Genomic DNA, 144,179 nt, shown 5'->3' with positions numbered 1-144,179 from the left:
TGCATAAATCTCTCGTTGGCAAACTCCGCGGCAACCATGGGGCTTTCTCGGAGCATCTCGAAGATCTCGATTATGCTGATGACATACTTGTATGCTTACTCTTAACGAAACACACTGATATGCAAGGAAAACTTAGTGACATAGCAAGCGAAGCCGCACTAAAGGGGTTGAAAATAAACATTCAAAAGACAAAGGCAATGAAAATAAATGCCAATACATCCTCAACTTTATTATTGAAGGAGAGAAAATTGAACTTGTCGACTCTTTTCAATACCTTGGAAGTGAGATAAAGATGGATGGTGATGCAAAGAAAGACATAGAATCCAGAGTAGCAAAAAGCGCTGCATCTTTCGCCAGCTTACGAAAAATCTGGAACTCAACCAGTCTATCTGTGAAGACAAAATTGAACTTGTCCTCCCAATTCTTTTATATACTTGTGAGACATGGCTAGTTAACGATAGCCTTACAAGCAAGTTACAAGCCTTTATAAATAGAGGACTGCGTCGCATTCTCGAAACTTGGTGGCCCAACACCATAAGCAACTCGTCATTATACCAACGCTGTAACATCTAGCCCGTCGCTACAATAATAAAAAGGCGTAAATGGAGTTGGATCGGGCACACTTTACGGAAACCTCCCGAGAAACTCTATCGCTACGCACTTGACTGGAGTCCCCAGTGCAGTCGAAAAAGGGGAAAGCCTAAAATGTCATGGCGTCGCACTGTTTTGAGGGAGGCAGAGAATGCTGGAAAATCATGGCTGGAGGTAAAGGAGTTAGCAAAAAGTCGAACTCGGTTCAGATGTTCTTTATATTCCTCGGAATTTGAAGAAATGCCTGGCGGAAAACAGATTTCATTCAAACTAAGAGTTGGTTGCAGATATTAATGGCTATTTTTCAGACTTGGGCAAATCCTATTATTCCGAAAAGATCAACTAACTAGAACAACACTCAACGAAGTGTATAAGCCTAAAAGGAGATTATGTCGAAAAATAAAAAAAGGTTTATTCAGGTTCAATTAAGATTTTTTTATTTTTCTACAGACTTTTCAAACGACTTTCGTAAATAGTGCAACAAAAGTTTGCAGGTACCTTTTCCATGCAGAAGATATTGGTGAGTCCAAATAACACAGGACTACATATTCTTTTTTTTCGCTTTTGCTATGGGACTAGCCGCCAAAGTAGTTCTGTGCGCTGAACATGATTCTGTGGTCGCAAAATGCCTACCACATAGGGATAGTGAGAAAATCGAGGGTACAAACCGATGAAAACATGTTTTTGGATGTTTGTATTCTTCGTTATCTCAAAAATCTAGCACGCTGGAGACTTCAACCTATATTCAAATACAAATTTGGATCTCTTGCTATAATAACCATACACGCAAGTTCCAAAAATAAAACTGAAGAACTTTGAATAAAATGGTGTTAAGCTTTAAAGACCAGTGATTACGATAGACTTACAAATTACTACTTTGTGGGTTTTAGGGTCGCTGGCTATAAATGCGACATATGTAGGTATGTGTTTTAAAATTTAAAATTGCGATAATGAGAAACTCCAAAGCTCTCAAAGAGTTCAGCTAGATGACCTTAACTCAAATTTTTTATTTTTACGTTCGGCATTGTGAGTTCGCATACAATCGGACAGATCCAAGTCCCAATAGTCACAAGTAATAAAAAAAAAATATAAATTATGTAGGACTGTGTAATTGATAAATAATCCATCACTCTCCATCTGGACGGATTCAAGATGGACTGCAGCGTTGGGTAGGCCTACATTCTGAGGAAGATGACAGCGTTCAGTTAGAACAGCTGAGACATCTCACGAAGATCTTCCAAGCAGGGACACACATAGGGTGATCAACTTAGAGCTATCGGATTTCAAATTGAAATAAAACAACGAAAATTCAAATTGATTGGGTAATCTTTATTATTTTTGTGTGGACCTATTCATGATATTTATTTTTTAAAGATCATACCTTTCAAATGTTGGCCGCAACTGTGCCGTAATTCGGTCATCCGTAAACACTAATTTTGAATGACTCACTGGAGGACTTCGGTCGGTATCTCGTCAATAACTGTAGTAATGTTGGCTTTCAATGCCTCAATCGAAGCTGGTTTATCCACAAAGCACTTAGACTTTACATACCCCCATGTTCCCACAAATAAAATTCCCACGGTGCACACTGTGACTTTTTATCGTTTTAGGATGTCAAAATTAAAAAAAAAAAAGTTCTGCGAAAATGATTTTCTTTCGGTATGTTGTGTAAAAATGACAAAATTTTACGACAGTGTACTCAAAATGTATCAAAACAATAGTTTTAAGAAAGATAACCGTTTACAAACACAAGCCGGTGCGTCAATTGAATAGTTTTTATTTATTATCCGAACATCGCTGTGAAGTTTGTCAAAAGATATAATACGAATAAGTATCAATTTCATAAAATTGAGTATTTGCTGATTAAATTTCAACAATTTTGTATTTCAGGGGTAAGTAAGAGGATTATAAAGTTTTTACTATCGATACAAATCCGCTCAGTAAAATATCACTAAAACAGCCATAGCTTAATATTATTTTTGATATTTTACTAAGAAAAACTTATATTGGTCCATCGAGTTCCGCCCATTCTTTAACAGCGAAACGACCTTTAGGATTCTGTGTTTCAGATACTGGAATATAATTTTGCTACAATTTGCTACCACAGCTTTAAAAGAAGTTTTCATGGCGATTCCTCGGAAAGAACTTTTTGAAATTTGGCTGACGAGCTGAAAAGAAACGCGTCGTGATGCGGTGTTAGAGAAAATTTTTGCGGTGATCGGAAGAAACGTGGATACTAAAAAGCTAGGAGAGCGTATAAAAAAACTGTGTTACCAATTTTCTTCAAAGTGGGAGGGGTCTTTGCCGAGTTAGTTAATTTGTGATTATCTCCTTCATTGAACAGTATAATGTAGTATAAAAAGGTACCCAGGGGCTGAATGAAATCTTTTAAATATTAGTCATAAGCCTCTAAGCTAAAGTTAAGAAATCTAAACAATTTATATTTAAATTGGCGCTGGAAAATGCTTTTAAAGTAGAAAATATGATTATGTGAAATTTTACCTTATATGTGGGCAAGGTGAAAAAGTGGGCGTATCACGCCCATTTTTATTCTCAAATCAGATTTAGGTATCTGCAACCGCACTGCAAAATTTGAAATGAATTGCTTCATTGGTTTGGCTGTTAGTAATTTTGGCATCCTAAATGTGACAAAAGTCACACTGTGCGGTGTGACATCACATCACTATCTTGTTGGCCAATCCACTCGTCCGAGACGAGAGATAAATTGCTCACCGACACGATGACGCAGTAAATACATTGTTTCACGGGCTGTATGGCAAGTAGTGTCTTATTCCAACCATTGTGAAGATCATGGGCTTCTATTTACGGCATCAAAAAGTCATTGATCATGAGGCGATAGCGTTCGCTATTCACTGTTACTTTGTCGCCAGCCTCGTCTTTGAAGAAAAATAGGCCGATGATTCCTCCAGCGCATAGGCCGCATCAAACGGTTGTTTCCAATAGATGCAATGGCTATTCTAGAATGGTTTTAGATTGGCCTTCGTCTGAAATACGGCAATTGTGCTTATTAACGTAGCCATTAAGCCAAAAATGGGCCTCATCGCTGTACACCATAAGTTGGTCTGAGCGCGCGATGAACACTTTTCACAGAGCGTCCATTTTCGTAATTTATTTGTACGATTTGTAAAGGTTGTTGAGACGTAAGTCTTTTCATGATGAAATGTCAATGGATACTGAAAAAAATTATGTATTTAGTTTGACAATAGTCAAGCGTGATCTGTCAAAAAAAGCCTCCAATCTGATCAGCCTTTATAATATTTGAATTTTAGTTTCATGTTTCAGATTTTGCAAGAGAAGGGTTGTACCGCAATTTATTCTAAGATACAAACCATATAAGTTTGAACAAAATAGAAGCACCTGCGCCTTATCCTGGTTGGAATCATAGTGTGGAACCTCTACGACCAAAATCACTCAATCACCTCCTTGTTAATCGTTATGGGAAACATATTGTACATACTTGCAACAAGTACATACATAATTCTTCCATGCATAAATTAAAGCGAGAACCAGACAGACACCCTTTCTCTGATCATACACCAGCAGCCACATCATAGACAACTGCGAGGTTCTCGCTAGTTCGCGACGAAGTCCATAGAACCACGCAAAAGAAGCTCAGCAGCCAGTTTGTCTACTGGCTGAATTAGCCGTGGTAATGAATGATGGTGGTGGTGGTCTGCTGAAGTGGTTAAAGTTGTCCAGTTGGCTCAAGTCACAGCGGCTGCGCAGCATTCACTACGCTTCATTTCCGTCCAACTCTAACTCATGTATTTGTAAGCCATATGTGCCTATACATACATACGTGTACATACATACATACGCATTTCTATAAGTAGCCACATGAGTGTTTGCATTTACTTAATTTCAGATTTCAACGCCAAATGAATTGTTGCGCTAATAAAGATGAATGACTTAATAAATTGCGACCCTAATCGTAACAAGATGGCGGTCCACTGCTAGTTGTTAGCGCTCGTTGTTGGTGGATGGCGGATGGCGGATGACGGACGCAGTAGTCGACTTTTATTTCTGTTTAATGATGTGTACACATATCGAACGCACCGTGTGAAGTATCAGTTGTCAGCTCACGCAGCAATGAATATCGAGGTGGATGAGATAGTGTTAATGGGAAAGATAGAGAATTATTGTTGTTGATGTTGCTGCTGTTGGCATTGGCAAGGGTACTAAAGCTAATCGTATTGTACGATGGCAAAATGGTTGAAGTGCCTGAGAGGCGACATATAGCCGACCAGACAGTAAATGCACACGGAGGGGGAGACATATTTTTGCTCTTTTATGTGATTTGTATGTAAAGCTACAGCACTAATAGACGAGTTCCAATTAGATGTTGCAATTGCAAAATAGCGTTTTCGTTTAAACTGTACTCAATTTATTGCTCGAGCTGAGTTTTAACTATTTGTTGTTGGCTTTAACTTATAATATAATACAAATTAATTAGCAGCTATGGTTAAGCCGCTTTTTTTTCAAAGAGACATTTTTGAAAGGAGGAAAACAAGTTAGCGTTAAATTAAAAATTGGAGTACTTCTAAGCATTTTTGGCATCTCGTAACTAATCCTGAAAATGAGAGACGCTGACTACTGATGTGTGAACAATTTCCTGAGAGCAACTCTGTTTTGTGATTTGCTCGTCAGAAAAGCACGTCACTGTTCTATTGCCTACTAAATCCAAATAAGCACTTTCTAACACTTTATTATTATTAGTCATCATTAGATAAAGCAAAAATATGTTTATCTAAATAAAATTAAATACACTAGCGGCTAGTGATTCGACTCTATCATTAGAATATTGGTTGCTACGTACAAAGCAGCGCAAAAAACTGAAACAGTCTTATTGAGCAAAAAGAAGAAGAGGCAGAATTTGACGGTAAATGTCGTTCGGAGGTCTCAACATCCAGTCCAAGCCTGCTATACAGTACTTAGAGGTTACGATTGACGCGCGAATGACCTTCAGAGAGCACGCGGTAAAAGCCCGTACGAAAGGCGCCGTTGTTACAAATGTTCTAACACGGTTGCTGCCGAACATTGGGAGAGCCCAAGGTGCAAGAAGGAGACTTCTATCTACTGTGACAGACTCTATCCTGTCCCAAGCCCGAGAAACACCCTTGCGAGGGGCCAGACCGGTTTATAGGATGAGTGCTTTGCGAGTAGCCTGTGCTTACCGGCCAGTATCGGATCTTGTAATTTGCGTGATTGCGGAAAAAATTCCACTGGATCTCCGAGCACGTGAACTAAACCATCTCTATAAAAGGCAAGGTGCAAAACCTACAACGGACTAAAAGTTGGCACAGCGAATGGTGTCACTTCACGAATGGCAGCGAAGATGGGATAATTCTTCTAAAGGCCGCTGGGCGCACGAACTTATCCCTGACACGTAGTTAAGGCGAGGACACCGAGAAGTGGATTACTTCCTCTCCCAGATGCTGAGCGGACACGGCTGCTTTCAGTATTATCCGCATAGGTTTGGTCTCTCCGCGTCACCACTCTGCCCTACCTGCCCATAGAAAGTAAGTATTCTTCTACTGTCCAAGATTCGCAAGAGAACGTGAGGAGTTAGCCACTATCCTTGGAAGGCAGCCAAGTGAGACTAATTTAACTGAAAGTATGTGCATTTCAAAACATTGCTGGTGTGCTGCACGCAAGTTTGCCAAGCAAGTATTGCGTACGCTACAAAAGCAGGACGAAGAAAGACGAAGAACAATAGAGCTGTTTTAGTACCGGCAGCTAGAATAAAATAATATTAACGGCCTATGCCGCGTCTGATCCCACCAAACTTCCCGACAAGTGCTAAAGCTAAAATGAAACAGTGTTCCATAGGAGATCGACTCAGGCATACTGACAACAGATACGGGCGCTTGAGTTAACGACCATAGCAATGGAGACTATCAGCGACGTACAACCTGCATACGTCATAGGTAGAGAGCCTGGACACAGGTTTCTTTTGTGGTTGTTATCCACATTCAGGGCTCCACCCTAACTGTAGGCACAAAGTATCGCGAAATTAAAGATCAATTTTGCAGCATGGAAGTCAGCACCCTTTTTTCAACGAGGTGTAAAACCAATCGAAAGCCTTTGTCAGTGTGGGACTTTAACGCCACTAAAAGCACCTCAGGTCCGATGGTTCATCCTACAGAGCCCTGTACCTTTTTGATAATTACGTCTGGAGACCGTCGTGAGCTCAATCCTCAGTTATATTCGTCTACTGTTCGTCTTGCTGCTTTTTATCAATGCGACGGTTGTGGTTGCTGCCACGTTCGGCTCGCATCGTTCCTTCGCCTCCAATCAGTGTTCGAAGTTCCACGATAATTCGAGTTGCAAAAGCTTGCACTGCCCTCCATTTTTCATTCGACTCAAGCATTTGTGGAACTAGGTTAATGGGCGTCATAAAAACACCACTTGTTCTTGCTAGGTCATCGCGTTCCTTAACGAACCTGCTACCATAGAAAGCCACATGCTCGACCGTCTCCTCTTCATCCAAACATTCTGGACAGTAAGGACTACCAGCTAAGTCTAGGCGATGCAGATATTTTTGGAAACATCCGTGTCTACTTAATAGCTGCGTTAGGAAGAAATCAACATCTCCGTGTTTCTGACAGATCCATTCTTAATCCTGGGATCAACCTATGCGTCCACCGGCCTTTTGATGACTGGTCCCACTTCGATTGCCAGTCAGCTATCGAGGTAGAACGTTCTGCTTGTTTGAATTCGTCTGTTGGCTTCATACCTTACGAGCAGTACAATCTCTTCTGTAAATTTGCCCGGATGTTTATAGGCATTTTGCTAGCTATGACGCAGATTGCATCGTCCGACACCGTTCTATAGGCACATGCGGTTCTCAACGCACTTATTCTACTGACCTGCAGTACTTCTTTAAAATGACATTTTTTTTACCCAGTCCAGATTGAAGAGGCGTACAACATTGTCACAGTGGAAAGAATTTTTCTCCTGACGCCCTGATATCTTTTGAGGTGAAAGAAAATCTGAATGAAAAACGACAAGCACGAAAAACATGGCAAAGAAGCAGACACCTTGAGGAAAAGAACACTTAGAAAAGAGCGTAACTCTCAACCCTAAAACTATCTCAGCAAACTTGATGCAACCTCTGCTACTGACTACTCTCAATGGAAAACCATTGACAAACAGGCTAGAACAGATCTGGGGAAGGCAAGCACATTAGTTAGTCACTTAACTCCGAGTGTTCTGCCTCCACGAAGTCCAAAAGCCTCCACTGCTCAAAAAGTAAAACAACACACGCACTAGATGGAACTACCAGTAAAAACAAATTCTCTAAAAATGAAGTTAAAGAAGTGATAAAAAAACTTAAAAAAAAGCCGCTGGATATGTCCTCATAGAAGTAGATGTACGGAAACAACTCGCAGAAGAAGGTTAGATTAAATTAGATTTGTGGGGGATTGGACAAGTCCAAGCACTCAGTCAGAAAGACCATTGCACTACGCCCAGATAGATTACAGTCGAAGGAATAGAGAGAAGGGATAGATATTATAGGGATGGTAGGACGGGCAAATTGGTTGGAGGTCACTCTTTCGCGAATCTTTTGGAGTCATTGATGAACCTTAAGAGATCCCGAAATCCATGCTCAGAACATCGCACCCCAACAGCCTAAGTCTGGTTCTAGAATACGCCAGGCAGGTACAAAGAAAATGCTCTATGATTATACCTACCAGTGCTCTCTAGCCTTTTCTGCTAAGTTTTTGGAGAAAGTGCTCTAATTTCTTGTTTGGTTCTTGCACAAAGCACTTCGCTACTCTGCTAGGGCCCAACTCAAACCAACGTCTTCAATGGGTAGATCTCATGCAGACGTCAATCCATAATTGAACCGATGCAGAATTGATTCCTAGGGAGGGTTCAGGTTCCAGTGGAGTGCTTGCATAGCCTTTATTATCCAGGCAGCCAAATAAGACAAACTTTGTTTTGTTTCGCAACACTGTTCAGTTTAATCTTACATTCACCGAACAATTTCGAAGAGCAGCATGAGTTAGCAAGGGCTCGCAATGCAGCTCGACTGTCATTACAAATTCCAATACTACTACCCCGCCACCTTTTCTCAATTAGCCAGTATGTCACATTCAAGATGGCATAGACTTCCGTAATGAATACCGTAGCCATCTCTCCTGTAGCGTAGGAGTACTTAGTGTATCCGTCTAGGTACCATCTAGATCCGCTACCATCGCTGGTTTTTGATGCGTCGGTGTAGAAAGTATGCTGAAACCCCGTTAACAGGTTCTCTGAACTTAGCCATTGATCTCTATCTGGGATCAAAACGTCATACTTCCTACCGAAGCCAAGGTAAGGCACCTGATTGTCCGCTGGCATCGAGAAGTGTGTGCACCGCTCCGACAACTGGTGGCAAACCTGATAAAGGCCAGTGTTTTCTTCAATTCCCCAGACTCGGTTTGACGGTGAAGCTAACGGACCCTCAATTTAGCTGAATAATAAATGCTTTTGGACCCGTGGGAGTCTCATAGCGCTCTGCATGAATACAAATGAATCAAATAAAATACAATATAAAAGAAGAAGTAACAAAATGCCAAAACTACTTCTGTAGCTTATTGTAATTTATGGAAATGATTTGTTTACATGACCTCACAGCTTCTGTGTTAGAAAAATTAAAAGTATGCAAAATTAAAACAATAAAAGCTTTGTTAATTTTAAACAGGAGATTTATAAGCATTTGTCTCTAGTATACACTTATTTATATGTATGCGCATTAGGGTGGCTCAATTTGTATGGAATTATTTTTTAGCATCATTCCTAGCAGATACGAATTCTACAATAAATAACAAAATTCTATAAAAAATAAGATAAGTAGTAATAAACAAAAATCCATTAGAGAATGAACTAATAGGAAAATTCAGAGGGATTTATGGCAATGAAGGCAGAAAGTAAAAAAATTAAGGTGTGTTTTAAGGTGTTAAAGTAAAAGAGTAAAATACAAAGAATTGTAAATAAGTTGTAAGTTGTTAACAAAAAAATAATGATTAGAATTTTTTTAATACATTTTTGAAAGATTTAAGGGGACAGATACCTGTAAAATTTCGAATTTTTTCTTTTTTTTCATAGAATGTTAATATAATCCTTTTAGAATATGTCAAACAAATTTTAGAACGTAAATTTAAGTAGTTCTTTTATTACAGATCGTCAACCGCGACGACTCTATTCTTTGCGTTCGAGCGCTGGGAGAGGTGCGTTGCCGACTTTAGACGCGTTTTTCTCAAAACTTCATTTTTCGAATTGGCGTACACGGTAACTCAAAAAGTTATTAACCGATCTCGCTGAAATTTTGCACACATCTTTTTTATGATATTGCTTTCTATGTGAATTTATAATTTTTCGAAAAAATAATTTTTATTCGAAGCAAAAATAGTAGGAAAATTCGCCCCAAAATGTATTTTTTTGTTTAAGCATTTTATTCTGCGAATTAGTTTTTTTTTCTTTTCATTATTGTTTAATTCATATAGAAATTATAACATTAATAAACAAACAAAATTTTGGTTTTTTGTATTCAGGTCACTGACGCCGATGCTAGAATGCCCGCTGATTGAGAAGCCCTGCTGTGACCTTCCTGCAAGAATTGATTGTCAGCCATTTTAAACGATTAAAATAAAAAAAAAAATTATATTATTTTAATGTATAAATAAACTGTATGCCATATTTTTTGAAAAAAATATATTGACTTCCCCATTTTAAATAATTTTAATGAAAATCAGAGAAAATATGGCCGTTTACAGGTATCTGTCCCCTTAAAAATTTACTATTTTATGTTTTATCCAAAATTCTAATAATTATAAATAAGTTTTTAGTTGTTCCTCCTCTGCGTGGGGAAGGAGTTGGTACAACTGCCGCCGGTTAGCACGAGAATGAAACGACTGGCGCGCTTTGGTAAACTCGGCCAAAATCGCGTAAGCGGTTGTCGCGCCAATAAGGAAGCAGAAGAGTTGTTAACAAAAAAAGGAATGATTAGAAAATATTCTTTTAAAATAAAGCCTTGAAATATTGTAAAATTTAATTGTTTTGCATCGTTTTATAAATTTTAGTTTTATTTACATGCAAAAAAAAAAAAAATTTGCATACAGTCACTTTTTCTAATATATTATAATATTAAAAACTTGCATATAATTTGCTTTGCAGCCTACTCATGGGGTTCTTTAAATACAATATAGATAACAAAAATAAATTCTTCGTACCAAACAGTCCCCCAAGTGCAAGTTTGACTTTCGACAGTACACCTGTCTGCTTGACAAATGTCAATGATGCCACAAAAAAGGCACCATCTAGGAATTATACACTACTGAGATCTATGCGCCACTTTTGAAAGACCCTCTATTACAATTATACAATAAAATTTGTTATATTTATACTATGTTTTACGAGTATTAAATAATGGCGCTAATTAAACGCTGAACTTATCACTTAAATAAAACAAAATAAATAATCACTAATTAAATATATTTAGTACGAAAATTACGCTAGCGGAATTAATTTCAAAATTATATTTCTATTTATAGCATCACCCGATCCTCAACCCGGCGCTAGACAATAAAAACAAGTAATTAATAGTGAGACTTCGCCACCGGCATGCAAGTGAAAGCAAAGCTCAGTTCAGCTAAGGCAGATCGGTTAAGCTTGACTGTTATGTTAAAATAGAGCTTTGCCTTATCAAAATTAGTTTACAAGGGTATAGAATCTGAAAATACGTATGTTTGTATGATGAGTCGTTATGTCAATTGTTGCATTGCTGACGTGCCTTCGGGTTATCTGAGCGGTTAGCTGATCACATAATAGAAATTGACGCGTTTAAGCCTATGTAAGAACTTATGTGTATTTATATTTGTAGTAATTGCAGTTGCGTAATGATTTTAAATGATTGGCATTTTATTTGGCTAAAGTTTATACATTGTTTTATAACTTACACACTTTTTTCATTACACACAAAAAGTTCACAATTAATTCAAAGCAATAACTTTTAATAATTCAATTTTTAGTGTTTCTCTACATTTTGTTTTTTTTTTTTGTCCTAAATGGAACTATCAAAATATTTACATTCCACATGCTGAGCGGTCAATTTATCATTTTCTCTGTAGTCAAAGCATTGCGTGAGTCGTTGGCGGCGCATATCAAAAGGTATCATTTACTCTATGCGCTGTCTAGCGAGAATAGAAACCAAAAGCAATAAAAAAATTGCGTTGGTGTACTCGGCAAATTGAAATGCTTTTTCGTTCAGCAACAAGCGAATAGGCAATTATTTTTTCTATTTTTTATCTGAACACACAATGCGTATGTATGTATGTATGTATGCATGTGTGTATATAAATGGGAATGTATGTATGCACAAGTGTATATATGTATGTATCTATGAGTGTATGACTTTTTTTATTTTTAATTATATTTATTTATTTATCATAAAAAATTATTTGCGGTCATTCTAAACAATTTGGTGAAAAATATTCTCACAGCTATCAAAATTAATTGCCATAATTGCTCGAGGCCACACGAATTAGCAAAAATGTGAATAAATCATCTGAGAAATTTTCATGAAAAGGCATATTTTGCAATTTGTTATTTTAGGACACACATATGTGTGTGTGTGTACATATTCGAACGATCGTTTACGCCCGCCAGAGCGGAATATTTAGAATTTTCGCTTTACTGTTGCGTTCGGTGCTGTATTGGGTTCTAAAGAGCACACATTTTTTAGGCGACTGCTCCAACTTTTCATCTTGGTCGTGTTGGTACTGGAGAATACATCGAACTTCCTTTCTTTTTTGAATTTATCTTATAGCGAGATAAAACACAATTGGCTTCAACAAACTTTTTTTAAAGCGTAATTTCACACTGCAATCGCAGAATGCTTACACACATCGTGAAATATGGCTTACTAAGGCCATCTACTCGAAAACATTAAAAAATGTCTCTTCTTGATTGGCGCCATAGCCGCTTAAGCGACTTTGGCCGAGATTAACAAAGCAGCAACTCAGTCCAATTTACCCACTTTTGGAAATTCTATCAAAATAAAATCAAGTAGGTATGATGATACAAAAACAAAAAATTAATAGATGGTTGGTTGGTTGATTGGTTAAAGTGGTGATTCTTCCAGAATCCAACTAGCGCTTCCGCACCATTTTGTTGCCATATCCTCGCTACTTGTTTAGGGGTTATTTACAGCATGACTATATCCAGTCTGTGCAGTTTAAGAACCTTATTAGGTTGTGATGTCTAAGCCAGACAGTTGTTCGAGATTCTCGAACAGCGGTTGGCCCAGGGTTAACATTCAGTTTTTCCATAGGTCAGGGCGTTCCCAGAGGAAATGGAAGATTGTCTCCTTTTTCTCCGGTTGTTTACAACTGTGACAGTATGTATTGTGAGGGATACCCATTTTGGCTGCTTGTTCTCCGATAGACCAAAAGCCAGTTATGACTGCCGTTAGTCTACAGTCGTCCCGTTGTTTCATTCTTATTAATGCCGACGATTGCTTGAGGTTGTAGGTGAGCCGTAACGTTCTGCTTATTTTGCATTTCGTCTGGGCTTCCGACTTACAATCCGCGATTCGGAGGTATTTTTGGGAAATTGTACTCTTGACTGCACCTAATGGTGTGAATACCGATTCTGTCAGATCCCCCTCTTGCCAGTTCATCTGCTTTTTCGTTACCTTCAATGATCCGATGTCCCGGGACCCAGATTTAGGTAACTTTATGGTTTTCACTCAAGATGGTGAGGCTATTCCTGCTTTGTTCCACCACTTTAGAGGTTGTGGTAGCCGAACCCAGTGTCTGGATTGCAGCTTGGCTATCCGAAATAATAGCGATATTGCCCTTAAAAGAGAAATCTGCGATTAGACAAGTTCTTAACGTTTTTGAATTTTCTTTTATTTTACGACGATTTGTTTGCTGTTTGGAAAAGCGTAAGTATTCATTCGATAGAACTCTTGCTGCTATACAAAACGATCTTAATTGTAATTTTGAGCTTTTTAATTTTTATTAGTATTGAGGCTTGAAATTGAAACTTGAAAGGTCGAGCCAAGAGGCACCGAGCGATTTGGTAGCCCCCAAAACACTCAGGCTAAAAAAAGCCCATTGTATTCGAAGCTCTGAAAAGTGAAAGGGTAGATAGTCAAGGAGGAAAGGAGAGAAGTAACAGATGGAAAAAATCGGGTAGAATAGAGGAGTAGAGGTAGTTGGACCTGTGAGGATTTTCCAGATTCTTTGACGAAAAAAGAAAATATTTGAAAATATCCTCCTGTTTAAGAGAACGAATTTTACTTGTTCCCATTACATTGGAACCCAAAATACCTAACCTTGCTCTAGCAAATTTGGGACACTCTCAGAGAAAATGCTTAGAAAGGCAATCTTCTTCCAAGACTAGCCATGGGTTGATTTGATTTCCAACTAACCTATTGATAAGTGTTAAATCAATCACCTCTTGTCTTCTTTTGGTCACAAAAGTTGGTTTATTACCAATATTTTGAATAGCCATATCAGTCGACTGAATAAAATCCAGTAACTTGAGACTTCTTGGGTTGCATTTGCTGCTTCCCCATACAATGTGCTGAGAGTTTGCATCACAGCCCACTATTAGCCCCAGATTATTGGTCGCCAAACTGGGTGCCCCACGTTCTCAACGAAAAAAACCAATAAAGTCCCCTTCAAATTGTTTCTCCACATCTCCTCCGCCATCGAGCAACACGCGGTCATAAATAACGCGTTTTGTATCGAATCGGGAGATGACGTCAAATTGCATTGACGGTTTGGCGCGTTGGGCAATTCCCTTGAAATCGTAAAAACGAGTGAGCATCGACTTGATGTTTGACCTCTCCAAATGCGATTTTTTGGGTGGTGGCTCGTCTGGGGCCTTCCATTCGGCACTTGACGTTTAGTTTCAGGTTCATCTTGGAAACAACACCTTTCATCACCTGTTACAATGTTGTAAAGGAAGCTCTCGTCTTTTCTCGCCTCTTTAATGAGATCTTTCGAATGATCAATTCTAAGCAATTTTGTGTGGAGTGAAACGTGCACAGACCTTCCGTAAGTTCAAATGATCAGTTAAAATGCGATAAATCGAATCCATGAATTTCAACGATGATTTCGGTTCATTTTTGATAAATTTACGAACAATTTCGATGAAGTCTTCCGGTGATTATTGATTTTGGGCGGCCCGTATGTTCATTGTCATTTATGTCCTCACAGCCATCTCTAAAACGTGTACACCTCTCATGAGCTCTGGCGCGAGATGGACAATCATCGCCATAAATTTTTTTCATCAATTCAAATGTTTCGGTTAACGTTTTACCGATTTTAAAACAAAATTTGATATTAGCTTTTTGTTCGAAACTCATTTTTGTACCGATGACACAAACACACCAACACTTTAGGTTATTGCGCCACTGAATCGAATGTCCCCAAGCTTTCATTGGAAGTCAGGTGGCGCCTTCAAGAACATTTTTATGACGCCAGTCTTATTTATTTTGGACCTCACCTTGTATAATAGCCATGCCGATTATATTCCTTCGCGCTCGTATGCGATGTTAGCTTTTATTCACCGAAACTGTCAAGCGTTTAAGGACCCCTGCATACTTAAATCTCTGTATTGTGCATTCGTTAGGTCAAGACTGGCGAATGAAGCGTTTATTTGGAGGTCTTAAACAAAAATTCAATATAGCCGCTTTGAGTGAGTTCAAAAAATTTTCTAAAATTTACGTTCCACTTACTAAATTTGTCTCAACCACTACCTTCTTTACTATTCTCGTTGCAAACTAATTAGCCTTCCTACACATCCTCATTTTCGCATTATTTTCATATTAAAAAAAAATATCGCATCTGTATCATATAAGGTGTGAGTGACTGTATGTACAATATTTGAGCATTTGTTTCCCTTTATTAAATCCAAAGCTTTCGATTAACTAAACCTCAGACAGTAAGACCCACATCTTCTTATATCAAAACGTATACTCGCATATTAAATAATTTCATACACACAAATGTGGAAGATCATCGTACATTGTAGATTTCGCGAAATCACTAACATTAACGGCACTTCACTCAACAAAATAATAGTCATAGCCACCCATGACTCTTCCCAACTAACCGCTAACCACTTTCAGCACTTAGCCCAACACTATCAAGCAATTTATCACTTTCAATGGCGTTGCAGCTACTTCCAAGCCAACAATTTCGAATAATAATAATCCTTAAAATGAGTTTAATTTGTTCAGTCAAATTGCTGGCGCGCCTGCTTCGCTCCGCTGCACTGAAATGCGATGGCGCGCCAACAGAAGTGAGAAGGACGATTGTTCGCCTATGCGCAGCCAAATGCTGTGAATGTAAAGTTTTGTGGCAGCAAGCTTTTGTGGGTGGAAAACGGCAGGGAAGTGGCTGAATGCAGAGGATTTCTGAGCTGGAATCGAGTTTGTTTCGAAGCACATTTACAGATACATACAAGCGCAGTTATCCACACAAACAATCGTATGCTTGCATATGAATGCCATAATAAGGAAATATGATGAAAATTATGAAATACTTCGGTATTTTGCTACCGGTAGAAATTGAGCTACAAGCGGTTTCGTTGGTCGAGTGATTCAGTTGAGATTAATTAAATTTATGAATTAATTAAAAAATAATTCGCTTACCCAATGACAAAGTATTTAAAAGCAACAAGGAAAAGGTATCTTTTCCAATTCGTAAATTTACCTCTACTTTAAAGTTGTGTTGTTGTGATGTGATAGCGCATCAGTTGGTCGTCGCACGCTCGCCTGCTTTTTAAGTCAACCATTCCTTCAGTCATTCATTCATTCATTCATTCATAATCGTCCCTCCATTGGAGCATAATGATTCTACCCGTTTTTAATGAGTTTTTTTCTCCCCCGGCTTTTCGCTTTGTTCACTATTGTGTTGTTAACGTTGTTGTTGTTATTATTATTGTAGCCGCCAATTTGGTAGCTTTTGCGCTCGACTGCGGCTATGGCTGTGGCTGTGGCTGTGGCCATGGCGCAACAATTTCATCCGCCCGCCACAACAAAAGAAATCGCAAAAATGTAATTTCCGTTGTGCTGCTGCAGCGCTTTTCATACTTGCAAATAAAAAGATCTCCGGACGGTGATAAGCTCTTCAAGCCATGCCATCGTTACCATTGCCACAGTCATTGTACATAAGCGTACAACAACAACTGTAGTACATGCCACACGCCGCATACCGCATGGCGATGGAACCAATTTTCATCAATGTTGACGATGGTGTCGTCAATATGTGCAGCAACGTCAGTGACAGCCGAAAATAGTCATATCCAACTTTTTCACCATAAAAGTCGCCCACCACCATTCGTCCGGCAATATTTTTACTGAGTTCGTGCTTATTGTCCTTTTTGTCAGCGAATCCGTTTGTGTGCCAATAATGCGGCAGTTTATTAATTTATTAATACACATTTTTTATAACTACAATTTGCTGCTCATATTTAAAATCCAAATCAAATTATAATAAGAAAATGAAAATCTGACGAGTTTGGGGAAATTGCGCTTCAGCTTCAATTTTGTAGGATTCGTTTTTCAATCAGAATAGGGATGCAAAAAAATTCGTTAACGGGTAATAACCTACCGACTACATTCGCTCATTACAGGGTGACTTTCTTTCCACCATTTACAAGGTGACTTTTTGTTGCTAAAAAGTAACTGTGGCAAAACAAAATTTTTGAGTTTGCCCGGCAAAAATTTGGAGTGTTCCAGTGGAAAGTGTTAAGCAATTTATATACAGTCTTCTTCTTCTTCTTAGCATCACAGGCATTGGTGAGTCATTGCTTCATTCACAACCTTGCGCCATCTGTCTCTATCTAGGGCTACCTCCTTCCACCGTCTACATGTAGCTTTTCAAGGTGAACTTCCACGTCTTCGAGCCATCTCTTTCTTTGGCGTCCGCTCCACCTTCGGCTTCCAACAGCGGGTAAATCGATTGTCTTTCGAGTTATTGTATCCTTGGGCATTCTAAATACGTGTCCGTACCATCTTATCCTCTGAGATTTTATAAATCTTATCATTGCTTCGTTTTTTGCTAATAGTTCCAGCTCAGGATTATATTTAATTTGGCAGGCACCATATATTTTTCGCAATATTTTTCCTTCAAATCCCCATTAGGTGATTAATGCCTGTAATTTTTAGCGTCTATAGGTAAGAACGAGACGGATCAAGGTTTTGTATATCTTTAACTTTTAGGCGCGGAACAATAATTTAGACTTAAGGAGCTTCAAATTAGAAAAGTAAGACTTATTTGCTGCTAAAACTCTGTCAGTTATTTTCAATGACGTATCCTTATTGGCTGATTTTTTGATACCCAGATTGGGAAAGTAAAAAAAAAACATACAGAGATTTCACGCCTCAGTGAATGTATTTTAGTAGGGAGTAGCAGCATTTGGCAGTGCTTTTTTGAAAAAAGCTTTTGCCCGAAAGGCACTGAAATGGAATCCTCTTGCGAATGCTGGTCGCAGGCCTAGTAATACCACTGGAAAATTGCAGATGAGCAGCATAAAGGGAAGCTAGCAACATCGGGAAGAGCTGAAACGAATTAAAGTACGTTGCCACGAGTCACACAAGACAATGCGCAGACGTGGTTGATGCCCTATGTCCCACGAGGGATTGGGGGATCGGAAGTAATGGGTCGCCCATGTAAAATTTGCTTTTTGAATCGGCTATAAAAAATAAACTATTCAATATTTTTTCAAATTTTTATTTTATTTTGAAGATTGAACATTGTCATTTATGAATAAAAAATACAATAATATCGTTCAAATGACTGCCACGACTGGCTTTACAGTAGGCCATTCGATCAACTGAATTTTTAAGCACATTTTCGATTGTTGGGCTCCAATTTCATGAATGGCAACTTCGATTTCGTGTTTTAAAGCATCAATCGTCTCTGGATGGTTTGCATAGCATTTGTCCTTAACGGCTTCCCACAAAAAATAGTCCAACGGGCTTAAATCACAGCTCCGAGGCGGCCAATTGATATCGGAATTCAAAAACGGTAGCCAAAAGTTCGAGTGTAACTTTGGCAGTATGACAAGTTGCACTGTCCTGTTGAAACTAAATGTCGTCCATGCCATCCTCTTCAATTTTTGGAAACAACTCGTTGAGAATGTCACGGTAACGCTCGCCATTTACTGTAACCGCGGAAGAAGAAGAAGACTCACCGCTTTGGAAATAGGTTTTCAATTTTTCCAAATTTTGTTCAAGCGCATAGCGTCCCATTTCGTAAATTTCAAACCTTTAAGTAAATTATGAACACATTTGACATGCCATTTGTGTTACCATTCTAAAAAAAATAGGTGGTTCAAAAATCAAACGCTATATGGCCCACCCTGGCAAGGAAATACTGTGAATACTTAAGCATTATCTTGCTTTGAAAGGCTTCCTGCTATATCTCTTCAAGATCTGGGTGAAGTTCGCTATTGATATTGTATAAATTCATTAGCATTAAGCACCCATTTTGCCAACTATTTTCCACAGAATCCAGATCAATATTCCTGAATCACTGAAGACCATTCCTATTGAGCCTGCTTTAAAGAGGAATTTCAAAAGTCGAGGAAGAGCAACTCTTCGAACCATCTAATGATACGAGCCTAAAACTACGAAAAACGTTTAAATTTTAGAACACTGTAGTTATACTCGTATACCAAGAAGAGTATCATCGTCATCATATTGGCATTACAGTCCGGGGTGGATCATTACCTTCTCTATGTACAATACGCCTCCGTATTTTGTCAATAGATGTCGTTGGAGTCATCTATCTCCAGTGCTACCAATCACATTGTGTCACATCATATGGTGTTAGAAAGGTGATATTTTAAGCTTCATTTAAGCGAAAAAAAATTAAATTCGGAGAAGTTGAAAAAAAGTTATAGCTGTTCAAAAATGAGTGAAAATAATGAAGAAATTCACTATATTTTGAAATTTTTGTATAAAAAAGGGAAGAATGCCACGCAAGCCACCACAGAAATTTGTGTAGTTTGCGGAGACGATGCTGTATCAGTTCGTGTAGCACAACAATGGTTCGCTCGCTTCCGTTCTGGAAATTTCGTTGTGAAAGATGCACCTCGCTCCGGTCGACCTATCGTTGAAAAAGTCGAAATTATGGAAAAGATTGACCAGGACCGTCACATAAGCTGCTATGACATCGCCAAGGCACTAAACATTCATCATTAAACGGTTTTGAACGATTTAAAAAAGGCTGGTTACAAAAAGAAGTTCGATGTTTGTGTACCACATGAATTGTCTGTGAAAAATTTAATGGACCGAATTAACATCTGCGATTTTTTGCTGAAACGAAATGAAATCGAACCATTTCTGAAGCGAATGGTAACAGGAGACGAAAAGTGGATCAAATACGACAATAATGTGCGAAAAAGATCATGGTGCAAGGGTGGTGAAGCTCAACAAATGGTCGCAAAGCCAGGATTGACGCCTCGAAAGGCTATGCTGGGTGTTTGGTGGGATTGGAAAGGAATCAACCACTATGAGCTGCTCCAGCCTGCTCGAACGATTGATTCTACACTTTACTCTCAACAACTGATGAGATTGAAGCAAGCAATCGAAAAAACGGGCATCGTCTTCCATCAGGACAACGCTAGGACACACACATCTTTGATGACTCGGCAAAAACTGGGAGAGATGGCTGAGAAGTTTTGATGCATCCACCATACAGCCCTGACGTTGCACCATCGGACTACCATTTGTTTCGGTCAATGCAGAACTCCCTTAATGGAGTAAAGTTGGCTTCAAGAGAAGCCTGTGAAAATTACTTGTCGCAGTTTTTCGCCGAGAACCCACAAAAGTTTTACACTGATGGAATAATGTCTCTAGAAGAAAAATAGCAAAAGGTGGTCGACCAAAATGGTACATATTTGGTTTAATAAAGTTCTTTATAAATATAAATAAAAATGAGTTGAAGTTTGATTAGAAATACGAAAAGACTTTTTCGACTACCCAATATGATAATATTTGACTCAACAGCTTCACACTGCACCACATTGATGGCATGAAAATAAGCTTTAGAACTGAATTATACGAATGTATGTATGTATATGTATAAAAAAAAAATCAACGCTCTCCACAACTTAACTTACTCATTTTGCTCTGTCTCAATTGCATGCACTTACTATTGTACATTTTCAAAATTAGATACAATTCTGATCCTTGAAATGGCCATAATCTCTTACAAATAATCTGCCTTCTAATATTAACGCAAATTAAGAAATGTGCAATAGGCCAGACACTGTGGCCCCATCTACCACCGCAGCTGCCGCAAATAAAGTGAAAAAGTAAGTGTACAGTACTAGCGTACATATACCAAATATACATATACACATACATATGTATATGCATAGACACATCTTTACATGTAAGTGAGGCATACTCACACTACTACCTTGGATCGTTTCTGTATATGTATGTATGATTACAAAGGCATTCACGTGCGATTATCATTTTCATATTAGTGATCAACGACCAAAATAAAGACATAATAGCCGAATAAAAAACAAAAACTATAGAGTGGAATGAAAAGAAAAACAAATGCCGTAGAGGAAAAATGTACTCAGAGTACAATATTACAATATATAGTAGTACAAGTAGGAGTACAATATCTAATACACATTTTCGGTTATTTGTAGTAGTTGCCAATACTAAATGCGCAAGCGCTCTTACTCACCTAGAGAGGCGCTGCAAGTAATTGTGATTGCAAAAACAAAGCTTGCTTATCCATATGTGGTGTGTATGTGTGCTAGTTACATTGAATTGTGTTTGCAAATAAAGTATGGCGGAGACACATTGGAGTCCCAATAGGTCTCGTATGCCGAAAGCGAACACGAAGGCTTAGCAGCGGCTTTGGCGACGTTACTGAATTCTTGTGTACTGTATACTTGTTTCTGTACTGGAATGCAGCCAAAATTGAGAGAGTGATTTGGAAAAATGAAAAAAAATTATGCTATTTAAAATTTCTACATATTGTCACATATTTGTGTAAATACAAAAATAAAAAAATGCTAAATTAAACCGCAACAAATGCGCGACTGGTAAAACAAAAACTATTTGTTAGCTGTACTGGTTACTTAAAGAAAAACCTGCATGGTAATTTGCAAGGCGCATTTCCAAACACATACAAACAAACAAAAAAAAATAAAATAACAAAAACAAAGGCACAACTGCACAGCAATTCCATCAACAAACGCCATTAAATGCAAAACAAATTGTTGTATGGCGCGCTAAAAAGAGATAGCAGTTAGACTGAGCGCAGCCTGTTCGCAGTTGGTACGTTGTACAAATTTGGAGTAGTGGAAAAAAAGAATGAAACAAAAACAATAATAATAAATAAAAATATGAGTATAACAAGTAAGGAAGACTAAATTCCGCGCCTAATTTTATATACGCGCACAAATTTTATTAAAATTTAATTTGTGCTTTGAGTGATTTCAAAATATCATACAAACTAACAGACAATGAGAGTTAACGCTTGACACATAAGGCGGACATACGGACGGAATTTTTTTTTGTTGAGACAACTAGCAAGTACAGCACACAGCCAATATTAAGTCCATTGTTCTGCATTCGTATTCCCTTTTTAATTTTTTTTAAATCTACCCGACCTCCGAAGAAATCTTAGTAGATCTTTTGGTTCCAAGGAGCCAAGGCTGTCGCCTCTTCTCATATCAATGCCAAAGACCTCAAACCTGATTCGAGCAAAGGCCGGGCAGACTCACAGAAAGTGGTCCGTCGTCTCAGCCTCCCCTCCACATGCTGTGCAGAGAGCACTGTCTGCAATGCATACCTTTTCTATGGGCGAAGCCCGTCATCAGTCCAACCAGCTACTTACAGTCCCTTCTGCTTGATGATAGGAGCATCTGCGACAGTCGATCCGACATGACAGGGAACATCACTTTTGTCCATTTGGACGAAAACTTAGCCTTAACATATAAAAAGTGGACGAAGTTTTTCTCCGATATGGATAATAATTATGATGTCTAAGTGAGGTTGGGTGCAATACGAGTAGCAAGTTTGGCTGAATTTTATCAAGTCACTGTCCGGGCATACTTTTTAAAATTCTACTTGCGTTTGTTTATTTTCTTGTGCTCATTTTTTATACCAAATTTTAATAATTTTGCTTCGTTTTTAATAGAAATATTGCGCGGGTATAAAAATATTGCAGGAATATGAAGTTTCAGTCTAATATTCTGCTTGTATATACTTTCGATTAATTTTATATATAAATATATACATATTTACACTTTTTTAAACGAGTAACCGTGAGCAAAGCTCGTCCTTGGCAATTGCAACAGCATTGGATCCGCGATTTAAGATGGTTCATTTTAGAAACCCGACTGCCAAAGCTAAAGTATTCACCAATACATATAAACAATCACATGATGAGCTTGCAATACACAATTATGGGATATGAATCCACGAAGGAGCCTTTTTTTTTTTTTTTTGGGTCAGGTAGGATTCATATTGCACTTACGACGACCGTCGTCTACTGCATTGAGTGGTGCGATCACTAAAACAATCCCTGCTCTTCTTCTCGGAAGACTCCCTTCACGGGACTACTTTCTGCATTAGTTCGGGAAGACCCAGAACGGCATCCATAAAAAGGACCAATTCTGCTAACTCACGTCTGGGTCCCCCATATTTATAGCCAGCTTCGCGCTATAGGCTCGTCTTCTTGTGCCTCTACGTCAATGATTCAAGTGGCGGTGGCTGTCGTCGTCCCGTCAATTTTGATCAGCCTCTACTGCACTGCTGCTAATGGTGATGTTGCGCCTGGTGCTGCTAGTATTGATTGCTGCCTTGGCTTGCGCTCCCAATCGATATGGCGGAAACGCATTACGATTTTTGATGCGAAAGCTCGAACTGACTCTCACTTTCCGCTGGTTGAACACACATGCATCTCTCGTGAGGGTGTTCCAGGCTATTAGATGTTCCAAAAACTCTTTCGAGTGCATCTTTTTTTTTCTTTAACGCGGTCACAATACAAAAGTACATGTTGCGCGCTCTGCACCGTGTTGGGGCAGTCTGGACAGAAAGAGGTGTTTGCCAGCTAAACCGATGTATGTAGGTATCCTTGGAAATAGCCATGTCCGCTCAGCAACTGGGTGAGGTAGCGGCCTACGCCCCCATGTTTTCTTGTAAGCCACCCATCGATGGACGGAGTGAGTTTGTATGCCAGGCGCCCATTTTGAGACAGCTCCTAACGCTGCTGGCATCGTCTCATTGTCAGCGCCTGTTCTGAGGCTTTTTGGTCTGTTGTAAGCCGAGCCCCCTGCGGGCTGTACAGTCGGCTAATTTCCTCTGCCAGCAGGCCAAAGGAGGATTTCCATCAGTGCCACAGATTGCGTCGCCCGATACGGTTCTACACACGCACGCTACACGTAGCGCCCTTCGCCTGTGTGTTTGTGTGAACTGAAATGAGTCCACCAAGGAATCTGAGAAAGCTTTAGCTTACAACGTGACAATTAATACATAAAAATCAAGGCAAGCGAAATAGGCAAAATCGAAGATGACTCAGAATTTCATGTTTCTGTAATCACCGATTTCACCTTTCAAATGGTACTGCGGCATTTGGCAAATTTAATCTTATTGCACACAAATCTTTCTGGTGAATTCTGCAGTGGTTAAGGAATATTTCCTTCCCGTGACTTCCTGAGTGTCTTGAAATAGCGTTCCCGATACACCTACCTTAATGCTTGGTATTGCTCGTGCTCGCTGTTGATAACCCAATAATATTTTCTAATAAAATTGAAACATTTTTCAACACAGATTTTAGTTCATCGTACAGGCCTTTGCCTGTTGTAGTCCCTTGTATTGGGGCCCTTACATAGTTAAAGGACGCAAGTGATCTGCGGGCCGCGTGTTGCTTACCCCTGATCTAATATTATATTATATATTGCTTATTTTAGCTTAAAAAACATGAAAATGAAGAGTTTCACTCCCAATCGATTAGCTATCCCTGCAGGGTATATCATTTTGTGTTAAAAAGAGCTAAACAAATACGCTATCAGTGGCAATAAATGCAATTAGAAACAATCGACGATTTTAAATGGTTGGATGAAAATTTTCCACCCTGAGTGGGCTGATATCCAGCCAAAAATGGCAGCAAAGCAAACTCACCACACTGGAAATTGCTTTCGACTTCCAGTGAGCCTCTGAACACGGAGAGTAACAGCGGCGTGTTTGTATTGCAACGAGTCGCAACGAGTTGCCTTTATGGGGAAAGTGCTTTTGTGTGTGTTTATGCGCTTGTATGCGTGCGTATTTGCGCCTGCACTTTCGTAAGCATACTGCAAGGGGCGGTAACCAGGGCTCATTTCCAATTGCCTGCCATTAACCATGGCAAGTGAGTGACACTGACTGAGTGAAGAATTGCGCTGGTGTTTGTACGTTGAGGAGTAAAATAAAAAAATGTTAGGAAAAATGAGAAAATGTTGAAAAGAGTGTAAGAGTAAAAGAGCACGAAAAACTGTACAATTAGCCATAAGCAATTGGTAGGTGCGAAGAGAGCAGCAATAATGCGAGCAAAGACAACACTCACTTATGTGTGTGAGTGTTTTTTTTTTTTTTTTGCTTTTTAATTTGTTAGTAATTATTTGGGTGACTGTTAATTTGTATGTATAAGTAAGTGTTTTTGTTGTCACTAATGCTGTTACAATATTAGAAAACTCATTTAGAGAGACGCTTATGCTTAATTGAGTTCGATAGGAAATTTTGTATTATTTAGTGCTTTTTAGTTCCATCGATTTTTAATTGCGCTACATATTTGATTGCCCTCATTCCTCTGGTGCATCTCTCATAAGCGCTTGGTACTCCGCTAAGCACACATACATACACACATTTATACTGCTCTCCAACCCACACCCACTGACGCAATCTCACTCACACTTCCCCATCAATATTTGCTCGATGTTGTGCCCACAAACCAATTAGAGCAACCCGCTTTCGTGCCAAAGTGCGAGTGGAGCGTACAGCCTGAACGTCTCATTTACTCACTCGCACCTTCAAATCGAGCGCTTGCCTGCATATGTTTGCATCTATGCTGTTGCTATCGCTATTGTTTTTGTTGTTGTTGCTACTGGTTGCCGTGTCGGTGGTGGTGCATGTCTCACCACTGCACTTCAATGAATGGACGTTCAGACCAATGTGACTGGCTGCTGGCCTGCTTTCTTCCCTCGGCGGCGGTTTGCTTGAATGGATATCTTGCTTGCTTACTGATGGCACACACCCCGAACCGGTCTAGTGCGAACTTCGTGTGTATGGGTGTGCGTGTGTGCGAGACACGTTGCCCAGAGCGGCCGCGCTCACTTTGTTTCTACAAACGCCTCAACGCGTTGCAACGCTCAGTCGCGTTGGATTGTGAGTATTCAGTTATAGACCAGTCGTGATCTCAAGCAGATGTGTAGTCCGTAGTAGCTCGTTCGTTTGTACGCTCGCCAGCCATATGTTTTTGATACGCCAGCAGTAAAGCAAAAGTGCAGACCGTCAAGTCAATTGTTGGCATTAAAAAGTGACAAATCGTTGAGCGTCGCGTTTGATTATTACGTGTATTGTTCGCAGTTTGAAAGTTAAATGCTTGATAAGTAATCGCAAACGCCTTGTGGTGCAAAGTTAAAAGAAAACACTCGTTTATTTTTATTTTTGACTACTGAATAATGTTTTTATTGTTGTTCTTGCAATGTTGACGGCAAAGTGAGCGCGCACGCCTGGTCGCATTAATTATTAATTCAAATTAATTAATCGCCATAAATGAAGGCAAACAAATTTGCCGACTAACAAAGCAAACTACCCAATTTGAGCGTAAACTAAGAAAAAAACAAAACATACAAAAAAAAAGATTTAAAGTTAAAGTGAAAAAAACACAGAAACAAAGCAAAGTTGTGCAAATTTATGTGTTGCTTTGTACTTCCAATTCAGCAAAAAACTAAACGAAAAATGCGATACGCCAGGTTAATCGAGTGTCCACTGTGAAATCGCCACTCTAAACTGCTGCACGCTTTCTGACTCAATTTTCAATTGAAACCAAAGTGTGCCCTTACACAAAACATTAATTGCGAATAGTCCCCCCGCCATAACCAAACTCCTTCTCGCCACCTCGCTGCCCCATGTTAAAGCTGTCATCCACAGGAATGACGGTCACTGGTTTACGCACAAGCATGACAAGTCCGACGGTACCGCCGCAAACCGCGTCCGCTGCCATCACCACCGCCATGACCATGACCAGCCCCAGCACGATTGTTGTAAGCCCCGCACACCTCATCAGCGGTAATAACAGCAGCAACAACAACTCCACCAACAACAGCGCCAACTCCAACATAAATCGCAGTAGCAGCAACAGCAGCCCCACATCACCTTCCACACTCCTGCTAACGCATCAGCAACATCAAACGCTGCAACAACAATTGTTACCGTTGCACACACAATCGCCGCATAGTCACCCGCATCATCAGTTGAATAAGACAAGCTCGCGTTTAAGCAATTTCAGTGTCGCCTCACTTTTGGCTGATACGCGACCAGCGGCTACACTATCGCCCACACGCACACACAGCGCCGAAGCGATGCAAACGGAGCCACGCAATTTGTCCAACAACACGCCAGCCGTCACGTTATCACCTGTTTCGCCTGCCGGTTCCTCACCCGCCTCACCAACCGCCACACATAACGCGCATCCCCTCACACCCCATGCGTCGCCCCACTCTACTCATCCGTCACATCCACATCCTCACGCACATTTTCATCCTGCCGCCGTTGCACATCACGCGCACCTACTGCATGCTGCAGCAGCTGCACACGCGCAGCAACAACATGCCGCCGCTGTGGCTGCCGCTGCTGCGGCGCAACAAGCCGCCGTTGCGGCAGCGGCTAATGCTGGCGCATCGCCGCATTTGCATGTCACATCAGCGCATTTACGTCACACACTAAGCGGCAGCTCAGCAGAAGCGCCCACTAATCTAGTTACCACGGAAGGAAGCAGCAATGCGCAACAACAACACTCTTCAGCGCGTGCCGGTTCACCAGGCATGCATACGAACGGTCCCAGCGCCGAAACGTCGTCCTCATCGTCCGCAACAGCGCTGCTAGCCAAACATGAACGTCATTCGCCCATCGGCAGCTCAGTGGATTCCGAGTTGGAGTATGATGATGAATACAATGAACATGAGCATGATGGAGAGCACGAGCATGATCAAGAGGAGGATTCGATTGTGGATATTGAAGATATGAATGCGGATGATTCGCCGCGTTCAACGCCAGATGGCTTGGATAGCAGCAAGTCGCCAGAGGTGCTTAGCAGTCATATGACCAACTCACCGCATCTACTCTCCCCAGCTGCGCTGGCAGCTTCAGGTCATGTGCCCATTAGGCCGACACCGTTTAGCGCGCTAGCGGCAGCCGCTGTGGCGTGGGGTGGCATCGGCGGTGGAGTGCCGTGGCCAGGTGCGCGTCAAATGCCACCATTCGGACCACCTGGGCTGTTTCCAGGACAAGGATTCGGTGGAGGTGGTAAGTAAAGCGAATACTTATTTTGTGTAATCTTAAGCTAGGGGTAACTGCGTGCGTGACAAAAGCCGACGGGCAAATCGAGAGCAGTAGAAATGGCTTTGAAAAGAGTTAGTTTTTGGAAGGAACGTAAACGTATTGTGAAGTGTTATTTCTGCATAAAATTCTATACTGTAGTAGAATTAGATAGGGGCCTTAATAGGTCTCATTTTAAAATACTGATTATTTTTTATTAATTATTTGTGTTTTGCATGATTTGCATTAGCATTAAAAACTTGAATTTATGCACAAGAAAATGCAAAATGCTAGTTGGAAGACTACAGAAAAAGCGCCGAAAGAAATCCATTATTTTTGCATAAAATTTTTGCGCAAATGGTTAAGAATTATTTTATGGTCGATCTGGGCGATGCTACGACTACTAACATGCCGGTCACCTTCATTTGTTTCTGTGATTTTATGGACAGTTTCTTTAAGATCAAAAATGCCTGAATAGAGCCGACGATTTCAAGTCCAGATTTTATTTAAATTAAATAATTTTTTATTGATAAAATTTTCAAGAACTAACTGCACACTTCATAAAAATTTCGTTTAAAAGATTTTATGGTATATTTACTTACCCGTTTTTTAGTCTTTTGTAATACCATAGACTCTTTGCATAAGTTTTGAACCGTAGATAGGTGAAATGGTTGAAGTACCGCTCTGGCGCGCCCCAAGTAGCACTAAAGCGCCGTTTTGTTACCATTATGAGACCTCTGTCGGACAGATATCCATTGCCAGCCAGAGCTGTTGATGTAATAGAGAGGAGGTTGATGGAATTTAGTTTGAAGCACTGCCCAGGCTGTCGAAGAACGGTGCACCCAGTGACCTTAGTCGTCTACCTGCTAAGCCTGGACATTTAAAGAGAAAGTTTTCAAGAGTCTTCTTCTCTGAAAGGTCCCCATAGCTTTTGCAATGGGCGTAGCTTTTCTGGGAAGGTTTTGTGCGGACTTGCGGCTGGTGATTTTTCTTGGATGTGTCAAGTTACAGAATATTTCGAAGTTTGGCATGGCTCCAATTCCAAATATCGGCTATATATGGAAGAAAATACGCAGCAATTCTCAAAGCGATTTTTCAACAACTTTAAGCTTGCACTTTATTAAATTAAAATTGATTGGACTATAAAACTACATATCCAGAAATTTTCTAAGAGATTGAAGATTAAAAAGTTGAAATTTTTATGACAATTTTTTGAAACTCCTACCGAGTTTTAAACTTTGATTTACAAGGTTTTTCTTATACAATTAATTATGTTTTTGTAAAAAATTAAAGCAAAAAAAATGTTGCTTGAAAAATATTACGAAATTAAAAAAAAGACAAATTGACTTAATTATGTGAGCACAAGTGTACACTTGAAGGTTTGGCACTGGTTTTTGATTTTATACAAAATTAAAGGAAACAAAATTTTGCTTGAAAAATATTGCGAAATTTGTGCAAAGATAAATTGTCTATATTATGTGAGCAGAAGTGTACATTTGTAGGTTTCCCATATCTTTTTGGGGAGCAAAAGCTATTTTATTTAATTTTTCGCATTATACGTTTTTTTTTTGGTGGTCTCATAAATGTGTCTATTAGACCCCTAACAACTTGCACACAAACAAATTTAACAAAAGTGATAAATAAGTTCATCAAATGCAGTTGTGAAGAATTAGGGAAAATCTTAAAGAAAACATAAAGAATAAAGATTTTGCCAATCATACGCTTCTAATGCTAAGCCACTCACTCACCGGCGCTCACAGTGTTCCGACTCCATACAAATAATGCACAAAAATAGAAGCAGCGTTCGAAATTTGTTGAAAGGATTACTTCACGCTAATTTCCAAAATAAAATCGGTTTTTCCGAACCGGTTATACAAAAAAATTAGCTTCAGTTTCGAAATAAGCGTGCGGTTCTATCAGGGCAGTCCATAAGTTCGTGCGTTTTTTAAAGGTGGTTTTAAAATTAATAAAAAAGATGTTTAAAGTATTTTTTAATCAATAATATATTTTCCTTTATTATTTACAATGTCTGCCCAACGTTTAGGCAAATTTTTAATTCCCTGCTCAAAAAATTGTTTGTCCTTGGCGCCAAAATACTCTTCGATATCCCTTTTTACAGCTTCTTTCGATGAGTAGTTCCTGTTACTCATATGCGAGTGAAGTCCACGGAAAAGTTGATAATCACAAAGAGCAAAATCCGGAGAGTATGGTGGATGCGGCATTAGCTCCCATCCGAGCTCGTTCAGCTTGCCTAATGTTTGCCTTGCGGTAGGAGGTCTTGCGTTGTCGTGGCGAAACAAAACTTTGCGTCTATTCACTATAGACGGTCGATTTTTGTTAAGTACCTCCTCATTTAGGTTTGATAGCTGATGGGAATAATAATCAGCAGTTATTGCCTGGTTTGGTTCCAGAAGTTCGTAATAAACAATACCGGCCATATCCCACCAAATAGACAGGAAAATCTTCTTGGGGCCATCTCTAGGAGTCGGTTCTATGCGGAACCCATTTTCTCAGCTTTGAAACCTCTCCCAACTGAACCAGGTGCCTGTGAACCGTTCCATGCGATGAATTTAACCTCTTAGCTATCATATCGACTGTCAAATTTGGCTCAGCTTCCAAGAGTTCAAGCAAGGCGTCGGAGTTAAAGACTTCAGAACGACCAGGGCGCGGGGCATCCTCCACGTCGTAGTTGCCACTTCGGAATTGTGAAAACCACTTTTGCGCAGTCCTTTCTCTTCCGGTATCCTATCCGTGAACAGTTTTATTTCTGCAGCAGCAGTTTTTGCATTTTTACCACTTTTATGAAAAAAAATCCAAATTTTCCCCTCATACGCGTTCGAAGATTCCATTTTATTTTTTAACAACACGTGCTTCTATCCGCGATTAAAATCACTTGTTGAATGCACAATACATCAAAGAAAATATAAATAGTTTCGTTATATTCCACGAATAATTTTTTGTATGCAAAAATCGTGCAAAAGTGAAATTATGGGTAAAATACGCACGAACTTATGGACTGACTGATACATAGGAATTGGATAGTGGCAGCCGGTGCCTATCTTTACTGTAAACCAGTGCTCTTATTGTAATTACAATATTCGGACTCAAAATCGGCTGCCCTTGTTATCAAAATTTAATATTATGTCTTAAATTTTGGTTTCCTGTGGAGAAATGTATTTTTTTAATTTTTATGCAATTTCCATTTATTTATTTTTTACTTTTATCAAAAATAAATAGGCTTGAGAATTTGAAATGATAAAACAAAATAGCTAAATTGCTGTAATTTTTTTTTTTTATTATAATCTGGTAGATAATTTCATGGCATTTATTTTTTAGATATAACATCCGGCATACATTCGCCGCGGCTACGTGTTTCGTGTGCCATTCAATCAGTCCAATTTTGACAACTTTTTTCAATAAATCTGCATGAAATGAGCCCATAAATGAGCCCAATCAGCAAAAACGCAACGCAAACGATGCTCATTTGGCTTCAATTCTTGCACGCGCTGTATTTTATAGGCACGCAAGCCAAGATCCTTACGACATTTCAGCGTCTTCTTCAGCACTTTGCTTTGCAAACTTCGCCAACTGATTAATTTTTTTAATTTTTTTTTTTTTTCAAAGTAAATTTCCTCAACTCGGAGGCATTGTTCTGGCGTTAAACGATTCTTGATGCCGTGCCAAACCTTACTGAACAGAAATGTGAGCGATATTTACCATTCTCAGCTGTCAAGCTAGAGGTTATCCATGCCGAGAGTTCTCATGCAGCTAAACAAAAAAAACACCCAAAGCTTCCTTTATTAGGTGTTTGACACAGCCTATTTTCCAATTTGTGGTATGCGAATTGAATACAAGAATATTTTACACATTAAAGCAGAAAAAAGCCTAGTAGTGGTATTAGCTTCGGCAAATGTTGTGTTTGAGGCAAGTCTTCTCTATATTGTAAAATCTGGTACTTTTTTTTAAATATTATTTATTTTATTTAAATCTTATTCAAATAAGCCATAACCGAATTTTAAATTGAAATATAATATTTTAGATTAAAGATAGATAGATAAAATTGCTATTTGAAGCAATGCATTTGTGGTCAAAAGCAATAACTGCCTGAGACCTAAATTATTCAATTATGCACTCCGCTGGAGAATTATAAATGCGCGCATATTTTGACAATTTTTTGTTAATTTTTTATTTGGATTGTTTTTTTATAAAAACTAATTTCCTTTATAAAAAAGACCATATCCAAAAAAAAGCGTTCAAACTATGCACAAATTTTATAAAAGTTCGAGAATTTTTCTATCAAAATTGAAACTTCGAAAAAACATTCCTTGCAGTTGTTAGAATGGAAAATGGAAATGGCAGAATGGGAATTGGAAATATAAAATGTTTAAAAAAAAGTTTGAAACACGAATTTATATGATTTTCATTGTAGAATAAAATATATTTTTATTAAAAAAATAATTAAATTTAACTTTTTTTTAATATAGCTTCTTTTCAAATACTAGCCTTAGATTTACAGAAACACGTGTTTTTTTTTTTTTGTTTTTGCCTGGACAGACTAGCCACTACAGCACTCAGGCACAACTAACTCCATCGTACTGCACTCGGATTCCCTTTTTTATTTTCTTTAAATCTACCCGACCTACGAAGAAATCTGAGTAGATCTTGTGTTCGCAAGGACCAAAGGTGGTCACTTCTTCACACATCAATGCCAAAGATATCAAGCCTGACTCGAACGAAGTCGGGGCAGACGCACAGAAAGTGGTATGCCGTCTCATCCTCCCCTTCACTAGCTGGGTAGAGTGCATTGTCTGAGATGCCTACCTTTTCCATGTCCAAAACGGGCTTTGAGGCCAACTTCTTTGGCCCATCCTAGCTAAGGAGTCACGTTTTAATATGCATTACAACTAATACAACATAAAAATAGTAACGAGCAATTTTCCACAAACAAATCAAGTCTAGCTGAGTCACACAGCGCAGACCCAGCTTTGTATGTCGTAGAGCACCCAGGCTTGTGTGCTTGGGTCCTTAAATTCTTTTTGATTGCAGCTTCTACATCCACCGTTGTGCGGCTAGCCGATCTTCCTGGCATGGAGACTAAAGGCCAGTGTGGCCGATTATTGTTGGCGTAATTCTGAGTATGTCAGCTTGTGGATTTTCTCAACAACTCGTCAGTTCTAGATTTGTTGAAATTGAGCCTCGTTTGCTTAGTTATTTTACAGGTGCTAGTGTTAGTCCAGCTGACCACCTCTGAACGGCCTGCTGTTGGAATAGCGAGCAGATCTCCCTTTTGCGCACGCCTTGAGGACAGCCTATTTCTACCGCTTCGGATGCGTTATAGGATGCCAACTGTCTTGCCAGCTCATTAGCTTTCTCATTTCCTTCCATGTTCCTATGGCCAGATACCCAAATGAGAGTGATGTCTGGCGTACGCGCTAGAGCATTGAGTTCTTCTTTGCATTGTCTGACGATTTTTGAATTGGTTGTATACATTCAGTTTTCAATTAAAATATAAAGAATTTTTATTACAAGTAAATTATTTAAGGGCGCTTACGCCAACCGTCGGTAAACATTAGGGATATTGAGAGACGTTTGGTGTCGTGTGAGATGCTTCTTGAACGGCGGAAAGGGAAAGGTTTTGTGCATCGCATCGTCACTGGCGATGAAAAATGGATCAATTATGATAACCCTAAGTGTCGAAAATGTTGGAGTTTGAAGGGTTAACTAGGTGCATTAACAGCGAAAAAAAAATGCATGCTTCAAAGGTTATGTTGTACATCTGGTGGGATCAGAAGGGTGACATCTAATATGAACTTCTTAAACCATCTGAAACCATCACTGGCGATCGTTACCGACTGCAGCTAATGCGTTTGAAGCGAGGTCTCAAAGAAAAGCGGCCGTAATGGGAGGGTGGACATGACAAACTCATTTTTCTGCATGACAACACCAAGCCACACGTTGCAGAATCGGTCCACAAATATTTAGATGAACTGAATTGGTAAATCATGCCCCACCGACCGTATTTCCCAAACGTTGCACCTTCGGATTACCACCTATTTCGATCAATGCAGTCAGCCCTTATTAGAGAGCAGTTCACTTCTTACGAGAGCGTCGCACACTGGCTCAAGTCAAAAGAACAAGTCAGAGGAATCCGTATGCTGCCTGAAAAATGGAGTAAAGCAATTTAATTGTTTAAATAGTTCGTAACTTTGGCTAAGAAAGAACGGAAACGTATTCCCATACCCAATAACGTTATCTATTTATATTTGGATCGAATCTCTCGTACTTATGGCCCTCATAAAGTTACGTGTACAGTCAAAATATGAGCTTTCCGAAAAATTCTGTTGAAGTAATTTGCTAATTTGAAATATTTTTCTGTTAAATAAATCAAATTGAAGCAATATAGGCACGCAGCTCTGAAACGAGAATTAGTAGGGGGCGTCTTGATGTATATTCTATATAAATAGGCAGGTACTTACATCCCATTCATACATATACGTGTGCCCCCTTAGTAGGTGGTTTTCATAGCAGAAATGACGGCGTACGCTTGCAATTACCTCCTGAAAGGCGAAGGCTATTAAGAAAAGAAATCTGCTCTCAACCGAATGTTGGTCGCGTCACGCACAACCCCATTCGGCAGTGGTAGACACATTTCTCTGCCTGCAAAAAAAAATCTGTTTAATTTTCTAAAGAAATTCTTTGAAATACAAAATTTAAATATTTGAAAAGTAGCTGTTTCCAGGCACCACAACATTTGCGTGCAATTAAATTACTTACACATGCATATATGTATGTATGCATATGTAACAATTACTCACCCGTCCATTACTTACGCGTTTCCTTATTTTCAACAGCAAATAAAAAACAAACAAACAGCGAAATAAGAAATCCAACGCAAGCATTCAAAAGCGTCAGAATTTTACACAAAAATTTTAATGAATTCCGTAAAATGCTGACCGCTGCTGTTAACCCCAGCACAAGTAAGCCAACGAGCGGGCGCTTCATTGAATCATTGACAATTATTTGACAATTTTCTGTTGTTCTTTTTTCTGTTTTTCAATTTTTACATTTCGAAATGCTAAAAGCTAAATATGTATATGTACGCACGGCTGCTGGTGTCGCCATTAATGCCTAACAGCGCTGCCGCCAGCAGCCAAAGGCACCACCTAAAGCAAAAGCAAGAGCAGCAAAAGCACTAACAGCACTCAACAACAACAACTACAGTACAACAAAACAAAAGCCAACGCAACCACCATTAGCGTATACAACAGCGGAAAAAGCATCAAAGACACACACACGCGCACGCACATTATAATTGGATAAGCAAAGTGTGGTGGTTGGTGGGTTGATTGGCTGGCTGGAAAGCTTATTGAGACTCCTCCGGTTGGTTGTCGGTTGTACTGTAAGCGAGTCAATGCTGGATTTTGGTTGTCCGCAGCGCGTTCATACATACACACACATACACACATACACACATACGTTTGTCTTTTTTTTAGCAAACAATTACAATTCATTGTTTTTCGGCGTAGCTCGTTTGTACGCACACATACCTATGTACGGGTATGTGTGTAGTAGTTGTCGCTGTCGTTATTGTTGTTGCTTTTATTTTACATCTGAAATGTCTGCAATATCAATTGGACTGCGCGCGAAATGGCCGTAAACGAGCAATTGTGTTCGGCTGATTGGAGTTAATATGCAATTACGATATGGGGGCAGCACAACAACAACAGCAACAACAATAACGACAGCAGCAGCTTTAACAACACTTAAACGCACTCACAATTTTTTCATATACACACACACATACATACTTAGGTATGCGCGCGTTTTGAGTGTACCCATAGGCAGCGCTTCCCGTTTCTGCTTGTGACATTTTCCGCTCCGACCGTGCAGCCACTCGAAATGCGTGCAATTATCATATTAAATGCAATAAAATGCCCATATGGGCGCTCTACCACACACACTTACACATACGCAGGCAGTCGTAATTAAATGTGTGAACCCATACATAAATATTTAGTCTCCAACAATTTGGCTGATTACCGCGTCAAAATGACCGCGCTCTTCCGGTTCTCTAATTAGCCGAACGAAGTGCAACATCGATGCAAATTTACTTTTTGAGGAAATTGTCTAAAATTGATAGCGCTGACATGCCCGATTTTATTTTAAAATATTTAAGTTATGTTAAGTTATAACACATGGGCTGAAAAGTCCCGGGCACAGCAAAGAAAACACGTTTTTTGTTTTTGTTTTTGTTCAAATTAGCTTTATTCATCAACGTAATTTCCATCAAGAGCAAAGCAATGCAGCGACGCTCCAACATTTCAATACCACTTTTGTGGAACGATTTATTTTATGCCTCAAAATAGGAATCATTTTCCGCGATAGCCTCTTCATTCGAGCGAAATGTCTTACCGGCGAGCATTTCTTTTAAGTCTGCGAGCAGCCGGTAGGCACTGGGAGCCAAATCTGGGGAATACGGAGGATGTGGGAGCAATTCGTAGTTCATTCATGTAGTTTTGCCGTTGTTTTGATTGACTTGTGACACGGTGCGTTGTCTTGATGAAATAGAATAGTGAGCAATTGCGGTATCCACTTTGAACAGAACTTTCTCATAGTCAAATGCTGATGCAATATACAGTCAATAGGTTCTTTTGATATTTTTACGATGTCAGCTAACTCACGCAGCTACACTTTTCGATCATTCAAAACGATTTTGTGGATTTTTTTTGCTCTTTTCTGGTGTTACCACCTCATTTGGACGTCCACTACGTGGTGCATCGTCGGTGTCTCTACGACCACATTTGAAGTCAGAAAATCATCTTTTAATTGTTGTTTCTGATGGAGCGAAGTCCCCAAAACACTTTTCAAGCCATTGATTTGCTTGAACGGTACTTTTTTGCAATCAAGAAGTCGTGTAAAATTAAAACACGAAACTCTTTTTGATCAATTGAAAACCCGTTTTGAAAATACCAAAATAGGGTCATTCTTAGCACATTGCGTCACTCACTCAATTGTAACGCATTTTTTTCTATTTTTTTTTAAATTTTTTTTTTAAATTTAAATTTTTTTTTATTTGTTTTTTTGTTACCACACGCACTTTGATTCTAATCTTGCCACACTTAATGCACAATTCACACTCTTAAAATACGCTCACTTCTTTATGCAATCATTTTTCTTTTTCAATCAAAATTTCTTTTACGTGCATAGTAAAAACCGGCAGTTTTCTTTCACCTTTCGCTTGGCTGACGCGCACTTCCTTCACGCTTATTCTTACACACATACATATATACAAGTGCAATAGAGTGTTTTGAAGTTAATAAATAAACTTTTGTTCTTACACTTTACCCACCACTCAACGGTCCCACCGACTGCCCAGCAAAGCTTCTTAAAATTCATTTGAAAATAGCGGACCAACCACAGCGCAACACAAAAAACATTAATTGTATGCAAAAAGCCACACACATTTGCGGGCTGCATTTCATACATATCTGCCTCGAAGGCGGTGGCGGCCACACTCGTTTTTGCTACGTTCAACACTTTGTCAACGATGCGGCAAAGCGCGATACAAGCGCATTTGTGGCACCTTTTGAACGGACGCACTCTGTGAGTGACATGTGGACCCTGTGGCAGCAGTAGAAGCAGCAAAGAGTGCAGCGCGCAAAAGTCAAAGTACCCAAAGTCCAGTCCAAGTCAAAGTGTCAGCTACTGTTTTGAGTGCAGAAAAACGTGTGTATTTAACACACATTTGTATGCATGTTTTTTTTCGTACACTTTTTCTATGTGTGAGTCCAATTGCCAGCGGCACAAATGAGTTGAAATGAAATTCATGCAGGCGCTGCATGTACGGCCCTTTTCAATTTTGCACTCCAAGCTTTTCACCTTTTCATACGCTTGCCTACGATGTGCATAAAGTTACCGGCATGTGTGTATGTATGTGGGGCTTGTATGCTCGTTGATTTTTTGTCTTTTGTCTAACGTCACATACGCGGCAACATAATTGTACGCGTACTTATTTACTTCCCGTGCGCCGCTTTTTTCTTTGGCAAACGCCGCAATGAGCATTTAATTTAGCAACTAACCCAAGACTGGCGGGCGATACTCCATAAAATGTTGAAAAAGAGGAAGTGCAAGTAACAAATTATTCCAAAAGCTAATTACTTGCTTTGCTATTTCAAAGCTGGAACTTGAAAATCAGTTGTACCGCAATTTTGCAACTAAAATTATAATTAAAGAAGATCAAAAACATTTCTCTAGTAAGAAAATTGTATTCAAATTAAATTCAAAGACTTCTTTCTTTAATTACCGTTGCATTAGTTACGATGTCTTCCAGGTACTGTTTTGCCATTTATGGCGGTTTCTAGCGTTGCAGCCATTTGTTACCAACTGTAAATAACAAAGGAACAGAAACAAAGGAATGAAGCAGCCTTTGTCAGCTTAGGTTGTTTTGAAATTGACAGAGGATAATTTTCTCCATAGTAGATTTCTATGTTATCCAGTTGTGCTTCTTAGACAAGAGCAAATGCTTTGAAAAAAATACTCTAAAAAACATACTACAGGCTTCGCCTTGCAATGGTCAGGTGAAGATATGAAAGTAGTGAACCTAATTCACTCGAAGGAATATAAAATGGACTCTTTTGATGCCAGAAATATATCCTTACTAGCTTTAACCCGCGGCCCCGCTCGCGTAGGAGTGGTTTTGAGGGATTTAGGATATGTATATAAAAGAATTACAAACAATAATTTCATGGAAAATAGTTTTTTATTAATAACCATAATATTACAATACCCGGCATTCGTTGCTATGCCTCGTTAAATAAAATCAAAACAACCAATCAGAAAAATATCAAGCAAAATTATTTTTATTAATTTTTATCTCAAACCGTTTTTGAACTTTTCATTTGGGTCATAGTTGAACAGCTTATGCGGATTATGAAGTCTAGAGTGTGCTATAAATAGAGGGAAATAGGAAAAACTAAGATTTTTTAGATTAAATTTAAGCAAATATTCGATTATTAGTGACGAATCAGAGTGGTGGCGCGGCCTGGGGGCTGTGGGAAGGGAGTTCCATCATAAAAACATGCCTATAACCTTCTTTGGGTGAAAATATGAATGTGTAAAAATTGTTACGTCATTTGGTGTTTTCGTTTCGTCGTGTTGCGCGGACAACGTACAGACATTCACCTTTATAATATAACCTTCTAGGAGTGGTTTAAAAATTGCGTTGATTTTTGACAATTTTTTCTGCTGACGGTGTTGGATGTTTTCTTCCATAAGCGTTAAATAGAGAAAATGCACAAACTCCGTCCGAAAAAAATCTCAAAAATTAGTGTGATTTTTGACCTACTTAAAACTTACACTTTTTTATACCAAAAATCAATGGGTTATGGAAATGCATTCTTAAAAATTCGTAGTAAAAAGTGTGACATTTAAATGAAGATTTGCCGAGGTTTTTTTTTTAATTTTATGCAAAATTTGCGACTTTGCTTTCTATGGTTTTTATTGTTAGGATGAACTATATTTGTATAAAAAATAATAATTAAAATTACAAAATAAATAAATTAATAGCTAAAGCTTAGCAATATGTAGTCGACTGCATTTATTCTGCGTATTAAATTAGAAGTTTCTGGCAGGAAATTTTATGCGATTCAGCACTCAGAGTGTAAAGAAGAACACTGATTTCATATTGATTGAAAATTTATATATTTTATATTTACTTACTTGCATGGCCTGATCAAGGATCACAAGTCTCGTCAGGCGTCTCTGCTTTGCGCGCGTCTTCTCCCACTTGTTACAGCAAGCGATAACTGGGCCCTTTCATCGCAGACATGGTCTTCCCTCATGTCATTGTCTTTTTACTTGTCATATGAATACCATCTTCGCTGAAATTTCTGCATCCGTACGCTCGAAGTCGTCCGCGGCGCTGAATATTGATGCGCTTCACCATGTCCACATCGTCGTACAGCTCATACAGGTCGTGATTCATTTGGCGGTAGTATTTATCGCCAATACGAAGAAGACCCAACATTTTCCAAAGTATCTTTCTCTCGACTACCCCAAGAGTGGCTGCATCAGTATGTGACACAACCCATACTTCAGCACCGTAGAGTAGTGCGGATAAGACGAGCATCTTGTGGGCTGTTAGTGCTGGCGGGCGTGGGAGGTCTCTGAGACCATAGTAACACCTATCAGCAAGCGACGATTCGTCGATTTATCTCCAGTCGGATTATCTCCACTTCTACACTCTCGAGTGCACCCACCCATTTTTTTTTATTTATCACCCTTAACAACTGTGGTTGACAGTTTAAAACAGCGACAGCCACACGACTTCACGTCTGCACGCTGCCAATAGAAACGCTGCGCTTCTTCAGGTCAAACAAATTTGTTTATTTTGCAACCTAATGCGGACCTAATTTCGAAATCATCAGCTTCAATAAGTGCATTACTTGTGTCCATTCTAGACTTGATAAAGAAGCGCAGCAAGATATGTACAAAACGAGTCATCATCATCATTGTTTCTTTGAATCCCTAGTAGGGCATGGGGCACCAACAACACTTACTCGCCATCTCGTCCGATTATTGCATAATACCTTCATCTGCTCCCTGCTTAATCCGAGTTGAGCCGTCTCACGGTCCACAGTTCTTTTCCAGATTTCCATTGGCCTGCCAGGTGATCTACCTCTCGCTGTGAATGGGTTCCATTCCATTGTCCTCTTCGCTATGTTACCGTCTTACCGTCTTACTTGCGTAGAGTGTGACCAATCCACTTCCATTTCTGTCTTCTAATCTAATTTTCTATTCGCTCCATGTTTGCGTTTTCGAACAATTCCTTATTTAGCATTATTTTTAGTCAGAAAATTCGGAATTTAATCCTTAGCCAACGGTTGGCAAAAACTTGTAAGTGACTGACTGGTTATAGCGGTGGTGATTTTCCAGGAAGACCGTCGGTACAACAGTACCGAAAGCACGATTGATTTGATGAGCCTAACTTTTAAATTGGAACTCAGGTTGTTGCGTCGCCATACAGGGTATAACATCTCGAATGTCCCTCTGACGTTTTCGATTCGGCAGCATTTGCCTATATCCGACCCAGCGCCCGGGGCAACTTTGCTGCTGAACTAAGTAAATTCCTCCACTGCTTCGATAGGAACGAGTATCTTCTGTTAAAAGAATTAGTGCACTCACTGCTGATAGTAGCGGTGGCAAAAATCCTGGATTAAAGAACCAGTGTAAGCACTATTAACATTAAAAAATCTTTAAAACCGATCTCCCTTCAGTCCTGAAAATAATCGATGCAGAAAGCCCACGTAAACCAGGAATATTATCTACGGATTCTTCTTTTACTAGGATTTTGGCAGTCTATGTCTTCAAGTTCTCTTAGGAGATACCCAGGTACTTCGAATTTTCCGCATATGTATCTTCCCGGCAGAAATACGCCTGCCTATCATGGCGCCATTAGATAAAAAAATTGCTTTATTTGATGCTTTACGCCACCATCCACCACAGTGTATTTGCTTCATGCGATTCCGCTGCGCTTCAAATTGGTATAAATATGCAGTTTCTAATATCAAATTGAAGATCTCATAAGAAATTATGTCGCTTTCTCTAAAACCACGTTTAGTTTCGAATGACTCGAAGAGTCGTCCCCAATTTATGCGTAGCTAGTAGTCAAAGATCCAGTGGCTATGTTGGCTGGGTCATGTCGTCCGAATGGATACAAACGCTCCGGCTCTGGAAGTATTCGATGCGGTACCAGCTGGTGGTAGTAGAAGAAGAGGAAGCCCTCCTCTGCTTTGGAAATATCAGGTGGAGAAGGACTTGGCTTCACTTGGTGTGTCCAATTAGCGCCGGTTAGCACGAGAAAGAAACAACTGGCGCGCTTTGTTTATAATAACTCGGGCCAAAATCGCGTAAGCGGTTATCGCGCCAATTAAGAAAAAGAAGTAGTCATTTTCACCGTAGCTGAATGGATTGGTTTCGGGAGTGCGTCGCTTCGAATTTACGTGCATGCAATAGTTTTTTCTAATAACAGTCGCCCCTCCGTAGGCAATGACAATCATCCCAGTGTATTTCTACCCATGAAAAAACTCCTCATAGAAAACCATTTGCCATTCGAAGTCGGCTAAAAACTGTACATCCTTCCATTTGTGGAGCAACATCAAGACGCAATCTACAAATAGGAGGAGAAGCGCGGCCAAACACCCAAACAGAAGTGTACGAACTAATTATTATTGTTTTTTTTTTTTAATAGTCTTTTCCAGTGCCCTTCTGCACATCCATCTGAGTCTCGCAGGTACTATACGAAACTTAGTACTCTCGTCGTGCTCTTGAAAGCGCCTTTAAAGTCAATGAAATACTTTAATTAAATTGTTTCTTTACTCACCAACGGTGAATTTCCTTTCATCCTTGACCTCTTGTAAAATTTAGTGTCACATTAAACTTCAATTGGTCTTTTGGCCACGTACCAACAAGCACAAAAAACGGCAATAAATAAGTTCATCACAGTTGACAGCAGCTTAAAAGTCGAAAGGAGGGGGAAAGCAAATACTTTGGTATTTACAAATACCGTCACTGCAGTTTAGTTGCTGGCATTGGCAATGCAACTAATTCTTTGGAAATTGGATTTTTAAACAAATTTAAATGCCAACAAGCGAGTCAGTGCTGTAAAAACAGGTGCACAAGCAAGAATAAGAATAACAAAAAAGTATATAAAAAGAGCTGCAAATCAGCAGCCTGTCAACTTTTTACTTGAGCGCCAATCCGTTGACCGCGACGCCACTCGAAGTGTTCAAAGCTGTTTGCTTTATCTGCTGCTGTTGTTGGTTCTCTTCCATCTTTCTGCACTTCTTCAACTGCCACTTATCGAACATTTATTCATTTGTTTTGTGTGATGTGTTGTTTGCTATTTGCTGTTTGCTCTGCGGCTGGATTATTGTCAACGCTGCAGGTTGCCACACAATTGAAGTGCCGCCGCTTTGCTATGCTGTCGCCGTCGCCAACAATGCGTCCTTTGTGCGCCGAGTGTGACAAGTGTGAGGTACTTAGAACCTCGGCAGGTCGCACAAGCACACATCCACACATGCACATACACACAGCTCTCATCCTAACACATACCTGCCCGATAGGGCCAATTGGTCATGAATAGTAGAGTCTGGTGGCAGAACAGAGCGTTGCAGTTGGGAGTTAGGCTCACTGCCACATGTCAGATGGCCACTTCAGATAAGCAAGATTAGCCAAGTTGCAGCGGGCGCGCACTGCTGCAAATGTCGTAATTTGGCTACTGGCTGTCATTGTTGCTTTGTTGTTTTTGTTGTTTTTGCTTTTACATTATAGGTAGCTGATGTGACAACTGGTTGTCGGCTGGCGCAGCTACTGTCTTCACCTTTATTGCCGCAGCAGGCCAACATGTCGCTATCTCAAAATGTGTTACACTTAATTCAGTCAAATTAAATGATACTTTGTAGTCGTTTAACCTATCTATTATTACACACTCCTGCATACCTCCAAAAACGTCGGGTTATACCCACACACATAGCAGGGATAGCTGCCGATGCAGCGTTACAACAGCCATTCCTTTGACCACACACATCAACTACTGATTGCATTCACACACACCTATTCACATACACACACACACACTCGCAGACACTCCCACCAACTAACGATAGCGCTGCAGTAAAAGCAACAAAGTCAACAACAAGTTAAGACATCACCAACGGTCGGCAGCCAACCGCCAGTCAGAAAAAAATGACACAAAGTAATCGTGTTTTTCGGCTGATGAGGTAATAAAAAAGTGTCGCGTTGAGACAAGGAAAAAACCAGAAAAACCTAAAAAGGTCTAAATAACAATATGACAAAAGACAAAAAGCAACAGTAAAAACAACAACGAAGCGCAGAGCAATTGTGTATTACCTGTAGGTAATTAAATATTTTCAGCTGGAATTTTTCCGTAAGTAAGCCAAGTTAATTGGGTGCTGTGCTGCACTTGCTTTAGCCGCATAAAAAAATTTTAATTAAATTGAAATGAGAATAAAAACATTTAACGCCGTTGAAGTAGAATGTGATAATGAAGCTTTACTTGAAATTTAACTAAAAATAGAATATCATGTTTTAATTAACAAAAAAGTTAAATTGGGTCGCGTCGCCCCGTTTGCACCAATCGCTAAAGGAATCAAATTAGTGAAGTTATTTTTTGCAAGTATATACCTGTGATATCATCTGATGGCAACTCTGCTTACTAAAACAAAGGATTACAGAAATAATGTACAGTCTGGCTAATAGAAACCGCCACAACTTAGAAGCTATTTCACCAATTCGTTGCCAACAAACTGAATTGTAAAGGGTTTTCCAATAAGAGGTGTTATTTTGATATTCAAATGCTTTTTTTAATATAAATGATCCGATGTTTATTTCATTATAGCCGTTAATAGTGGAAAATAACATCAGGCAAATGACCACCACGACCAAGCTTACAGCACAATATCCTTTTCATGAAATTTTCCATAACCGAATTGCAAAGTGGCTGCCCTATGTCCTCGATAGCCTCACGAATAACCATCTTTGAGGTCTTGAATCGACCGTGGACCGTTGGCGTAGACCTTCTCTTTCACGTGGCTCCAAAGAAAAAAGTCACAAGGTCTTAAATCACAAAATCTCGTTGATCAATTGTGATCACCTCTTTGAGAGATAACACAGTCCGGAAACGTTTCTCGTAAAAGATCAATGGTTTCGTTGCTTGTGTGGCATGTAGCGCCGTCTTGTTGAAAATACACGTTGTCCAGATCAATACCATCCAATTTCGGCCATAAAAAATCGTTAATCATCTCTCGATAGCGATAGATAACACCTGCTATTGGAAACCCCTTTATTTATTCAATAAAATATAGAATATATTTATATAAAAATAATCACCTAAATCATCTATAATGACTTCAAATTTATCTTCGAGTCATTCTTTTTTTCTTTATTCACTCGGCAGCATAAGGCCTCGACAAGACTCAGTCTTGCGTTGGTTTCGTTTGCTTTCTGGCAGGGTAGGTGATTAGCCTGTCACTACCCTTTGGGTTAATTTCTGCGGTTTTGTGAAGATAATCGGCTCCAAATCAGTCGAATTTGTCCAGATACATATTTGACTGTTTATATTTGTTTTCCTTTCAGTTTTTTCTTACCTATTGCGCTAACATTTTGGTTAAGTTTGGCATCAGGCGACATTTCAATCCCATTTTCCTCTTTCCGCTCTAAGGGTCTTCGGCTTCGAAATCCCAAGCAACGTTGTTTTCTCGTACAATCAAAGGTTGACTAGTTCTTCCAAATATCTTCACAGCCCATAGCAACGATGCTTTTGGGTAAATTTTGTTCATCACTCCTTTTCGGAGAAGCAGCCCCAAACAACAATCGTAACTTGATACTTAAATGCGCCTTGAAGAAGTCGATTATCAGCAGTACACCAGAACCGACGTATGCAACTATTCCGTGAAAAGGAAGATTCCCCCGTTTCCCCATTTCTGTTCTGATTTTGCCTTAGCCCACTGTAAGTCTTTTTTCAATGTGTGCTAACGACAGCAGCGGCTTTTTCGATGTGCTCCGGAATTTGAGGTCTTCTGCATGCAAAGGTCGCCGAATCGTGTCCGTGGATACATGAACGGACTTATTCTTAAAACTTGTTCAGCTTCACGCACCGAGAAGCTCGACTTTGTCACAAAACAAATCAATGATCTCCTTTTCCAGAGGTGTTTTATTTATTTTTTGCCTCCAACGGGGAAGTCATCAACGTTTTTAATTTCGGTATACCATTGCACCCATTTTTTTATGAACATCTTCTTCATTTCCAAATATTTACCTACAGCTGCACGTGACATTTTTCGACATTGAGTGCGTATGCATAGGAATACTGCTTCAAATCGTTTTTGTAAAAGCATCGTACGTTTTCTAAATTGCTTACAAAACTAACAAATTTCACTAGGCGTTTATGCCTTTTGCTGGTCACGCCTTTATTAGACAAGCTGCATATGCATAACGCTATAATATGAAAAACCAAAATATCGAGCAACGCGATTTTAAAATTTTCAATTTGCTGCGCAAACCTAAGTTAGCATAAATACACATTTTCAGTTCGCGTTTCACGTGAAATGGCCGTCAAAGCCCATACAAATTATATTGCCGTAAAATATGCGTGAATTTCGTATGTTCGAGTATTTCACGGCAAAGTAATACTCAGTTCAAATTATACAAGTATTGTTATTTATTAGGAAGAATATAAAAATTTTAAACCTGATTGCATATAGGAGAACAAGCTGCAATGGCCATCGATGCCCAATATAAGTTCTTAGCATTCAAATTATATTTTATTGCGGCTACCGAAAAATCATAAATTCTCAGAATATTTACATGGGAAGCTGTTCTTAGCTATTTTCGATACTGATTAGTGATGAAATGTTTTTGTTTAATACTCTCTGAAACCAAACACCACCACCGGACGTTCGTTGAGAGGACGTTGGTGATTTATTTGCGTATGGCCGACTCTTAGGCGTGTGAAAATTGTTGCTTGTAGGCGAGTGATATTACTAGGGTACAGAACTTTATTGCGAGTCCGGTTCAGGTAAGAGTATCGATGCTAATAATTTCTCTACACTGTGAGTCTCTTTTGGCAAAAGTGTTGTCGTACTGAAAAGTAGTTTCTCATATTGAAAAGTAGTTTCTCATATTGAAAAGTACTTTCTCATATTGAAAAGTAGTTCCTCATATTGAAAAGTAGATGCTAATCCATAGTATTTCGCTGCTCTATCTGCTTATGCATTACCCGGAATGTCGACGGTGCCAGGTACACAGCCCAAAACAACTTGTTGCCTATATTTAATGCTAATCCATAGTATTTCGCTGCTCTATCTGCTTATGCATTACCCGGAATGTCGACGGTGCCAGGTACACAGCCCAAAACAACTTGTTGCCTATATTTAATGCAAAGGTCGCGGATCTTGACTATTATTGTCCAGCTGTTGCGTATGTTGCGAACTGCGTTTAAGGCGTTAGGGGTAGTCAGAAGCACTAAAAAATGATAATCTTCAATAATTTTTTTTACTAGTCAGTTGCTTTATTTTACAAAAATAAAAACATAGCATTAATACATCATGTTTCCACTTGATTTTAGCAAAATTTAAAAAAAAAGATGAATTGTAAAAGTTATCGCTGTTTGTATGGAACCCGTTTCTCCAGAAGTCCCTTGCGGTGATCCTCACAAGTCCTTGGAGATTCATCTAAAATCAATCGGACAAGAGAAATTAGTTTTATTAATAGATAATTTTGTGCCTGATCGAAGCTTTTTTTCAAAATTAACAATATGGCGGCCTCAGGAAATATTTTTCAGATTTTCGAGAAAAAAACTGACAATCAATTGTGAAAAAAAATCGAAACACAGTAGTTTTGAGAAAAACGCAGTTAAAATTTGTCTATCGATTTATGAAGAGTTATACGAATTATTTAAAGGGCCGGATACCTGTAAACGGCCATATTTTTCCTGATTTTCTTTAAAATTATTTAAACTGAAGAAGTCAATATATTTTTTTTCAAAATTGGCATACAGTTTATTTATGCATTAAAATAATATAAAATTTTCCTTTTATTTTAATAATTTAAAATGGCGGATGTACACTCAATTCTTCCACGAAGGTCGCAGCGGGGCTTCTCAATCGGCGGGCATTGTAGCATCGGCGTCAGTGACCTGAATACAAAAAACCAAAATTTATTGTTGTTTATTAATGTCATAATTTCTATATGAATTAAAAAAATTGAAAAAAAACTTCGCGGAATAAAATGCTTCAAAAAACAAAATGAATTTTGGGGCGAATTTTCCTACTATTTTTGCTTCGAAAAAATTACTTTTTCGAAAAATTTTCAAAAATTATAAATTCACATAGAAAGTAATATCATAAAAGATGTGTGCAAAATTTCAGCGAGATCGGTTAATAACTTTTCGAGTTACCGTGTACGCCAATTCAAAAAATGAAGTTTTGAGAAAAACGCGTCTAAAGTCGCCAACGTACCTCTCCCAGCGCTCGAACGCAAAGAACAGAGTCGTCACGGTTGACGATCTCTAATATAAGAAATGCCTAAATTTACGTTCTAAAATTTTTTTGACATATTCTTAAAGGATATTAACATTTTATGACAAACAAAAAGAAGTTTTTTTTCGACATTTTACAGGTATCTGTCCCTTTAAGCAGGAAACGCTAGCAGCGATATAACGAATTTGCACTTGTGATGATTTTTTGAATTTTCCATGCATGTAATTTAATTTGGAATTTAAAAGTAATTAAAAAAAATTTTTTTTTGTGTGTGAACGACTTCTCTCCCCATTTTGTTTGTGTTAAATATTTCCAATTCCCCATTTCATTTATATTAATATTTATCATGTCTTTTTTAATATATCTTCCCAGTGTATCAAAACAGGTCTTTGCACACCAGAAATCGCCAAATGTCAAATTTTATTGTTTGTTTTGATTTTGTACAGATTTCCTATATATTTTTGTGCGCCGAACATGACTCTGCAGTTCAAATGTGTGCATCACCTCATGGGTTAAGGAAAATTTCTCTAAGAAAACAAGCGTAAAAATCCCAAAAATTGGTTTTTGTGAATTTTTACTCAAAACTTTCTCAAAAGCGTAAAAACACCCAGAAATTGGTTTTTGTGAATTTTTACTCAAAATTTTCTCAAAGCCATTGGGTGATGGACACTTTTGGCCACCAGGTTCATGTTTAGCGCACAAGAAATGCATCGAGAATTTGTCTCATAACAAGAAAAGACAGAAAATATTTATTTTTTATTAAAACAGCCGAATTTCAATTCATCGCTTCTTTTTTATTTTAATTAGAAGACACATCTCTTCACCTAAGGCCAACTATTTTTCCAATTCATTTCTCTATAGCTCCACCCTAATGCTCTACAATTATTTGCTTCAACTCAGATAATAATTGAGAAATTAGTATTACCACATATCTGCACTTGCGCATCGAAAATTTTACAAATTCATCAACACACCTCACTGCAAGATTTTCGACAATTTTCCGACAAGAATTTGCTGAGTTTTTTCACCATTTTTCTTGCTGCGAAATTCAATTAATTTAATGCAAATGCACACTGCGCTACGCATAAGCAAATGAACAAACGAACTCACACACACCCACATATATACATATATATATATACACTTACGTATGTATGTATATTTAAGTGTATTTGTAGTTGCACGCAAATTGCATTTCGATGAGTTCAAATGAATAATTCCATGTAAATTTGTTCGTTTGTATGTATGGAGGTGTGTGTTTAGTTACAACCGCGCCCGCTTTTAGACAGGCGCAAAGGTTAAGTAAATATCTTAAATCAAATTAGCCAAAGTACGAATTGCCTGCAATGCAAATTATGCGAAAGAGTGGCCGACCGGCCAGACAGACAGCCGTTAAGCCATTCAGCCAGCCATGTTGTAATACAAATGCAATTGGGTAGTTGTGTATGTGCATATTTGCATGCATATGAACATATAAACACACATACATATGCAGGCATACAAATATTCGCATTTGCAGTTACATTTGTAAGTATTTGCGAGGCGATAGCAACGACCCAACGATGCAATTGTTGCAATATGCATTAGCTGTCCGCTGCCCGCTGACAGCAGTACTTCGGTGTTGGTTTTGGTGTTGTTATTGTTGTGGCGTGCTTACTTAGTTGGTATGCAAATGGGTGTAAGCGACTAATATGGTCTTATATGCTGATTTAATGCAAATAAATTTTATTTGGCACAACATTTTTCTTCATAAAGTTAAGTGACGGCGTCGGCGGCAACGCGATGTACACACACACGCACATACCATATGCATGTATGTATGTGAGTATTTAAAAATTGGCATGCCAAACACACATTTGTATGTAGACGTGCATTTGCTGGCATGCCAGCCCAAGCGTTATTGTTATTGTTGTTATTGCAGATGGCGTGCAAAATGCAAATATTACAACAGGGGTGTCTTTGCAAGGAAGGCAAGGAAGCAAGCAACAAACACACTGCCACCAGTCAGCAGTCAGCCGTCACCAGCCGCAATTTGATGCGCCAACGCGTCACCGTCAAAGCAGTCAACAGCGAAAATCAAAAACCAACAAACGGCTCACAGCTAACAGCCGTCAGCCAGCTAGTTGCTCAGACGCTATCATCAGTAACGGCAAGCGATAACAACAACACCAACATCAAGACAAACGCCATCACCATCACCATCTCCAACAGCGACGCCACCGTCAACGGCAAATCTGCTACCATCAACACCTCAACTTTTAACTTCTTTTCTTTCAATTATCAGCCGTCAAAGTCAATTTAGCTGTTAACGTTGTTGTTGTTGTTATTGCTGCTGCTGCTGCTGCTGCTGTAATTGCATGCGGGTTGGAAAATACAAACGAAAAACAAATAATTATGCTTATTCTCATTCTCGAAAAATTGACTTGGTTGGTTGCGTGCATCGGTCGCGCTTGGCATGGCGTATAAGTGTATGCATATCGCTGTATGTATGTATGTATGCGCGTGTGTGAGCGAGAGTGCCATGGCGGCTTGACTGCTTCACTGCTTGGTTGCTAGTGGGGCAAGTTTTCAAACTTCAACTGCATACATACATACATACCCATGTCTGCTGGCATATTTGTAGGTGGGCTTGTGAACAAAACGTTGGCAACAGTCAGACAGCCAACAGTCACTCAGCCGCTCAGTTACCAACAACAGCAGCACCACCGAAGACACACCCTCCATGCAATGTAGGCAATAAGCTAGCGCCCCCAAAAACAAGTAGCTCGCGTTTCTTCCACTCCCTCCACACCCATACCAAACCACCATCCGCGCTCCACTTCTTACTTCCTTTTTTCACATCCACCGACTTTAAGCTACAACAAATACAAATTTCAATAAACTTACAAAGTGTTTATTTGTGAATTTATTTGTTTAGTTGGTATCGAGTTTTTCTTGTACTTATTTCTCGTGTTATTGTAGTGGTTGGCTGGCTGTTTTAGTTGCTGCCACACCATTATTATTACTATTGCCGCCATGTATGTCGCATAATTTCCAATGCAGCAAACAAATTTGGCTTGAATGATTTAGTTTTCTCTTCGTTTACTTCTCCTCCTTCTTTAGCGTTGCATAGTTGCCTTTTTTGTTTCATGGCTGCATTTTAATTTTTTCCATTGCCTTTTTTGTTGCATTTTTTATTGTTATGATTATGTAGTTGCCATTTTATTGCTGTTGATTTTATATGCGGTAATTACAGCTCAAAATGAAAACGTGAAATTGGCGGCAAAGGAAAAAATGCATGCGACCAATGTGGGAAGTGCTCGAATTTTACACTGCATGTGTACATGCGAATGTGGTGGAGCAAAAGTTAAAGCAGAATATACATACATTTACATATAAATTTTATTAATTTAAAGGAGCAACTCTCACAGTGTACACAGTGATTGAACAAAGGTGAAAAATATCAAAAATTAGATACTCGCTACAGATACTGAAAATTTCATGCGTTGCCTTCCCTGCCATCTAACTAATCTATAAGTACTATTCTACTTGGCTAGAACCCAAAAATTAGATCTACTCCTTCCTGTAAAATGCATATAGCTGATAAGCTTACAGCAAAGCACCAAAACTGGTCTCAAGGGGATTCCAAGCGATTTGGTTTTTGATGCTTTTATAATAATCTGGACACATTCTTGAGATGCCGTGCGGCGGTTTTCTATGAGCTTGGCGTATCTATATCCATTTCCTGCGTGTTAGCTGGCGTAAGATGGACTCTTTCGTCAAGTTTCGTTTGTCTCCAAAGTTCTCCGTTAGCTATTTCGTTACGCCAGAATATTCGGCATATTATCCTCAAGCATTTGTTGGCGAAGCATTGAAGTTTCTGCGTGATCGCGCCACGTTTCACTTCATTTCACGAAATTTGCGTGCTTGCCCACTTTTTCCACAAGCGCCTTTTTCTTTCATAATCTTACATGCTCCTTCAACGGAAATTAATTTTGACCAGTACGGTACCCATGTCCAAATTTAATACGACCGCATTTCTAAATGCTTTCAAGAGGATTACCAGCGAAAAAATCGAAATATTTCTGTTATACTCGTAAATTTTCCAAAATAACTCAAACTTGGTAAAAAATGATCAACCTAAATAAAGAAATAAAATTAAAGAAAAATTTTGGAAAATGGGCAGTGCTTCACCGGTATATAAAGTTTTATCCGGACAGAATTTTGCACTTCCTTTCTTTCTTTTTCTTCTTCTTCTTTTTTTCGTTTTCTTTTCCTTTTGCTTCTTCTTCGTCTTCATCTTATTTTTCTTCTTCTTTTTTCTCTTATTCTTTTTACTTGTTATTTTTCGTCTTCTTTTTCTTCTTCTTTTTCTTATTTTTTCTTCTTCCCTTTCGTCCTCTTCTTCTTATTTTTCGTCTTTTTCTTGTTTTTCTCTTCTTATTTTTCTTCTTTTTCATATTACTTTTCTTCTTCTTTCCTTCTTTTTCTTTCTCTTATTCTTTTACGTCTTCTTCTTCTTTTTTGTCTTATTTTTTCTTTTCCTTCTTCTTTTCTTTTTACTCTTGTTCTTGTTTCCTTCTTCTTCTACTTCTTTTTCGTCTTCTTCTTTTCCTTTTATTCTTTTTTCTTTTTATTTTTCGTCTTCTTCTTTTTCCTCTCAATCTTTTTTCCTCTTCTTTTTCGTCTTTTTTCCTTCTTCTTCATTTTCTTCGGATTCTGTTCTTCTCCCTTTTCTCTTTCCTTTTCTTCTTCTTCTTCTTTTTCCTCCTCTTCTTCTTCTTTTTCTTCTTCTTCTTCCTCTTTATTAGCATACCTCTCATCCTTATAATTTTTTTCGATTTCCACTTCATTTCATAGAAGCCTCATGAATAGTTGATACCATGCGTACTATTATTTTATCCTTCCAAGCAATAAGAGCAACTATTCCCTTTCGAAAAAAAGTCTTTTCTCCTCTGTGTAGACTTTACGATTTTTCCAACAGAACTTTTGGTCAGCCACAATTTTTCCGTATGGCACCACACCACTCAAATCGCATTCTGGTCAATAGTTTCCCGAAATATTTGTGTTTCAACTAAAGGATCCGTTGACGAATAATCTTTCCAACAACCACTTCCGTGCATGGTACCGTTTTTGCCGAGATTTTATGTCAGGCTTTCATTTGAGAATGGTACAAATTGGTCTGCGTAACGACTAAATCGAAAAATATCTTGCCAAAAAATATCTCTGTTACATCGCTGAATGTTGGTGCGTCACCAAGTTCAATCGTTGCACCAGGAATATTTAAATAATTCTGTAAGTTTGGTGTGATGTCATGTTCGTTCCATTTTTCCTCCAGTTCGTCGTCGCTATCTGATACTATCAAATAATTTTCGTTTCCGAGATTCTGGCGGCCTAATATCAGATTCACTATCTTCTGTTACCGGAATTTGATTCGCAATCACCTGAACCATCAGCTATACCCTCTGTGTATACTTCAGTAAAAGGTTCTTCATTGTTGAAATTTTTTTACAACCAAGAACAAAACTTGGCCAATCGTATAAACGAGAAACAACTCGAGGTATGCGAACCAAATACTTACACTATAAATATTTACACTAAAGGTAGCCTTCAATGCATGCAAAGAAATCATACTTTTTTCGCCAATGAAAAGGAAACTTTGTACTTCTCAATTAGGTTTCAGACTCGGGAAAATTTTTCATTAAATTTAGATACCTAATTTTTCATTTTTGCCGAAAGCCTTCGAAAGCCTTTTGGTTTGTATAGCAATTTTATTTTTGGATTCATATAATAAATAAAAATATATGGTTTTTTTAATTTACTAAATATTTTTTTTAAATTCAATAAAATAAAAATATTTTCTTACAATTCAATAAAATAAAAATATTTTTCTTTTTTAATTTAATGAATAAAAATCCCTTTTTTCTAATTCAATGAAATCATTTTGTTCTAATTCAATAAATAAAATTTAAATTTTATTTTAACTTGTATAAATAAGAATTAAATACATTTTTATTTAATAAATAATACTTTTTTTTTTTATTTAATAAATAAAAATTTAATTTTTTTTTAATTTAATTTTCGTTAACAATCGCATTTCCACATCAGCTATTTAAAAGACAAATTTACTGTGTCGAGTTAAAAACAAAAACTCTTAATTTCACCACATCATTCAGCGTAATATTCTCCAACCGATTGCGCCACACAAACAACTGTCGCACAGCTGCATCGTCATCGCTCATACCATCAACGACTCATCGATCACGAAAGTGGATAGCCAGATTTGGCAAAGCAGAGCGAGCCAACTATGCATGTTGCAGCTACACTTGGATATTTACGCGACACCACAAGTTTGTTGCAAATAAAAGCAGTTTAACAGCATTTGGAAGTCTACTTGCAGCAGATGTTGTTCTTGTTGTTGTTGTGAATTGCAAAAATTAATTGGTCATTTGTCGTTAATTGCCAATGGAATGAGTTTTACTTTCCTACATATCTACATACATACGCAGGCTTGGATGCTGTAGATGGCCAATGTGGGCATAAAACGTGGCCAACAACGATTGGCAGCAGATGACTATAATGGCGATGAAGAAGACAATCACAGCGACGACGATGATGACGTCGAGTTTGTACGATTGCAAGTTGCTGAAAACAAATGATAAAGCAGCGGTAGTAGCAACAACACCGCCAACGACCATTGCTGGCGCACAAACTGTAACGCTGCAGCTGCTGCTATTGATGTGCCATTAAAATCAATACAGCTACCAGCTACATATACCTGTATACGTGTATGTGTGCTGCTATGTATGTATGCTTGTGTATTCGCTGAGATGTAAAGTAAAATTAGCTGCGTGCTTTTGTTACTGTTTTGTTTTGCTTGTGGCATGTGTCTTATGTGGCATGCATTTATACGCGTCTCAAATGCCACAGCTGGAAATTGTGACATTTAACTACCATTTAACAATCAGTCAGTGCACTAAGTCTGTCTGTCAATTCCACGCCGGCCGCGCTGGCAGTCAGTAGCTGAGCAGAGCAAACGTAGGGAACTTGTGTTCTTTTGCTGCAAGTGTCTGACTCCACTGACGTTGCGCCGCTTTACTGCTCTTCTCCAACTACAACCATTCGTTTTCTCTGCCACATTTCGTTTTCTAGTCATCTATTTGCTTTTTGTCCAAAATTGGTTGAAGTATTTTCAATTAATTTGAGTTCTCCAGAGTGTCGTAGGCATATTATGAAATCAACAACTGGCATCAACGAGAGTCGTAGCACCGGGCAGCCGCAGCAGCAGCGCTGCTGTCAGTGACAATTGACGCGCTACACTTGCGCGATCTGCAATAGACACCATTTTGCACCATGTCTGCTTGCTGTTGCTGTCACTTGTTGTTTGTTTTTCTTGTTTTTGCACGAAGTGTGGAAAAGTTTCTGGAAAATGAGTTAAATTGCGCTGCAAATTACTCGCAATTAGTTTTTAATTAAAGCATTTTTCAAGCCAACCATATTATTTGCCATTAATATGCCATGCAATTGCTATTTTCGCCGGTGCTGCTGTTATTGTTGTTGCGCGCAAACAAGTTGCACTACATCGCTGCGCTACGCTATTTGGCAAGCCCACCAACCTGCAATTATGCGCTCCAACCAACCAACCAACCATCCAGCCACTCAGGTACGTCAGTCAGTTCGTCACTCAAAAGGAAGCATGCCACAAATGCGTTATAGATGAATCTGAGAGCCAGGTTGCAATAGCGATCCCTAACAGCAATAGCAGCTTTTCGCCAGTTATCTATCTAACTGATATACATAAAGGTAGATATGTATGTATGTATATGAGCGCGGCGTAAGTGTGCACCAGAATCGGCGTTGATCGACCGCTTTTGCGCGCTATTGATATTGGTATCGTATGAGCGGGCGCACTGGTAGGTCGCCACCACCATTCCATACACGTATTCACTTGCAACATTACAGCAACACACACTCACTCACTTACGCGCCAACCAATTGTCGCCGAATGCACGCTGCAGCTGAGCGACGACGATCTGCACGATCTGTTGTCGCGCGGATTTCATAACTTTGCTGCCTTTTTAATTAATACCAAATTTGTCGCGCTTGGCGGCGTGGCGAGCGAAACGAATCGCACTACCAGAAACACATCACGCGAAATTCGTTTTTGTAGCCGACAGCGGCCGCTAACTGCTAACTGCTGGCTGTTGTGTGGCCCACCAGTGCCCAATATGTCAATGATTGTTCAAATGCATTCAATAGCAAATGGACTCCCAGTGCTCCTCACATTGGTTGCTTTTTTATTGTTGCCAGTCTTGAAGTCTTTTCACAATCTTGTCATGCCAAAAACAAAAGCTGTGTAACTATTGCTTAATTGTTTTACTACTAAATGGTTGTATAGGTGCATAGGTATGTAGGTATGTAATATATATAAATGTATACCACTTGTACATACACATGTCGCTACATTTGTTCATACAACTATTGCTAATAGTTTTGTGGCAATTAATGTTAGTTAATCTGCGGTATGCGCTTCAAAAGTCAACAGGTTTACTACGTTGACTTCGTTAATGTGTAATTAAAAGGTCTTTCTGATTTACGGATAATGGAAAAATTGCTGCTGTTTGCAACAAAGTGATTCGCGTGTGATTGTCTCGCAACTAATTTTCAAATTGCACAAATTAATTTTAATGGAAATTTAAACGCCAACGAGTTTAATGTGAGTGCAAATTTTAATTACAATACAATTTAATGTTTTTTGTGTAAATGGAGTAGGAATTTAATTGGAGAAACTGTGTGCTGTGCAAAATATAATAAAAATATAGCAAATATTTCACCTTTTTATTCTACATGTGGGTACATTAGGGCGGGTAAAATCATTTTTTATTTTTTTATTTTTTTTATTATTATTTATTATTAATATATATATATTAGGCTGGGTCGATTTGTGGGGAGGCAAAAAAATCGCCCATTGCTCTGTGAATATCATATTCTAGGGATCAAAATAACAAACTTTGCCGAAGGAACCATACCTCTAAAACGAATCCTGATGTCCCCGAATTTGGGTCGAACTTTTTAGTTTCTTTTCTCATGTAAAGGCCAAAAATGGTGATATTTTGAAATGATTGTATGGGGAACCCCCAGGGGAGTTCCAGGGTGTTTGCCACTGGCATGGGTGGATCGCCCGTCCAAAGTTAGTGGGGGTCGGTCATAAATACATTTGTACTCGATTGGAGCACTCTAAATGGGTCAAAGTGGGATTTTTCGTTCGGCCCAAATTGGGGGGCATCAGAATTCGTTTTAGAGGTATGGTTCCTTCGGCAAAGTTTCTTATTTTAATCCTTAGAATACGATTTCACAGAGCAATGAGCGATTTTTAAATCGACCCGCCCTAATATATACATATATTTTTTTTTTTTTTTTTCCAACATTCCTAGCAGAGTCGGATTTTGCAAGAAATTCGAATTCCTGGTAGCGGCAGGCTAATCACCTACCCTGCCGCCAGAAAGCAAAATAGATTAACGAAACCAACGCAAGACTGAGTCTTGTCGAGGCCCTGTGCTCCCGAGTGGAGTGAATAAGGAAAAAAACAAAACAAAAAACAAACAGAGCATAGCTCTAAAGTCAAATTTGAGCCCCTTTAAACTTAAAAAAAAGCTACAAAATGGCCCAAAATTAATCATCCAATTTGGTTTTTGAATATCTTAAAAAACAAAAATAATAATAAAACACTTCTGTTAAGTGTTTCGCCTAGATCTCCTTCTATTTGACTTGATGTTGTTCCACAAATGGAGGTACCTCCTGTACTTACTATAAGCCGATTTCGAACGGCAGATATTTTTTATGAGGAACTTTTTCACGGCAGATACACTCGAAGTTTTGCCATTGCCTGCCAAGGGGCGACCGCTATTAGAAAAAACTTTTTCTTCATTTTGGTGTTTCACCGAAATTCGCACCTACGTTCTCTCTGAATTCCGACTCATAATCACTCACTAACCCATTCCGCTACGGGGGCCGATTATTAATTAATCAAGCTTTTATTGTCTATTCTTACATACTTTGAAGTTTTCTCATATAAAAGCTGCTAGCCATGCAAACAAATCATTTTCTTAAATTATAATTAGGCACAGAAGTATTTTTACGAATATTTTCTTCTTATTTTATATTTTAATTTATGAGATTTGACTTGTATTCATGCAGAGCGTTATGAGCCTCTATTATCAAGAATCTAAAAGCCTTTCTCATTTAGCTAAATGGAGGGTGCGTTAGCTTCACCGCCTTATAACCAGTTTGATGAGCGCATTTCAGAATATGTGACCGATATATTCGACAAGCAGGACCATTTTGACAGTTGACTGTTTTTTATGGCAACTATCTCTATCAGAAGCACATTGAAGTAGTCCAGACGCCATTAAATTACGGCTGAAGGAGAATTCTTTACCAAAATATTCAGTCATCAAGACTACCGTCCACCAAGTGCGGTGCGAAGAATCCATCGGAATGTTGTTCCTAGTGTTACACAACACTATTAGTGGGCGAAAGGATAGTTCAGGAGCCAACAGCGCTATAGCCTGATCCGTTTTATAAGGAATATACCTCTGGCGACGTTTACACGCCTATAATATTTAGAGTATCTGTAAGCCGATAATATGCCACTGATTCCTGCAATCTCTAAACGCGTTTTGAACCAAAAACAAATTTGGCTCAAGCACCTTTCACTGATGTTTTTGTATACTTCTGCACAAGAGCTAGTCTCCAATTAAAAATTAAATAAAGTGTTTATTACAGGCAAAGTGACCTGTAAGTGCTCCACAGAGTAATTTGAGCCTCTTTTTATCGAGGGTTAGAGCAGAGTTTGCTCTGTTGGCATTGAAGTTCAAAAACCTTTTGGAGTGATTAAGACCGCTTGTGCCATTCCAGTGTTCCCTGATTTTAGTTTGGTTCCATTTTTTGGTTTCCTGTTTTATATTACTTTTGTTAAAGCCGAAAAATTGGGTTGACACAATAAATAGCACTTCTGCCCCTTTTTTGGCATAAAAGTATACCTTCTCGTTTCCTTCGTGCCCCTCATGTCGTGGTACCCAAATCAGTGAGACCTGATTATGAGGGGCCAGTTTGTTGAGCGCATTGTTACACTCTATTAGGACTTTTTACTTGAATGTGAAGCTATTCAAGGCTTTGAGAACCGATTGGCTATGCGAAAGTATTTTAAATTTTACTTTCTCGAACCCTCTTTTGGATATGATTTCCACTGTACTTAGTGTTAGGGATTTGTGTGCTTTAGGCCCCCCACTATTCCTGCTCCTACTCCTTGGAACGTTTTGGAACCATCTGTGTACCATTTTTGTGAGTCGTAATTTATCCATGTTAGGTTAGTGTTCCCCACACTTCCCTAGACGGGAAGATAACCTTTATAAAATTGAGTACGGATTTCGTGTGGTCATTCGACTGGGTTATGCATACTGCATGTCGAACCCTGAGGTGTCCAGTAGGAGTTAGTGATAATCAAACCTTTTTTTAACTACCACTTAAATTTGGTGGCAATTCAAAATGTCCAACTCTGTTACAAGATTTGGTCATTCGAAGCCAAATTGTAAAACTATCTTTATCTGCTACGTCATAGGAGACTTGACAGCAGAATTGTGTCCTCCCATTTCACACGCATTCTTATGCTCCTCGAATCAGTCATTATTCAGACGAGGTAACCGGGGCAGTGGCTCTGTTGTAAATAAATCCCTGTCATATCCCTTATAACGTCAGCAAATCATCTCAATCCTTCGAATGCACTGAGAGTCGATTAACGGATTAATGTTGGACATTCGCATTCTGTACATAAAAAAATGAAAAACTGCGAATTCACCTTTTTGCGTCATAAATCTTTTTTTTCTTTTATTTCCCTGACAATAAGTTGAATACAAAAACAAAATAATTTAGAAATTCATTTAATTATTAATTGAGTCACTTCAATTCAAGTTCCGATAAAGAAATAAAAAAAAAATTACCGATTAATAGCCATTTTTCTCTGTAAACGCAAACTGTGCACGGTTGGGAATCAATTCAGTTCAAAAATAACAAAGAAAACACATTTTTCTACTACCAGCCAATGGGTTTTGCGGTGAGTGTTGCTTGCTTTTGCTTTCGTTGCACTTTTGCGAGCTCAATATTTTCTATAATATAATTTAAAAATTTTAAAAATTAAAAAAAAAAAAAAATCGTGGGTGAATACCAAAACGGTCGATCAACAACAGATCAAATCTTTATGCTAAAGCAAAATCTTGAAAAATGCTATGAATACAACTTGGACGCTCACATTCTGTTCGTCGTTTGTAAGCAAGCTTTTGGCAGTGTTCTCCGAGACAAAATCCCAGAAGTGCTTATAGACTTGGGTGTCAGCGGAAAACTCATTCGGTTGGTAATGCAACTCTGTGTAATACTACTGGAAAAGTAGTTGTACAACAAACAGTGTGAAAACCTATTGAAATTTCCTGTGGCGTAAAACAAGGCGACTCACTTTCTGTATCTGCGTGTAATCTCCTTCTTCACTATGCGATTAGAAATGAAGTGAAGTTTGAAAACCTTCTTAGTCGCTCAGGAATACCAATCGGGTATGCCTTAGAATGAAATAGAAATGAAGGCAAAACTAAATATCTGAATATCTCGCGCAGCGAAGAGGGACGAAACCCTGAAAACATCGAAATCGGGACATTTGCCTTTGAGGGAGTTCAGCACTTCAAATAATTGTGAGTGTTAAGTAGTCACGACGCAATCCAGACTGAATATTGGCAGCAAACAAAGCATATTACGGCCACACAAAATTGCTGGAGTCTAAGTTGCTAACAAGTGAATATAAACTCCGCCGTGCGGCTGCGAGTGCTAGACAATGACAAGCAAAAACGAAAGAAGCTTCAGAGTGTTCGAGCAAAAAGTGCTCCGAAGGATTTTTGCCCTCATATAGTGCAACGATGAAACGCACCGGATGCGCTACAACGATGAATTGCTGAACTTATGCCTGGAAGGCCTTAATGTCGTTAAACACATTAAATCCCAAAGGCTTCGATAGTTAGGGCACACTGTGAGCATGGAGGCTTATTCGAGTTTAAAAGACTACTCGTATAAAAGGTAGTAAACTAAAAAAGCAACTTATTGCGCTTTTTTACACACGAAACTCTTTCGTATATTTGAAAATCACTGCAGTTTAGTAAATAAATGGAAATTACAGTTTAACCTCCGTTAGGCACCTTTTTTAAAACCTTCGGCTGCGTAACCGGGTCTGGCCTTTTTTCGGTCTGACCGAAGAACCTTTTAAAAAGGTTACATCCATAAATTGATAGAAAATTTAGGAGGCTATGTGGGAGCTCATGTTATTAGCTATAATAGAAATATGTTAAATTGACGCCCAAAGTCACGAAAAAGTCTAGCCAGAAAAATCTATGTGCTATATTCACTGTTACTGTTCACTGCGTATTCTTAGCTATCCTTGCATACACATAAATACTTAGAAAAATATGTAGGTATGCAAATAAATATTTTTGTTTACTTCAATCTTGTCTCCATCACTTCTTCATTAACTGCCATCAATTTTACTCTTTGCTACCACAGTTGACAACCCCACCAATCAATCAACTTTAATGCGAACATTTTTTCAGCCGCCTTGCCAAACCCCCTTTGCATGCTAGATATTTGAAAAAGCAAAACGATAAATAAGAACAAATAAAACGTAACTGCGCGCACATTCCTTTTCCGACTTATTTCCTTTTTTTTGTTTTTTTTTTTTTTGTTTGCAACTCGCAGCTCACCATCTCTTCCTTTTCACACTGCCTTCAATGTGCAATTCCCTTAACTAATCTCATAGCCGTATTTGCGACACATTTGGGTGCACACACACGCTCACACACGATCGCACAGATCCACTTACACCGGAGGCGTTAATAACTGTCACAAAACGACATTAACGTGTTAATGCATGGCAGCGGTGCTGAGGAGCAGAGATGACAACGGCAACGGAGGATGAGCTTGCGCGCGAGTAAGCGCTGCTGGTTATGCGGGTAGCCGGGTAGCCGGGGAGAGTACCAACAACGGCAGCATGCAAACGAGCAACAATCAGCGCAGTTGTAATGAAATTAGCATATTTAACTTCAACATGTCATAATCGCCAGCTAAGAGATAAAAATACATGAATGCATTTGTTGTGATCGCCGATACGCTGATACCATTTAACGTGTTGTGGGCACACAAGCGCCCAAACAAATGTTTACATTCATTCCTGTGAGTGTGTTTGTAGTTGTGAACGTGTGAGTTGTAGCGCACAACAGATGCTTGCTGCTGCTGCTGTTACTGTTACTGTAGCAGTGATGCAACTGGCTGAGTGGCTGGTTGGCTGGTTGGATGGCTGGCTGCTGCACAGTAGCTCGCCAACTCAGTTGGCTGCACGCACTCGTTCCCAGCCCAACTACGCCGAACACGCAAACGTATTAATTTCGAGCCGTTTTTGGACTTCCCTGAATGTCTGACTGGCTGCTAAGTTGCTGGGGCCGGCTGGGGCGTCTGGCTGCCTGACTGCCTGGCTGCCTGGTGGCGGCTGTAGCACGCAGAAATGCTTAAAATTGCGAAGGCGCAACTATTTCTGCGACACGCCGCGCCAGTCATGCCTCTCTATGCGAGTTGCTCGCCTGCTTACCTCTTTCCCTCGCACGCGCAATGCAGCTGACTCCACTTGTGGGCATTTTTAAGTGCAACATGCCGTATGCGGGCATTCATACATACGTATGTGCTTACATGCCTGTGTATGTATGTAAGCATGTTTGTACAATTCACTGCGTAGGATGCGCCAGCCACCGTTCGCCGCGCGCAGCCATTGATTGCTGCTGAATGCGCGTGAACACGATATCTTGTTTGGTCGTTTGTGGTGACTTTTAGCTTAGCAATTGGCGATTAAAAATTCACTTCATTGCTGTGGCATGCACATGCACAAAGGCAACGACAACAACAACAGCATCAACAACAAATGCACTTGCAATTACGCTGCTGCTTAGCCTAAGACTGACTATTTCTGCTGCTTTGCTGCTGCCTTCCTTGATATTTGTTGGTTGCTGTTGTTTGTGTTGTTGTTGTTGTTTTTGCTTGCGTGCAGGACATGCAATTGTTGACATTTTGCTATAATTATTTGTTATTATTGTTGTTGTCACGTATGCTTTGGCCACACTTGCAAGTTAATCCTTCCACTTCTTTTTTAAGCTTACTTACCTTCTATGCTCACACACACACAGACATATATATGTATGAACGTACTTAAGTAGGCATGTATGTATGTATGTACACATGAGCATGTGAGTGTTTGCAGCATAAGTACCTGCGTGTTGGTATTTTATTGCTTTTACGTCATTACATTGGCTAATTAATGTTCCATAAACACCAGACTGCGCCGCTGGCAGCTCATTTACGGCCTCCTCTGCTGCCATTTTACTTATACTTTGTTTACTTTGGCTTATTCCTTTTTTGTGCTTTAATTTTGTTGCAGTTTTTTCTCCCTTTCTGCCATCACTTTCATATCAATGTGCGTATGTATGTATATGTTGCCACATGTGAACACATAAAAAAGGTGTTTGCCATTTTTTGCTTGCCAGCTTTCGTTAACATGTCAAAATATTTTCATTGCTGATAAGGGAATATTCATGTAAATATTTACTGATGAAAAAATAGTTGAGCAAATATTTGTCGTATACGCTTTTAAACTCTTTAAAAAAGGCTACCAAATATGAAATTTGTAGTGCAAAATATTGGCAAGTGATCATGAATCGTTTAACGTCTGAATAGAGCTTTCAAATTGTGGAAATTTACTTTGTTTGCGAACTTTATAGAGCACTGGCGGCATCATCGGTTCTTATTTCTTTCGAAATGAGGAAGGAGCTGCCATTACGGTGAATTGCCAGCGCTAGTAAGCCATGCAGACTAAATTTTTCTTCCCAAAAATTAATCAGCTAAACATTGATGACATTTGGTGCCAGCATGACGGTGCAACTTGCCAAGCAGCAGCTTAAAAATCGGTTTATTGCATTATTCAAGCCGCCATTGACGACAAACAGCCGGATGCATTGGGAAAGTAGTCAAAAATCGGAGTGACTGATTGGACCATGCAACTCGTAGCCACGGAGGGAATCATCATTATCATTGTTAGCTCAACAACCCAATCCGGGTCGTGGCTTGTTGTAAAATTGGTCTACAGTTCCATTGTTTTTTGGGATATCATATTAAAAAAATCAAGGCCATGACAGTTTTTAGCAGATTATAATAGAAAAAAAAAATGCATTCCAAAAATATTTCTATTTCGTATTAACATTTGAAGTTCTCAAAGCTCTTAAAACAAAGAAAACCATTTTAAAATTTTTCAACCCAAACTTTAACTTCAAGAAGCGCTCCATATTACGTAAATATTTATTTGCCTAATTTTTTTTTTATTTGTTTGCCACTTCAAGTGCGCTATAAATAGATAGAAGGCAGCAATTAAATTCAAAAATAGTAACAAGTTATTATTATATTAGAAGAAAAGCAAATAATTGTATTGAAATATAAACATGCAAGCAGTTGTGAACTATTTTTTAATTTTAGTTAATTTTTTTTTAACATTTTCACAAAAATAAATTATATAAAAAAATTTAGCGTACACCCAATGGCCTACGGGGAAAAAGAAATGAATTATTTTTATTTTGCGCAAATGGTTTAAAACTGTCGCAAATGATTTTAGTCGATCTTTAGCTCCTGGACGATGCTACGACTACTAACATGTCCATCAACTTTGATTATTTTTGTGGTTTTATCGACAATATCGACATTTTCCTTAACATCAAAAATGACTGAACGAAATGGACGAAACCAAAATTGCACGCAATTATCTGTAGCTGATACAGTAATGGGACCATAAACCCCATTCACAATTTCAGTGGCCTGGCTTACATTTTCGCATTTCCTCTTTATTGACTTTCATTGTTAACACCCTGTAGCTCACAACTGAATGGCAAAAACAAAAAAACGGCAAAATAATTTTTTTAGTGTAAAACGTCACCTTGACAACGAGCATAAACCTAAATTTTGTTGATCGTTACTTTACGACGAGAAAATAATAGATTTATTTCCCCCTAAACTAATAATTTATCAGAGGAGGAAATAAAACTCTATAAAATAGCGCAAATAATAGAATTTGTTGGGCTTAGAGGAATACTATGAATACCTGAACGCGTCACAATAGCTCTTTCAGGTCCCAACGCTAAATCCACTCATACTAATTATACTGTTTGTAGTACACAGTAACAGTAACTTTGACGTCATGCAGAGATTGTTCATGCACGATTCGAGTATTTTCAGTGCCCCGTATTCGACAATTTTGTTTTTGTACCGCTCCGGTGAGAGGGTTCAAAAGAGTACTGCTTAGTAGTAACTCTGGATGTAAAAAATTCATTCAACACCGCAAACTGGGAAAAAAATCCTGGACGCAGTGGACTAAGTTGGAGTGTCCCCTTACCTGCGAGCACTTATACGAAGCTACCTCGAAGAACGCGTACTGGGTTACAACACAGCAGCAGGCAGACAGAGTTATAAGATATCAGGCGAGATTCCGCAAGGTTCTGTGCTTGGAACAATTGCTCTGGAATATGATATTACGATGGTGTTCTACGCCTCAATATAGCCAACGGTGCCAACATCATCGGGTTCGCTGACGATATCGCAGTAGTCAATACTGCTAAGAGACTAAGCAACAGCAGAAAACGGAGTGCGTTCTCATATCAAGCCGGAAAAAAGTAGAGATGGCAATTATACAAGTTGGCCATCACAGCATCACAACACCGCCAGGGGTGAAATACCTGAGAATAATGATATACTGGAGACTATCGTTCAAGATGCAATTGGAGTAAGAGGCAGAAAATGCATCAGCGATTGTGACGAATAATGCTAAACGAGCGCGTGCCAAAGTAACGGCGACGCCAACTTTTAGCAGGCGTGGCGAATAACCAAATACTATACGGTGCTCCTGTGTGGCAACTGACTACGCAATATGCGTCGTATCTCCGCAGTATAAAGGCAGCATATGATTTACATGTGTGCGCTTCTGGTATGCTCCGCATTCAAAACTGTATCGGAACAATGGATGGAACAACACAACAAAGGGCGGTTGGACACATCGCTGCATTCCAGATTTGCCAAGCTGGCTAGAAAGAAAACACGAAGATGTAGATTTTTACCTGAGTCAGTTTCTAACTGTGCATGGATGCTTCAAAGCGTACCTCCATCGGTTCAAATACGAATCGGATCCCAGTTGTGAATACTGTGTGCAAAACGCGATAGAAGGTGGTCTTCGAATGCGGGCTATTCAATGGCTGTAGATTGAAGCCTTGCAGCATATTTGGCGGAAATTACGACTCTGACTTATTCGTGCAATCCATGTTGCAAAGCAAGGAAAAATGGACGGCAGCATGCGACATTATAGCAGAAGGCGATGAAGAAACTAAGGAGCCTCGAAAGACTACGGCATAGGAGCGGCGAGTAATTCGCCTTTTCCTCTCACACGATGTAATGTTTTGATGGCAGTGCCGTGGGGTGAGGAGTTCAACGAAACAAGAGGCATCCTGGTTTCAAAGGACCACTTAAGGGTAGCGCTCTACTACAACGCCCATGAACATTACAAAGTGCCTCATCACTTGAGAGCTGAGTAAAGATATAGGAAGAGTTATTTTCAAACTAAAATTTCATGATTTCTGTGCGCTCCATGGTGCACGGTCAAAATTAAACAAATGCTTCTAAAACAGATACTTCTATAGAAGAAGAAAGTGGAGCAACAACTGCCCAAGTTATTCTAAGCTGTCATGTATTAAGTATAAATGGAGCATTAGTTAGTAGGAACCAACTCGAAACATTTGTGTCAACATTTCTTAAGAGAAACTGAAAATTTTGTCTCACTTTTTTCTCCTTTTCCAATAAAAAAAAATTAAATTTTCATTGCCCTATCTCAGTCAAAAGCTTATGAAAATATGCAAGCACAATTGATAAAATAGTAGTAGCCAGCCAGATTCGAAGTTCTGTACTTTCAGAAAATACTAAAAAACCAAATAGTGTTATTTATTGGCTATACACAGAGTAAACAACAATTTGTTTTATGCATAAGCGAAAATGTGTGTTTGTACATACCAGCATTCCACCTTGACGTTTACCTAACTTGACCACAATTACAGCTCACGAAAAAAACTCGTTTAAACAAATATGTAAATATTTAATTTTTATCTCATACAAATTGAGCAGTTTATTTACGAGCCGTAAAACTTCTGACTATAAAATTATACTTTTTTTTTGTGTTCAGTGAGAGAAATATTCCCACACCATGCAATAAATCACTTATCTACAAAGTAACCAAATTAAGCACTTGCAACCAAAATTAACTGTTCAATATGCAAAGCAATAAAAATAAAAACAAAACCTAGAAAATCCACCTCTTCCCCTCCCCACCACAAGATTGCCTTTAATTCATTCATATTTATGTGCGTTGTTAATGTCCGCGAATGACATTTTTTAGTACACCCTTTTCAAAAATTTTCTCTTCAAACTAGTCGCCTATTTTCATTAATATTTCTTTAACCTTTTTTTCGTTATTTTCACGTTTTTCTTTTTTCCTAAAGTATCTACATTCGGTTTCATTTGACCCTTTCGTTGTAATGATGTTTAGTGCAGCTTCGTAATTTGTTGTTGGTGTATACTAAATCATTGTGTTTGTTGTTGCTGCTGTCATAGCACACTCTAAATTGTCTATAATTTATTTGTTTATAATTTTTGGTGGGACGATAGTGCATACACTCAGTCATACACGCAAACGTCAGTAGGAACATTTTTGTGGAGAATGCGGTAAACCCAGCAAGAAGATTTAATGGAATAAGATAAGGGTCCGCTATATCTTTTCTTGACTTGTGTGAAAGTGACATCACTGAGATATTGTCTTCACTCTCTTACTTGTTTTTGATGGCAGCATTGCCGAAATTACAGTAAGCATCTATTGTGAATGAAAAATTATGAAACTTTTAAAGAAAGGCTGTAGGAAATGCTAGTTTGCACTAGTTTCGTCTTGATATTTCGAAGCAGTTTGAGAAATTGCAATATAAGATTTTTTTTGTTGCCTGCGGTCCAGCTTTTACTGACAAAACTATCCAAAAACAAATCAGCTGTTCACTAATCCGCTTAAGAACTGGCTGTCGCACCACATTTTAATCAGAATTAACTACGCCGGTAATCTCGATTAACGTCGCCGTCTTCTGCTGCAAGTTTAGTGAACAAAATTTAATGAAAATTAAAATTCAAGATAAATTGTACTGGCTTTTAGAGGATTTTGATGTCAGAAGAACATATTTTCAAATAACATAATATTACTTAAAAGTATAGAAAAACAAATTATTTGTTCATATCTTTGTTCATTCAAGACTCTTCCATCGTATATGGTTCTGGGCTGTTGATTTTGAACCGTCCCATATGATGTCGGCACCACAACCTCTGCTCCCTTGCGGGTTCCAGTCCAGTGCCATTCTCGTGATGCTATTTGGTGGTTTGCTAAGCGTGTGAACTATCTTTTGCCACTTTCTGCCTTTCATTCGCCATAGGATGGGCTCCTTATTCGTTGATCTCCACGGCGCGTCGTTGCTGATGGCGTTCGGCCAGAATATTCTACAGATGATGTGGAGGCATTTGTTGACGAAAGATTGTAGCCTCTGTGTGATGATGTTGGAAACCAGCCATGTTTCGCTTCCGTACAACAATACAGACTTCATACATGAACTGAATATTCGCAGTTTAGTGCGTCTGGCGATTTGCGAACTCACCCATACTGTATGAATTCTCCCGCATGCCGCCCTTGCTTTGTTTAGCCTGCAGTGGACAAGTTCATCTGCTCCACCGTCCGTCGTGATAGTGCAGCCGAAGCTAGTGCTACCATTATTTCGACAAATTCCACCGGACATCCATCATCCATTAGAGCCCTGGTGAGGCGGATTATCTTAGCAAGAAACTCCCTTTCTACGTAACACCAGCCATATTGAATCTCGTTTGAATGTGTCCAAAACCTTCTTGAAATGGACGAACAGCATGTAAAGCAGGAGCGCCACTCAACTGTTTGTTCCAGAAGCACAGAGTGTTGGCTTTGTCAACACAGCTTCGGTGAGGATGAAATCCAGCTTGTTCATCCCTGAAGGAGCATTCGATACATTGGAGTACGGCCTGCATGATCGTAGGAGGCGGTGAGCAGGGTTATTCCTTGCTTGTTGTCGCCGTCACGTAAATCTCCTTCGGCAGCTTCACGATGATGCTGTTTTCCCAGGACGGAGGCAGCTTTTCGTTGTCCCAGTCGGGGGTGATGTTGGGATACAGAACTTCCGCTTAAGTTTGCGAGTCGGCCATCTGTTGTTCTGGCTGTATATCATCTTCGCCCGCGGCTTTGTGTGGGAATAAAAGTATAATTGGTATAAAATATAAGTCAGGATTCAAATTTGAAAACTTTTGATGTATGCATTGAAAACGGACCTATGGACTAACAGGGAAAATACCATTCTTAGGTCTGTCGCGAAATGTCTTTTGTAAAACTGAATTTATTAGAGGTTTTTAATTAACCAAATTGTCTGTAAAACCTCTGCAGATTGAATATCAATAATAATAGTAATAATAATATGCCTCTGCAAGGCGAAACGACGATAACCGCTAAAGCTAAAACGATGACTGCATAAACGAGAAAAAGCGATTAGGCTGTTTTGAAAAGCAGTTTAGAACGCTTGAAGTGCTCTCCAGTTAATGTTTTCTAATATTCAAGCGGCTATAACAGTTTTGTTTATTCTTTGAGGAAACTTGGCAAATTTCATGCTAAACTTTTTGAACTCCTTATTTTCGCATTCCTATTGAAATTAACTAGCAACTCGCCAACTACTATAAGCACAAATTCACTGCACTGCAAAGCATATTGCTGTTATACACACTTTAGTTAAAAAATATATATTTCATTTTATTTAAATAATTTTTTTTTTTATGTTTTAGTTACCGAGTTAGTTAACGAGTCATTAACTACATCCCAACATTATTTCCGAATTGCTGCAAAACTGTTTGTTAATTTCGTTTTCTCTTTATTTTTTTCTAATTTTTTTTTTTTTTAGTTTTTTTTTTTTTTTTTGTCTCAATAAAATCGATCGCAGCTCTGCGAACGAAAAACCAGTCACATATATTCTTACAGCGGTTTTAGTAAGTTATTGTTGTTGTTGCTCATTTTGTGTATGAATGTTGTCTTCATCCATTGCCTGCTGACTACTGGCTGCTCATTGCCTCCATTGTGTGACTTTCAACTGCTATTAAATGCTTTGCCTCTTTAACTCTCTGCCTACAATAAATACTGACTCAATAAACACTCGCAACCGGGGGAATCGTAGTTGGGGTTGTGTCAGTTAAATACTCGTACTCGGTGCACAACCTGTCCGCCGCGCTCTTTTTAATTAAATTCATATTAAAGCGAGAACACAACGAAGATGCAAACGTAACTTTGACATGTCACACTAATTACTTAATGGCCCCATAATGCTGCCCCTTCTGCCGCTGCTGATCACTGACGATCACTGAAATGGGTGTTCATACGTTTCGTTTCGTTTTTTTTTTTGTTTTTTTTTTTTTTGTTTTATTCGATTCTCTTATTTGATTTTCAGGCTAACGATCTACGCTTGCGACGCGAAGTGTTCGCCGTCGAGTCTGGCTGTGTAGCGTTGGGATCGAGACACACCTGCAAGGCAACGAAGCGCATGCCCGGCAGCAACAGCTCCTGCCCAAGTAATTCCCAGGCTGGCTTCCATGCATATGTATGTAGATATATGTATGTATGTGTGCATATCAATAAATATTTCGTATGTGTACTACTTCCATTTGCTTGTGTGTGCGCCTCATCTGGATCGCACCTTGCTGCCTGCCAGACTACAGAATGCTGCAGGTCTCGTGCGCTGCTTTTGTTTGCCTCATTTGTGTTGGTCATTTGTGTTGGCAGTTTAGTTTATTATTATGATCAGCATTTTTGTTGTGCTTGTTTTGCTTTTATTGTCATGTATGCATTTAGCTGTTGTCTTTGTTCCACAACAACATTAAGCAACAATTAAGCCACGTTTGGTTTGGTTGTGGTTGTGGTTGTGATCGAATTGAAATGTACGCAAATGAGTAAAGAAATTTGAATATAGAAGTTGGTGTAGCTGATGAGTTCGATTTCCAAGAAATGACAAACACATCAGAATGTATGAAGAAACAAAAAAGAACAAATTATAACAACAACAAAAAATGCATCGTATGTTGGCTATGTGGCTATTACAAAAAGGTCCTACAGTCGTAACAACAAATAAATTGAGGTGCTAGCGACACTGGCTGCGCTTCAAGTGTTCTTCTTGTAGTCACTGAGTAGCCACAACGGTACCTGCAGCCACTGCTGTACTCGCTCCATACCTTACCGCCCGCCCTACTCTCTCGCGCTGGCTTTGCTGACATTCATTTGATTACGTTATGACGATAACGTGACGTGACAGCCGTGTGACAAAAGCGACAACAGCTAAAACAATCAACAATAATAATAATAATAATAATAACAACAGAATATGAGCACCACAGACATTCCTTGTGGCAGTCTGAAGGGTGCAAGCATATTTTCTCCTCGCATACTACGTAATAGCAGAGATATCCCAGTAAACAAGAAATACTGATTTTCTCAAAGTGGTGAGAAATAGTGACAAAACATTTAATTTATGGCAAGAGTTCATTTTAACGGTACTTCGCTACTCTTATCATATCGTGTAAGCCCCCAGACTACTGCACTGTATTCCAGGCCGAGGTTTTCGCAGTTGATAAAGCAGCAGACCTAACATGTGTTACTACTGGTATAAACTCCAAGGTTAGCTTTTACTGCGTCATCGTTTCGGTGAGCAATTTATCTGTCGTCTCAGACCAGTGGATTGGCCACCAAGATCGTGTGATGTCACACCTTTGGACTTTTACTTGTGGAGGCGTAAAGTGTGTAAAGTCTAAATGTTTTGTGTATAAACCACCTTCGATTGAGGCATTGGCAGCCAACCTTACTAAAGTTATTCACGAGATACCGAGTCGATGTCCTCTAGCGAGTAGCGAGTCGTTCAAAATTGGTGGTCACAAGAGGGTTATAGAACTATGATAAGTATGTTGACGGGGTCACAGCCCAGTAGCAGCGTAAGTTTATACGATAAGGAATCTCGGACAGCAAGGAATGCAGGAAATGTAGGAAGGAAGGGAAACTGTATAGCAACTCCTTTACGGAAGTGCTGCGCTATTCAAAATACGCGTAAATCTTTAGGGGCACCATAGTTTGACGGATTGGAAGACTTATGACCAGTGGATTGGAAATGTCTCCCAAAATTCAAAATAGAAACAGACACCATGCGGTGTCAAAACAGTATACAGACAAAAGACTATCATAGGGAGACACTTGCCACCTCCCTAAACTCCCGGCCTCTAAACGCCGCCATCGGAAGCCCACCACCACCTATTGCAGACGGAGAACTTCAACTAGCCCGCGAGAACCGCTTAACTTTGGCCCGATTGTGTTTTGAATATTGTAACAGTTCAAACTTCTACCTATCCAGAATCGACCCCGACATAACCAACATCCATATGTCCAGCATTTGAAGGCATAACGCACGACACTAGACACCTTTTCATATGCCCCATTAAACCTACTCACCCAACAGCGGTCCCGCTGAATGCAACCTGTCGTCTGGGTCTACCGTGAGATGGGTTAGACGAAGACAACCGATAACTACATCGCTCTGACAGGGTTTAGTAAACTGCTACAACACAACGGCAAATGTTTCAAAGCGCAAAACTAATGAGGTCCATCTGGTATCGCTAACCTAACCTAACTTTCTCTGATCATAGTTAAATATAGAGAAAATTTTCAAAGCGCAAAAGAAAGAAACACATAAAGTTGAACATATCTTTCTTCCGAAAATTTATACCAAAATCTAAATCTAAATTTTTTACGAAACTGTGTGCAGAACTCATAAGAAATTAGGCACCGAAACTGCTCAAAAGTTCGGTAAGAAACAATTTTATTCACAAATCACACTGAAATCATCACCGCCTATCCCGCAGAACTCGCTCTCCGAGGATGGCTTGTGATAATGTCTTCTTTACGTATGCAAACATCCGCGCTCTGTAAGAAGCTAACCACACCGGTTTTCTGCAACTTTTGTTTATTGGGTTAAACACACTCACTCACACACACACACAGCATTCGCCCCTGCGCCTTTGGGACTTGAAGCAACTAAAAGTTAAGATTTCGATTTAATGGCTGGTGTGGCTTAATTAATTGACAATTAAATTGCTCCTTGTGTTGGCATTCATTGCAACGTAGGAGAACAAATGCACCATCAGACGATTAAGTCGCAAGCCGAAGCAAGTTGAAGTTGGAATATCGAAATGGTACACGTATTCGAACATACTTACAAAAGTATTTATAACCATAAATATATACATTTCTGCTCGCATTTCCAAGAAAAAATACTTTGGTATTTGAGAAAGTCATACGAACGGCGTTTGCTGGCTCTACCCCGTCAGGAGCTATAAATTGTGAAAATTTATGCGTATTTTTGTTGTAATCAAACAGAGTTTCCATCTCTCTATAAAACTATATATAAATATATATAATCAAACAAGCACTTACATCATTCATAGTGAATGGTGAAACGTAAAAACTCAGCTTTGTGCGCACGCGCGGTATTTAAGTACGGAAGTTGATGAATCTGATTTAACAGCTGTTTGTTAGGGGAGAAAACATTTCACAGAAAATCTAGCATTCCAAGTTAAATTAATGCTCTCAGCTCTACCCAGCTGTAACGGTATTGATACTTACTTACTTACTTGCTTACTTACTGCTGTTCTGATCGCCTTATGGAGCATAGGGCCTATTCTGTACTAGACTTCCCTGGCCTTTTTTCTTCAGAATAGCATGTAAAATGCTTCAGCCGCCGAATGCTTCAGTCGGTTATATTTTTGAAGAGCAAATTGACCCGCTCTAATGTACACACTAACTAATATATTTTTACTACAATTTTTTTTATATAAAATATTTTAAGTTTGTGCTACTTAGCTGCTGTTTAAAACTCCATTCCTTTCTCTTGTCCATTCTTCTTGTTTTCCTTGTTATTTCTGACTGCAAATTGATTTTGTTTCAACACGTTTCGCCAATATATATGTTTATCAGACAACTACGAGCAGATTCTTACAAAAAAAAAGATTTGATTAAATTTTCTAAACTTCTCTATATTTTCCTGTGGTCGAGAATATCTTCCAATTTTGCACTTTGTTTTTTGCGAATACAATAATCTTTGCTCTCATTTTTCGGCTGTAGTTTTCGCAGTTGCGCACTGCTGCACACCACTTTGCTCAGACTTCACGCTCGTTTGCGTTCCAATTAACAAATGCAACGTTTAATTAAAACATAACAAAAGGACGCAACAATGGCAGCGCAAATACGTAAATTGTGCAGATGAAATTGAAAGAAATATGTTTAAAAATATTTAAATCACTTAAAACGCCAAAAGAAATGAAATTGAAAAAAAGTATCTTTAAAAATATTTAAACAACTTAAAAGGCCAAAAAAGTATGAAATATGAAGGCAATTCAAGAAAACAATACAAAAGCAATAACTAATTGAATTTAAATGTTTAGATTTTTCAACAAAAAAAAGTATCACTTTTTACACTTTTTATTGCATTTGAGTTTGACAATAATTCATATATTCAAACTATTTTTCTTAAGGGGGCTTTAAAGGCTTGAAAAAATCGATTTTTTTGTGATTTTTTTTTGGGAAAGAAAGAAATATTTGATTGAAACGAAACTTTCAGGTTTTATTGTTATATATTTCAACAGTCTTCTCAAATTTTCTCATTAAAATATATGTCATGTTATGCCTGGTACAAGCATTTTGCCGAGCCGCTTCGAGTGTGCATGTGTCGTTCGGCGGGAAAGATGCAGGTCGCAATTTTCATCTGAAACCAAAAACCCAACAAAATTTTTATTTTAGTATAGTATAGCTTCTAGTTAAACCAAGAAGATTAAACAAAAAGTGAGAAATTCAACAATTTTTCGCTAATTAAAAAAAAAAAACATTTTTTTGGAAAAACAAATTCTCTTTAGATTGTTTAAAAAGTGAGTTAATCACAACTTTCTTAAGGTTTTTTAGGTTCAACTAGAAGAGAATTTAATTCCGAATACAATCAATGTAATCTCGTTTCGATAGGACATTTAACTTTTTCCTTATCTTTCCCGCCAATTAGGAAAAATCGTAAAAATAAAAAACCGAGAAATCGCACTTCGAGCGATCCGGCCGCTCGTATACCTGCTCGACGCTTGCTCACAATTTCTACTGTAACTCTGAAAATATTTTGAATTTGCTTCTGAAATTTTGAGGGCACATTCTTGAATAGTTTGGGAAGACATTTATGCAAAAAAACAGAAATCGATTTTTTTGAAGTCTCTAAAGCAGGCTCCCCCCTTAATAAAATACAAAATTAGAACTAAAAGAAAAAATAAAAGTCAGGCAAAAATTTAGCATGTAAAAATTTGCTTACAAAATTTTAATAATTTTTTGGCTTAGATTTACTGATATACAATGATTTTTTATGTAATGAAAAAAAAAACTTGTTGAAAATTTGTTTATAAAATATCAAACAATTCTTGCCAATTCGGTTTGAAAAGCAAAGACATAAAATTTTATTACTTTTGAGATCTAATTGATTATTTTCATTCCGATGACTCTGACCAACCAAATAATTTTGTGACAATCGATAAAAGAGAATACTTAGTTTCAGTTAGGCAAACTTTTTTCGCAACCGAAAATGAAAAGTAAAATATTGCAGTAAATATATAGAGGTATATATGTATATACATTGCATACATACACTCAAATTATGAAGATATTAAAATTTCTGCTGAGCCGCAGAAAATATGAAATATCTTCTTTTGATGAACAAAATAAGCACAAAACAACAGCAAAAAATACAGCGCGCCAAATATTCACTGCAGCAGCCATCTCAAAGCATAATTGGGAAGCATTTTTTGCGTGCCTGCTAAAAATATTCAAAAATGACAAAACAAAGAACGAGAAGCAACGAGCTGTCGACAATACAATGCAAACTAAGAAAAGCAATAAACAATTACAATTACCGCTATGCCACGCATTCGAGCAACGAAATTGTGCATAAAATTAAAATGTTCCTCCTCATTTTCAGTTGACTTTCCCCTTGATTTATCGGGTGCAATTGTGTTTCGCGTTTTAATTTTGTTTTTGGTTCTTATTATTTTTTTTTTAACGTATAATTTGGCAGCGCGTGCGTCAGTTTTTATGCAAATCCCACAATGCTGGTGCACGTGGATGTGTATACGTAGAAGTATTTGCATATTGCGCGTTTAATAATGCAGAGAAGTGACTGAAAAAACTAGTGGTTTTGGTCACTAACGATATCAGATGGAGACAGAGCTCTATGAATACCGAAAGTAGACATCATGTAGGATGTCAGTGCTGTTGGCGAATTTAAGCAGAGCTAGGAGATCCGCTTTTGAGACGTCCTCCAGACCCTCAAACAGTGGGGCTCCGAGGCATGTTAAACACATGTTTAATAATGCCGGACAAACGCACAGAAGGTGTTCTAAAGTTTCCTCAACATCCTCTCTGCATTTGTCTGTGTTAGCAATACCTATCTTGTTCGCATGTGCAGCCAATAGATTATGACCTGTTAGCATACCTGTGATAGTTCTGCAGTCCTTTCGCGAGAGCGTAAGTACGAATTGAGTCAGTTTTTTGTCGTTAGTTCTACACATGACTTTTGATGTTTCGCATGTGGTCAGGCGAGCTTCCACTCGCCTTTTCATGTAGTCGTCCATTTCATTGTATATTGTACAATACATATTTAGCGGTTCTTGTTCAAAAGGTAGTCTAACAGCACTTCTTGCTATCTCATCTACAATTCGTTCCCCACAATGCCTTTGTAACCAGGTACCCAGTAGATTTGCAGCCTACTGTTTGCGGCTAGCCTTTCTATGGCCTCCCTGCTCCGTCTTGGACTTTTGGACTTAACACAATATGAGCTTATTGCTGCTTGACTGTCCACGTATATATTAATTATTGAGTTCTTTCTTGCTCTTGTGTAGATCTCAGCAAAAACTTCTGTTCGGAAAATACTGCTGTGGCTTGGCAACTTGATTGGCTGCCTAGGGATAGTTTTGAGCAGTAAATGTCCGCTCCCACTCCATCTGAAGTTTTAGAGCCGTCCGTGGAGATGTGAAAAGTCCTATGGCCAGGCTTCATGCCTTTGTGCCATTCCTCCTCTTCAATTGTAGTATGAAACCTTCTCTCCCAATTGCCAGACAAGTAAAGTTTTTTCAAAAGTGAGGCCTAGACGCCAGTAGCGAATAACTCCTAGACGACATCTTTTTTATGTGACCTTTAAAATTGATGAAAATTGAAAAATAGACCGATGTAAAATTTTATACGATAGAAAATGTTCGATCTTTAAGAAAAAAAAATACCCCAAAATTCGTGATTTTTTTTTTTTTTGTGTAAATAAACGTCCGAATAAGTCGACAATTAAAATGTTGGTGAAAAATTTCAAGAAATTGGCTCTGCCGAATATAGAAAAAGGACTGTCACATCAAAAAACTGGATCTTCTGTTAAGAATACTGCTGCTGTAGCGCAAAGTGAAAAACCTTCAACATCTCGACGTTCTCGACAAGTAGGCATTCATGCATTGACTGTTTGGTGGGTTTGCCTGTAGACGTGTCCATGGTGGACATTTAAATGATGTCATATTTCATTTTTCACATTTCATTGTTAAAAGCCGTATTTTGAATAAAAATGAAAAAACCTGAATTTTTAAATCTAGGTATGTAGGTTAGATGGCAAGACTACCCCAGGTACACTACAAGTAGCACTTACGTTCCGTTTTGACAAAATAATGTGGACCACTACCTGCGAAAAAATTTAGGGAAGAAAAAGCCGTCTACAGCCATCCAGTGCTGTTGATGTAGGGAGGAGAGAAAAGGGAGAACTTCTTCAAGCCATCCCCAAAGGGTACGCTAAGGAATCTCAAGCGCCCAGCCAACAGAGCAGGACATTCTACTAACTTAAAAATTATATCTTGTCTTCCTTCCTTCCAAATTTTCGGTTTTGTTGTTGCTAAATTAAACTTTTCAACACGATACAATTTTGTTAGGGAATGAATTAATAAAGCATTGGAAAAAAATTTTTTACGATTCAAATAGTTTTATTTAATTATCAATAAAACATATTAAAAGAAAAATAATGGAAAAGTTGTATATAACTTCTTTCCGGAACCATATTTAAAAACGAATTGTAAAGCGGAAAAATTATTATCCATCGAGTAAGATGAGTATATCGACTCCATGAAAATTTTTTCTTTTGTTAAAAAGTATCTACTTACGTTTTACTCTGTTATCTTTTTTTGAAAATTAGTCACTTTGAATTGATGAAAACACGTTATGGCGATAATTGTCTATCTCTGGCCAGATATCATGATTTGTTTACAAGTTTCAGAGATGGTTGTGACGACATAAATGACAATAAACGTAATCACCAAAAATCAGTAATCACCGAAAACTGCGTCGAATTGTTCGTAAATTTATCAAAAATGAACCGAAATCATCGTTGAAATTCATGGAATCGGATTTGAATATCTCCGAAACATCGATTTATCGCATTTTAACTGATCATTTGGGCTTACGAAAGGTCTGTGCACGTTTCATTCGGCAGAAGTTAACTGAGGAATTTAACATTCGAAAGACCTCATTAAACAGGCGAGAAGAGAGCTTACTTTACAACATTGTAAATGGTGATGAAACGTGGTGTTTCCAAAGCTGAAACTAAGCGTCAAAGTGCCGAATGGAAGGCTCCCGACGAGCCACCACCCAAAAAATCAAGTCGATGCTCATTTGTTTTTACAATTCCAAGGGAATTGTTCACAAGAAGTTCGTGCCAAGGGACCAAACCGTCAGTGCAATTTTCTATCTTGGCATTTTAAAGCGTTTGTTGCATCGCATTCGTCGAATTCGCCCTAAATACCGTGAAGGAGGAAGCTGCCGCTCATCGATCCACTCTTGTGATTTTTTGACTAGAAATCGCATTTTAACCATCAATCACTCACCGTATTCGCCTGATATGGCTCCCTGTGACTTAGACCTATTTGGAAAGTTGCATTCGACCATAAAAGCAAAACGCTTTGCGTCCGTAGAGGCCATCCAAAAGACTTCTACCGACATCCTGAAGGACATTCCGGTCAATGATCAGAAACACTCTTTTGAAAAGCTTTTAGATCGCGCGAAATTGATAGGTGACCTATTGGAGGCATTTTGTAACCCTCTTTTTTTTAACATTTTTTTTAATTACCGAACAGACCGTTAAAATTAGTTGGAATTAAGAAATGAAGTTCCGTAGCATCAGAAGCTTAATAAAACAATTATTTATGTTTTATAATGAAGATATGCAGTAGAGTAATGATAAGCATACGGAAACAGCCTGTTGTAAATACATACCAGAGTTGTAATGTTTGAATATATACATTTCTACATTCATATATACCACAGGGCTGATCGATTTTTGTGCATCCTCAGCCAGCCGTACTTTTAGTAGCACTTCTTATATCTGAATTAATACATGACTACATACATAAATATATATATATATATTTAAATACGTACTTTCTTACACTAATACATATGCACAAACTTATAAAGTGCATGTATGTTTTTCTCAACTACAAACTCAAGTTCCATTTGTATGTTAAACTGTTCGCCATTTACGCGCGACCCCATTTGCTGGATGCCTTTGTACATTCCAGGCACAACTTTGTGGTTTCGCATGAAAATTACTAGCAACCAGCGGGAAGCAGCCTCTTGACGACCTTTCTGCATACTCGTTGCCTTGCAGCTGAGTATCATTCGACGTAGTGCATTTGCTTGCATTTTCATTAACGTTAACATTAAAATGCCACGACGCAGATGGGCATGCCGCACATTGTTGCTGTGAAATCAATGTCACACAGCTGCTCAGGCATTGCGGCAAAATGTGTAGCTCTTGGTTTTTTTTTTGTTTCTTTATTTAGTTTCTTTGCAGATTGTTGTGTGCAAGAAAAAATGCCCAAATTAAAATTTCGCATTTTTTTCACAGTACACTTGTACATCATTTTATTTTTTTTGGTTTTTTGTTTTGCGTCAGTACCCTTGGAGTTCCTACAGCCTTTGCATTGCTTTACGCCTAACTCAGCACTCAGCTTTGTTTGCGCTTTTATAGTGTTTTCGTGTATGTCACTCAGCCCATCGTGTGACAAATGATTTGGACAGCAAATTTATTGGCCATTTAAATAGCGACTAAGTAGAGGACAGGCTGTTGAGCAGAGCAAAAAACATAGGAAGCAATTACTTGAAAAACAAAATACTTTAACTAAAACAATACCAGCTTGCCATGGACATCGCACCAATTCCATTTGTAGTTGCAGTAACTTTTTTTTTTTTTGAGTTGTTTTTTTGGAACACATTTTTCATGCAATCATTCAACTGCGTTACTCATACGCCCGGGTGTCTGCACACAAAAGAAATGCTGCATGCAAATAATGTGCGGAATTTCATTGCATTGCTCTTGTTGTTGTTGATGTTGCTAATGCAAAATATTTACAAAAATGTGATAGTTGTTGTTTGCTTGGTTAGTATAGCACAAGTCGCAGTTGCTGCTGCTGCTGCTGCTGGTACAGCTGTCGCGCCAGTTGTCATCACCGCATTGCCGTCAACAGGCGATCGCCTAATTGATTTTCAATTATATGCAAATATCGCTGGTGCCCTATTACTAAACTATATATGTAGCTAGTTACGTAGGTATGTGTACAAACATACATACATACACACATACATATGTATGTAGAGAGCTCGTGCCAACAATGGTAGCAATAGGAAAAAAGTGAGTTCGCTAAATAAAAACCTACAAACTAGTCAATAGAAACAATGGCAGCAACAACAACAATGGCTATAACAAATACCTGCAATTCCAAAAGTAATTCAGCTTGTAAACGTATCGTTTTAATTGAATTTATTTTTAATTAGCGAAAGTATTTATTTGTATTTAATTGGCAACTGTCTGTTCGTCGACCGGTTGGGCTGCCGGTTTCTCTGCCTCGCTTGCCTTTCTGCCGCCCCTATTCTGCTGACTGTTGACTGTCATTGTCAATGTAATTGATTGCTTATTTTTAGTATTGTTTCGAGTAGTTTGAAGTCTTATGTGCATGTTGAGTGTTGACAGCGCTCATTTGTTAAGCGAATTCAGTTGTTTTTTTTTTTTAATTGTCTCTTTTTATAAGTAATGTAAGTACCATAAGTAAAGTTGACTATTTTACTTGCCGTCTGCCTTTTGAAAGCTATTGGCAAACGTATATTATTTGTCGGATTTTGTTATTGTTGCAGCTGCATGAAATTTATGCAAAGTGTTGAGCAATTTGCATTTGATCGTTTCACAATTTTTTTCGTTTTTTTGCTTTTTTTTGTGGGGTGAGGCAGAGTTTAAAAAGACTTGTAGAGGGCATTGAACTGCGTTGAATTGGAGAAATTGATCGCTAAAACATTTACATATACGGTTAGCCCATAATAGAGCTTTCGAAAGGGCGTGAAAAGGTGTAGACAAAATTCAGCAGGTACAAAATTAGGCTTGGAACATAATTTAAAAAAATTTTACTGAGCGGCGTAAATCTGTACAATATTCGGCTAGGTTTCATTTTAATGAAACTAATTTCCAAATTTTTATGAAAAGGCTACAGAAGCAAAATAAAAACGGGCCCTCAACTTGGCTTCATAATTAAAAAAAAAATTTAAAAATTTACGAAAACAATTTTGAAAAATGTTTGTAAAACAAGTTAGAAGGTGAGAACATTTTTTATGAAGAAGCTGGGTTTTATTTCTTAAACTTAAGAAAAGTCCGGAAGGAAATTTAAAAAATTGAGAAAAGCCAAGTTGGACTCTTAATAAAAAAAAAATTATTACAAAAATAAATTTAAGAAAAATTTGGAAGGACATTTAAATAATTGAGAAAAGCCAAGTTGGACTGTACTCGTATTTCATAATTAAAAAAACAAAATTTTAAAAATTGTTATCTTAAAAACAGAATTCTACAAAAATAAACTTGAAAAAGTTCGAAAGCAAGTTTAAAAAGTTTTTGAAAAAAACCAGAAGTTGAGATCAGTTTTAATAATCTAGCTAGATTGGGTTTCACAATTAAAACAAGAACTTAGCAAAAATAAATTTAAGAAAATTACAAAAGCAAATTTAAAAAAATTGGAAAAAGCCAAATTGGTTTTTGTTTCATAATTAAAAAATAAAAAAAAAAAAAAAATAAAAAAAAAAATAAAATAAATGTAAGAAAGTTACAAAAGCAAATAAAAACAAAATTTTTTTAAATCCAGAGGATAAGATCATTTTTGGGATATGAGATTTTTTTCATAATTACAAAAGAACTTTACGGAAATAAATTTAATAAAATTAGAAAAGAAACTTAAAAGTTGTTTAAAAAAACCATAGGATGATATCATTTTTTAAAGTTGAATAAAATTTGCCTAAATTTAATTTTTAACAAAAATAATTACCAAATTTTTATAAAATAGTTACAAAAAGAAATTTAAAAAATTTTTGGAAAAAACCAGAAGAAGAGATAACTTTCGATAATGAAGCTGGATTGTGTTTCACAATTAAAAAACAACTTTGCAAAAATAAATTTAAGAAAAAATTTCTAAACAAAAGCCAAGTTCGATTGTTTTTAATAATTAAAAAAGGAAAAAAATAAAAAGATTTACAAAAACAATTTAAAAGTGTTTGAAAAAAGGGGTAGATGAGAGGTAATTTTTAATAATGAAGCTGGAAATAAATTAAAACAAAATTACAAAAACGACAGTTTTTAACTGTTTGAAAAAAAAAGCCAGAAGATGAGACTAATATATTTTTGGGATGTGGGATTGTGTTTCATAATTTAAAAAAAAGCTTTACAAAAATAAATTTAAAAAAATAATACAAAAGCAAATTTGAAGTTTTTTTTGAAAAGAGCAAGAATAGATTTTGATAATGAAGTAGGGTTGTGTTTCATAGTAAAAAAATTAAACTGACAAAAATAAATTTGAAGAAGCGCGTGGAAAATAGGATAAAACTCAGCAGGCACAAAATTACGCTTAAAAGAAATATTCCAAAAATTTAACAGCACCCTGTAAAGCTGAACAAAATTTGGCTAGATTTTATTTTTAACAAAAATAGTTTACAAATATTTATAAACATTTTACAAACACATATTTAAAAATTAAAAAAAAAAAACAGAAGATGAGATCACGTTTTATAATGAAGCTTAGGTGTGATTCATATTAAAAAAACAGAACTTTACAAAAATAAACTTTAGAAAATTACAAAAGCGAAATAACCCTTTTGAATCATTAATTCGCGAGCAAAAACTCTCTACCAAGCACGGAATATTCCACGCGAGCAAAAACTCTCTCTCATCACCAAGAACCAAATTAACCAAAATAAATTATTATTATTTTTTTTATCTTTGATGAAAATAAATAATTTTGTTAGTCCTGTAAAATTGTTTTTCATTAGAGCAAACAGTAAAAGTTTTGCTGGCTTTATGAATGTAAGGTATTTTGAGTACATCGCACGTTTCGAGCGGTGATGCAAAAGGGTTAAAGATTTTTTTAAGATACCAAGTAACTGCAGTTAAAATTTGTTGTTCCATTTACAGTGAAAATGGTGTTTAAATTTTAATTCAAAAAATTCCCGTCTAAATTTAATAGAAGAAATTCAATTTTGAAAAAAAAAATTATAATTACCAAAAAATGTTCTACCTGCTTTTCAAAACCAAAATAAAGTATAGTAATTTCTTTCCTCTGCGGACTACTCAGTTTCGATTCACAAAAATATGAATAATTCCGCCTGAAGTCTAAAAACAACTAAACCATCTCTACACACCCACATAAATATTTTTACCACACCTACAATCAAATACACGAAAACTAATCTCTTTCCCTCTCTCGCTCTCTCTCTCTCATTTCTCTCTAGATAACAATGAACCGCCACGCATTAAATGTAATCTGCGCAAACACAAACCGAATCGCAAACCACGCACACCTTTCACCACCCAACAGCTACTCTCGCTGGAGAAGAAATTCCGCGAAAAACAATACCTCAGCATAGCAGAGCGTGCTGAGTTTTCCTCGTCTCTGCGTCTAACCGAAACGCAAGTGAAAATCTGGTTTCAAAATCGCCGCGCCAAAGCGAAACGTCTGCAAGAAGCCGAAATTGAAAAGATTAAAATGGCCGCACTAGGACGTGGCGGACCGGGTGCGCAATGGGCGATGGCCGGCTACTTTCATCCGAGTCTAATGCATTTGGGATAAAAAGGAAGTGAAGCAAGTATTCTACTACGAGTATGTAAAGGTACACCTAAAGTTGTGGCATGAAATTCCGGCCTACATCATTCGCTAGAACCCATAAGGTATAATACATATACATGCATACATACATACGTAGGAATATACTGAGTCATGTTAGCAGGCTTTGCCCTCGTCGGAGTTCAAGATGGTATCTGAGTTCGCCCACTCAACTCTTATTGCATACTGAACACACTTTTGTTTATTGGATACGCAAACTTTAGTGGGATTCTAAAATATCTTAACGCTAAAAATATATCGCCAAAAGCTACAATGAATAGAACACCGGGTAATTGCATTTAGTGAATTTTTTGGCGATGTGATTTTAGCGTTGGCTAAAAATTTCACAATTAACATTAGTTTTCTTATTTATAAATATATATTCGTAGATTTACTTACCCAAATTGCTGTGATGTTAGCGCATTTTACATTGTAACTGTAAATATATACAAAGAAAAAATTTATGTTAAATTAAATGAAAATTGTAATCAAAAAGAAATTTAATTATAGAAGTAATTAAACACAAACAAAAGCCCAAAAAATATACACACAAGCTCAGTTGATATCTAAAAGTAGGAAGAAAACAAAAAAAACACAAAACAAACAAATAAAAAAAAATTGTTTGTAAATGTAAATATGTATATATTAAGGCATTAAATAAATAAATAATTGACGCGTACACTTCTGTTTGGTGTTTGGCCGAGCACTTCCTCCTTTTTGCGGTGTGCATCTTGATGTTGTTCCACAAATGGAAGCATTATTCATAACAAATAATTTTTTTTTTTTAATGCTTTTTAGAAGGGCATTTACTTATGTTTTTTTTTCTATCCATCAGCCTCTCAACACTTTTTAAGGTTTTATAAATTTGGTTGTAAGGATTTATCTTCATTTCCTAATTTTATTAATTTTCATATTTCTAATAAAAAAGGGCAATTTTTAGGCAGATATTTATTATTCTTTTATTTATTATTTTTATATTATTTTTTATATTTATTATTTTTTCTTAATTCAGAAAGCTTTTATTCATAATTGTAAAAATAATTTTTACTTCCTTTCATCCACTTATTTTATTTTCGATTTAAAAATAATTCCGAAATTTTTAATTTGAAAATATTTTCGACAAAAATTTTGTTTATAATTATTAAATAATTTTTACTTTAACTTTTTCGATTTTTTAAATTTTCGTTTATAATTGATTTGTTTATATTTGCGAAACTATTTTCAAATTCGTGTTAGAGCTGTTTTCTGAAATTATTGGAATAATTTTTAGGTTTTTTTTGGTGATTTTCTTGTTTTTTTTTTGGTTTGAAAATATTTTCGAAGTTATTTTCGAAATCGTTTTAGAAGCTGTCGTTTGAAATTATTGGAATAAGTTTTAGGTTTCTTCTTTGTGATTTTTTTAATTATTTTTGATCTAAAAACATTTTCGAAATTGATTTAAAAAATTTTGTTTGTACTTGTAAAAATAATTTTTATTTTTTATATTTTTTTGATTATTATTAATTTGAAATTATTTGCGAAATCATGCATTTGTAGAAATAATTTTTAAATTTTTTGATTTTCTAAATTATTTTGGGTTTGAAAATATTTTCGACATTGTTTTAAAAAATTTTGTTTATAATTATTAAATAATTTCGACTTTTACTTTTTCGATTTGTTTTTGCTTTTTTGATAAAATTGAAAACAAGGTGTTTGAGGCTTAGGATGGCAAAAATTCTAAGGAAAAGGTGCTGTATGTAGAAAATTCTCGCACAAATCTAAATACAGTACAGAGTCCGGCGCTCAAAGTGTACCCAATTAAAAAGGCGATACAATTACTTTTATTCAGTCCAAAATAAAAATGTGTGAAAATAATACAAAATTAAGAATCAATTTACTTAAGCTCGATATGACAACCTTTTGCCTTGACTGTGGCCTTGAGACGGTACAAAAATTAATCACCAGCTGCCCGAATGTGACTTGCAGGAATTTTGGCCCACTCGCGGATAATGGATTTTTTCAGCGCCTCATTGGACTCGCTACTTTTTCGATTTATTTTTGCCTTTTTTATTATAATCTATTTCCGAAATCGTTTCAGAAGCTGTCGTTTGAAATTATTGGAATAATTTTTAAGTTTTTTTTGGTGATTTTCTTAACTATTTTTGGTTTGAAAATATTTTCGAAATCGTTTTAGATGCTCTTGTTTTAAATTATTGGTATAATTTCGAGATTTTTTTGGGATTTTCTTAATTATTTTTGATTTGAAAATATTTTCGACATCGTTTTAAAAAAAATTGTATGTAATTGTAAAAATAATTTTTCCCTTTTTTATATTTTCTTGATTATTATCGGTTTGAAATTATTTTCGAAATCCTGTAATTGTGGAAATGATTTTTACACTTTTTGATTTTCTTCACTATTTTTGGTTTGCAAATATTTTTGAAATCGTTTTAGAAATTTTCGTTTTTTTGCTTTTGCTTGTAATTACTAAATAATTAATTTTACTTTTACTTATTCGATTTGTTAATTTTTTTTTTTTAAATATATGTATTTACACTTATGTTTTTTTTTGACCTCAAAATATTTTCGAAACTATTTTCTAAATCGTTTTAGAAATTTGCGTTTGTCATTGTTGAAATAATTTTTTGTTTTAATTCTCTTAATTATTTTTTGATAATTTTGAATAATTTTTTGTTTGAAAATATTTTTGACTTCGTTTTAGAAATTTTTGTTTATAACTGTTAAATAATTTTTACTCTTTTATTAAATAATTTTTACTCTTACTTCTTCGATTTCTTAAATTTCTTTTTTGTTTGAAAATATATTTTCACTTATTTGATTTATTTTTGTTCTGAGAATATTTTCGAAATTTCTGCAAATAATTTTTACTTGTTTTGCATTTTCTTAATTTGTTAATGTGTTAAAAATATTTTCGAAATCGTTTTAGAACTTTTTTTTTTGGCAACTTTGAAATAATTTTTTGCTCCTTTTAACTTTGAAAATATTTTCGAAATTATTTAAAAATTACAAGAAAAACAAAATAGTTCGCTCATTTATTACAATAATGACATAATCCAAAAAAATTTGTTTTTTTTCATATAAATATGCACAAATCTTTTCTTTTATTCTGTACAAATATTTCTACTTACAGTAACTCATTCGATCAAAATATGTCTTAAATTTTACTTAAGTAAATTGAAAACTTTGAAACCGTTTTTCTTAACATTTTAATTTTTGGAGTTATGCCGCTATTGAACTAAACTAGCGGTTTTTTCATGGCTTAAAATTTGATTTCGGTATATTTTTATAAATTTTATAATTTTTTTATAAAATTAATTTAATTTTTTTATTTCATTTTATTTTTTATTTTTTTTATTTACATACAATTTACTTAATTTTCTAAAATTTTTATTTATTAATTACAATTTATTTGATTTCTTAATAATATTAATTTTATAATTAATTATCTCTTTTTTTTCAAATATATTTTTGCTCATTTTTTAATTTACTTAATTTTCTATACTTTTTATTTATTTATTTAAAGTTTTAACTGATTTCCTGAAAATTTCAATTTTATCTTTAATTTTTTTTTTCTTTTTTTTTAATATTGTTTTAGTTCAGTTTTTAACTGCCTTTTTTTCAAAACCTACTTAATTGAAATAGAGATGTCCGTTTATTATTGTAAGAATGTAAGTTTTTGTTTGAACTTTTTTTCCCCAATGTTTCTACAATTCTAAAATTTTCGGCCAACGTAATAATTTACTATAAAATATTAATATAATTTAATGCAAAGTCAATGGTTTCATAAAATTTTGAAATATATGTTTGGAAATACGTGAAAATAACTTTTGAAAACAACTTCTTGGTCATCAAAATAAAAATAATTAAAAAAAATACTATATTTAATCATAATTTTAAATATCTAAAGGACTCATTGCAAACAATTTCTTTTGAACTTTATATCAGCAAAGCCTTCAATAAAATTCATACATTTGGCAAAAAGTCGGCCAAAATTTGTTCACATCCGAGTATTCTCAAAATAAAAACAAAAGCAAAAATACAACTGTTCCAAAGTTAATCAGCCAACAACAAACACATACCATAAAACAAAAAATCCAAAAACTCCAAATAAATTTCTAAACAAAGCAAAATCCATGTAAATGTCGTATGTATTACTTGTAGTTGTAATCAAACACTAACTTTATGTAAATATCCAAAATTTATAAGCAAAACGTGTGAGCACAAACCTGTGAAAGAAACATACAAACATAGAAGCATATGCATGTATATAAGAAATATTTCTGGCAAAAAACTTCAAAAAATCATCAGTAATATAAAAAACCAGAAATCAATAAACATAGCAAATCGTAAATAGTCAACAAAAACCATCCAAATACATCACCTAAATCTACATCACCTAAACGAAATCACGCAAAAACGACCCTCTGTCTTTCGCATCTTGTGCATGCATACAGACCTGCATGAGTGCTTAGTTACATAGTTAGTTAGCATCGTGAGTAAGTAGTTGTAAATTTTGTATTTATGTAGCTCACTAATAAACAAATTGCTCTTGAAAATAATTAAGTAATTAATATTGCATTGTAAGGGTAATCAAATTTGGCGCTAATCAAAGATTTACTCGTAAATATGTCGTACAGGCGAATGAGCAGATCCATTTCACACAATACCATGTAATTACAAAAAATTAAAAAGAAAAAAACACACTAAGGAAAATGTAATTTATATTTAGCACTGTAATAAATTAAATTAAAATCGTATGTATATACATATATAGATACACACACCTTCCTACCATACACACACACATAGATATAAACGTAAATACCTACTAGTAATATTGTATTAATTCGTAAGTGAGAGAAAACAAGTCGTGCACATAAATATATTAAATTAAACAATAAAACAACAAAATCATATTAAGTATAAAGAATAATAAAAGAGAAAGCGTTTTTGAAGAAAAAATTACACTTAATTGTTATTTGATTTACTTGAGTTACGAACTCCAAAAGTGTTTGTGGCAGTTGCGGGCCCGATGATGCTTGGTTTACACGCAAAAACGAAAAGGAAAAGGATAAGTGAATGTTGATGATTGAAGAGGGAAACCAACGAATGACTGCGTAGCGAGAAGAAACTTCCGCAAGTGGCTGGAGCCACTAACTGATGAACCCTCTGGAGACTTGATAAAATTGAAAACAAGGTCTTTGAGGCTTAGTATCGCAAAAATTCTAAGAAAACCCCGACTAGAAATTTTGGTAAGGCAGACCGCATTCCAAATTTGCGCCTCATAAGGCAGCCAAACTCGGTCCAAGTCCCGAAAGGTATCGCCACACTTCTGCCTCATTAGGCGCAGGTTCGAAAAACCGAACTTCGGTAATACTCCGGATGCCCTTCTACAAATCAGTTAGGGATTCCAATTTATGCCTAAGTGAGACACTGCCACAGATTTTCGTGACCACAACCAAATTTGGTATTGTTCTGGTATGCCAATCTTTGCCTTGCCTAACGTGGGCCTGGTATGGTAATAGTGACGCGTGCCTCAGTAAGGTCTGCCTAATTCGGCATGCCTCACTGTAATTCTAGTCGGGAATGTGCTGTATGAACAAAATTCTCGCACAAATCTAAATACAGTACAGGGTCCGGCACTCGAAGCGTAACCAATGAAAAAGGCCATCCATTTAATTTGGAAAATTACTTTTATTCAGTCCAAAACAAAAATGCGTGAAAATAATACAAAATTAAGATTCAATTTACTTTTGCTCGATATGACCACCTTTTGCCTTGACTGTGGCCTTGAGACGGTACAAAAATTAATCACCAGCTGCCCGAATGTGACTTGCAGGAATTTTGGCCCACTCGCGGATAATGGATTTTTTCAGCGGCTTGAGACTGGTGAATCTTTTAGTTTGGACTTTGCTCTCCAAAATGGTACAATTATATACAATAATTCATTGAACTCGCTTCTGGTGAAATTGAGAGCCATTGGGTGGACGTTATGAAGTTCGGAACATTGTTTTTTAGCCATTCTTGGTTCACTCGAGCTTTATGAGACGGTGTCGAGTCCTATTGAAACGTCCATGGTCTGCCACCAAAATGTTTTACCACGACTTCAAAGCAACCTTTGGAATACTTTCCCGATAATATTTCGCATTTCCTTGACACCAGGCTCGATGAAAACGATTGGAGAGCGCCCATCTGCGGTTACAGCGGCGCAAACCATTATCTGTGGCAGGTGCTGCCTTCCGGTGGCCAATCGAGACTCTAATTCTCGTATGAACGACTGGTCAAATAAACCCTATCTTTTTGGGAGTTAAAGAATTGCTCAATTTGAAAAAATTTTCGTCAGAAAACACAAATTTCGGAAATTGACCGCCTTCGGCCAAGCGAAGCAACTCCTTCGCTCTCTCAAGTCTGATTTGTTGCTGCTTTAGTGTGTGATCATGCGCCTTTTGGATCTTGTAAGGCTTGATTTCAATGTGCGGCGTATGCTACGCTCAGATATTTTCAGTTATTTCGCCATTTGCCGGGCATTTTGTATCATTGTAACGAGTAATGGTGCGATAAACAAAAACTTAATTTACTTTAAGGCGCTCGAGCTCTCGAACAATCGCTGGTTGTGATTTTTTCAGCTACATATAATCCAATCACACTATTACGTTTGAAATCCATTACTGATTTTCTTTGTTCGCGTTTACTTTCGGCAAAATGCTTCAGCGCGCTAGTAAACAATACTCTGGACTGTCCTTTAACCAAATAACAGACAGCTGATGCCCATGAATCAGCTGCCCAAGCGGTCTGAAATTGATTACATTTCGAGTGCCGAACCCTGAAACTGTTTTCGATACTAGCGACAGAATTTTTTTTTTTTTCATTGCGACATTAGAAAACTTTAACCTCGATACTTACAATTTTTTTTCTTTTAACGTCTCGTTTTTAAGAATAAGACTAGGGACAATATCGTCGATATAATTCTGGTAATGACATTTCCTGGATTGAACGAATTAAGGTAAGTACGGTATAATTCATTTGCTGACGAAATTATAGTTTTGCGTCAACTTTTGCATGATATGGCCTCATAATGGCAAAGAAAGTTTTATCTTTGCTTACAATAAAAGAAAAACTGGCATTCTGAAAAAATAAATGTGGGAATTGCCATTGGTGCATTAGCTAAAAATTTTCACGTGAATAGGGCAACCATAATTCGTACTAAAAAAAAATGAAAAGTCCATGATGAAGTTTGTTACGCGATCTCAATTCGGTTCAGGTAAAAGGAAACTCTTAAGATTTCTGAGTTTCCAACAATGGAAGAAGCGTTGTTCCCTTGGTATGTGGACCAAAGAGAAAGCCAAGTTATTACATGCCAACATTCAGGAAAAGCCTTGAGGCTTCCACGCTAGCAATGGTTGAGTTGCAAACTTCACAAAGAAGCATGGCATACTACAATATATAATGGCTAGAATTTTTCGGAGAAAAATTACCAACTAGGAGAGACTCCATGATCCCATTTTTGGACAAATTTAACAAAAAAATTATAGGTTTAAGTTTAACAAAAGAGCAGCCGTGCAATGCCGCTTTGGAAATTCTTACCCGATAAAACTCTTGTATACTCAAAAGAAACCTCGGTGCCGGGACAAAATATCAGTAAGGGGAGAATAACGTCCCTTGCTTGAGCAAAATGCTGCTGGAAATCATAAAGTAAAAATAATGGTAAATGAATATCGAAATGGCACGCGTCGATCGCCATACAATAAAAAGTACCAAACATGCATTGAGAGGATTTCGACACTACAGGTAAAAAACATTTTTTTTATTTATCCTTTTAAGAACTCCCGAAATGTTTATTTTTTTTTTGTTTATAATTTGGATATTTGATAACCGATATTCTAAAAATATGACTCGTTATTTCTAGTCATGAAAAGTTCAATATTTCGATCGTACGTTCCCTAATCTAATAATTTTTAAATTTTTTTATTTATTTAAGAAGCGATGTACAATTAATACATAAAGGGATACTAATAAACAATTTTCATTAATCATACCATATTCAGACTCTTTGCAAGCATCATTCATATCTCGATTCAGTGCGGAAAATTCAGTTCCTTTTTTGCTTGAGTTCCTTCACCCATATCAAATGCTGGCATTACTTTATGAAGGATTTCATAAAACAATTACATAAGTCCAAGCATTTTATAGTATTCAAGGGCTAGAGGTAGAAAGCCAATTGTGGCACATGACTTCCCCCACGAGCCCTTCCCTAAATTATGCTTTGCGTACACCCATGTGGATATGTAACTTACTTATAAAACGTTTTCCAACAACAGGTGTTATTTAGAGAAGATTAACGATTTTTTATGGCCGGAATTGGATGGTATTGATGTGGACAATGTTTATTTTCAACAAGACGGCGCAACGTGCCACACAAGCAACGAAATTATTGATCTTTACGGAAAAAGTTTCCGGACCGTGTTATCTCTCGAAGAGGTCATCGGGTGATCACAATTGGCCACCGAGATCTTGTGATTTAACACCTTGTAACTTTTTCTTTGGGACCATGTGGAAGAGAAGATCTACGTCAACAGCCCAGGGTCTATTCAAGTCTTCGCAAATAGTTTTTTATGAAGAGCTTTTTCATAGCAGAAATACACTCGGAGGTTTGCCATTGCCTGCCGAAAGGCGGCCGCTATTAGAAAAAAGTTGTTCTATTATTTCGCTATTCCATGCACGAATATTCGAACCCACGCACTCCCGAATGGTAGCCCCGCACCAACCTATTCGGCTACGGCGGTCACCTGTAACGAGGATTTTCAGTTGCTATAATTATTCAATAGAGCCCGGAGGAGGCAGATATTCAAAAAATGTTAGTCAACTCGTTCGTCTATTAATATATCCGAGCTATGTCTTTGGCCAATAGAATCCAAATATAATTCCCGGAAAGAATAATTTCACGATAATCCGCACAAATTTGGTCGCCAAATTCACGCAATTTAACGCCTCTGAAGCACGTCTAGCTGAAGAGAGCACTACTACTTGCTTCCCTCAAGATAAGATTGTAGGTTTACCCCTCTCGACCTACAAACTGCGTGGTACAATTAGCATTTTCACTTCAGCGAACACGAGATGGGTTGATTAGACTATCATGTATTACAACAAAAAGAATTTGGCCCGAACGGGACGTCAAGCGCTGAAAGACGCTAATCAATCGGTCAAGGAAAAACGTCTCTATATTAGTTGCTTTGATCACAAGCCACAGTCATCTTGGTCGACATGATAAACGATCGAATGTACCTCATTTCGACTACACTGCAAGAATGAGGAGGAGCAAGTGTATGTTAAATATGTCCTTTGTGACACACTTTATCTGCTACTGTCCCATTTGGCATGCCAGCAAGTTTAGATACTTTGGCCCATCCTTCTTGAATGATACCGACGACCTTAGGGATATAAATGTCAACGAGATCAATGTGTTTGCACTTAAAACAAAATGGTTTAACGAGTCACAATGGATCGCCATCTTGTCCTCTCTGATGGAACACAGGGCCTCTACAAAACGCTTTCCACAGTCACGACCCTTCGTGTTGACGAGAAGAAGAAGAAGAAGTCAAATTCTTTGAAAGATTTCCCTGCAGCCTTGAGTTCCTTTTCGACAGTTCTCTTCCAAGTACACCTAGAGCGTTCTTTTTCTACTGCGTTACGTATTCCAATCGCGAGTGCTTACCAGCATATTTCTGTAGGATCCTTTCGAAGAATATGGTCAATACACCTCCACTTCCTCTACTTTATTTCAGTTTGAATGGACAACTGCTTACAAATCTCCTAAAAGCTCTCTGTTGTTGATTGTTCTGGGTTACCAAATCCGCACGAAACCTCTTAAACATTTGTTGATAAAATCTTACAGTTCATTTACGAGCAAGTCTGTCATGAGCCAGATCTCACAGCCATACAAAACAACGATTTTACATTTGAGTTGAAAATACACAGCTTTGTGTGTGTGGAAATCGATGTAAAGTTCCATATTTCGTTAAGCTAAGCAAACGCGATACGAGCTTTATTTTAAGTGATCTAGTCTTTTCCCCAATTATCTTTAGCCCATCTTTTTTGATTCTTCCACCAAAACGTCGAACTTTTTCTGAGTGTTCGGAGGCAAATGTCATCGGCATAATCTAAGTCTTCAAGGTGTTCGCTGAAGTTCCATTGTACGGATCTACGGCATCCATCTACATATCTTGAAAGCACGCCATCTTAGCTTTATGGGCGCTATATACAAATTTTATCGAGACTAAGACAATTTCAGGCTAACAAAACTTCACCACCATCGGAGAACTACAGTTCATCTAAGGTTTATTGTGTGCTTCAAAAGATCGCCCATCCAGAAATAGTCAGCTCAAAGTCAGAGAAACTCCAAAAGCTTTGGAGCCTTGGACGCCATTTCAAAGTGAGTCCTTATTAAGTGTATGTTTTTCTAGAGTTTGACTTTGTTCTTGCACAAGCTTCGAGTGAACTTAAAAAGTACTTTTATTTGTTCTTCCTCGTTTTGGAAACAATGATTTTTCCAACATCGAGGAGGCCTTCCTTTTCCTCTGCTACCACCAACTGGTACCGCATCGAATACTTTCAGAGTCGGAGCGTTTGTATCCATTCGAACGACATGACCCAGCGAATGAAGCCGCTATCTCTTCATTCGCTGCGCTATGTTTATATCGTCGTCAAGCTCATACAGCGCATCGTTCCATGGCCTTCGATACCCGCCGTCACCAACGGGCAAAGATCGAAAAATGTCGTAAAATCTTGCTCTCAAACACTCCAAGGGATGCCTCACCGGATATTGTCATCGTCCAAGCTTCTGTGCCATACGATAGGACGGGCATGATGAGAGCCTCATGGAATATTAGTTTCGTTCGGTGACAGAGTACTTTACTACTCAATTGCCTACTTAGTCCAAAGTAGTACTTGTTGACAAGAGAGCTTGTACGTTGGATTTCAAGGCTGACATTGTTATCGGTGTAAATGCTGGTTCCTAGATAAATCGAAATCATAACTGTCAACAGTGACGTGGGTGCCGATATGCGATTGAGCCGACTACAGTAGATTCTGTTTTTATGCGGTATATAGGTTCCGCAAGGAACAGCATAAAAAAAGCTACCAGTTCTATAGTAAAACTATAGATACATACACGCATAAATCTGAAATTATGTAATAAAATCGCATAAAAAAAGGGTACTAGTCCCATATTATAACTAAAGATACGTTCCATAGACCGCATGAATCTCAAATAATTAAATAAAATCGCATAAACAAAAAATTTTATATTTTTGAAAATTATATCTTTATTTAAGAAACGCAGAATCGAAAAATAAATTTACATCGTCAGAAAGAGAATCAGACAATACCCGCATGTTGCGCATTCGTTTGGGATTTGGCGTAAAATCACTTCCGTCACTTGAGGAAATGTACACGTCTGATCAGGATGGTGATGCAGGCGGTTTCATACTTTTAGGGTTAGCATTTTTGATGTAATCTGTGATGAGTTTTTGCTTAGCTGGTTTAGAATATTGTTTATATGTACAATTCCCGATAGGTCGACATGCATTTTTTAATTTTTGACGTGATAACGTCTTATAATTCGATTTAACAGGCTGCACGCACGAAAAAATGTGTCGTTACCTTGCTCATTAGTGTTACCTTGCTCATATGTCGTTACCTTGCTCATTGCCGTTACCTTGCTCATTTGTCGTTACCTTGCTCATTGCATTGAATGAACTGCAACCGAAAGCGCGGAACGAACGACAAAGCAAACAAAGCAAACGAACGGCAACGTTCGACATCTTGCTCTCTCCTACTTAAGTGAGCGTATATATGTATGTATATGCGCATATGTACATATATAAATTCACGTATTTGTATTTGCATATGCCTTGTTATTTTTATTATATATGAAGGAAAAAATGTATGGTAATATTTACCACATACCTTATAAGATATGTTGTATACTAATATATGTATATAAACATGCATATATATATACAATTTCGCGCAATTTTCAAAAAGAACAAATCTATATGTAAAGATGCATACAAATCATATGGACATATCAAATATACGAATCTATTCCGTACGCAAGCAAATGTAAGCTAATGTGCTTGAACTGCAAGCGAGAGCGCGGAACGAACGACAAAGAGCACAATCGGCCCCCGCGTTCCGCAACGTTCGATATCTGGCTCTGTCCTACTTGAGTGAGCATATATATGTATGTATATGTATGTATATGCGCATACGTAGGTATATAAATTCACATACTTGTATTTGCATATGCCTTCTTCCTGTGTACATGGTAATGAACCAATTCTCTGTTGAGAATAAACGATGATAGAAAAAGTAGGAAATGAAAGGGAGTGTTTCGAGTGTAAAGTGTTAGTGTTGTTGACTTATTAACGTCTGATGCACAATCGAAATTGAAGATATCTTTCATGAATTTGATAAATGTTTCGTAATTTTTCACGTTTTTGTAAATGTAATATAACTTGACCTATTCCATTGCAATTCCATTTACCTCCTCCTCTATATCCAGCGAGAACATAGTGTGAGGTGGTCGCGAGTGGACGTGAGTTAGAAAGTGGTGCTTAATTTTTAAAATATCAGTGGTGCGAAACGCTGAAATTAAGAAAATAAGTGTGGGAATGTGTATCTAAGTGTGCTTTAGTGAGCCTGCTGAAATATGGAAACAAAAATAAGCTAAGTATTATAAATATCAGTTTAATAATTAATATTTTGCCATTTGTTTCCTGTGATTTGTTTTTGTATTGAAATATAACCTATTTCAATTCGTCAAAGCCTTCACAAAGCCTCTCAGTGCTGAGAGAATGCATAACGGTGGTAAACAAAGGCGGCAAACAAAAACACAAAAAAAAAAAAAAAAAAAAAAAAAAGTGCCAATTAAGCATCTCTTTCTTTCTAAGTTCACTCCTCACGCTGAACCTGGCAGTAGCAATTTGCTATTGTATGCTTCAAAGTCATTACTGTTCTTATTGAGCGGTCAGTAATACTATTGTTGTTACTGTGTAGTCAATGTTGTGCTCGTTAAGTCAATACCTCACGATTAGGCTTAGTCTGCCTCCTCCTTGTTCGCATCCTCATACATATGCTCTCAAATAGCATGATAATCAAAGAGAGCTTGTATTATTGTTTTAAAATTTGTTTGTCTCGTACACCCACACGTACATAAATATGTTTATATACAATGACGAACCGTTGTCCGAGTAACCCAGTAGGAATCGTGCACATCATCCCGGTAGGAAAAGTAGATAAAGTAGTATATACTCTACATTAGACATTTGTAACGTCTGCCTGTATACCGCTTCAGTTACTGCAGCTGTCGTTGGATAAAAAAAAAAGTTTTGTGTGTGTTAACGTCATCACAGTTCTTATTTAGTGGTCAAGGTTGGGTTTGTTGGGTTTTCTATGTAAATTCCTCACGTTAAGTTTAGTAGCACTAGTTTGTTACTCCTAACACTCGATTGTGTTCATGCGCGTACATAGCGGGCATGTATACTGCTTAAGTCGCTGAAGTTGTTGTAGGTAGAAATACCATACACAATCGATGCCGGCTGATGGCGTTATCATATGTTTAATCGCTATGCTCGCTCTTAAACGGCACGAGAACCTAATACAAATTTGTATCCTCTTTATTGCTTGGTACACATACACGTACATACTATTAAATGTAACCCACTAGGAATCGTGCACGACAACCCAGTAGGAAAAGTAGAAGAAGTTGCAATTAGCTAAACTGTTACCTAAAGAAGATAGATATGTTATTAGTAAAATATTATAATACATTCAACTAATAACCAAATTTGCCACAAGCTTATTTTAACATGTTAGAACCGAGCCCAGTAAGGTTTTAACTTAATGGTATACTGGAAACCCACTTTTGAAATGTTCGCTTTGAGCTGGTGAGTTTGGTATTCTGTTACCTGAGTATGCAGGTGTGACAATCTGCAGAAATGGCTTTCAGGCTAATGCCAAGTTTGCCCCCGTCCCGTTAAAACCATGGCAGGACTCAGAAAACGCTCTCTATTCGTTGTCATTAAGTTGGCCGCGTAGGCTCAGTTGATTTAATCCTGACTAATACCGATCTGGCTCTGAACACAATTCTTCATAAGAGATTGTGTCAACCCTCGCATGGCCTCCCTGTTTACATAGATAACCATGGGATCAAATAGGTAACTACGCATACGAGTAAAGATAACGGCTCTGAGTGGGGACCCAAAAACTAAAATATGGAGCAATTAAACACAAAAAAAGCAAACGAAACCATTGATCTAAACAAGAAAGATCAAAACAACAAAGAAAAACAAAACAAGCTTGCCTCGGAGGACATAGATCCCTTCAAGAAAAGCTCACGCCTGGCTCATTCACCGGCAAGATCTCCTACGGACCGGACTTGCCGAGTCGAAGAGCCACAGAGCATTACGGGTGCTGGCTCACCCACTAACAGATCAGCACAGAAACAAGATCTGGAAACGAAAAACTCGTTTAGCAAGCTGGGGGAACAAGTAATAGCCCTCGTGAACATGCTAAACGAAAACGAAGGAAAGCGCCGTACCATCCATCAACCTATGAGGGACGTTATATTTAGCATAAAATCCCTCTACCAACGGGCTGCCGCAGAAAAATGTCGTTGCAACTCAAGGGGGATGCCCTGCCATGAGAATAGTACACAAACGTCACCCAGGCCAAGAAATGCAACAGGAACTAAACGCCAAAAGGCTAGCACTGAGGATTCTCCGAGAGGTAAAACGGAAAAAGCAGAAGCAGTGAGAAGAACGCAATCGGTGGTGAAAGTTCATGTACCAGCTTCTTCTCACCCAGTCCAGCAGAAGCCAACAAATGAGTGGACACTGGTAAAAAACAAAAACCCAAAAAAGGCCAAACAAGGTATTAGTAAAAGTACGGGAAGAGTAAGACCCGATGCCATAATAATTGAAAAAACGGGTAACTGTTCTTACGCTGATATTTTAAAGAAAGTGAAAAGCGACGAAAAATTCAAGAATTTCGCTGAATCAGTTTCGAAAATAAGGAGAACCCAAAAAGGCGATCTCTTAATCGAACTGACGAAATCGTGTAAAAAATCTACTGATTTCAAAACTATCGTGGGTGCCACCCTAGGTAGCGAAGCAACAGTGAAGGCGCTTACTCATCGCATCACAATAGAATGCAAGGATATCGATGAAGTGACCTCCAAGGAAGAGGTGCATAACGCGATCAAATCTTTGCCTGGTTTTGACGACGTGGAGTTGGCAGATATAACTGGACTCCGAGCAGCCTATGCGGGCACTCAAACGGCCACCATTAGCCTGCCAGCTCTGAAAGCCAAAAAGCTAATGGAGATTGGCAAAGTCAAAATTGGATGGGTCGTCTGTCGCTTACGAGAACGTGTCTCTTTACAAAGATGCTATAGATGCCTAGAATACGGCCACATGTCGCGCACCTGTGCTAGTTCTTTCGATAGATCTAAGCAGTGCAGGAAATGTGGTGCTGACGGTCACTTCGCTAAGGATTGTCAAAATAGCCCGAAATGTGTGCTCTGCGAGACTGACAGAAGGGAGAACATCAACCATATTACCGGGAGCTATAGGTGCCCTGCATTCAGGAGAGCTCTAACAAATAAAAGCAAATGAGAATTGTTCAGATAAATCTTAACCACTGTGAGGCCGCCCAAGACCTATTATCACAAAGAGTTAAAGAAATTAAAGCGGATATTGCCATTATAAGTGAGCCCTACAGGTGTGAAAACCACAGCACTTGGGCCTCTGACAGCAAAAACTGCGCGGCCATCTGGCTTTGTGGAGAGCTCGCTTTCCAAGAGAATAATAGCGCTGGCGAAGGGTTCGTGCGATCCAAAATAAATGGAATCAATTTCGTCAGTTGCTACGCAAGACCCAGTTTGACTACAGTGCAGTACGAACAGCTTCTTCAAAACATTGTTCTGGAAGCTAGTGGAAAATCGCCTTTAATAATAGCGGGCGATTTCAACGCCTGGGCAACCGAATGGGGTAGCCGGCGCACAAACAAAAGAGGAGAGATGCTTCTTGAAGCATTCGCTCCTCTCCACATTACTGTTCTAAATAGCGGGTCAACTTTCACCTACCGTAAGATGGGAATAGGGTCAGTCATAGATATTACCCTGGCAAATGATTCCCTTGCTCAAAAGATCAAATGGAGGGTGAGTGAGGGCTACACGCACAGTGACCATCAAGCTATCATAATGGACATCAACGAAAGGAGGCTTAAAATTGCACCCAAGCCGACAGGTCCAAAGTGGAAGGACGCGATGCTTGATAGCGAAGCCCTAACATATATGATTGAGCAACTACAAACCCCTGCTGGTTCTGCTGAGAATAGGACGAAACTCCTAGTAGAAGGACTAAGAGAAGCTTGCGACGCCTCCATGCCCAGGCGAGTAATGCACCAACACATATACCCATGCTACTGGTGGAACGAAAATATCAAATCACTAAGATCTCAATGCCTCCGCGCTAGACGCAAGATGCAGCGCAGTAGAGGGAGACCTGACTTTGTTGAAAATGTTCAAAACCTTAGATCAGCCAGGCAGGCGCTAAAAAAAGCCATTAAAACTAGCAAGCAAGAAAGTTTCAAGAAGCTTTGTGAGGAAGCTGATATCAACCCCTGGGGCACCGCGTACCGGGTGGTATTATCCAAAGCGAAAAGCGTACACACACCCCAAATTACTTGCCCAATTAGGCTGCGCAAAATTGTTACTACTCTTTTTCCTCAAAGATCCGAAAACATTTTGCCATCCTGCATACAACACGAAGCAAGCGACATCCCTCGTGTCACCGAGCAAGAACTCCAGGCGGCGTGTAATAAAATAAAGCCTAAGAAAGCTCCAGGCCCAGATGGCATACCAAATAGAGCCCTGAAATTAGCAATTTCCAAACGTCCGGACATATTTCAAGCAGTCTTCCAAACCTGCCTTAACGAAGGCACTTTCCCAAAGAGGTGGAAGAAGCAAACACTTGTGCTTTTACCCAAGGGCAACAAAAAGCCTGGCGAGCCCGAGTCTTACCGACCAATATGTCTACTAGACACAATGGGGAAAATTCTGGAGAGAATTATTTGCGACAGGCTGTCGTCTTTCGCAGAAGACAAAGGTATTCTATCCACTTACCAGTTTGGCTTCAGAAAATCCCGCTCAACAGTGGATGCTATCAAATGCGTGGTAGATTTAGCAACAGAAGCCATTGAAGGCAAGAGATGGCGCGGCGGGAAAAAAGAATATTGCGCTGTGGTAACTCTGGACGTTAGAAATGCTTTTAACACAGCTAGTTGGCAGCGTATACTAGAAACCCTCGCAAAAATAGGGTCGCCTAGTTATATAATCAAAATAATTGAGAGCTATTTCAGGGACCGTAAACTGAGGTATAGAAGTGACAAAGGCGTTGAGGAGTATATCGTATCAGCAGGGGTTCCTCAAGGATCAGTTCTGGGCCCACTGCTATGGAACCTAATGTACGACGGGGTTCTAAGACTGAATATGCCCCCCAGAACTAAAGTCATTGGATTCGCGGATGACATCGCGGTGGTAATGGTAGCAAAACATATCCACGAAATTGAGAGGATCGCAAGCGAATCAGTAAGCAGGATCAAGACTTGGCTAAGGTCTATGAAGCTGGAATTAGCTGATCATAAGACCGATGTAGTTCTAATAAGCAGCAGGAAGATAGTAGAAACTATAAGTGTAAATGTTGGGTCTGTAACCATTACTTCAAAACCTGCTATAAAATACCTAGGAGTGATGGTTGACAGCCGTTTAAACTTCAAAACACACCTGGAGTACGCTGTAAAGAAGGCATCGAGTGTGCAGGCCTGCCTGTCGCGAATCATGCCAAACAATGGCCGACCTAGCCACAGCAAAAGAATGCTATATAGCAGGGTAGTCAGCTCGGTTCTTTTGTATGCCGCACCGATCTGGGCTGATGCACTGAACTTAAATAGCTTCACAAAAAAACTGACAGCCGTCTTTCGGCTAAGCGCTTTGCGAACTATCTGCGGCTTCCGTACAATTTCGGATGATGCTTCCTTCGTTATAGCAGGGCTAGTCCCCGTGGACATCTTGGCGAAAGAAATGCAGAGAGTGTACATAAGGCTATCTGAACACGACAGTAGAGCAAGTCGTAAAACTATTGCAGAGGAAGAAAGACGTCGTTCGATCGCCCACTGGCAAGACCGGTGGAACAGATCACCGAAAGGTAGATGGACGCATGGGTTAATACCCATCCTTACGACGTGGTTAGAAAGGAAGCATGGGGAAACAAACTTCCACCTAACCCAATTTCTTTCAGGGCACGGAGTATTTCGAAAATACCTCCATAGATTCGGCCATGACAGTTCCCCAAACTGCCCAATCTGCACGGATAGGGAAGAAGACGCTGATCACGTATTGTTCCAATGCCCACGCTATGCTCCCGAAACTTGTGGTATTTTAAACGGAGAAAATATTATAGATTTTATGCTAAAATCGAGCGATAACTGGAAGCGAATCTGCGCGCATGCAAAATATATCCACAATGATCTAAGACGCGCGGAGGTTCGTAGACGAAGTAACTAGCAGCCTATGAGCTAACCAGCCCCGTGAGGTAATTCCTTCCTGGACAGTTCCGCGGGGAGAGTGGTAGAGTGGAGAGGTGTTTAGTACGTAGGTGTAGCTGTGAGGCTACAAGTCGTGCATACTGCTATGCCGGTATAGCAGTACTCATGAGAGTTTCCTCTTCATGGGCGTCATCCCGAAAAAAAAAAAAAAAAAAAAAAATCCTCTATATCCATACAAAATATCTATCAAACAAATAAAATTAAAATTTTGTTTTGAAAATTGCAACCATTCCATCAATATTTTCTTATGACGTTATCACGTTAAATTATCGTCAGTAAACCGACTTTACAGACAAACTCTTTTTTTAAAAACCGCACTATTTCGAAACCGCATAAAAACAGAATCTACTGTATTTATATTTCGTTTTATCCTCGTTCACCATCAGTCCCATTCGCTTTGCTTCTTTATCCAGTTTGGAAAAGTTCAATTGGTTGCTATTGATATTCAAGCTAAGCCTTACAGCATCAAAGAAAGTTATGTTCTTTACTAAATAAAGTAGCTGATGCTGGACTGCCTGCAAGCGGATATTGATAATTTTCTTACCGTACCACTGCGATTCCAGGCTCAACTCCAAACTGAGAAAATATTGATATGTATGTCTGTACTTAATGCTTAATAGCTCGTCCGATAAAGAACACATCATAATGATAATTTTGTATGTTTAATGAGCACATAACAAACTCCAAACTACTGCTCAGAAGGATGTGTGAGTAGAAAATTCTGTGCTCAAATGTATTTGTATTTACGCGAACTTGAATAGGATTACAAAACTGTCGTTAGTAATAAATTCTACACGCAAACGATGACGGGGAGCATAATCAGGTATAAATAAAGGTAACAGCCACAGCAGTTGCTTTTTTATTTTGCGAAGCAGTTTCAGTTTCGACGAAGACAGTTGTCGATGTTGCCGTGGCGTACGTAGTTATGTCCAGATATGTACGAGTATGTCGTTGGACTTTTATTGGTTTGTAAGATATTCCCGATTGGTCATAAATAACGTAAAGTTACGTGGGCAACTCCAAAATATTAAGATCGCTTGAAGCTTCGACCTGAGCGGATCAGAGTTTTTGGATTATTAAATGAGCAGAAATACATACTTAGCCAGTGCACATACATACATATATGAAAGTGGAAGCGCATCTGTATGTTTGTATGTGAGTAGATATTACAAGGAAATTGCAATGAGGCGCGCCAATAGCATCAAAAAGCAACAAGAACAACAACACAGATCTTTTTGCGGCCAACAATGCACTCCACAACAACATCAACAAAATCAACTGTGCCAACAATAAATGCAACATCAAAATCAGCCGTTCAAGCAGATGCTGCTGCAGTCCAGTTTCGGTTGTCGCTTATGCTGTTTATGCCAGCCAGCGCAACCCGTTCACCAACCAGTTGTTGATGTCTCAATTTCAGTGCTGCCTGCATCAAGTCGACCAAGACGACTATTTCGCCAATCGCGAGCATTTCGTTAGCCACAATAATGATGATTTTGTGCATGTAGCGATTTGAAAGAACAAAGAGATGAATGCTCTGATCGGTGGATGGTGGATGGCTTCAATAATGAATGAGGTTGGCTCGAGGCGGCAATGTGTATGAACGTCAAACTCATGTAAGGGCGAGCCAATGAGACGTTTTAAGAAAAGTTGTACGATAAATTACACTAGCGCCGCCAAAAGGATTTCCTTTTCCCCAGTGGGAAAAGATGCTAAAAATTTTTTCGTATTTCAGACTTTTTGCAGATTGATAAAAATGTGTAACAGAGTCGACTGTTCGTTCTTTGAGAATTTTTAGAGAACCATCCGCGTCGATTATAGTGCCATAGCATGATTCAATAATAAAAGATATGCGCAGAAAGCAGCTTATCCCATCCCTCTTAACAAATCGGCTCCCATAGCAAGAGCCTGGGTTGCTAGTTCTAGAAATTTGGAGTAAAGATGGAGAAAAAGTAAATATTTTAGAGAATAGTCTGCTCACGAGCAACAGCTTGCTCAAGAGTTCTTATCGGTAAGTCCAGGACAAGTATGACATAATGCTTATGTCACGACGTGATAGCGTAGTTAAGGAAATTCGAGACCGTTCCGTTAATGGAGCATTTAAAAAGCTTTATTTCTTAGGATGTAGAGAAAGAGTTCAAGTCTTGCAAGAAGCTAGCATATCTCAAAGAGTTGCAACAGGGAGAAAATTGGATAGTTCCGACGCATTATAAGAAAGTTGGGATTAACGGAACTGGTTTCCGATGAGCCTACCTTCACATTGCTGGTTGAAGTATCCAGAGAGGGCTTAGCAAAGCACAGTACCAGCTTTCTGAGTATTACTAAAAAAGTATTAACGGCACAACTATTCGGCATGAGTCAGCTACTGAGAAACGCTTATTGCGTATCCGGAGCACGTGAATGCCAGTACCGACAATAAGAAGGTTTTTTCAAAACAAGAATGTAGGAATGTAGTTAGTAAGGAAACCTTATGATTTCTGGCACGAAGACGGAACTTCGGGACACAGAGAAATTTTTAAGTCGCTATCTGAGCAGTATCTACTGTTTTTGGCACCTAAAGACGATCTGATATTCGCAGTTTCATTTGGAAGGAAATTTGATGTGAGCAATGGAGCAATCAAGAATGCATTCAGGGAGGTTTGACGGATATTTTCTTTACTGAAGGGTCCAAGAATGAAACTGAGTCTGGAGCCAGATGGTACTTAAACTATAGTAATAAGTATCACTATGCTATGGGGGAACTGTTTTCCAAACGGTAATTTTTGCCATCCTGAATGTATCCGAATGGATATTCGAGAGGAGATGAAACGGAAAACAGATAGGAGTTTTTAGTAACAGTCAACAGTCAGGCTGTGTAAGAAGAAGTTTAATTCAGTTCCACGATACTGTGGTGATCAAGGAAATGAAATTGCCGATGAATTCTCCAACCGTGGGTCAACGGTTCCCCTGCTTGGAGGAGGCGGATAGCACTGAGCACTTTCTCTGTGAATGTCGTATCATTGTTGGAGCAAGGCTACGAGTTTGGGTCCCGATGTCGTGAGAATGAGTAATATTCTTTCTCGAAAACTGGAGGATATTTATAGATTTACCAAAGAATCTGGAAAATTCTCACAAAACTAACTACCTCTGTCTCTGGCTCTATTCTTTCCAATCTCTTTCTCTGTTACTTTTCTCCTTTCCTCCTTGACTATTTACCCTCTTCACAGAGCTCTAAATACAATGAGCCTTTTAGCCTGAGTGTTTTAGGAGTCACCAAATCTCTTCGTGCACCTTGGCTCGACCAATTCAAATTTCAAATTTTCAAGGAATAATCCTGACCTGGAGTTCAAACTCCAAACTTACGTGGGCAAAGCGTAGTAAAATAAGGTGTGAATATGTTTTTTTAGTCAATTAAATGTATGATGAATTCATTTCTTCTATGAAAGAAATCAATATGACCCTATTTCGCTTAGGTGGCATAACATATTGACGAAACTTTGCAACTTCGAGAACGGTTTTTTGTTTTTGGTGGGTGAGGTAGGGTTCAAATTGCCTTCGCACTTGCAGCGAGTTAAGAAGTAGTTCACTTCCTCGAAGTTCGTTTGAAGCCATTCGCCTATTGATGGAATAAGCTTCGCCATCCATCTGCCACTCGGTTCAGTGTCCCATCTACTTTACCACTAAAGCATGGTTTGGCATCTCCGTTCTGCGACGCTAGTGATGACGTGTTCCTTCTTGAAATCCCACGCATCCATTCGTACCTGGGCCATGAGGTTGACCGATCGTGAAGGTTTTAAATTTTAAAATTAATTAAATTTGTTTCCATTTCTTTTTCCCCCATCTTAAATGCAACCTTTGGTAAGGAAATGTCAAAAATAGAATGTCAGAAGTGAGCAAACCTTCAATAATTACATCATAGTACCAACGCACAAAAATCTAATAAATAAAATATGTTCATCATAATATATCAAAGGAATACGAACGATATCACGCATATAAAATAAACTATGTAATGTTAGTCTAATCAAAAGCTTCTGAGCAACAATTTCAATAGCAAACCACTATGGATCATTCGAGTATGCAGCTTATATATTTGAGAAGAAGCAACTATATAGATATTTCAGAATTTTTTTGGGGTCGGTATCTTAATGAATTTTCAATCCCACGGTATTTTAAAATATTTTCTTTACCTTATATTGACAGCCCAGTGGTTTCGGCAGAAATGTTTGTGAATTTTTTGGCGATGCATCGTTTGTTATTGGCCGAACATATCTTCCTTGAATTTTGAGTTAGACGGCTTGATGTTGTTCCACAAATAGGCCGACTCTGAACGGTAGATTATTTTTTTATGAGGAGGTTTGCCATGGCCTGCCGAGGGGCTACGGCTATTAGAAAAAACTTCTTCCATAAATTGGTGTTTCATGCACTTCCGAATGGTAGACATGCGCCAATCTATACGGCCACAACGACCGCAGTCGACCCCAATGTTTAAAACACACTTTGAAAATCTTGACCCTACCTATCTATATAAGTATTTTCCTAGGTCAACCAAAGTATCCCTAATTTTACTTATTCCTAAGTATTCCTAATTATATAGTATTTTAAAATTCGATTGTGCTTAGTTTCTAGAGCTACAAGACATCGCATCAACTAAAATGGGGCATTTTGCTCTCAATTTTCCGAGTTTCTTGAAATATTTATGCAGTTTCAATTCCAAAATGTTAAGTCTAAAATATAAAAACGTTGAACGCTTTCTGCTGATTCCGTGTCAAAATGCATCAGTAATACTCAATAGTAGCCGCCTTAAACATTATTCTTAAATTTTGAAAATTGGAAATTGCTGCTATCCATATTTGGTTTAAGGGACCCGTGGGCTAGAAATTTCAGAAAATCAATTTTTTGTTTTTACGATATTTCGAAAAATTAATATCTTAAGAATATACTCTGAAATTTTCATGCGGAAATTCGCAATATTATAGCTTCTACAGCCTATTGACTTGGTAGAGCGCGGTCCGCGCTCTCCTGTACCTCAAATTTTAAACTCATTTATCTCGAAACGACTTTTTTCGGCCTGGTGTTGTCAAAAAAAAAAAAAACTCTAACCGAATTGCTTGAAATTTGAAAATGTTGTTCACAACACCAATAGCTATCGCCCGTACTAGGATCAATTTCATTATTTTTCAATTATTTCGTTTTCTATTATTCAAAAATTGAAAAAAAAACCGATTTTTAGAGTGTCAAATTCAAAACCGCGCCATTTTGTCAATTTTTTTATGGACATGGCTACAGTTATACTGACTAATAATATTTATGGTTTTTGTATTTCAGATAAATAGAAGAGCCAAAATGGACAACACCGTCCAGGTCCAAATTTTCGGGATGTTCAACTTCAGCGCCATTTTTATTAAAAATTAATTTCTTTTTTCATTTTTATATGTAAAATAAGTTGAATAAAAAGCCTAAAAAATTTAAATGTCGATTTTTATTTTTTTTTATTGTAGAAAAATTTCTGAAAATACCCTAACTTTTCGAACTCTAGTCCACTGAGACCCCTTAAGTGTCTCAAAAAGACTATCACCCAGCGTATATATTTTTGTATGCCCTTCACATTCATGCGACTAAAATTTTCTTCTGTAATATCGAATGTTCCAGGTACAGCGAGTTAAGCCAAGTCCTTCTCCATCTGATCTTTCCAACGCAGATGCGGTTTTCCGCTTCCTCTGCTACCACCAGCTGGTACCGCATCGAATACTTTCAGAGCCAGAGCGTTTGTATTCATTCGGACGACAGGACCCAGCCAACGTAGCCGCTGGAGCTTTAATCGCCGCGCTATATCTATGTCGTCGTAAAGCTCATGATGAAAGCATTATAGAGTATTAGTTTTATTTGTCCAGAGAAGTATTTTCTACTCAGTTGCCTACTTAGCCCAAAGTAGCACTTGTTGACAAGAGGTATTCTCCGCTGAATTTCAAGGCTGACAATAGATGTAGATGGTTCCATATGTAGAAATCCAGTCGCCAAACACTAGGGGGTGGCCAGGATGATTCTTCTGCATATGGTCCAAGCAGCTTACAACTTCCGGACTTCACCCAATTATACTCTGGGTAACTTCCGAACACCCGTTCGAGAGCGAGCTAATGTGAGAAGGCGAAGCAACCTTGGATAGCTGGTTGTGCGCTGGGTTTGGGATCCGCCACGTAATACCTACCGGCAAAAAGCAAATACATATAAAAAAAATATCACCTTTTGGCTCTACAGCTCTTTGTGAGCTTTGTCCTGCTGCACGTGGGACCTCAAAACGTCTCAAACGCTTGCGACTTTTTTCCAGTTCGTTATCCTAAGTTTCTTGATGTCGTCCTCTAGTTCGTCGGTCCATCTTGTTCTCGGCCTTCCTCTTGCTCTAGTGTTGAACGCTCTGGCTTCTACGATTTTCTTCTGCACCCTCGTACCGTCCATTCTTGTAATGTGACCCAGCCATCTTAACCGCTGTGCTTTGATGAAGCGTATAACATTTTCGCCCTTTATCTGTTAATCTAGCTCCTCGTTCCATCTTATCCGCCACTCGCCGTGATCTTTGATTGCTCCGAAAATTCTTCTGAGTACTTTTCGTTGGAAGGCTTTCAGTTTTGTTTTATCTGCGTCAATTACCGTCCACGATTCAGCTGCATAGCATAATACTGGTCTAATGATGGTTTTATTCAAAGTCAATTTGCATTGTCCGTTTAGTAGTTTTGATTTGAAGAGTTTCGTTAACGACGCATACGATCTGTTCGCTGCTAGAATTCTCTCATCGATGGTGAGGCTCATTGAATTGTCTCCACTCAGTTTGAAACCTAGATAGGTAAAGGATTCAACGATTTCAACGACAAAAAAAATATATTTTAGAGAATAAGAAATCAATTATTTTCTCAGTAGATGGCTGTAATGATCGATATTTTGTAAAGTATCGATGAAACAATTTAAAGTTTATGCTCGTTTTCAAGGTAACATTTCACACAAAACAATTTCGTTTGCTGTTTTCAGTTCATTCCATTCAGTTGTGCGTTACAGGGTGTTAACAATGAAAGTCAACAAAGAAAAAATTCAGTACATTTTACAGGTTTGATAAAGACGAAAATGCATGCCAGGCCATTGAAATTGTGAATGGTGTTTATGGTGCCGATACTGTAACAGCCACATGCAATTTTGCTTTGGTCGATTTCGTTCAGGAATTTTTGATGATGCTCATTCATTTTCAACTGGGTACCAATGCCAACTAAGTACTTGTGCAAGTGTGTGGCTGCGTACACCCTGAGAACCAACTATCCACTTGAGTGCTGCAGAAATAATTGTTGCAACAAATGTTTGATACTTGCAACATCATCAGCAATTCAATGCTAACAAAGCCAATATTATGAATAATTCAGAGAGCAAACAACGAAATGAGCCACCACCAAACGGAGCAATTGCAGCCAACGCGAAGCAAGCAAGCGCCAAGCCAATAATGAGCAGCATTCTTGTTGTTGTTGTTGGTCTTGTCATAATAAGTTATAACAAAAAAATGTGGAATTGATGGTGGCACTGCTCGTGATGCTCGTATTTTTAATGCAAATATGCATGTGTGTATGTGGATGTGTATGTGTATGTTTGGGTCTGTGTAGTTGTTGCAATCAAATGAAATATGCAAATGCAGAATGCAGAATGCAAAAAGCCAAATGGGAGCACACATATTTCACTTTTCACAAACAAATTGCTGGCGTGCACGACCCAACAACAGCAACGTTTAAAGTGACAACAACAGCAACAAAAGAAGCAGCCACCCAACGTTGGCGAATGCAATGCGATTGCGCTCATCACAACACCCAGTGCTCGCGCCATCGCCTTGACAGCCTTATCAAAATACAATTAAATTTTAATTAATAAAATGCTGCAAATTGCATATTTAAGCACTAATACTCGTACATGTATATACACACACACAGACACACACATGCATATGAGCATCAGATCAGCGGGATGTCATTTAAATATGATAATAAAAACAACAACATATTCACACATACTTTGTAATCGCAATGAGACAAGCAATAAAATAAAATCAGTCAAACGTTAATCGGGCGAACAAATAATCGTTCATTTTTAAAACAGCTGAATCGCATAAAAAAATTAATAAGCAAATAAACTAAATACTAAGCGCGATTATGGCACCACATTAGCCGCCTTCCTCATAATAAATATTTATTTGTTGTCAAGCGCTGCTTAGCGCCACAATTGCCGCTAGAACCGCGACGGCGAATAGATTACGTGATCATGGACAGGTCGTTAACGTCAAATGGGGTGGGGTGGAGGGGGAGCATTAAAAATAGCTTATAAATAAAAATATGCATGTAATTTTTTAAATAAATAAGCAGCGTTACAACAACAAAGGTGTTTCAATCTGATAAATTCATTTGTATTTATTCTTATTTGCGCTCTTCGTACAAAGTCATTGGAGTTCAATAACGATCGCCACAATCGCAGTACAGACAATTTTTTTCACAACCACTCTATAGTGGTTGTCTGCTCGGCCTGCTTCTGCTGCTCATCTTATTTTTCATAACTTGCCCGCCACTGATCTTTGGCTTGGCAAATGAGTAGCTAAATTAGAGTATCACACTGGAAGTCGTTTCCTATCAGCTGAGTTAAATCTCAATTAATTTAATTACAAATCACAATCACGCCAACGCCTGCTGTTGCCATGATTCAATTAATAAAGGTTTTTATTATTGTTTTTTTTTTTTTGATGATAAAGCAACTTTCTCGCTCTCTCTTGGCAAGCCGGCGCCCTTAACCAGACCCATTTTGCTTCTTTGCAAATGTTTGTGGGAGTTTTGTAAAATATTTATAAATAACAGTAAAAAGTTAACTTCTTCGTAGAAAATGGAAAATTGGCAACACTGATTCAATATCCTTGGTAGTCTTATTCTTATTCGCTGGCATTATTTCTTCGAACTGCGTGAATTGGCAAAGTATTGGGTAGTCGAAAAAGTATTTTCGTATTTTGTCAATAGATGTCGTTGGAGTCATCTATCTCCAGTGCTACCAATCACATTGTGTCATATCATATGGTGTTAGAAAGGTGACATTTTAAGCTTCATTTAACCAAAAAAAATTAAATTTGGAGAAGTTGAAAAAAAGTTATAACTGTTCAAAAATTAGTGAAATAATGAAGAAATTCGCTATATTTTGAAATTTTTGTATAAAAAAGGGAAGACGGTCACGCAAGCCACCAATGAAATTTGTGAAGTTTACGGAGACGTGTTTCAGTTCGTGTAGCACAACAATGGTTCGGTCGCTTCCGTTCTGGAAATTTCGATGTGACAGATGCACCTCACTCCGATCGACCTATCGTTGAAAAAGTCGATGAAATTATGGAAAAGATTGACCAAGACCGTCACATAAGCTGCCATGACATCGCCATGGCTCTAAACATTCACCATCAAATGGTTTTGAACCATTTAAAAACAGCTGGTTACAAAAAGAAGCTCGATGTTTGGGTACCACATGAATTGTCTGTGAAAAATTTAATGGACCGAATTAACATCTGCGATTCTTTGCTGAAACGAAATGAAATCGAATCATTTCTGAAGCGAATGGTAACAGGAGACGAAAAGTGGATCAAATACGACAATAATGTGCGAAAAAGATCATGATGCAAGGGTGGTGGTCGCAAAGCCAGGATTGACGCCTCGAAAGGTTATGCTGTGTGTTTGGTGGGATTGGAAAGGAACCATCCACTATGAGCTACTCCAGCCTGCTCGAACGATTGATTCTACACTTTACTGTCAACAACTGATGAGATTGAAGCAAGCAATCGAAAAAAAACGGCCAGAACTGATCAGCAGAGAGAGCGTCGTCTTCCATCAGAACAACGCTAGGCCACACACATTTTTGATGACTCGGCAAAAACTGGGAGAGCTTGGCTGGGAAGTTTTGATGCATTTACCATATAGCCCTGACCTTGCACCATTGGACTACCATTTGTTTCGGTCAATGCAGAACTCCCTTAATGGAGTAAAGTTGGCTTCAAGAGAAGTCTGTGAAAATTACTTGTCGCAGTTGTTCGCCGAGAAACCACAAAAGTTTTACACTGATGGATTAATGTCTCTAGAAGAAAAATGGCAAAAGGTGTTCGACCAAAATCGTACATATTTGATTTAATAAAGTTCATTAAAAATACAATATAAAAAAAAATGAGTTGAAGTTTGATTAGAAATACGAAAAGACTTTTCCGACTACCCAATATTTATAAGAAAATTCAAATATTTTGTTATCCCATGATTCAAGAATAAATGGGTGTATAAAACTGATCTCGGATGCTACTTGAGCTTTTGATACAATTTCGAATTAAGGAGAATTATTTCTTTTCTTTTATCATTTTTCTGAAAAGGTAGTAAAAAATTGAAAAAAGGTCGGTGTAAGTCATACAATAATTTTATGTCATTTTATGAGCCATTCCTGTGGATTTGTCCCATTTTTATATACTCATACTTATATAGTAAGAATTTTCAAAAAAATGGATTTGATTTGCCTTTTCTTAAAGTATAATATCATATAAATAATTTGTGAAAATTTGAAGTGAATCCGAGAAATACTTTTGGAGTTATTTAACAATTAACAAAGGCCGCTCGGGCGCTCCGGGGCGTTCGCGAGCAAGTAGCTAGCAGCAAATCGATATTTTGGAAGCGGCTGTGACCGTTGAAGAACTATGGTATTATATGCCCCAAAAATAGATGACACAGTGAAAGTAATTAAATAATTCGTGTAACTCAATGCATTCTTCTCAACGATATGTTTTTTGAGCTGCTGATCACTGTAACTTAAAAACCGCTTGGTAGATTTCAATCACATTTATACTGCTTTTGAAAAACATAAAAAACTCGTACCTGATCGAAGAAATTTTTTAGTTTTTCAAAAATTTCGATTTTTTTTAAACAATTGTCGGTTTTTTTCTCGAAAATCTGAAAAATATTTCTTGAGGCCGCCATATTGTTGCTTTTGAAAAAAGCTTCGATCAGGCACAAGATGATTTATTAATAAAACTGATTTTTCTTGTCCGATTGATTTTAGATGAATCTCCAAGGACTTATGATGAACACCGTAAGCGACTTCTCGAGAAACGGGCACCACACAAACAGCCATAACTTTTACAATTATTCATTTTTATTTAATTTTGCTAAAGTCAAGTCGAAACATGATGTATTAAAGCTATGTTTTATTTTTGTAAAATAAAGCAATTGACTAGCAAAAAACAAATTATTGAAAATCATCAATTTTTCGGGCCTCTGACTACCCTTTATATTTATATAACCTTTATATTAAATAACCCCTTAAATAAATTGTCCACCCAAATGAATGAAAGCTCATTGCACGAACAATCGGTCAACTTCAATTTTCGTATTATATATCCGACAATGTCCTAAAGAGCATATTGGTGTATTGTATGCTATCAAAGTCAACGTCCTCATTTAATACGTGGTTGGGGAACATAAGAGTCGTCAGAGACTGCCCATCTTCTGTTAGGAAACTTTAGGCCTGCTCTTTTCGTCAAGCGTTAGCAAGTGGCGAATAGCTGAAGCAACTGGTATAAATAAGCACATCATGGAAGCGCTGCCACTAAGGAAAAGAGCTGCCTAAAATTGCATTTTTTTGTTAAATTGTGTTTAAATATACCAGTTTTATGAGGTATAAACGTACTCGCCAGCGGTGAATCTTGCTCGAATAGAACAGGCCTTTTGTAGAGGCGTAGTCACCGATCGTTTCATTGGCCTCAACATTGCCACAAGTAACTATGCTTGAAGGGTTTCGTGCCGTTAATTGAAACCGTTTGGTCATTTAGAAAATAAGTAATCTATGTATTCCTTCTCCTAGCAAATATCTTCGTAACGTATATTTGAATTACATAGGGCTGTGACTGCCATGTACACCGCCTTTGGCAAGCATCGCCCCGACAAAATGCACCAATACATCCTGATCTAATCGATACGTCAGAATGTACCAGTAATTCTCCTGCACATAACGATACAAATTCCTGAATGAGTTGTTGTTTACTTACATGCTCCTAGGGAATTTCGTCTATAAGCCCGTATTTGAACGTTCACAGCGTCCGTATTGCTTATAATTTCGTTCTGTTGGTCCATGTCCATTTTATAGGACGACTGTTTGGAAATTAGAAAACTTGGCATAGAAAACATGGAACCAATTGTTCACCGTATAAATAAGCTCTGCCTTTTCTATGGGCTGATACATGTCGAGCCCCAATGTGTAACACTTCGGGTGTGTTGCTAACTATACCTTTTGGCGGCCTGTATGATGCACGGGAAAATGCAGCTCCGTTAGCTTGTATGTTGTTCGAGCATGGGACAATGACATATACGCAAGTATCTGAGCAATTAAGCGATGAGGTTTTCCGTTAATAGCATGCATTTGTATAAATAGCAGGTGTCATTTTTTTTATTTTCATTTCGTCTTATGAGACATGTAAAAACTTGATCCCACGTTTTATGGCACAAAACACATTTTGGTTTTGGCATATTTAGTCTATTAAAAGAGTCAAACAAATTTAAAAAAATAGACATATTTGATAAAATCTTCTCCTAAGATTGTTAAGAAAAATGTAGTGTTTCGAATGTTTTACCTTATTGTACCTCAAGGTTTTAAAAAGCTTAATTTTGAAAGAAGAGGCTTGCCATTTTTTCGCCAAAATAAATGAAATATAAATATTGATTTATTTGACAAGGCTTTGTATGAAGAGGCTGGCATGGAGAGGTCATTAGAAGGCCCTTTCCGTGTTGTCTAGGAAGAGAAAGAAGAATTTGCGCCAATGAAATATATGTGATAGCTTTATTCTGAACTTATTTCTGAACAAACCGTCACTTATTAAAAAAATAAATTCGATAAAATTAGCAGCCACATGAAAATTATTGGATGTTGTCCGGTAGCAGGATTTAAATTTAAAGACTCCTTAACCACTGAACGTATGATAGGCCTTAATTTCGTTATTCGTACGCGTTTTTTAGTCACAATGTCGCAGTGGACGGGTTAACAACATGCGTTTGCCATCAAAGCGTAGTCGTGTGCAACTGCTGGTCGTAGATTTTGTTCACATTAAAATATTCGACGTTTACGGGATGCACCAAGTGAAGATTTGATTCGTTTCGGTATTTGAAGGTTTCAGGCAACAAGTTCGGTAGTAAACAGCCCTCGACTGGGACCCAGGCGGACATCGAAAACGAAATGAAAATATTGAACTCGTCACAACAAATTTGCACGATAATCCATGAAAGAGAGCGGCTGCCTTGGGACTTCCGAAAACTATAGTGCGTGAAATATTGAGGAAAGATCTTATAATTCACTACTTCAAAATTCAAATCGCCGCGGCGCCTAAGTCTAATGATTACAATTTCCGTAAAAATTTCAACGAGACAATTTTGTAACGACACGTAATCTTGTGGTACGGTAAATACAATCTGTGAATTTAAATTTCATTTAAGGAACAGAATTCACTTACAAAATGTCTGCTTCACAACTAAATGCATGCCCACCCTGGAAAGATTTCAGATTAGGATACTCAAAAATTGTAGAAACTAGATTATACACTCCCACAATTCTGTATTGAAAATAAGTTTCCCGTACAAATCCCTAAAAGGTTTTATTGCGATAAATAATAGGGCCGGCAGTATTATTCACTCAGAAGTGCTGCAGCCGAATCTGAGCACTAGATTATCTTTCAAGTTCTTCTTCTTCTTGATTAGCGCAATATCCGCTTACGCGATTTTGGTCGAGTTTAACAGGTCCTTCTCCACCTGATCTTTCCAACGCAGAGAAGGTCTTCCTCTTCCCCTGCTACACCCAACTGATACCGCATCGAATACTTTCAGCTCCGGCTCTGTTTGTATCCATTCCACTGGATCTTTATTCGCTGTACTAAGTCTATGTCGTAGGAGGGGCCCACAAAATGCCATCAAATGTGTGCCAATGGGGCTGGTGATGCGAATATATAGTCTATATAGTCCCAAATGGCAACCTCACCTTCACGCGGTACTCTCTTATTTAAAAACTAACAAGGCTCTGACGACCGAGTATAGGCGGTATAACCTAAGCACCTGTGACAGAGAAGATGTTGTAACAAAGAAAGCTAGCAGCACCCCTGGGGCTATAGCTGACATCTCGGCACCAGAATCGGAGAAGTAGGCTGATAATCTGCCAATCATAAACTCAAGTCTATCAACGAAACCACAATGTGACCCCTTGTGCCCTCGCAAAACCATAGGAACTTGTATATACACATATTTATGTCATGTATTGTTTCATCGCCTCCGATACTCGCCGTTGTTAATGTGCAAAAGTTTAAAAATCCCAAACTCTTTCATGTTAATAGCTTCAAAATAAGCTGCGATTAGAGACTCGGCCGAGGTGGCACAACCGAGAAATATATCCTCTGGCAGCCAAGTGCCTTTAAATCTTAACACTGCAATAATACTTAATTCAAAGTAGCACTTGAATTCGGAGCTGTAAATGAGTGGGCTTCACGAACGTTTTCTGAGTCCCTGGATACAGAAGTACTCCTCGAAAATGTATAGCGGATGAACTGATAGCGGGGAACTGATATTAAATCTGTCCATGCTCCATGCTCATATATGGGCATTTATCCTCAAACAAACTCTGGATCAGGTCTGCCTACGTGTCAGATAACTAAAGAGGTCTCGCCTGGAAGAGATGAGAAGAAATCTAAGTATCTCACCTATCTTGAATAACCTTTCATTACTACAGTGATTAATATCATTACCGAGCGCTAATAGAGACACATGCGACGCGTATAGTCACTCTTATGACTTCTACCGCAGCTGCACGAACGATAAGGAAGTGGAGGCATCGCAATCTAAGCCGTTACTGCTTTGAATATATAACAAGCTTAAAATATCTATTAAGAGTCCGTTTCTCTTACTAGCAGTCCAACACAAAAAATACTCCAATGTTCTTGAAGTCTGAAAGGTTTTTCCAAGGAGAGTTAAAGGGCTTACACGCTAGATCCGTTTTCAAAATCCCTTCTCGTCTTTTAAGATTGGCATTCTATCATCGCCCTTTATGTTTTTTGTACCCTCCTTTAAGGTAGCATACTGGCTAATTGAGAAAAAGTGGCGGGGTAGTAGTATTTGAATGTGTAGTGACAGTCAAGCTGTACTAGGAGCCCTTGCTAGCCCACGCTGTTTCTCGAAATTAGTCGGTGAATATAAGACAAAACTGAACAGTGTGGCAAAATACAACGAAGTTTGCTTTATTTGGAAACTTGGACATTGTGGTATAACAGGGAATGCGTTGGCTGATAAATTGGATTGACGACTTCATGAGATGTCCCCATAGAAGTCCTTGGTCTGAGTTGGGCTCCTGCACAGTAGCGGAGTACTTTGTGAAAGGGCCAAACAAGAAATTAGAGACCTTTCTCTTAATACTTTGTAGGAAGCACCTGACAATACTGGTGGATGTAATCACAGGGTATAACGCCTGAGGTCGGCATATGGCTATCATGGGAATCATTGGCGAACCAATATGTCTATCCCGTCTTGAGAGTAAGGAGAGCATTTTCTCTGTTGGGCTGTAGGGTTTCGATGTACTGAGCTTGGATAAGGTTCATACTCTTCCTCTTCCAGATATCTAAAAGATTTGCGGAAGAGTAACTTCAAACCAATTTTCCCGTTTTATTATCCATATAATATCTATCCTGTCTCTCTTGCTTGGACTTGTCCAACCCCCCATAAATCTAATCTACCTGACAAATCTCTCTCGAGCTTCTTTGGATGTGAATAACTTGTAGTACCAAGTTCTCTTAAAGCGAAGTTTAATTGCACGAATAATGAACTACTTTTGAATGACATTTTCGCATAAATAGAATTCAGTTTCGTGACAAACACAAGGTATGTTGGTCGTCAAAGACGCATTCGTCTGTGATTATTCAATTCAATTCAATTCAATTCAATTTATTTGATTTGTTTTGTACATAGTAAGACAGAGTCTTGTAGTAGTACATCTTCTTATTAGTCCGCATAGATCAAAAATTTCACGTAAGCTAGAAAATAGTGGAGCGACGACGCCCTCAAACGTCTCATTCAACAAATCCAATGGTTACTACTTATGACAAATGGTGCCATCCTATTGAAATCACATGTTTGTGAGAGCAATGCCATCAATCCCAGGCCATAAAAAGTTTATTGTCACTGTCCGATATCGGACACCATAGACAGTGAGCGCTGCCAAACCAAAATTTACAGTAAATAATGACTTCTCCAGAGTGTATATATGAAAGGATATCACATTGCGATGAATCTCCAATGAGTTTTCATCGCTCCAACTCTCGCCATTTTGCTTGTTTACGAAGCCACTTAACTAGAAATGAGCTTCATCGAGTGACGATGACAAATTGGACGCAGCGTGCAAAGCGTTTGTTGAACCGAAGACTGCCTTTGGTTATAAACTTTAATAAATTGAATGCGTTGCTGAGTCGTTTAGCGCTCAATGGTTAAATGTCAAGACTAAATGTGTATTCCAGCGAAGTTTGGCAGCTGTAGCTGTTGCGCACTGCCAAAGTTTACGCTTATCTACATATTGAAACTTCCACAATTCGTTGGAATTGCGTTCGTTCTTTCGATCACGTAGACCGATTTTTACTACTTTCGTGAAAATTCGAACAAGTTTAAAAATTATTGTATATTTATATAGAATATATATATAGATAAGTATAATATATGAAAAGAAAGATATACAGTTCGACAAAAAATGGGTTTATTCTGAAAAATGCTCAAATGGAATCAGAAAATATATCATTAATTTAATGAAAATGCTTCGAATATTAAAAGAGTTGAGAATATACAAAATACTACATTTATTGCATTTATTAAGATTAAATTACTCTTATCGAACGTAAATCGATTGAAGTAAACAAATTAACCGCGTCGATTGGAAAATTATAAATGTCCCACTCGCATTAGTAAAGTTGTGGTGTTGAGTTCAATTAAAATTTATTTAATTTTTTTTATAACATTTCTCTTTATCAGCATCCTAATATAAAATATACAGTGCACATACAGCACATAGTGCGAAATTTATAAATTAAATGTGAAATCATTACTCAACAAATAAAATTTGCAATTAATTGAGCTCTGCTGATAAGACAGCAACTCATAAATACAAAAAATAGAATAAATACACAATTGTTCAGCGCGCAATTAGCCCCTCTATCACATTTTATAATCAAAGCTTCATAAATATATTTATAAAAATATAATCGCCGCAATGAACTTTTCCATATTCCATATCCCATATAAAGGGTATTTCAAAAGATGCGACTAGATGTTGTTTTCAAATAAAGCATGTCAAACTGTAGATTACTTAAAGTATCACAATTTTTATTCAAAATAAGGCTCTTAACAACTTAATTTTTTATATGTGAAATTTGGCATCATTTAAATGTCCACCATGAGCTCAACTACAGGTAAACTCCGCTAAACAGTCAATTCAGGAATGCCTCATTGTTGAAGTAGCAATATTCTCAAGAGAATATCCAGTTTTTGGTCTGTCAATCCTTTTTTTATCCTCCACAGGACCAGTATCGGGCTATTTTTTCACCAACCTTTGAATTTTCGACTGAATCGGACGGATTGTTTGCACCAAAAAAATAAGAATTTTGCGAATTTTTCTTAAAGATCTAATGATCGATCTTCCATCGAGCAAAATTGTACATTTTTACACTTGACAAATGTCAAAGATGGCAAAAAAAAGATACTGTTTAGGAATTATTCACTATTGTCATCTAGGCGTCTCTTCCCTTTGGAAGAGAACATTATTGTCTTTGGTAGCATTTAGTTACAATTTTACTACCACAACATAGTTTTCTATTTATAATTTTATTTATATTACAGTACGAGCAAGATTTGTGGGTGTTTTGCGCTATAGTCTTCTTAGTTGAAGTTCCATTTCCAGTATCAGTCTCATTTCATAGTTTTTGTGCTCTAATACTCGCAAGATGTGCTTACTGTTTCAGTGACAGCGTCTATGCCGAGGTCGCGGTGCATATCGTCATTTCTTATGTACCAAATTGCGTTTGTGATTGTCCTTAGCATCTTAGATTGACTTCTCTGTATGATTTGTAGGTTTGATTTACTGGCAGTCGCACAAATTTCTATTAATTTGTATATCATTTGTGTATTAAACAAGCTTAGGGTGGATTGTTTTCCTAGTAGCCAGTAGAGTTGTCGGAATTTGTTTTTCATCTCGTTTCTCTTGTTCAGTATGTGTTTTTTCCATGCGAGTTTTCAGTCAATCGTTATGCCTAAATATTTTGCACTTGAGTATATTTTTATGTCTTCTCCGCTAATTTGGATTGGATGTCTTGCAGATTCCCTCTTCGCGTATATTACATGTTGTGTTTCGTCTTAATGACTTCAATGCCCCATTTTTTAAACCATTGTGTTGTAGCTGATAGCGTATCTTGCAGTGTTTCTGTAGCTGCTTTTTCATTGCCGTTAGCTGACATTAAAACTGTGTCGTCTGCAAATGTAGCTATCATTGATCCTCGAGTAGTTGGCGTTGGTATATCTGCTGTGTATACTAAGTATAGTATGGGACCCAGTACGCTTCCTTAAGTTACTCCAGCTGACGCCGTCAACATTTTAGAGCACTCATCGTCGTATTTTATGAAGAAGTGTCTATCAGTCATGTAGCTTTTAAGGATATTAAATATGTTAAGTGGTAAACTATTTTATAGCTTATATAGAAGTCCTTTGTGCCATACTCTGTCAAAAGCTTTCGCGATGTCCAAATACACGGCAATGCAGTATTTCTTCTTATCGAAGTCGTTTGTAATTTTGTTTACTACTCTGTGAATCTGTTGCACAGTTGAATGTTGTTGGAAACCGAACTGGTGTGAGAAGATAGCGTCTTTTTGTTTTAGAATCGGGTCAATTTTGTCAAGCAGTATTTTCTCAAACAATTTGGAAAGGATGGGCAGCAGGCTAATTGGTCTGTACGAGCTAGCAACAATGGCGTTCTTGTTTGGCTTGGGAATCGCTATAACTTGTGCAACTTTCCATGCTTTTGGAAAGTATTGTAGCCTAATTATTCCGTTGAAGACGTCTCGTATATAATATATTATATTATAGTATCCGATCGCTCCTTTAGTATTTTTCTATTTATTTGGTCCTATCCCGGTGTATTTTTGTCTTTAATTTTTTTTATAAATATAATATTTGATTTCTTCTCTTGTCGTATTTTGCATTGCATGGTCTGCATTTTCAATTGTGTTTGGCAGCTTAATACTTTTATTATCCAGGCTATTTCTAAATATTGTTTTAAAGTGGTCAGCTAATACTTGGAAATATACTCGGAGGTTTGCCATTGCCTGCCGAGGGGCGACCGCTATTAGAAAAAACCTTTTCTTCATTTTGGTATTTCACGGAGATTCGAGCCTACGTACTCCGAATGGTAGTCACGCACCCACCCATTCATCTACGGCGGCCGAATTTTTAGTAGCTAAAAACTTTACGAATGTACCTGGTATGAGGAATAATTTGTCAAATACTTTTAAAACATCTTAGCAAAACATTTTGGATTTTGCACTGGCAACGTAGTCCTTACTCTTTTTCTCCTAAGTCGAATTTCATTTTTAGTGCGTATCATAAATAGATAATTCATTTTCAAATGTCAAAAACTTAAACGGTCAAAATGAGTTGTAACAAACGCTTAATTTTTTTCTTTTATTTACTCAAACTCTTTTCTTTGTTATAGGTACATATTTAAGGAATAACTCCTCCAGGCTCATCAAAAATGAAAAAACAAAAATAAGTGTTTTAGTTAAGACCATAAACTCGTGCTTGAAAGAAGGAAAAAGAAAGGAAAAATTGGAATTTTGGCAGACATTTTTCAAAAAAAAATGAAAATTTCGGTCAAATTTGTTTGACATTTTGTTTTTTTTTTTTTAAATAGTCGTATTTGAAAAAAAAATCATTCGTTCAAACCCGAGTAAATTGTATCTGTGTAAAATTTCATCAAGATCGGTTGAGTAGTTTTCGAGAACATTTGACAACCGACTTTGAAAACACTATTCCGAGAAAAACGCGTTTAAAGTTTTGAATAACAATAAAAGTGGCTTGGAGCGCACACCTTCCAAAGGCTGTATCACCGAAACTATTATTCGGATCGACTTGAAAATTTAGGGTAATATTCTTGAGATGTTGTAGAAATTAATAAGCTGAAAAAAATTCGACTTTTGAACCCACGAAACCTATGTAACCCCTTAAAGCTAGACTTGGAATGTTTAGAATTTTTTGAAATCAGTCCAGATAGCGCTCATCCTTCCTTTAATTTTGCCGAGTGTGATTTCCAAACTCTCAAATTTGAGAAATAAGTTTTTTAAGAAGTTCAAGTTAACAAAAGAACCCCGCCTTTATGATTTTTTTATCTTCCACAGGAATAAGTTTCGTACTTTAAACAAGTCTTTGCATAAAGAATACATTCACAAATTAGAGCTTAATATAAAAAGTAATCCGAAGAATTTTTGGCGACATATTAAATCGATTAAAAAGGCCTCTTTTATTCCTAATTCTCTTGTTTATAAGGACGTAACTGCCTGCTCTGTCAGTGATGCAGCGAATTTATATGCCGATTTCTTGTCATCTAATTTCGTCTCTGATGAAGATATTCAGGAAGAACATTTGGCAGCCATTCGCCATAATTTCTTAAGGAAATTGTCTTCTTCAGTTGGCTTCGGTTCACTTGTTCTATCAGATGATGATGTCATTGAGGGATTGTTGAAGTTTAAAAACTCTTCTCATTCGGATGTCCCGTCTACTTCTATAACTTTGTTTAAAAATTATCGCTCTTTGGTGCAACCTCTTAAACTAATTTTTAACAAATCCTCTGCTGAAGGAATATTTATCGATGATTGGAAGCTGACTTCAGTCACTCGAATTTTCAAAAGCGGTAATGAAAGCGATATTGCAAATTACCGGCCGATTTCCAAATTATCTGCTGTATCTAAACATTTGAAGGTGTTGTCAAAGACAAGTTATATTTTAGCGTTAATCGCTATTTAGTCCTAGACCGCATGGTTTTGTAGTTGCAGGATCTACATTATCTAACTTATCTGGTTTTTCTGAAGATTGCCATTCTGGAAATGGTTTCCAAACTGCCGCGATACACACGGATCTCTCTGAAGCCTTTGATAAACTCTCTCATGCGATTTCAATAACTAAATTGGCATGTCTCTAAATGTTCATTCAACTTTCCTTGATTGGATTCGATCATATTTAATAAAGAGATGCAGTAATGTAGTTATAGATGGAGTTTCTTCGAAACAGTTCATCGCAACCTCTGGTGTACTTCAGGGTAATATTTTAAGACCTTTGTTATTTGTTTTGTTTATCAATGATATTTGTTCGTGTTTTTCCTTTGCTAATTGTCTTCTGTATGCAGATGATCTGAAAGTGTATGCTGAAATTAGAAATTCTAGTGACTTAGCCATTCTACAGTCCGAGTTGAATAATTTATTTTCCTGGTGCCTTATGAATCGTCTATTTCTTAATATGGAAAAATGTCATGAAATCAAATTTTCTAAGCTTCAAAACCCCCTCAATACCCCTTATCATATTAATTTTACATATATTTCTTCGTCCGATATGATAGCAGATTTAGGGGTCGATTTTGGCGCCCTGTGGCAGCCATTTTGTTTTGGTGACATCTGTCAAATCTTTTGTTTATTATTCAGTTGTTTATGCGAAATCATCATGGCATGTTACACGATTGAACAGTACGTTCAAATGATAAAACTTTATTATCAAAATGAGTGTTCATTATCGCAAACGTTGCGCGCATTGCGCCCATTTTTCGGTAGACGTGGTGGGCCTTCCAATTTCTTATGGCCCATATTGAACCATATGGACCTAGACGACATGTTGTTCCATCAGGACGGCGCTACGTGCCACACAGCAAACGCTATTTTATTCCATTTCAACATCTACCCGCCCTTATTGAAAAACCCTTTATAAAACGCTTAGAGATGACTGACAGTGTTATCACTACAGTGTCCGGCTCTCGAAGCGTAACCAATTAAAAAGGCCATAAATTTAGTTTGAAAAACTACTTTTATTCAATTCAAAGTAAAAAATGTGTGAAAATAATTCAAAATTAAGAATCATTTTACTTTTGCCCGATATGACCACCTTTTGCCATGACTATGGCCTTGAGACGGTCCAGAAATGAATCTCAAGGTGCCCGAATGTGACTTACGGGTATTTTTGTTCACTCGCTGACAATGGCTTTTTTCAGCGCCTCGAGACTGGTGAATCTTTTAGTTCGGACTTTGATCTCCAAAATGGCCCGAATAGAATAATCCGTCGGATTCGCGTCTGATGAATTTGAGAGCCATTGTGTGTACTTTATAAAGTTCGGAACGTTGTTTTGTTTTTTAGCCATTCATGGTACACTAGAGCTTTGTGAGACGGTACCGATTCTTGTTGAAACGTCCATGGTCCAGCGAAATGTTTGTCTGCCCACGTCTTCAAAGCTGCCTCCATGGTGGCCCATTGATTACTCAAGTTCTCCTATGAACGTCGGTCTAATAAACCCTATCGTTTTGGGAGTTCATGAATTGCTCAATTTTAAAAATTTTCTCGTCAGAGAACACAATGTTCGGAAATTGACCGCTTTCGGCCAAGATCATGCGCCTTTTGGATCTTGTAAGGCTTGACTTTGAGATCATTTTTCAGTATGCGACGGATGCTACGGTCAGATATTTTCAGTTCTTTCGCCATTTCATTGACACTTCGTCGGCGATTTCGCTTCTTCACTTTTTGAGCCATTTCACGTGACGTTGCAGTCTTTTGATGACCACCTCCATGACGTTTCGCGATGTTACCAGTAGCATTGTAAGCAGTAATGGTGCGATAAACAAACAATTTATTTACTTTGAGGTGCTCGAGCTCACGAGCAATTGCTGGTTATCATTTTCCAGCCAAATATAATGCAATCACTCTATTACGTTTGAAATGCATTACTGATTTTCTTTTTTTGCGTTTACTCTCGACAAAATACTTCCGCGCGCTTGTTAACAATACTCTGGACTGTCATTTAGCCATAATGCCTGTACATCAGCTGCGCGAGCGGTCTGAAGTTGGTAACACTTCGAGTGCCGGACCCTTAAGTATCATGAAAACTGAAATAATTCAATGCTTTTAATATTTGATAAATAAAAAAATTCCTATTGTTAACTTTTCCCTGAAATCGTTTGAAATGTTGCTCTTCCCTAAATGTGAAATATTGGGAAATTATTTCATGAGATGAAGTTAGAGTTCCCTGTAGCTAAAATTCCTCATACCCCAAAGTTATGTATTTTATTAACTCTCTCTCACTGCATATATTAAACCAGTTTTCAATAGCTTCAAAACCACGCTTCCCCGCTGACAATCGAGCATAATGCCCAATTGCCTGCTCATCGACTTGTCGCCATTGTCACAGTTATTGCCTTGGTCGTCACAATTATCAACTCGCTCCAAATAAGCTCTGTTTCTTTAAACTTTATACCTTTATTTATGACAATTGAAAATTAATAACAAAATCGAAATTAATTGTGCGATATCAGCAGGCGCCTAAATCAGCATAAGGCGTATAATCACCGGCAATTAGTTAATGATTTCCCCACCCCCCACTGATGCGCACTGGCATTTCGATTTTATTTCCTTTGTGTTTGTAATGAGACGATTTTGAAATGCGGCAGAGCAAGCGAACGGACCGCCGGTCGTCTTGTCGCTTACATACGATTTCTCCAAATGTCACACTGATTGCTGTGCTTATTAATAATAAAAAGCGTAAAATTATGCAGAGCCCCAGATAGACACGCCGGCCGGCCGAGTAGGCGACTTGCCCCCGTCAACGAAAAAGGCAAAAGGCTACTGGCGAAGCTGTCGATTATTAATTGGATTGAATATTTTAGACAACAACACGAAACGGAACGGCAGGTGGCGCTTAGTGGTGTGGTAAAGTTTTCATGGTTGTTTGTAAGTTTTGTTCCTTATCTTTGTTATTTTTGCTTTCGGCTCCGTTTCCACTGTCCGCCTTCCGCTGTCGGTGCCATTATGAAATAATATCCTGGCGCTAATAAACAACAAAAACAGGAACAGCCACAAATTCAGGTATCCAAACTTGCAATGTAGAAAAATAAAAATGTAATCAGTGCAGTAAACTTCAACAGCTGAAACGCTACAGTCGAGCTCCCCGAAACTTGCGTAGAGCCTTGCCATGCTGCAGAGTGAATGTACAGAGTATAAATGCATCCCGCCGCGCATTCGGAAAGCAATTAAGCGTTTGTTCTGCTTAATGGACGCAGCGCCGCCTTTGCTGATTGAGCGCATTTGTTTTCACTCTTCCGCTACGCGGCGCGGATCGTGGCGCTCAACCGCTGGGAGGCTGGCAACGCGGTCGCAGTATTGTGTAAATGTTTACATTCATACTTTGAACATTCGTACGTACCTAGTGTATAGGCGCTGCTCATTGAAAGGTCGTTAACTGCCCAATCAAATATAGAGTCATCTCAAGCGCAACGGGACGTCAACGCCCCCAACTGTGAACGCGCTGTACATATATCGTTTACAAACACAACTAAGCGTCGACGCTATGCAAGTCGCTTGGCTGTTAACGGTCGAATTGGTTGAATTGGTTGAATCGGTAACGACAGGTTACTGTGGTGGGTTATATAATGTGTACCATATTCTGTTGACTATTGGATGCTGCAAGTGTATGGCTGTGTGGTTTATGAGCCATGCAAGTTTAGCTGCACACTCACTAACCGTGCAAGCGGTGATGATGCGTTGACAGGCAGAATGTGTTGTAAAAAGGGATATTTTGTTACTCGATACGCTGACACTTCCGTTGAATTCATGGAAATTCTAAATGCGAACACATCTCCATGAAAGAATAATTTTTATTACAATTTCCTGTTTGCAAAATTCGAAGACGACTTCTTTGGGGTGTCCTCGATTCATTTCATTCATAAAATTATTAAAGGGTAATGAATTAGAGATATCGGATTTTGAATTAAAATAAAACAACGAAAACTCAAATTGATTGGGCAATCTTAATTATTTTTGTGCAGAACCACTCATGATATTTATTTTTTAAAGACAATCACTTTCAAATGTCGGTCGCAACTGCGCCGTAATTCGGCCATACGTAAACACCAATTTTGAATGACTCGCTGGAGGACTTCGGTCGGAATCTCGTGAATGCCTCAATCGAAGCTGGTTTATCCACAAAGCATTTGGACTTTACATACCCGCATGCCTCCACAAATAAAATTCTCAAGGTATGATATCACACGATCTTGTTGGCCCATCCACTGGTCCGAGACGAGACATAAATTCCTCACCAAAACAAGGACGGAGTAAATCCTTTGTTTCACGGGCTGTATGGTAAGTAGCACCGTCTTATTGGAACCATTTGTTGTGGAGATCACGATCTTCTATTTGCGGCAACAAAAAGTCATTTATCATGGCGCGATAGCGTTCGCAGAGAGTTTGGCACCGGCCTCGTCTTTGAAGAAATATGGGCGAAGATTCCTCCAGCTCATAGGCCACACCAAACGGTTGTTTTCAATGGCTGTTTGTTGGTTCTTGAATGGCTACCCTTGGGCTACCCTTCAGGCCGGCGGGCCAATTAAAAGGTCAAAAAAATCGATTTTTTTTTTTTCCTGAAATCAATAGCTTAGATATTCAAGAACATGAGACACAAATTTTCAGAGTTAAATTCCAAGTATTTGCAGAGCTACAGAGCCGAGCGTAGTGCGGCGTCGAGCAACCGTGCGCTTATTGTTGTAGTGCTCCGCCCATTGACCATTGACTTTGAAGCGCGTTTTCTCGGCTTTTCATTTTCACGATTTTACCTATTTTATGTACACGATTGCAAAAAAACTAAACGAGCTATCCATTTCATTCAAAATGCGTTATCTTCAGTATTGTTTTCTCTTCTATGTGAACTAAAAAAAACATTCAAAAACTTTTTTAAGCGACTTTTTTACCCAGTTGAAGAGTTTTTTTTCCCCTTGAAAAACCACTTTTTTTTCTACCTTCCCCAAAGATTCGAATTTTACGTGTTTCTCCCAATTTTCTTAGTTCACATTGAAGATAATTACATCAAAATTAATAATCTTTTTTTTTTTTGTTTTCAGATGAAAATTGCAAGTTGTATCTTGTACAGAAGTTGGATACTTCAGTGGCAAGGCGCTCTGGGAATCTATTGATAACTCGGCTTACAATATATTGTTGGAGATTGTACAAACTTTTTTTTTTTAGTTCAAATATATATTAAACTATCCCCAAAACTTCATTTGGCTAATTGTTTTTTTTTCTCATCCTACAACACTTCGCGAAAACTACTGAATTTAGGACATCTAATTGGCCCGCCGGCCTTCAGCCAACATAGGGAAATTTTGCTTATTAAGATAGCCATTAAGTCCAAAAAGGACCTCATCGCTGAACACCTTAAGTTGCCTTGAGCGCGCGATGACACTTTTTGCAGAGCGTCGATTTTCGTAATACAATTTTACGGTTTGTAAACGTTGTTGAGGCGTAATTCTTTCCTTGATGAAATGTTAATGAATACTATTTAGTTTAACAGTAGCCACGCCTGATCTGTAAAAAAGTCCCTATTGAAAAAGTACCTTCAATCTGATCACCCTTTATAAGCAGTCACGTAGAGGTTCGAGCATTTAATTGAATGGCTTTCGGGTTCAGGAGGAACCATAAAGTCTATCAAGGTCACAAGAGCTTGCCCGCAAGGTGAAGTACTCTCTCCTCTTCTGTTGGCACTAGTAATAGACGAACTTCTTCACAAGCTGAACATTCTAAGATTCCACACTGAAGGTTATGCTGATGACCTGGTTGCATGCATAGTAGGCTGGCATGAGGAGACCATTTCTAACCGCATAACTGATTTAACTGGTTTAGTTTTTGTACAGTCAGCGATGAAATCTTCTGGGTTGATATGGACTAACTCGAAATGTGCTTAAAAATGGCTAGGATTCTACAATCGCCTCAACAGCGCAACGTTAATCTGTACTGGGTTCTAGGTCACAGTGGCGCTCCAAGAAATTAGTATGGAGAAGTGAACGCAACAAATAGATATGAGGGATAAGTCCCTCTGAGGTTGCTTTTCACAAGTTAAGGCTAGAACAATGAAAAATATCAGGTCGATTTCAATGAGCTTTTGTGGCTACCGACTGAACTTTTATCAACAGTCCTCAGTATAATAAATAAATGGTGCACCGACCAAGGGATCTCTATTAACGCATCTAAAACTGCGGCAGTGCCGCTCACCAGGAAAAAGAACATTAACATTAAAAGTCTTGTCCTAAACAAATCGACTCCTCAACTATCCACAGAAGCGAACCACCTTTGCATCAACCTTGACAAACGCTCATTGGGAACTTTCACCTTGAGCGAGTTACTGCAAAACCCACAAGAGCATTATTTGTCTGCACAAGGCTTTTTGGATAAACATGGAGAGTGAGCCCCAGAATGACTTACGGGACATTCAATACAGTTGTTAAACCTATAGTCACGTACGGTCGCCTAGCATGATGACTTAAAGTTAAACTACGAAAGGTGGTAAATGATCTGAACAAACTGTACCGCTTCGCCTTCGTCGATATAACAGGAGCAATGAAAACATGCCCAACTGACGCATTCGGTGTCTTCGTATGCATATCACCGCTCCCATTTTAATTGGAAAAGAAGCTCGATTGCGCGCCTTAAGATTAAAAGGCATCTCCGATTTAAAAAAAGGATATACAAAAGGACATTTAAAGATCTTATAAGACTTCCGACGTACTCCTGTTCTTACAGGGTTGATATATTTTCTCCCATACCCATTATCTTCAGGAACTTTCAAGTTCTTATTAATGAACCTAACCCAGACAGAAATGCATGCCATTGAGATATCTGTGAGGGAATGTATCCGTAGAAAAATGGAACTCACATTTACATACTTTCTGATACGGTGGCCACCGTAGCCGAATGTGCTGATGCGGAATTCAGAGAAAAACGAAGGTTCGAAACTCAGTGAAAGACCAAAATGCCTTTCGGCGGGCAATGGCAAACCTCCGTGTGTATTTCTGCCATCAAAAAGCTCCTCATAAAAAATATCTGCCGTTTGGAGTCGGCTTGAAATTGTAGGTCTCGCCATTTGTGGAACAATATCAAGATGCACACTTCAAATCGGACGAGAAGCTCGGCCAAAGACCCAAAAGTGATGTACGCGCCAATATAGGTATATATTATATATACATACAGGGTTTGATTGAAAAGTAATGAGCCTTCCCGCGCGGAGCGATCAACCGAATCGGCTGGTAGAGGAAAATGATCGTTGGACCTTCCCCTTCCACTAGAAACCGGTCCCAGTTCACTGGCAACAGCGGTGCAGTCAACATCGCTCCGCGCGTGAAAGCTGTTTTAAAAGTGTGTTCGGATTTTGCAGTGGCGAAAATGCAACGATCGTAAGAGCAATGTTACTCGATAAAATTTTGCGTAAAGCTAAACAAAACGAGTACCGAGACCATCTCTGTCCAGTGCCCAGCTAAAACAGTGGCACAAGTCGTTCAAGGAAGGTCCCTTCATCACTTCAAATCACTTCAATTGGACCCTTCATCACGACAATGCGCCGGCGCACACCGCCTTCCTATGCACCTCTGCATTAGCCAAGATGGGGGTTCCGGTGCTTCCCCACCCTCCCTACAGCCCAGACTTCTTCTTGTTCCCGCGCCTAAAAAGAAAGCTGAAGGGGAGGCGTTTCGACTCCATCGAGGCGATCCGAAAAACTGTGACAGCCGAATTGAACGGGATTCCGGCGGATTAGTTTAAAAAATGTTTCCTGCAGTGGAAGGACCGCTACCAGCGGTGTATTCGCGCTCAAGGGTCCTATTTTGAAGAATATTAGTTGTATAAGCCAAAAGGTTTAATAAAACTGTTTTTTGTTGTTGTTTAGTCAATCAAAGTCTATTTAATTTATTATTTTTTAAAAGTAGATAAATGAATCTTAAAAAAAAATTATTTAAAGAATTAAAAAAGTTCTTTCCTTTGAGGTTTTTTTTTCTTTCATTGTTTTTTTCAAAGTAGGTAAATAAATCTTAAAAAAATTTTGTCTTCGAAGAAGTTCAATTTCAAAATACATTTAATTTATTGTTATTTTTTCAAAGTAGGTAAAGTAATTAAGAAATTTCATCATTGAAGAATTTAATTAAATTTTTTGAAGAAGTTTTGTTTTCTGAAGAGTATTTTGTTGTTTTTTTTTTTTGAAGAATTTTTTATCCATTGAAAATTTTTTTATTTTTGTTTTTTCTTTGAAGAATTGTTTTCCCCGTTTAAGATTTTTTTTTGTTGTAGTCGGTAAATTAATCTTTAAAAAATTTTCCTTGAAGAAGTTTTTTTTCTATTTTTCTTGTTTTTGTTTTTTCATTAAAGAGTTTTTTCCCCTTTTAAGATTTTTTTTGTAATAGGTAAATGAATCTTTAAACAAATTTCTTTAAAGAAGTTTTTTTTTTATTTTTCTGGTTTTTGTTTTTTGGCTTAAGTGTGTTTTCAATTGAATTTGACTTCCGTTTCCTCTCAAGATAAATACTCTTAAATGTAATAAGTTAATGATTGGGTGCGGCATTCTGCGATTCATCAAAGAGAGTTAAAGCAATATTGCTTTCATTTGAGAGCGAAAAATGTCCTCACAATTTACTTCGGACAGATTCTGCTGGTATTCGTAAGGTATTCGGCATCCATGTTTTTGATCAAAAAGCTCCCTGAATATATTCAGAAAATTCAAAACACACGTTTTTTCCTCAAAAGTGATATTATCGCATTCAAAGTACTCCCCATCTACTGCAACGCAAATATGCCAGCGTTTGAACCAGCTCTCGAAACATTCTTGGACCTCTATTCGCATTTCTAGAACTTCTAATCACTCTTCCTATTACTTTCTTTCTGCTGTTATAACGCACTCTCCGTAGTGGTTTTTTGGATCGATGAAGCAGAAAATAACTATAGGAAGCCATATAAAGGTGAACTCGATGACTGCTGGAAGGTATTCTTTCATTGTTTGACGAAAATTCAAAAATAATGATGGCAGTGTGCGACAAGGCGTAATTCACGTAAACATCTCATAACCACCAAGTAATAATCCTTATTAACTCTTTGACCTTCTGGCAAAAATTCGCGGAGTACAACACTGTTGTAATGTATAAAAACCATGAGCATCGTTTTTTTTTTTTTACTGACTTGGTTTCTTAGGTTTTGATTCGTTTGGAACTCTCCACTTACTCGCTTCATGTCTGGATTGCCTGTCATACTCATAAACCAGTGTTTCGTCTCCGGTAAAGCAGTACTTTATGAATGTTGGGTGGGTTCAGCCTGGGAAATCATGTCTTTGGCGATATCAACGCAGTGGTTTTTTATATAAAATTCAGGTCCTTTGGGATCAACCGCGTAAACCCAAATCATTCATTGCAACATTTTGACTGGATCCATAACCAATATTCATATTCTCGGGCAGCTCTCCGATGCTTAATTTGCAGTTATTGATTAACTTTTCTTTCACGTTGATGGACTCAGGATCTCTTTAGAAACGTTCAAATACGCCTTTTTGCAAGTCCATGCAATTTTCACTAGCAAATGAACACAAAATAATGCAGCTCTTCTATCCATGTGAGAAAGAGTGATCGACTATCACATCCGAGAGCACTTTGAAACCAGACTTTCTCCAGCCCAACACGCTTACCTGAAAGGGAAATCTACCGAGTCAGCCTTACATGAGGTAGTAGGGACCGTAGAGAAATCTCTGGAGGAAAAACAATTCACTTTGGCAGCCTTTATACACATAGAGGGCGCCTTTAATAATATTACGGCCGAGTCAATTGTCACTGCACTAAATAGGTAAGGGGTGGAAAGACCTATCTACCTCTGGATCTCGTCCTTGCTTGGTGGTAGGGAAATAAATGCTGTGGCAGGTTGGGCTAGAATCACTAGATTCGTACATAGGGGTACACCGCAGGGCGGCGTCCTCTCGCCACTCCTTTGGCTAGTAGCAGTGGATGAAGCTTTAACTCGCTTAAACAGGGGTGGGGTAAAGGTGGTAACATATGCCGATAACTTGGTCCTAATGGTATCAGGTCCCTTCCCATCAGCAATGGCTGAAATTTTAGAAGGTGCTCTGACTACACTCAGTATATGGGCTGCCAGTTGCGGTCTCAGAGTCAACTCTGACAAAACGGAGTTGATGCTATTCACCAGAAAATACAAGCCTCCACCTTTTAAGCTTCCAAGACTTAACAACCAATAGTAAGACACTCTTTCATCGGAAGTCAAGTATCTTGGTGTAATACTTGACCCTAATCTCCACTGGAAACTGCACATAGAAAATCGAGTTAAAACGCCAATATAGCCTTCTACGCCTGTAAATCTATGTTCGGCAAAAAATGGAGTCTCAAGCCACGTGTCGTACTTTAGTTGTACAACTTAGTGGTTCTGCCAATTTTGACATACGGTTGCCTAGTTTGGTGAGTAGCTCTTCAGAAGGGCTACAACTCCACTAAACTAGAGAGAGTGCAGAGAACTGCATGTGTGGGCAGCACTGGTGCTTGTAGAATTTGTCCCACAGCTGCGCTCAACGTTATTCTCCACTTCCTGTGGATCTGTAGGTTAAATCCATTGCTGCTCAGAGTGCTATTAGGTTGAAGGAAATTGGCCTTTGGAGACAACTTCCTGTAGGACATATTAGCATCTTGAAGCAGATCTCCCCTTCCTTCTTTGTTATTCGCACTAACCTCTTCATCCGCAAACTGTGCTTTGAGGGTTGTGCTAGGGCTATATTTCCGAGCAGGCAAGATTGGAAAGAGGGAGAGTCGGTACGGATATAGATACCTCTGTTTTCAATGACGGATCCAAAATGGAGTCTGGAGTGGGAGCGGGGGTTTACTCGAAATCCGCCAGCATTTAGGTCTCCTTTAAACTGCCGGAAACAAGCAACGTTTTTCAAGCAGAGGTCTTCGCGGTCCTGCAGGATTGCAAAATGCTTCGGGATTGCTGTTGGGAGGGAGACGTTAATATTTTTTCCGATAGTCAAGCTGCGATCAAGGCCCTGTCGTCGCCGTATTGCAGCTCTCTTCTGGTGAACTCCTGTAAGGAGGAACTTAAACGCCTCGAACGTGCAGGAAACATTTCCCTTATCTGGGTTCCTGAACACCGGAATATAGAAGGAAATGAATTTGCCGATGAGCTTGCCAGGAAGGGGTCGGCAGAACCGGTTCCAGCTGTCCCCTTCTCAGACATCGGTGTCCCCTTGGCCGTCGTTAAAGGGAAACTACACAATTTCTTTCTAAAAAAGCGCAAGACAGATGGAGGTCTGTCTAATCGTGTATTATTTCGAAAACACTATGGCCTCAATACGATAGAAACAGAACGCTTAAGGTGATGGTCAATTTCCAAACTCATTGCGGTGTTCACTGGTCACTGGGTGATCGGTACTCATGCGGAGAAGCTTGGAATTCCGTACAACCCCTATTGCAGAAGCTGAGGCGATCCTACAGAGAAAGAGACTGTGGAACACTTTCTCTGCAAATGTCCGGCTCTGGCGGCTAGGCGATTGAGCTTCCTTAGCGTGTATTTTGGAAATGACTTGAAAAAATTCTCCAGCCTAGATCCCTTTTCCCTCCTCCACTACATCAACAGCGCTGGATGGCTATAGACGGGTTTTTCGCTTTCCAAAATCTTTTCACAGAAGTGGTCCACATTATGGTGTCAAAACGGCTCGTAAGTGCTACTTCAAGTGTACCTGGGGTACTATTGCCATCTTACCTACCTACCTACCTACCTACCATCCATGCCATTTCTGAAGCCAAATTATGATTAGCCCATTACTTCTTCACAATTTTTATATATTCTATTGTGAAGCACTTTTAGAGAAAGGACAGGCAAGCCAAAAAACTGTACGTTACTTTGAGAAACGCAAAGTGTTGCTGATGGAACGATGAGCTGTACGAGCTTTACGACGACATAGGCATAGCGTAGCGAATAAAGATCCAGCGGTCATGTCATCGGAATGGATACAAACGATCCGGCTGTGAAAGTATTCGATGCGGTACCAGCTGGTGGTAGCAGAGGAAGAGGAAGGCCTCCTCTGCGTTGGAAAGATCAGGTGGAGAAGGACTTGGCTTCACTTGGTGTGTCCAACTGGCGCCTGTTAGCACGAAAAAGAAACGACTGGCGCGCTTTGTTAAACTCGGCCAAAATAGCGCCAATTAAGAAGAAGAAGGAAGTGTTGCTGAGCAACATTCAACATCTCAACAATTAGACATTCAAGAACTGGCATGACTGTTTGGCTGAGTTTAAATAAGGTTAATTTTCATACATAACTTCCAAGAACCGAAAAATAGCGAAACCTGAAAGAGTCCAAATTTGTACATATTTTATTTTAAAAAACATCCAGCTCGTCTTTTGAAATACTGTTTAGAAAAGGAATACCACAGCATAGTCAACTTGTCTGTAAATTTCCTTAGCATTAGCGAGTACTCGAATGTGTGCATACAAATCTAGTTACTGCTAGTCTATTGGACTATTTCGGTTCATATAAGGGTTTGTGCAAGTATGTGTGCGCGCCTACAAGTGTCGTTTTACGGCATAATTTACTTAATTTTTTTTTTTTGGTTCCCATAAAATTACTACCTTTAATGGGTTTGTTAATTTTTCCACGAATTTTCAAATGGAAATTGTTTTAATGACAATGAATTGAAGAAAATTTTTCACATTTAAATTTCAACTACATTTTTATTATTTTTTGCTTGGCTCTCGCTATCAGCTGTAGGTGTGCGTATGCGTACGAGTTCGTTTATTTGTGGTTTTAAGCTACGTTTAATGACATCATTTGCCGCATTCACTGCCAGACACAGCCACCTTTCTTTCTTTCCAACCCATTAAAATGCGTAAATAGGGCAATAACACAGAATAATTTTCCTCGCATTTTTCATTTAAATATTTGCTGAATGGAGTGGCAATAATTGCATTTATAAATACATACACGCATACATACACACATGCACACACACACACTCGTATATGAATACTTGCGAGTAGTGGAGTAGTAAGGCGCACACTTAAAACTCATTGCGATAATTACGTTTAATCTCATTATGGCCAGATATGCCAATAAAAAGTAAGTGGAAAAAAGTATGTGTAAGTATGAGTGTATGGCAAATCCCTCCACAATCAATGTGGACCTACACACTCATTTATATGTGTGTAATATACAACATTTATGTTTGCCTAGCTGGGGTTTTTTGTGGTGCGCTAGGGCGCGCTCTATGAAAACTTCAAACGAAAAATGTGAAAATTTTAATTGACTTGAAAATTTCATGGAAAATTAATCATTTGCATAGAGTTTTCGGGACTGATTGCGGTCACAGCTAACCAGCGTTATCCAGGGCAGCGGCAACCGCTCACCTTTGCAACTCAACAGACAACAGCGTCCGTGTCCCCAGCTACAGCCCCTTCATTTACTCGTTCGCCAACTTGGCCAGCCTGTGCCAATGAGTCTCAGCAAACTGGCAAACTAGCCAACGGCATGGACGGCCATTTGTCTGTGCGTTGTACACGCGCTATTTCACCTCTCAGGTGGTTATTGCGCCAATGCATTCGCAGACACACAAACGAGGGTTTTACAATTGGCCAGCCAATAGTCATTTGCTTGGTCGCTGATGGCCAGAGCTGTTAGCGGGCACTTTCATAAATTACGAGGTGAAAATATTACACTATTTTTACAACCTAATCACCTCAATTTATTCTCGGTAATGCTCGTTGTTTGCATTTAATTAATAATTTCCATACAACAACAACAACTGCAAGAAGTGTAGCGAGCGAATATTCCACAGAAATTCATTGCACCCACGCCTGAGCGCTTACACTTACTTGGTATGCTTCCTCTGATGGTCACTAAGTAAGTATTGTATATGTGTGTATGTATGTATGTATGTATATTTCCCCCAAAGTGGTTTTTACGATTTCATGCCTTTTTGCGTTTTTAACCGTAAATTGGCAGTTGTTGGTGAATGAAGTCACACACCAAAACGATGCAATTTGGTTAGATTGAAAATAGAAAGGAAGAAAGCAAGGCTGACAGGTGGTGGCTGCGTTGAATAGGTTATTGCGTGAACTCATAGAAAATAGTACAACAACAACCCAGGCACTATTTACCTGCAAAGCCGGCGAAAGCTGAACTGTTGACTGCAGTGGCTGAGCAGTTTGTGGAGTCAATACTACGGAAATGAATTGCCCTTTTGTGTTTTATTTGGTCCGAAAAATTAACGATTTCGATTTCAAATTACACTGAGCTTCTTAGTACAATTCGTGTAATGGGAAATTTGAGGAAATTTGTTGAATTCCTGGTATTGAGCGTTTGAAATTTTGAATATGTATTAAAGCACCTGTTGAGTTTTTAGTACTGAGAAAGGTTCCTGGAAGAGGTAGAAATGCACACTCGGTAGGCGAACTCGTATCTATAGGCAAGTAATATATCCTTAGGTAAAACTTACATATATACTAGGTTGTTCAAAAAGCTTTGTGATTTAATTATTTAGAAAAATACAACTTTATGATTTAACATACACTTTGTTATTCGGTATATAAGGTGAAGTCCAAAATAAAAAAGACTGGAGTCATAAAAATATTTTTGTAGACGCCATCTTTTTAATGAGTTAGTGCGTTGGAAGTTACATCCTTAGCTGACTTCTAGTGGAAGTTTGGTGACATTCGGTTCAGTGGAAGTGAAGTTATTGTTTCTAAAGTGTCGGTATGTTTGTGTCTTCGGTACAAAAATGAGTTTCGAACAAAGAGGTAATATGAAATTTTGTTCTAATATCGGTAAAACGTTTACCGAAACATTTGAATTGATGGAACAAGTTTATGGCGGTGATTGTGTATCTCGTGCCAGAGTTCATAAGTGGTTTACACGTTCCAGAGATGGTTGTGAGGACATAAATGAAAATGAATATACGGGCCGCCCAAAATCAGTAATCACCGAAAACTCCATCGAAATTGTTCGTAAATTTATCGAAAATGAACCGAAATAATCGTTGATTCTCATGAAATCGGTGTTGAATATCTCCAAAACATCAATTTATCGCATTTTAACTAATCATATGGGCTTACGAAAGGTCTGTGCACGTTTCATTCTGCACAAGTGAACTGAGGACGAAAAAGACCTCATTAAAGAGGCGAGAAAAGACGACAAAAGAGGAGAACTTCCTTTACACCATTGTGGTGTAACTGGTGATGAAACGTGGTGTTTCCCACATGAATCTGAAACTAAGCGTCAAAGTGCCGAATGGAAGGCCCCAGACGAGCCACCACCCAAAAATCGCGTTTGGAGGAGCCAAAAATCTAGTCGCTACTCATTTTATTTTACAATTCCAAGGGAATTGTCCACAATGAGTTCGTGCCAAGGGGCCAAACCGTCAATGCAATGTTCTATCTTGGCATTTTAAAGCGTTTATTGCATCGCTTTCGTCGAATTCGCCCTGAATACCGCGAAGGAAGAAGCTGGTGCTCATCGATCCACTCTTGTTACTGAATTTTTGACTACAAATCGCATTTTAACCATCAATCACTCACCGTTTTCGCCTGATATGGCTCCCCGTGACTTCTACCTATTCGGAAAACTGAAAGGAAAACGTTTTGCGTCCGTCTTCTTTCACGAATTTTTATCTTTCAGCTGGTCTAAAAGATTACAATAATATTCATCCCACAAAATTGATGCTAACCCTTTCCTGGTCGATTTCTTGACGCGAACTCGTTTCGCAGTAGAAAAACCAGGTTCACACCACTCTGTAGCCCCTTGATTTTTTTGATTTAGGATCTTGGTGTTACACCCTAGTCCCATCCGTGGTGATAAACCGACGCATAAAATACACTGTTGCTGAAAGAGTCGCATTCGAATATTTTTTGTTTTTTGTTTTGTTATGTTTAATGCGGCTTTCTGAAACCCATCCAATGAGATGTCTATATCTTCTACTAAATCTCTTCCAGTCACTCGACGATTTTCCGATACGATATTCCGTATTTTTCCTACAATATCTGCTGTTGTTGTTGCTGTTTTTGGACGTCCTTGACATGGATGGTCTCCAAGGCTTGTACGACCAAGTTTAAATTCAGCAACCCATCTTTCTATTGCACTAATTGATAGTGAAAAGTCCTTCCACACTTCAAACATTCGTTCACAAATTTCATTTGCTTTTAAACCTTTCAAAAAGAAAAATGTAATCACTTGATTTTTTCCATTGTAGAAAATACTGTGAGACGTCGATCCTAAATGGCTTGTAAACAACCACATACGAAGAGTGTGCTAACATAACCAAAAAAATTTTGGCTAGTAGTAAAAACACTCTCTCTCTTATCGAACCGCAAAAGTTATTGATTAACCTAGTAAAGGCAACAGGTTATATTTTCCATAATCAATTTAATCAATGAATTCTGAATTGAGTATTATCAAAATCTATCTCTAATATTAACCAGGGTTCTTATCTTAAAGTATATTAAAGTATTCTGAAGGATCTCAGTTTCCCAGACTTTGAAGGGACCACTACACAAATCTTTAGATACGGCAGAAACCACAGCGAGGAAAAGTTTACATTTTTGAAGCGTCTTAATCCTAAAATCAATGTCGAAAGCATTTTAACTTCTTCAAAGTCGTATAAAGAGTTTGGTCTATAAAGGTGCTTAATACAAATTTCTGAAGGGTGCCTACCAACTGCCAGTTTCTTGCCAACCAGCGCAATATTCAGCTTGCGGTAGTTTCTCTGATTCTATGAAAAGTTATGAAAAGACCATGGCCAAATATATATTCGGAAGCAAATACAACTACGCTAACGGAAATGGGAGTAAACAGTGCACTAGTCTCGTTTATAGAACGAATGCTAACTGGGCGAATGATAAGCGCAAATCTGGGTGACACATCCACTAAGAAATTCCCGATCAGTGGTACACCCCAAGGTGGAGCAATATCTCCTCTTCTGTGGGAGGGAAAATAATCTCATATGCCGATGATATATTATGCGATCTTCACCAAAGATCTCTCAACAGACTATCACTCTGGTGCAAAAGACTTGAAATAATATTCCGAAATAAACGCGTCTGATACTATGTATTAAGCAGGAAACATAAAACACCTGCTCTTAAAGGAGGGAAATCACTTATAGTAACAGAAAAGACTAAATATCTGGGACTTGTACTGGATAGAAAGTTAAATTGGGTGCTCACAGTCGCAGATAGAGTACGCAAAGCTAGGACGGGGGATAGGAACCCAGCTTGATATACTGGCTGTACACAGCAGTGGTTAGGTCTATTCTCTACTATGGCATTGTAATATAGTGGAATGCCCTTCAGAAGGGTGTGAACATCAAAAAACTTGACAAAATTCAAAGACTAGCATCTGTTCTCATAACTGGCGCGATGTCAACCACACCATCGAAAGCATTATATGCGACACTAAACTTCCTGCCAGTAGATCTGCAGGCAAAATATATCGCGCGTAGTGCGTCAATAAAGCTGAACGCTCTACGTAAGTTGTCAAATAAGAACTACGGTCACGGCAAAATCTGGGCTGGCACTTCGGAGCTTCTCGGATTGGTGACCTATGCAGTCTAACCTACACTTGCCAATACAACGTTCACGACCCTCCTACCCTCAAGGGAAGAGTCAGAACAGGACAATGTCAAACAGGGCCAGTCAATCCATGTATACATAGATGGCTCAAAACTAGAGGGCAAGTTGGGCGGAGGTGTATACTCCGAGCATATGGGGATCTTCTTTAGTTTTCGGCTTCTCTTACGCTGAACTGATGGCAATAATGAAAGCCGCGACACTGGTACAGTGCGATGCGATATCTGGAAATGACATCTACATTTTCACTGACAGCCAGGCGGCGATAAAATCTCCACATAATCTCCATAATAAACCTCCAAGGTAGCCATTAAATGCCGCACATCTCGTAACTAGATGGCTTAGTCATTTCGCTTAAGGATAATATGGGTTCCTGGCCATCGCGACATTGAGGGTAACTGTAGCTAGCAGATGCTGCACGTATGAAAGTGGCAGATAAGCGCGCTAACTATAACACTTGAGAAGGTAGAATGCTACGTTGGCAACAGCAAAAGGATATTTTGGTAGCTGCTATGAAGGCTGAAGAACTATTATATGGAATAGATGACACAGTGTATAACGGTATAACAGTGTAACACAGTATATAAAGGGTCGATGTGAACCACACCTAAACGTCAAGTTTTTTTCTGCATTTCGTTTGGCATTTTTCAATTTCAGACTAACTCAATTTGAACCATGGAAAGATACACAATCGAGCAACGCGTTAAAGTTATTCCGACTTATTATGAAAACGGGCGTTCAAATCAAAATGCATATCGCGCACTTCGTGAAGAAAATCATCTACAATGTTGAGGCACATTTTCACCTCAGTGGATTCGTCAATAAGCAGAATTGCCGCATTTGGGCTAATGATAATCCAAGAGTGATTGCCGAAAAACCAATGCACCCACAAAGAGTGACTGTTTGGTGCGGTTCATTGGGCCGTATTTTTTCCAACATGAGGCCGGTCAGTCAGTTACTGTGAATAGTGTTCGCTATCGTGAGACGATAACAAACTTTTTATGGCCCGAATTGGAAGATATACATAGATGTGGACGATATGTGGTTTCAACAGGACGGTGCCACTTGTCACACAGCTATCGAAACAATGTCTCTTTTGCGCGAAAAATTTTATGGCCGAATAATCTCACGTCGCGGCGATGTCAATTGGCCGCCAAGATCATGTGATTTGACACCGTTAAACTTCTTTCTTTGGAGTTATTTGAAATAAAAGGTGTACATCGATAAGCCAGCAACAATTCAAGAGCTCAAGGATGAGATAATTCGGCACATTAACCGCATAGAACCTCAATTATGCCTTAGCGTCATCGTAAATTTGGACCATCGGATGGAGGTGTGCCGCCGAGGCCGCGGCGGCTATTTGGCCGATATTGTGTTCTACACGTAATTGAGCCATACCAGTATTATCATAATAAAGAGAAATGACAATAATTTGAAAAAAAAACTTGTATTTGATTCAAAATCAATACCGGCCCTTAAAACTTAACCACCCTTTATATAAATATAATATATAATTGGCGCGTACACCCTTTTTGGGTGATTGGCCGAGCTCCTCCTCCTAGTTGTGGAGTGCGTCTTGATGTTGTTCCACAAATGGAGGGACCTACAGTTTCAAGCCGACTCCGAACGGCAGATATTTTTTTATGAGGAGCTTTTTCATGGCAGAAATACACTCGGAGGTTTGCCATAGACTGCCGAGGGGCGACAGATATTAGAAAATATTTTTTCTTAATTTTGATCTTTCACCCAGTTTCGAACCAACGTTCACTCTGTGAATTCCGAATGGTAATCACGCACCAACCCATTCGGCTACGGCTTAGTTAGGGGATGGAAAACAGAATGGAATGGGCCTTGGGACCATCGAAACAAGCAACCTAGCTAACCCAACCTAACATAACAATTTCGTAATAATACAAACAGGACTTGAATAGCATTCACCGAGAGCCCATCACTCCTTTACAATCTCTCGCCCGCTGAATGCCGCCATCGGAGACCAATCAGGGCCTATTGCGGCAAGGAACTTCGACTTCGATTAAACTTCTACCAATCCAGCTTCTG

The 144,179-nt window shown here is 38.2% G+C and overlaps 1 protein-coding gene across 1 annotated transcript; it reads left to right on the top strand.

The window, feature by feature from the left end:
• Positions 1-26,066: 26,066 nt before the first annotated feature.
• On the top strand, positions 26,067-85,148 carry LOC128855350 (muscle segmentation homeobox). Its single transcript, XM_054090203.1, has 2 exons — positions 26,067-28,156; positions 84,362-85,148. Exons 1-2 carry the CDS (start codon positions 26,761-26,763, stop codon positions 84,697-84,699), a joined length of 1,734 nt encoding a protein of 577 aa, XP_053946178.1. The 5' UTR covers positions 26,067-26,760; the 3' UTR covers positions 84,700-85,148.
• Positions 85,149-144,179: the final 59,031 nt, after the last annotated feature.

This window comes from Anastrepha ludens, chromosome 2, assembly GCF_028408465.1.
Source record: "Anastrepha ludens isolate Willacy chromosome 2, idAnaLude1.1, whole genome shotgun sequence".
Lineage (NCBI taxonomy): Eukaryota > Metazoa > Arthropoda > Insecta > Diptera > Tephritidae > Anastrepha > Anastrepha ludens.
This window is presented reverse-complemented; position numbering and strand designations above follow the sequence as displayed.

Excerpts from the sequence above, each read along its gene's own strand:
- LOC128855350 (XM_054090203.1), top strand. The coding sequence starts at position 26,761 with ATGTTAAAGCTGTCATCCACAGGAATGACGGTCACTGGTTTACGCACA. Across the intron at positions 28,157-84,361 it reads ACAAGGATTCGGTGGAGGTG|ATAACAATGAACCGCCACGC; the intron begins GTAAGTAAAGCG and ends ATTTCTCTCTAG.